Source organism: Chelmon rostratus, chromosome 6 (assembly GCF_017976325.1).
Source record: "Chelmon rostratus isolate fCheRos1 chromosome 6, fCheRos1.pri, whole genome shotgun sequence".
Classification (NCBI taxonomy): domain Eukaryota; kingdom Metazoa; phylum Chordata; class Actinopteri; order Chaetodontiformes; family Chaetodontidae; genus Chelmon; species Chelmon rostratus.
The window spans coordinates 29,464,255-29,583,647 of record NC_055663.1 but is presented as its reverse complement, the minus strand read 5'-3'; the positions used below and the strand labels follow the sequence as shown (position 1 = coordinate 29,583,647).

General features: G+C 45.0%; 3 protein-coding genes across 3 annotated transcripts in view; 1 reads left to right on the top strand and 2 right to left on the bottom strand.

The window, feature by feature from the left end:
- Positions 1-7,607: 7,607 nt before the first annotated feature.
- Positions 7,608-83,676, top strand: ptprz1a (protein tyrosine phosphatase receptor type Z1a). Its single transcript, XM_041939892.1, has 31 exons — positions 7,608-7,829; positions 34,315-34,377; positions 40,374-40,553; positions 42,694-42,845; positions 43,612-43,707; positions 46,581-46,647; positions 46,743-46,900; positions 50,086-50,236; positions 53,363-53,547; positions 53,849-53,975; positions 56,332-56,372; positions 56,475-57,306; positions 58,294-58,845; positions 64,209-64,347; positions 69,014-69,102; positions 69,758-69,843; positions 72,318-72,338; positions 73,403-73,499; positions 73,986-74,068; positions 76,137-76,271; positions 76,594-76,728; positions 77,561-77,724; positions 77,810-77,945; positions 78,391-78,537; positions 78,715-78,808; positions 78,956-79,029; positions 79,710-79,841; positions 80,307-80,459; positions 80,695-80,837; positions 80,914-81,049; positions 82,767-83,676. The coding sequence occupies exons 1-31, from the start codon at positions 7,772-7,774 to the stop codon at positions 82,908-82,910; spliced, it is 4,770 nt and encodes a 1,589-aa protein (XP_041795826.1). The 5' UTR covers positions 7,608-7,771; the 3' UTR covers positions 82,911-83,676.
- A 2,402-nt stretch (positions 83,677-86,078) lies between these two features.
- On the bottom strand, positions 86,079-113,686 carry aass (aminoadipate-semialdehyde synthase). The gene is made up of 24 exons (XM_041939896.1): positions 113,581-113,686; positions 112,394-112,624; positions 112,102-112,278; positions 111,484-111,568; positions 110,482-110,549; positions 110,241-110,387; positions 110,071-110,149; positions 108,858-108,985; positions 106,835-106,983; positions 103,881-104,003; positions 102,833-102,944; positions 102,616-102,675; positions 101,888-101,955; positions 97,046-97,167; positions 95,531-95,660; positions 95,102-95,212; positions 94,430-94,538; positions 94,120-94,260; positions 93,778-93,945; positions 92,537-92,632; positions 91,596-91,711; positions 89,095-89,183; positions 88,823-88,999; positions 86,079-87,807 (listed from the first exon to the last, which is right to left on the bottom strand). The coding sequence occupies exons 2-24, from the start codon at positions 112,610-112,612 to the stop codon at positions 87,689-87,691; spliced, it is 2,793 nt and encodes a 930-aa protein (XP_041795830.1). The 5' UTR covers positions 112,613-112,624; positions 113,581-113,686; the 3' UTR covers positions 86,079-87,688.
- A 4,611-nt stretch (positions 113,687-118,297) lies between these two features.
- fezf1 (FEZ family zinc finger 1) overlaps positions 118,298-119,393 on the bottom strand; it is a 4,995-nt gene continuing 3,899 nt past the window's right edge. The window contains exon 4 of the mRNA XM_041939901.1: positions 118,298-118,791. Within this exon, the coding sequence (XP_041795835.1) occupies positions 118,556-118,791 (236 nt within the window). The 3' untranslated portion in view covers positions 118,298-118,555. The remainder of the gene's footprint in view (positions 118,792-119,393) is intronic.

The window sequence follows — 119,393 nt, the reverse complement described above, 5'->3', positions numbered from 1 at the left end:
CCTGATGGCGTGTTCCTGACGGCGTGTTCCTGATGGCGTGTTCCTGACGGTGCATTCCTGACGGTGCGTTCCTGACTGGGTGTTCCTGATGGTGTGCTGTGGAGTGCAGCGGGGGTCAGAGGTCACGTGCGGTGGCAGCATGTAGCTCATCATGTGATTCGAATGCGAGCAGCTCGGCATGAACGAGCGGCTGAATGCGAAGCTCATTAGTGCTGCAGGAGGCGGCGTGAGGAGAGTCAGAGATCGTCCGGTTGAAGTGAAGGCAGAAGTGCCTCAACACATTCCTGCCTCTTTATTGAGGTGATCTGTGACCCCGTCCGTCCCAGAATAGAACGTGTTTCCGTGTGTGTGTGTGTGTGTGTGTGTGTGTGCAGGTTAATACACTGCATATCGGACCTCTTCTCTCCTAAAAAGGACCTTGTTGTCAGTGGAGAGACCACTTAGTGCTCTTGTGCAGATAAAAGCGAATCAGACCTGCTGTTTTCTGAAGCCTCCTCCAGTGGAGAGGCTGGAGAGGAGCGTTTTGTTTCACCGCTGGTATGCGAAGAGCAGCGCGGACGCACAAAGACGCCGGTAATAACAGTTAATCTTCCCAAAGGTTCAATGGCTGCCAACCGACCGGCCGACCGACCAACCAGCCGGCTGCGATTCGGAGCTGGCACCACAATAGCGAGGAAACATCAAAGGCGGAGGGGGGCGCGGAGCGGCCGGTTCCCATCACCTAAATCAACAAGGCCCGAGCAGAAAGTAAACATGCCGAGTTTCCACAAGGAGTCACATCAGACGGTTCAGTCGAACGTCCGGCGTGTGAGTCGAGCTGAAAGGGACTTTAGGAAACAGTTTAATGTCACTGATTCACTTTAAAGCAGGTTTCAGTGACACACAAACAGTAACCTTAAAGCAGTGTCTGATGTTTTCTATATTTTTATTATTGTCAACAAACCACGAAAAGACCGCAGCCAGCGCTGCGAGCCCATTGGTTCCTCCTGCAAACACTAAGGTTGTTATTTCAGCTGTAAGAAGGACAGTTAACATGAAATGAGCGTAAACGTGATCGACTGGACGTGAGCAGGCTGAACTGTGCAGAGCAGGTGAACCTCTGGACGACGTGATTGGCCGCTCGACGGCGGGATCGATGGATCACAGCGACACTTTGTGACATGACAGAAACACGATGTGGATCCCCAGAGGGCCGTGAACCTCCTGACTGCTACCCGACCTCTGACCTCTCTGTGGGGGGGGGGGTTATACAGTGAGTGTGGTAGGTGGGGGTGTCTGGGGGGGCTGGTTTAATGACACTCAGTCTGTTCTGTGTGACATGACCTCATTACCTCAATCCCTGTATTGATAGAGTGGGAGATTATCACATTCAGCTGCTGTTAAAGGGTCGTTCCACCAAATTATTGCAAATCATTTACAGATATTTCCTCAGCGGAGAGAAGCTCCAACTAAAGCTGCTGAAACACCTTCTCTTCTTTCCTGCTTTTGGTGATTTTTATTTCCCTTTTCCTGCTTTTTCCTTTTTTATTTTCTTCTTTTTCTTCTTCTTTCTCCTGTTTGTATTCTCTGCTTTTCTTGTTTTTGTTTAATTTCTCTTGTTTCTTTTTTCTGTTTTTCTTTCCTTTTGTTTTTCTCATTTTCTATAGTTTTTCTTGTCCTTTGTCCTGTTTTCTGTACATTTCTTAGTTTTTCATTGTCTTGTGAATATTTGGTCGGGTGTTGTTCGTAACGACAGAATGGAATCAAAGTGAATTTGGCCAAAATATAGTATAAAAACATCTGTAGTTAAATCTAAAAAAATATATCGTTATATCAAATTTATTTCAATCAAAATTCATGTAAAGAAGAAACGGAAATGAAACCACAGAACACAGATCAAGTGATTCGGGAGCAGGAAGCTCTGATCCTTCTCCTCTGCTCTGTCCTGACCTTCGGCCTCAGTGCTGCTGCTGAACGTGCTGACCTGCATTAACTTGACGCAGTAAAAACTGGATGTTCTTATCTGATGCCCTGAAAAGCGTCTTCCTTCTGGGGGTTTGTTGTTGTCGTTTGTTGTTGTCCGTCTCAATGGCCGCTGCTTTTTCCCACGAAACATCATCCCAGGGCGGAGCGTAAAAGGACACTGATCATCGCCTCCACATTATTCCTTCCATCAGTGTTGAAACAAAGATGGAGGCTCCGAGTTCGTTCTCATACCTAAACGACAAAACAGGTCGTATGTAAATGAGGTCCGAACTGAACTGAAACGGTTTTTATTTCCAACGTAGGTTTTATTATAGTCAGGCTGGAAGCAAAGAATTTATCTGGATTATCTCTTTTATTTGGAGGTGAGACACACCTGACATGCTGCTAACAATCCCTCACTGAGCAGGTGAACGACTGCAGGTCAAAGCTGAGGCAGGAAGTCGGTCAGTAACCTGTGAGGATAATACTTTACGGCTCATTTCACTTTGTTTTCTCTGTCGAATGTCACCTGACAAACATGGAGGTGAAGCAGGAGAGAAGGAACGATGAAGTCAGGAGCTGGAGGACGGTCATGATGTTTCTCTCTGAACAAAATTAACTCAAAGGCAGTTTTTGCTTTTTGTCAACAATTTAATTTCTTCTAGTTTAATGAGGGCACAAGAACACAAACGAGACTGAATGTGTTCACACAAGGAACAGAGAGTCCATGATCAAATACCTGCATGACCGTCTCATTAAATCTGCACCCAAGGTCTATCTATGTTCAAAACAACAAGAAACTACAGAACAGCAGCTGAACGCTCAGACTGCTGCTTCACACCTGCACACTGAGCACGACCGTACCGAGCTACGCTGTGCCTACAGCAGCTGCCTCATCCAATCACTGGGAAATAAATCACCTGAAACTTCTGAAGGTTCCTGCTCCTGCATTCGCTCTCTGTGCCGATCGATCAATTGATTGATAGTATATAACTTTATTTCGATCACGTAAACAACAATAAAAATAAAAGCATACATGTATACATGCATACATACATAGCAATATATACATAGTACCTATATAAATAATAATAATCATAAGGAATCATAAGGAAATAAGTGCAAAAAAAAAAAATCCAGAAAACAGTCACATCTCATAATCAACATAGTTTACATGAGCGAAAGGGAGTAGGAAGAAGTATAAACTTATCTAATCCTACCCCTATAACCTAACTATTAATATGTTCTAATTAATTTCAACTGATCGATCGGTTTCTGCTGTTTGATCATGGGGGCCGGTCGCCCTGAATGAGTCACGCAGGAAACAGACAGAAGAGAAAATTAAATGTGCGTCATATCTGAGCTGCTCGGTTTCCTCTGGAGGTCACTTCAGGTCAGGGACTGGAGGGAACATCGCCGTCAGCCGGAGCGCAGTCTGGAGGAAAGTCATGAAAACTGTCCGAAAGCTCCCCAAAAATCCCTGAATGGACGCTCTGTGGGAGTACAACTAATTTTATTAGCCCCCTTGGAAACATTCAACCTAACAAGTGGAAAGCAGTTTCTGCATAAATTAAAGATAATCCAGAGTAAATTATGCAAATGTATTCGCTCAGATAAAGGAGGGGGTGGTGTGGTCGTTTGTTGTGAGGTTAAAAATCTGAGTTCAAACTGAACTGAAGGGACATTTAAAACTGTGAGGAAATAACGCCGCGATGTTGCATCACGTCTGAGTGAGCCAGAGGACGGAGTGAAGCTGCGACGAGCCGGAAATCAAACCGCGAACAGCCGGCAGAGTTTTCCTGCTGTGAAGAGACGGCTTCATGTTCAGTTCATCTCCATGAAAACCAGCTCGCAGAGATGATCCATCGCAGTCACCACGAACAGCTCGTCACCGTGTTGGTTTGGTGGGCGTGGCCAGATTGACCTGTAAGACAATAACCTTCATCTTAAATGAATCCGTTAGCTTCCACAAAGTGGTGGCTAGTCTTCCTGAGGTCCTCATTAACACAAGAAATACAAATTCAAAGCATCTGTTATCAATCCTGGTTTTTCCTGCAAAATCTCACTAAGATCTGCTCTCACATCCCAGAAGCACCTGCAGTACCTGCAGAGTCACTGTGACAGCGACTGTCTGAACACACTGAACTCAAAGGGTTTTTTCCACCTGAATACTTTTTGCAGATGCTTGCAGGTGAGCACAGCTGGGACTTATTAGCTGGAAAACACAGCATGAAGCCTTCCAGTAGTCCAAGTTCAAATAAACTAATAACAACAGCACAGAAACGGAGTATCTTCATGTTTTCTTGTGGTATTTCATGGTTTATTTAGGCAATTTTCAAACATTTTGACGATATATTTATCTGCATATATTTATATTAATGAAATCTACATTTCGACCATCTGTAGTCATATTTAAGGCATCTATTTGCTGTCAATATTTATATTGAGTCCATTATAATATTCATCACTTCAAACTGTGTGCAATACATTTCTATTTTCACTGAATTCTTTGATTTGAGGAGATCGATCCATAAATAATCCACTGAAATGTCTTATCAGCCGGTTCAGAACGTCATTGGCTGTTCAAAGTGTCGGTCTTCTGCGAACTTGGCTGTGATTGGCTCGATCTTCACAAGGAAGCAGAGAAGGAGGCCCTCCTGATGAACTCAGGCTGTTATTGGCTCCTGGGCTGCATGTGACAGATCGTGATTGGTTGAGTGAGGTTTCATTTGAAATGTGAGAAAGATGGCTGCCGTCTGAAGTTGTGACCCAGAAAACATGTTCCTGTGGATTATTGTCATGTTCTGGACTGAATATCTTGACCCTGGTGGATCTTCTGGACCCTGGTGGACCTTCTGGACCCTGGTGGACCTTTCCAACAGAACAAGGCTGTTCTTGTTGGAGATTTATTGATCTGTGGATCACAGAGACGTCATCGGTGAGTTGCCTCACTGCTGTTGCTGTTCATTGAGCCTCCTGTTGTCTTCGTATCTTGAGGTGATTGTTTCAGTGGTTTCAGGAGAATCTTAGTGTTCTAACGGTGTTTAGTCTGAGTATAAACGTGAACGTAGTGTTAGTGTGAACAGACCGAAGAACTGTCTAGAACATATCAGCACTGTGCAGCTGTCGCAGACGTGGTCCGACCTGGAAATGCTCTTTAACAGATCTAACTGGATCCTCTTTGCAGCTGCAGCACTTCCTTCCAACACTTCTCATCTGAAATGTCAGTTCACTGTTCAGCTGTGTGGAGGAGTCAGTGCTCAGATACTTAAACAAACGTACCAAGAACTCAGCGTAAACATGCTGAAGTCCTGAATTCAAAATCATTCTCAAGTAAAAGTACAACAGTATTATCAGCTGAATGTACTAACAGGGTGAAAAGTAAAAGTACTTGATACAACACGCTGTCATCCTCGTTCATGAAGGTACAAGACTGAATCTTTATGTTACTCACTCGTTTTAATTATATTAAATTAATTAATTATATTCATCGTGATTGTGGGCGTGGCTGTTTTGACTGACTGCTAGCTGCTGGGTTTCAGCATCCGCCCTCAGCTCCACCCACGCTCAGCTCCACCCGCCCTCAGCTCCACCCGCCCTCAGCTCCACCCGCCCTCCACCTCCTGGATTATCTGAGTCTGGTGGAGATGGAGAGTCACTGAACGAAGACACAGAACAGGAGGATTTCTCAAAATGTTAAACTTCTGCTGCTTTGTTTTAAGAAGCCTTGAATTAAAGTTTTAAAATGTCAGACACACTCACACACACACACACACACTCACACACACACACTCACACACACACACAGACACACACACACACACACACTCACACACACACACACACACTCACACACACACACACACACAGACACACACTCACACACACACACACACACACACAGACACACACACACTCACACACACACACAGACACACACTCACACACACACACACAGACACACACAGACACACACTCACACACACACACACAGACACACACACACAGACACACACTCACACACACACACAGACACACACTCACACACACACACACACAGACACACACTCACACACACACACTCTCACACACACACACACACACACACACACACACACACACAGACTCACACACTTGTTCCACATTCCCAGAGTGAATTGTGATTTCTGGGTCACCGCTGATGTTTTGGTCTCCATTTCAGTGCGAGGTGAAGGTCAGGAGGTCGCGGTCCACCACAAACACTTAAAAACAAAAAGAGCCCCCCCTCCACCGATTCACTCAGTCTCTCCCTGTGATGTGTTCACGACTCCCTGCTGGCCTGGAGGAGTCACAGCAGCTGGAGTATTATTTACAGGCTCCAGATGATAATATGAGGACCATGATGAGGAGGGTGGCTGACGCAGCATTTCGGTTGTTGCTTCATGTATTTTTTGTTCATTTGTTTTGTTGCCTGCTTGTTTCTCATCATGGGAGCAGCTTCGTCTTATTTTCTTACCGCTTTTAGGGAAATAAATTACGTGAGAACACCTTTCACACCTTAAAAACAAGATCCCTTCAGCAGATGGATGGACGACGACCTGAAAGAGCTGCCTCAGATAGCAGTAAAAAAGGTAGCTTAGCATTGGCTAAAATGTTGTTTGAATGAGTTAGAAATGAGTTTGTGTTGTGTCGTTCGCAGCTGCGCCAACAATCGAGCTGAACTGAATGTAAAGGTTCGGTTTCCATTATCGTCCAGAAGATGTGAAACCAGCGCTGGAGCTGAACCTCCTCCGGACTTCATCACGACGCACCGACAAACCTCAGAGGCGTCAGCAGCCGCGGTGGCTAAACACGCTACATTATCAGAGGCCACTTCTTCAGGTCGTCCTCCCACCCCTCGGCAGACGGATGCAGACAGACGATCACGTGATTCAAGGCGTGACAGGTCGTGGTCCAGGTGAGGTGTTTGGTCCTGACGGATGAACGGCGAGCTAAAACTCGGACGCCTTTCACTCCATCACATTTTCATTTGAGTCGTTATTATTAGAAAAATGTCGATCACGGTCAGTGTATGAGCACACAGCTGATGACCAGCCGTGGGGGCTCAGTGGGGGCTCATGTTTTGCCCCTGGGCAGTTTACGTTGATCCGGTCCTGAAAGGAACCAGAACCTTATGAAGCTTTGTTGAGCAGGTGGTGTTCAGCTGGGGGTGTTCAGCTGGTGTTCAGCTGGGGGTGTTTGGAGCTTCTTCTTTCTGTCTTTGTTGACTTTCTTCTCTTCATTCATCTCTTTTCATTTTTTTCTTTTTCCTCCATCATATTTTGCTTTTTATGATTCTTCCTCCTTCTGTTGTTTCCCTCTTTTCTTCTTCTCTGCTTTCATCCCTCTTTCCCTCTTAACTTTTCAGAATTGTGACTCTGTTCCTGTCGCGCGCACAGAAACCTCCTGCTGCCTTCATTCAAACAGTGAAAATAAAGGAATAAATGAATAAATGAATGAATGAGTGAATGAATGAATACGCAGATACAAACTGAACAGACTGAGTGCCGCTCAGCTGGTGGATGTGTGGAGGAAGTGAGGCCGGTGTGGCTGCGGGCTGTGGGCGGCGCACAGCTCCAGTCTGGCGGCTCCTCTTCAGTCTGTCAGTCGGTGTGGAGGAGAGCGGACGGAGCGGAGCGGAGCGGCGCACCGGGACCCGTACACATACAGCACCGAGACCACAAGAGACCGGCAGGCAGGCAGGAGCGGAGCGGCATGGAGCTGTGAGGGCTGCGGGCCGACAGGGACCTGCTCCCCAAAAACCGCTGACTGATTTGTTTATTTACGGCAACTGCGAGCTTTTCCCAACATGGAGCCTTCAGGCTGCTGGCTGCTGGCCGCACTCCTCATCCTCCTCTGCCAGCAAGGTAAGACAGCCACAGTTCATGTTTTCTACTCACGTGACGCAGCAGCGCTTCAGTACCTGTTTTCTGAAGACCGTTTGGTTTTCAACTTGCGCCAACTTGAAGGTGGTTGCGCAGCAGCTTCAGGTGTGCTGGGGGGTGAGCCGTGTCCGAAACAAGCCGAAGCAGCCTCCGCGTCGTCTCTGTTTGTGTCTTTTTGTTCGAATTAGAAATCTTTTTGCTCGGTTTTACTTCCAGAATCGAACCTGCAGTGCGTAACGCGTCGTGCGTCTTTGGAAACACGAGGCCGAAACGCGTTTTTAAAAACCAAACAGATTTCCTGTGGGACTGGGATGTGACCCGTGTTCGGGACTGGGATGTGACCCGTGTTCGGGACTGGGATGTGACCCGTGTTCAGGGCTGATGGTCTGCGGGTCTGCGGGCTCGCAGATTAAAACGTTTGAGGGGCGCAGGTCGTCACTGATCAGCTCCAAACGCGAGCTGTCATGCATGAAGAGAGAAGTTTGGACACGGTGGTGTGGGGGGGTTATGAAGGGTGTCAGAGGCTTCATATGTGGCGACAACAGCAGCAGTAATCCTGTAATTCTTCTCACACGCAGATACTATCACTGCAAAAACTATAATTAATGCGTCTGTTTTATCTCCGTCCCTGATGTCTCTGAGCAGGAGGACACGTGTGATGTTTGAAGCGTTCAGATTGTTGTTTCAGTGTTTTTGGAGGCTTTCCTGCTGCAAAAGTCTTTTTGCAGGTTTTAGCAGTTCCTCTTCGGACTGTGGCGACTGTTCCAACCTGCCTGCTGGCCAAAATGAAGGGACGCAGCTTTAAAAAAGACATCATCCTGAGAAACATCCAGCAGGGATGGAGCTTTACGGCCAGTCTGCGGGGCTTTCAGGAGCCGCTGGGTTTGGCTTTGAAACTGGCAAAAATCATTATTTCAATCACTGAGTGTCTGATCCAAGAATACTCAGAGAAAAGTCTGAACGTTAGCGAGCATTTGGTGCCAGCTTTCACTCTCTGATAGCTGCAGACACGTTTCAGTGCATGCTGAAAATATCTGGCTTCAGCTTCAATAACCAGCTCCGTGGCTGAACTTGTGCTAACATGGCAGGAAAAAACGCTCGCTAATATCTTGATAAGCATCTAATCACAAATTCAACGTACCTTCAGAACAGAGGACAGACCCTTTCTAAAAGATGTTCCTGAGAAGTTTTCCCTAAACCGTCCTGTTGGTTTTCCATCGGTGGTGCAGCTCCTGCGATGACACGCAAACACTCGGAGCTGCTTTGCCCTCGGTCTGGTCTGACCTATTTCTCCACTGCTGGACCAGAGAGAAGAGCAGATGTGAGGGTTTGTTAACCCTGATGAAGGACGACGTGTCTCAAAGCTGCTATAATCAAAGTTCTTAAATCTTAAATCTACACCTGAGTCTGCAGCTTTTCACGAGTTTCAGCTCACTGTTCATCCGTCCAATCACAGCGTCACTGTTCTGGTTCTCTCGTCTCTTTCATGGCTTCATTTTGGTTTCTGAGTAAGAATTTAACAACAAATCAGGAAGTTTGAGCACATTTTAGTGAGGAGACTTGCGGTTAATAATCTTGCTGCTTTTTGAGCGTCTTTGCCTGAAAGAGTCAGTCGGTGCCTGTTCTGGAGCTTTCGATCACGTCACATGGTACTCACCTGCTGGTTTTATTGATGCTCATATTTCCGTTTCTGTTCGAGCTCGTTCTGAGTTGTTTGCTGTTGGGTTGTTGTCGTAGCTGCTCCGTCAGCGACGTGTCTGCAGATGGATTTCATTGGTTTTCGTTTGGACTTTCTTTAGTTGAGTAGCTTTAAAACATTTTCTTTTCTCTACACTGTGTGACAACATCTCAGCTTCAGCATCCTGAATCAGCCTGTTCCATCGCCGCAGTGACGCCTGATGATGCTGCGCTGAGGAGAAATACTCAAACCCAGGATGCTGGTTATTATATCAAAAATGGAAATATTCTGCATGTCTAGTGGATTATATTTAGACACGTGATCCTGAACTCAGCCCGACATTATTGCAGTTTCCACTAAAATGCTAATAAATTTCAGTGGGTTTGGTAAATTCCTCACAGTCACACAGGAAGTATCATAATAACGGTCCCACCAGCGCGTCCTGCAGGGTTTAAGAAGTCAGTGGAGATGAATCAGGATTTGTCACCATAAGCCTGAACACTGGAAGGTTTTCCAGCTCCTTTTCCCCCGGTCTGCCCTCCCGGCCGCCCGGGACAGCCGCAGCGTGCCAGAGAGGACACTGATCTGCTTGGTTGAATCTTTTCGGGGGTTGAGACGTGAAACAAAGATGAGGGGGAGAAGCTGGTCGGAGCCAGTTTCAGCTGAAGGGATGTGAAACCTTTTGTGGCCGGGCCAGTGAGCCTGGATCCACGCTGGACAGTTCGGTACCTGCAGAAAGCCCCCGGGCTCCCTCGCGCCTCCTCCCTCTTCATCTGGGCTGTTTTAAATGAAGCTTTGATGAAACGTCGGGGCACAAAGGAGGTGCCAGCTCGCTGAAGAGGCAGCGCAGGAATGGTTGATGGTGGAAGAAAAGACACATGAGGAGAGAACTCAGCACCATCTGGCCTTCCCAAAAGATATTTGTGAATGGGCAGTGCCAGGCGTCCGCCGGGGCTCGCGGGGTCTGTGGGCCCCTTGTTGTCTAACAGGGAGTCTGCTGACAGATGGCCGTCACAGTCAGACAGTCTGTCCGTCACACACATGCAGGGGGCGGCTGTGGGTGTGATGCCCACCACCACAGATGACGGCTGACAGACAGCGAAACATGATGCACAGTTTGTTTTATGTGGCGTCCAACCGGTGATGATGCTCAATATCATCAATTGAATCAATAAATTCCTCAGTGTTTGTTATATTGATCAAGAAAGCTGAGGTCTCCTGCTCACAGAGCCGTGCCAGCAGCGCCTGCGTGTACCAGGATGCATTGCGGGCCACGCCCACTGAGCGCGCTAGCTGATAGGTGCTAACCAAAGTTACACAACAATGCCAAGCAAATGAAGCTGTGTCGGTACCTTCAGGGCCCACACACACACACACACACACACACACACACACACACACACACACACCGGCTAACGCTATTGCTAGTTGAGTTAGTATGTTTATTTGTTTATTTTAAAGGACCCCCCCCCCATTAGTTGACGCCAAGACGACAGCTAGTCTTCTGGGGTCCAGACAACACATACAAAACACAATAAATACAATATCAATAGCTCACAATCAAACAAAAAGAGAAAAAACAACAACACTGACTCTTAAAATTACAACATTAATATTACCCAGTGTGAGGGGGTATGCTAGCAACATTAGCCGCGCTAATGCTAGCACCAAGTTCAACAGGCTAATCTACAAAATAAGCAGTAAAACAACAGAAAAAACAAATCAATCATCAAATCTATATAGAAACATAGCTAATCAGTAGAGCTCGCACATTTCCAGCTTCAGTCGACCACGTTACCGTCAGCGTTGATTTGACGTCCACATGAAATGAAGTTTTGTTCTGTGAGAAAAGACTCGAAGCTTCTGTGAGGCTTCAGCAGCCTGAAGCATCCAAGCGAGCGTCCTCCCTCTGCAGGATTTGATTCAGGACTCGTTCTGAGGCCGATACTGGAAATAACCGGTGAAACGCTTCTTTTCGTTCATATAAACCAGTACCCCTCTGCCCTGAGACCCTTGATTCAGATCAGGAAGAACTCAGAAAAACCTTTAACGTGAGAAGTTGGAAGCAGCTTCAGAGAAACAGAGGAGGGACCCTCGTACAGGACGGACAGGAAACAGATGTTAACGGCAGAATGGATCATAATGGCGTTGACTTGTTTGGACCTTCAGTGCGACACAATTCAGGATAGGTTGTGATCCAGCAGGTTCAGGTGTCGGCACACACACCTGAGTCCTGTCCTCCGACACGAGGGGCGACGCTCAAACGCAGCGTCGACCTGACCGCAGTGAATCCACCTCAGGTGACCCCTCCCTGGTCGTCCCCCCTTTACATTCTTTGTTTCTCCTGTTTCTCACCATCTTCTCTCCATTTCTGCCCTTTTTTTATTTATCTCACCCCTCCTTCTCTGTCCAGAGCAGCTCCGGCTGGGCAGACGCCCCTCGATGCCCCGCGCTGTTAAAAAAAGCAGATTTCCAGCCGGGGCGGCGGGGGCGGCCGGGGCGGCGGGGGTATTTGATGACCAGATTAGTGGGTATTAGGCTCAACGGCATTCACTCAGGCATACACAGGGGCCACCGGTTTGAGTCCTCCCGAGTCGCCCCTCTTTCTCTTCGCGCTGGCCCTCGGCTGAATGGGGGCCGGGGTTACGTGGGGAAACAAGCAGCCGGGTCCTCGGCGGAGGTCGGCTGAGGAGGCCCGTTCGTCCTGCGCCGCCCCCCTCTGGCCCGGCCCGGTGAATTATGCTGTCAGAGGGGAGATTTGTTTTGTAACAGTAGGAAAGGGGGTAACTACAGAAAGAAGGGAGGTGTAAGGGGGCAGATTGAGGAGGAGGGGGTGGGGGGGGTGCAGAGAAAAGAGGGTGGGGGTGATTTCAGGGGGGGAGCATTTAAGCGTGACGCATGATGGCATTGCGATTTGTCCCAGTGGCGGCGGCGGTGAGGAGGAGAGGACGCTGTCACACTGTGAAGCTGGAGCAAGAGTGTGGGAGCGCAGTGTGTTAGGATGGGGGGGGTACACACTCTGCCACACACACACGCACTCTGTCACACACAGACACACACATTCTTCCTCCAACACCTCGAGGTTGGAGGCCTCACAGAGTGATGGAGTGCAGGTTAAGCAGCACTCCTGCCTTCATTAGTCTTCGTTAACACCCCCAGCCTCGTTACCCCCCCCCACACACACACACGCCTCCCCATCTTACTGTGTGTCACTGTTCTCAGGCCTCCATTCCCATCACACACTGTAAAAAAACACCCGTCCTAACAAGTCGTCTGGTCTCAGATTCAGTTTGTTCCATCAATCGATTGTTGAAAGTGTGTGTGTGTGTGTGTGTGTGTGTGTGTTTGTGTGTGTGTGTGTGTGAGAGAGAGAGAGAGAGAGAGAGAGAGAGACATTACAAAAAAAAGTTCTTGTTTGGACGAGGCCTGAATCTTCTGCAGCAGCTAATTTTATTTTTTCTCTAATTGTATTTCTGTGCTTTCTGTCTTTGAGGGTTTTCAGATGTTTGAGCTTCACATCGAGCTTTAAAGTTTTGTTTCACTTTCCTTTTTTTGGAAAATGTTCGACAGACAGCAGAATCTGGCTGCACTGAACACAGAAAGTGACACTTTTTGCAGCGTGTTAATGTCAGAAACAGGTGAAGTAAAACACCTGATTGCCAAATATTTATATAATATATATATCTATATATAATAATAATATTTATTTAGTTTTTGTTTTTCTCTTTTGGATTTATTTAGATTCAGAAAAAGCAAATGCCCCCCCACCAGCTGGAAACCTCAGGCTCGCCGTGTTTCATGGCTGATTCTGGAGGTTTTGTGGATTTGGTGTCGTTTAAAACCAGATCTTAGTTCTGGTTCCCTGAGTGTTTGGGTCGACGGCAGGAGAAGGTGAGGACGGAGGATTTTAGACGCTGATGTTTTTTGCAGTGTGTTTCCTCGGGGCGAAGTCGCTTTTCTTTTTTCTTCCTCACTCTTCAGTCTTCCTGAACATTTTTTCTGTCCGGCTCCTTTCTCTCTCCTCGCCTCTTAATCTCTCGTTTTCTCTCCTCCTTTCACCGCCGCTCTGCGCTGCAGCACATCCTCCGTCACCCTGTTGTCCCACATTTTCCCCCTTTCGGAGCCTCATGCCTTCATCCCTCTACTGTCTGCTCCCCCTCAACGTTTTTTAATCCTCCTCGTTTGTCTCTCCTCGTTCACGGGCGGGTGAGGGACGAGGGGTGTCGAGGGCGGGTTTTTTCTTTCGGTTAGCCAACCATCTTGTCTCTGCTGGTGTCCGCCTGGTGTTCTGCCACCACTGTCACCCTCCCCCCTTCGTCCTCCTCCTCCTCCTCCTCCTCGGTGCCCACCGCTGCTCTGGACGCTGTGATAGATGACGGGGCAGATCCGGGTGGCCCACGGTGCCTCTGAAAGGGGGGCCACTAACGCCGGGGCCCATTGCGGCGGAGAACAAGCGGAGCCCCCTGTAGAGTAGCTGGTGGAGAGCCATTTGATGTGTCCTCCACTCCCCTCCCTGGTTTCCCCCCTCCTCAGCCGGCTGCGAGTGTGTGGTCTCGCTTCGAACCTGGAGGGTCGATGGCCCTCGTCTCTCGAGCCGCTGAATATGAAATCCGAAGAAGCGACATGAAAAAGGCCAGCGATGAAAGGCCTGCGTGGACGACGCGGGTCGGCCAAAGTCCTCTTCGGTAAAAGGGCCGATTCGCTCCTCTTCTTCCCCATTCAGCGGCTGGTGGGGGGGTCTAAGCAGGTGGATGTGGGGACGCTTTAGGCAGATGTTGGCCTGCACAAAAGGATTCGATGGGCCTCAACAAGGTCTTTCAAGTATTTACAGAACATTTACATTTACATTTCAGACATTAGTCTGATCCTCTTATCCAGATCAGCCTCCGCTGAGTGCAGCAGGAGAAAGAGCTTAAATTCCTCGATCACCAACATTACAAGCTAACAGTAGCAGGGGGTCAAGCCGTACAGCGCCGTGTCGGGGCTCCGGAGTCTGCACAGAAGGAAAGGAAGAAGAAAAAAGAGCAGATATGTCGGTTTTCTGCAGCAATGTGAAAGACTGGAATGACAAGTGGATTTCATGGAGAACTGATGGATTCGGAGCATAAAAACAAGCCAAAACACAGACTTTAACACGATGTGGCTGGTGTGTTCGCAAACAGTCGGATATTTCTGCTTTCTGCAGGCACAAAGCAACGTGACGATCCCACCGCAGGCAGGTGGTGTTTAGTCGGTATGAAACATTCAGACTAAACACTGGACTGCAACCACAATCACTCGCTGGTATAATTAAATATAATTCAGTGTCCTGGATGGCCCACGTTGTGAACAGGGGCACTTCAGAGGTAAACTGTCCGTCCTCTGGCTCTGCTGTGATTCATACTGACAGTAAATGTTCCCGTCTGAACGTCTCATAACACGATGCAAAAGAAGTTTAAATGAATGAATTTTATATCATATTTATTCAGAATATCTAAAAAAACATCAATATCAAGCCCACAATGCGTGCTGGACGGTACGTTCACAACAAAATCTGCACGGGGGTTTAGTGTTAATCATCTGAAGGAAATGAAACAGGAACCGTCCAGAAAACTTTATTCAGTTCTGCCTCATCGGATCCACTGGAAAGCTTTTGTACTGCTGAGTTCTGCCACGTATCAGAAAATACTGTCATGTCGAGCGGTGCAGTCAAAAGCCCCCATAAAAACAGATTTATGGTCATTTATGTTCCCTTTGTAGGGACACATGACTAATTGATGGACTGTAAAGACGCTGGAAATGAACTCTGTTGACGGCAACAAGCCAAAAGCCTTTGGTGGATCTGTGAAAAATCTCAGATCCAGCAGGTATCAGGTGTGTCAGTTCTGAAGGGACACACCTGCAGAGGTCAGCTGGCAGTTTGAGCTGCAGTTTCAGACCTGAACAGCAGATGTTTCCCCCCGAGGCCGTCCCTCCCCTCAGGTCTGAGGCAGATCCGTCCTCCTGCTGGTCGGGCTGGTTCTGCTCCTCAGAGCGGGGCCTCAGGTCGCGCTGACACACCTGAGCTGTTGAGGCTGGTCTGCAGGGAGGGGCGTGTGAAAGGTTTGAAAGGTTCATCCTGTTGGTCGGTGAAGTGCAGGACAATTACAGCAGTTTCATCTGACTGGAAGCAGATATGAAGTTCTCGTGTTGTCCCTGAATGCAGCTGAAACTGATTTTGGATGAAACCAAAGCTGATAACTGCCAGGTGTGCTGTTCAACCCGCCGTGTTATCGTTACTCTACTCCTGTTCAGATGATTCACTGATTTTTAGATAAAATCCAGTCCAGAGCCACAGTCGTTGTCCCCAGAGGACAAACTGTTCAACAACACGAAGGTTCTGTTGTTTCTGTTCTGATGTTCTTCCACTTTGCTGCAAAGGGACTAACATATTTGTGGGTGGTTAAAGAGAAAAGTGAGATCATTCAAATTTAAAGGGTTCATCCTCTGGGGAGCAGGAAGGTCAAATTTCATAAATATCTGCATGCTAGACAATATTGTCTGTGCTCAAATAGAAACGATGGTGGCATTTTCTGTCTTGGGGAGTTCTACTGTATGTGTGATAAAAGTTTTTTAAGGCCGACAAACGTCCTCATGTGATGTCACTCGAGTCAGCGTCGGCTGAAGACTACGAGTGTGAAAATGAGCAGCCCTCTGCAGCTGCTTCTCGTCTCTGCTGCAGGCTGCAGGCTGCACTAGCTGCTACTAGCATAGCACACCTGAAACTCCAAACCAAACTGCAGTCAGGATGCATTGTGGGTAATGTAGTTGACAGGTTTTGATTAAGAAGTAGAAAGTGTGGAAGGAAACAGACAACATCTCTGGTTCTGCTGCACTGATCTGCAATGAGCAGCCTCTGTTAGTCTGCAGCAGCAGGAAGTTTCCACCTCTCTTCACCTCCCCGGCTGGTTGACTGGTGCTGTAGCCCTGGGTGGGTGCTGGGGATGTGGGTGGTGGGATTGGAGGCAGCTGGTGATGGAGGTCAGCACTAACCAGCTCCCACCAAACCGCTGCATCTGGACCGCCAGGTGCTGATTTAGAGAAGATATTTTTAGGGACGGTGTAATTTATGACACAGTGTATGTTAGATTTGTGTCATTCAACAAAAGCAAAGTCACAAATCAGGAATGAATGAAAACAAAGATTGAGCTGAGATATTCTAACCACCACATAGGTTTTACTTCAGTGACATTTGTGATTTAGTGAATGTGAGTTCGATGCCTCCAACAAACTATTAAACACAACAAAGAGAGAAAACTTAAATTATTGTAATAATATTGTGTTTGATGGTCGGATGATGATGATGAGGAGGAAACATCTGCAGTCTGTATTTTACATCACTCAAATCCAGCAGAAGTGTGTCAAGGTTAAAGAAGTGTAAAATCCACAATTTCCTGTGTGTCCCCCCACCCCCCCACCACTAATTCCAATTAGGTCATTCCTCAGAATAGTCGTGCGTCCCCACGGCGCCGTCACAAACTGTCTGCCCGTTAATGAGCTGCTGATGTTCGGCTGCACGGTTAAAAAGAAATGAGTGTTTGACCTGCTGCTCCGGCTGCGACCTGCAGGTGATGTCACGCTGACATCACCTGGAGCGATGCGGTGGAGGCGGGACTTCCTGCTGAGAGGGAGGACAGGTGGGGGGGGGGTGTCTGGACAGACCTTTTCTGAGTCATGCATCAGGCTTTAGGTTGATTTCCTTCCGTTCAGCTAGCCGTTGGTTTCAGTTCATTTCTGGTAGCAAAATGAAATCTCCTTCCTGTCTGCAGCCGCTCGGATTTTATCTAAAACAAAGGAACGTCGCTTTATTTCCCAGATCCTTGTGTTCCTGCTTCCGATCGATTTCCTGGTTGAAGCTCTTTGCCTAGCTAACAAGCTAACAAAGAGCTAACTAGCCTGCTAAGGTCCGCTCACAGTAAATGTGGGTAAAAGGTGACTGTGAAACCGACTGTGGAAATGATCAGTTTGAGTCATGTTGTCGTATTTTTAATCACGTTGCGTTGCTGTAGTTGTTGGATGGTTTGTTTTGCCACATTTTTCTCCATTTTTATGAACCTACAACATGAATCCCACCTTTGTTGTTCCCCTGAGGTCTGATTCAACTAACAAATGTGCAATCAAGTGATTCTTTTCTTATTTTAGTCTATTTGACTTCAACTGATTAACTTTTTTGTCTTCTTCTCTTCTTCTATGTTCTAATTTATTTAGTTATTGGCCTTGCATTTTATAAAGAAGTTTTGAAAAGTGCTAAGCAAATAAAAATACATGTTAATCATTTTGCAGAACCCTCACAGTGTTCGTGGAGACTGAATTTAATTTAAACACAAGATCCTTGTGCTCAAAAAGAGGATTCATTCTCAGTGAAGGACCTTGGAGCCCTAATCTGCCTCTATACCTGCCAAAGAGCAGTGATTCCTAACACGTCTCTGGGGGTCATCAGGTGGAAACCTCCCTTCAACAGTGTTTCGCCTACTTAGTCCCACTACACCTCCAGGAGGCTAGGCGGTGAACTCCGGCGTCCCAGAGTCACCCCCCTAGTGCCAGTTCACACTGCTCCTACACAATCCAAACAGCACCGCCACGTTCAACTGACCCAGAGATGCTCCAGGTAGTGGCCAGCACCGATGCTACCATTTAGCTAATGCTAACCGCTAAGAAGAAAAGAAGAAGACAATACAGTTTCGATGCTACCATTTAGCTAATGCTAATGCTAAATGCTAAACGCTAACTGCTAAGAGGAACAGGAGAAGACAATACAGCTAGATTCACCTATACTGTTAATGTTAACTGCTAGCTGCCAATGCTAACTGCTAAGATACTATCATACTACCACGGCTTTAGCTATTGTTAGCTGCTACAATGCTAGATGCCACATGTAACTGCCAATTGCCACACTACCATCATCTACCCCTGCCTCTCACCAACTACACCAATAAAAGTGGGGTGGGAATACAAACCCTGGTTCGGGTAGGGGGGAGAAAGTAAAGAGGTAGAAATCTGAGATCGATGAATCGGCTGCTGAAGATTGAATACGAAAAATGACCAAATTCATGTGATGGTCATTACACATGGCTGCGCCGTGTTTGTTCCCTTAATGTCGTGTTTTTTACCACACTGCAGACTCAGCGGGCTGATCTGAGCGACAGTAAACACGAGTCTGGTGGAACATGTTGGTGCCTCCCTGCTTCACTGCTGATGTGTGAAACTCTACGCAGTCACAGTGAAGGCCACACGCAGACAGCGAGGCATGCTGGGAAGGACAGAGCAGCGGCGCTCAGCTGAGGCTGACCGCGTCCTGCTGGAGCGTGAACAGACCCCGAGGATCTGCAGTGGGGTCGTTCTTCTCTGCGGACACAGTCAAAGACGTCTGATTTCACTCGAGTTACGTTTAAAGTCTTCAAATGTTTTTCTCGTGACAGTTTCAGACCAACCTCGCTGAACTTGGCCCCTTCAAGTCTTTTTGTAAAGTCTGGCGTCAGTTGTGGGAGAGACTCAGTCGGCTGAAAACAGAGAATCTTTTTTAGCTTATTTTGTTTTATGCACATTTTCAATTTGGACATAAGTGAGTGGACGTGCAGACAAGTGAAATCTTACAAAAGTCAGATAAATAAAAACAAAATGTGAGAAAATGCCTTGAAACAGACTTTTCAGATAAATCATGACGTATATGAAACGTGACTTAAACGTCTCTGCTGAAGAGCTGAAAACATCTGCTCTGTGTGGAGCGATGAGGAGACTCTGCCCTTCCTCATATTAACGCCTGAAACTAACAGACTTTATTCAAAACTTTGCTTTTAAATCCTGTTAAACTTTAATCACTTCAGATCTTAGAAGTTATTCATACCGCTGTTAAAGCAGGCTCCTCTGGACTGCCGGTATCTGTGGATTTGTCCAGTGTTTGTGGACTGTTTTCCCCAGTTGGCAGCTTAGAAGTCCTACATGACTTGAATGCAACATCAGCTCTGAGGTTCACTCAAAATCATCTTTTAACTGGACGCATGTTTGTACAAACACGATTCAGAACATCTGCCTCATCTTCAGCCGGAGCTGCAGAGTAAATCATTATGTCAAGAGTTTGTGATTTAAGTACGAGGCCTGCACACACACACACACACACACACACACACACACACACACACACACACACTTCCTCTCTCATTGTCTCTCCTGTGGGATACAGCGTTGGCACTCTCCTTCGTGCATTCAGCTCCAGTGTTTAATTAAGTCGTTTTTCTGTTAGAGGAGCTTTTCTCTGGGCCTCTGACAAACTGTTTCGTCACCGTGTGTACGATTCGATTAGAAACACGTCTGCTGGAACCAAAGCGGCTCTGCTTGGAACAGACGCTTTATACATGAGGAGATCTGGGTGAAGAGGGAAACTCGCTGCTCCTCCGCTGCTGATTGGGCATTCAGGATGCTGACCATTTACACGATGTTCACCCCAGAAGACGTTTTTGGAGACTTTTCTATTCTTAGATCATCTCCACTGGGGGGTAAAAAATGTAAAGTCGGCTTTGGAAACATCACATCGTCATCAAAATCAGTACGGTGGCCCTTTCAGGACATCTCAGACCGGTCAGCTTGCATCAGACTCAGCTGGACTCAGAGCTGATTAATAAACTGGCATTCACTCACTCATCTGCCCACAGATAAGACGTTCAGATTTGATTTATACAGCATCGTTTCATACGAAAGCAGTTCAAGGAGCTTCACATGATGATAAAACACAAAGCAAATATCATCATATACACACACAGTATATTCTGTACACACACGTCCACAGAGGCTTTGAGATGGACGTAATCAGCCCCAGCTATACTCGTGCTTTGAGTTGAACAGTCACATTAGCATGTTAGCTTTAAAAGTTAGCATCAGTCTCAAATCACTGCTGAAACTGACGTGAATTCAGTCATTAGTTTAAGTTGATGAGGGTTCATCTCCTGCAGAGCATGAATGTCTGTAGTGAATCCGTCCATCAGCGGCCGCACCAGCAGACTGACGGACAGTATATGAAAGTTTCACTTTGAAAGATTTATGGCTGGTTGGAAAATAGTCCAGTGCCAATACTCAATCTTTTTTAAACAGAACTATATATTTGTGCCCCATGTTCAGTAGGAACCAATGGATTTGGAGCTGAGGGCCACAGGAGGGGGACAGACCAACACATTGCTGGTTTTAATGGGATTCATCATTTCAGAGGCTCCTGTGCAGGCTGTTGGGTTTATGCAGGACCCTTTTGGTAGCTGACCATCGACGTTGAGGGTAAGATGATCTCTGTATCGTCACTGAAGAGAAGGTAAACCTTCCCGTCCACGTTAACCTGCTGTCAGTCACAACATGTTGACAAGCTGCGGTTTATATTCCAGGTTCAGGCTGTGCACACTGACTCAGACCCGGATGTTGCGAGGGCTATCATGTTCGACGCTCTGCTGCCGTCCAGACTGTGAATGAATGAGCTTGTGTCCACAGTCAGAGCGATTGTGTAACCGCTCTGTTTCCTTCAATGGGGAGATGACGACAAAGACTGGGCAGCCTGTTTTAGGGAGTTTGTGATGGAGAGTGAGATGAGGTCATCGATGCCACTTCATGTTGTATCATTAAACAAATGAGGTGCTGGCAGGTAGATCTAGTTACCTGTGGACAGAGCCAGCTGTTCCCCTGCTTCCCTGTCTCTCTGCTAAGCTAGTTAATTTAAACACAAGATACTTGTGCTCAAAAAGAGGATTCATTCTCAGTGAAGAACCTTGGAGCTCTAATCTGCCTCTATACCTGCCAAAGAGCAGTGATTCCTAACACGTCTCTGGGGGTCATCAGGTGGAAACCTCCCTTCAACGGTGTTTCGCCTACTTAGTCCCACTACACCTCCAGGAGGCTAGGTGGTGAACTCCGGCATCCCAGACTCACCCCCCCTAGTGCCAGTTCACACTGCTCCTACACAATCCAAACAGCACCGCCACGTTCATCTGACCCAGAGATGCTCCAGGTAGTGGCCAGCACCGATGCTACCATTTAGCTAATGCTAATGCTAACCGCTAAGAAGAACAGAAGAAGACAATACAGTTCCGATGCTACCATTTAGCTAATGCTAATGCTAACGCTAAGAAGAACAGAAGAAGACAATACAGTTTTGATGCTACCATTTAGCTAATGCTAATACTAATGCTAACCACTAAGAAGAACAGAAGAAGACAATACAGTTACGATGCTAGCATTTAGCTAATGCTAATGCTAAATGCTAACCGCTACCTGCTAAGAGGAACAGAAGAAGAAAATACAGCTAGATTCACCTACACTGCTAATGTTAACTGCTAGATGCCAATACTAAGCTAACTGTAGCTTGATTTGGGGGGTACCTGCAACCTCACCCCTAGATGGCAGTAACTCCTGCACACTGGACCTTTGATTGACAGGCGTGTGGGTGATGTACACCTTCGTGTAATATGAATTTTTAATCCAGAAAGTTTTCCATTTGTCGACGTTGTGGGCACACTCTGGGTTTTAACGTGTGCTGACATTTCCTCAGATTGTTCATGGTCTCACTGGGAGCTGCTGTGCAGATCAAACTGGTTCCAGTTTGACTGAAGGTAAAACCTGGTGAACACGAGGCCGCCTTGATGCAGTTTAGTTTACATGTTCCGTCGGTGCCACGGGGGAACGTATGGGATTTATAAGCGATCGAGGCCACATGTCTCCCCAGCATACACACCTCTGCTTTGTTCTCTGATTGATGCCATCATGGCCCACACACTGCACACATTCAGTGCTTCTAAATGTGTTTTTCTTTATATAATAAATCATTATTTATGTTCTGCTCTGTAGCAACTCAGACGTAAAGCTGAGGCTGGCATAGCCAACATTAAAGGTTCAGAATAAATAAAACATCCCTCAGATTGTTGTGTTGGAGCCGTATCTTCCTCAGTTTCCCTTTAAATCTTCCTCTTCCTGTAAACAAGTCGCCCTGAGTGGGCGCTCTTTGTTTGAAGGCCCCGTCGCTCTCTGGGTGTTGGGAGCCGCTGGCTGTGGAGGTGAAGGCCGGGCGGATGAACAGAGACGGGCAGCTCGAAGGTTTCGGCTGCGGGGTTCGTTTGAGATCGATGCAGCTGCAGCGGAGGCTGGCACACGGGGAACAGCGGGCAGGTACCCAGCAGATGTTCAGAAGCTGAAGAGGTGTTTGTGGGACGGCCTGCGTCAGTGCTGAGAACTGGTGTAAATTCAACAAAGGGAGTGAAAGCTGAGACGACGTCTGCGAGTCATTTCTCTGAGAGCAGAACCTGTTTGTCTGATAAGTTTCCAAAAGCTGAGTTTCTACTCGTCTTTACAGCGCTGTTACTGACCAATAAAGATTCTTCTAATGAAACAGTGTGCAGGATGTTACTCCCTTTGACATGAAGCTGTTTCTGAGCTCTGCTGGCTGCATGGCTCTAAGGATGGTGGTGTTGGTTGGTCTCCAGATGATGAACCCTCTGACCTTTTCTCCACCATGTGCTCGACTGGTTTGGAGTGAAATATCACGGAAACCTTTGCCTGGATCACCTGATTTTTGACCCTCTTTCATTGTAATGAGGTATGAAGGTGCGTGCATGTGTGCACGTGTGTGTTTCTGTTAGATGAGTGTTTAGAAATGGAGCTGGAACTTTAGAGCAAACGTTAAGCTAGCTGCTCCCAGCAGCTGCTAGCACAGCTTCTGTGCTAACTGAAAATGATGTCAGCAGGACAGATATGATACTTGCTTCTGATTGGTCGCAGTGAGGGTTGCAGCAGTATGAGATTAGTAGTATTGTTATTATCAGTTACAATGATCCTAAAAGAATGAAACAGTTTTTTTTTTGGTTGAACAAACACTTTCTTATAATTTGACAAAATATTTTACCCTGACAGACATGAAACTTTACACAAACTTGAAATATGTAGTGTTTAATGAGTGAATTCAGTACCTTAGATAAGCAGATATACACAGTGTGATAACCATCGGGTTTCATGCCACAGGGCTTCAGCGTTCGTCGGATCAGGAGGCCGGACTTGTTTACTGTCGAGCCGACAGCACAGCTGACGTGGTCACTGCTGAGTGTTTGGCTGCAGCCCAGAGAGGCTGCTGATGGAAACTGTAGATGGTCAGATCCATTATTCATCTGCTCCCCCCCGGGACAGATCATTTGTTTCTGACTACAGATACAGGTCACACATGAGTGCATGACGACAACGCACGCGCGCACACACACACACACACACAAAGCTGTCAGAGAGCTGTTCAGTCTGATCACGGTTCAGTGCAGTGACGCTGGTGTTGGAAGATGTAGAGCAGAGACGGGACTCTGCAGTTAGCAGTTAAAACCATGACCACACACACACACACACACACACACACACACACACACACACACACACAGAGGAGAGTGTGTTGACTGACAGGAGTCCAAGTCCAACACCCTCCCAGGACAGACACAAATAAACGAATCAGATCTCACTGAATGAACAGAAACAGACATTTTTTATGTAAACCTTTTCATGGAGTGTAGTGACTGGTGGGGGTGGAGGTCCAGGAAGTGGATGGATGTACAGAGTTGTTTTGACACCTGAAATGTTGAACTGCTTGGGGGTGGGGGGGTTGGGGGTTGTCTTGACGTGCGTGTGTTTGGCCTGATGTCTAATGTCCAATTCCTCTACAAAATTATTGACAAGTTTGTCCATAAGAAGTTATAGTTATTGATGACTGCTAGTCAAAGTGATAATTTAGATGTTCCTATTTACTGTTAATTGATTCTGACACAACACTGATCACAACTGATCACTACGTCCTGATTGACATGCTCGACTAGTGGGTTCGACTCTCTGCATCAGTACTTGCCGGATTCGTATCCTACATAATCATGTTCTCTGGGGAGTTTTCTGTGTAGGATAGTTGAAGAGGTGAACTTCTGCACATTGACTAAAACCAGGTTTAAGTTTACCTGAAGTAAACCAGGTATACAACACCTGACAAAGCTCTGAGCACCGAAGCTGTATCTGCTGTATAAAGACAGTGTGAGGAAGGAGTCCGTCAGATGTCTCCTGGACAGTTGATATATGTGGAATCCCTCAGGGGTCGATACTGGGTCCGTTGCTGTTTAGTTTAAACGTTACACACATCATGGAAACACAACACACCTTATCGTAATTATGCTGATGACACACACTTATACCCGCCTTTGTCAAACTGGTAGTTAGCAGATAACAGAACCCTGATCCCGGTCAGCGCTGATGAACTGACAGCTAGCTGTGATGTAGCCTTCGTCTGTGAGCGCCGTCCAGCAGTCGGTGGTCAGAGCTAGCTTGTCTGCTCTGGCTAGCTTGACTTCCAGCTCATCCTCCCTCTCCTCAAAGTGTTTTTCAGTAGCTCTCGATGGCATGACGTACTGTGGAAGCGCAGCTCAGGCTGATGCAGAAGAACCTGTGCCGCATTTATCTCATTTATATCTGAGAGATGTTTTAACCAAACGGCAGCTGTGATGGACTGCAGATGTCTAAATGTAGGTCATGCTCTGAACAAGCTTTGTGTTTAGTTGACATTTGAAGTCAGTAAAGTTCAGACATTTTAATAAAGTGAAGCTACTTATAACAGAACTGATGCACTCACAGGCAGATTTTTCTGCTTTTCCAACAGGAAAAACATGAACACTGCATTAGGGGACTGACTGACGGTGATGCTCCTGCAGCACTCTGATATTTCCCCCCGGTCAAGGTGGTCTGTCGGCCTGCCTTCATTCCTGGTGTGCACATGTGAAATCGCCCTCTCTGCAGCTCGGCTCCTTTCATGTTTTGTCCTCCTTTTAGGGCTGATGGACTCTGCCTGTAGATAATCCACAGCTTTTGTCCTTTGCCATTTATAGTTAAAAGGGAAAGATGAGAGCGGCTGATCGATGAGGAGAATTTCAACCCCGAGGCCTCTGCTCCGCTGATGAGTTTAGTTTTCCACAGCCAGTTCTCCCCTGTGTTAACGCTCCCGGCGGCAGTTTGGGGGGAGTTTTATGCAGAACTGACATTCCATTTGTGTAAAGCCTGCAGCGCTGTGACGAGGCGCTTTGATTTCCTGTTGGTGGTCTTTGGGTGGATTTCTGAGTTTTTATGGAGGGTCTGCTGTGTGTAAATCTAGCAGGAGCACTTTGATGAATCATTCTGCTGTCTGAGCCCTTCAAAGGTCAAACTCTGCTTCAATACACACTCAAAGCCAGTTGGGAAATGTTGTTTTTTGCTGCAATTGAATCAAAACTGTTTTTTACCAACGAAAATAAAACTTATTCTTACGATATCTTTGCCTTAGTGTACGTATACTAGAGCAGCAACTACAGGAACCCAGTGTGAAGATGAGGCTACTTAGTTAAGGTGTGAAAGCAAACCGGCCGCGACTGTAAACAGGAAGTTGTGGTAGAGCGAGCAGTCTGTGGTGTCTGTCCACATCGACCTCCTCAAGCTGAGATTTTTGCTCTCAGGCAGATTCTTCTCTGCTCCTGAAGGAGTGCTTCCCCTCGGTCTCTGACAGGAAGTGTCAAACAGTCCAAAGGCAATTTATGCTTTAGGAAATAAGCTTTAACCCACGGCCGAGCTCTGGTGGAGGCGTGCTCCGTCAGGTCTTCACCTGAGAACTGATTGGATCCACAGACACGACGAGCTGCTTCAGCTCTCTGATTACTGGTCAGAGGAGATTAACACTCACTTCATTTTACTGATCTCCTTCATGAGAGGCCAGAAGTGGATGATGGGAAGTTTGTGAGGAGAAATCAACATCGTGCAGCAGGACTTGTTCAGTAGCTTTGGTGGACATGTTATGACAGCAGAGGTTTTCTACTCAGTGGTTTTTCTCTGTCAGTCTGCTGACAGATCGGGCCTGCAGTCAGACCTCTGAAGTGTAAAACACTCCAGCTGTTCAGGTTCAGCGGCCCATTCACTGGGCGGGCGTTTTTCTGCCCTGAGCTCAGCCTGCCAGGCAGAGCCTGCTCGCTCCCTGAATCCAGGTCCCTGCACTTGGTCTGACAGACCTAAACTCCAGCAATGGTCATAACCCTAAATATTAACAGTCTGCAGTCACCTCAAGCTTTTTGCTGTTGGTTTTATAGTTTTGACCTGAAAATCATGCCTGTAAGGATCAACTCAGGTAAAATTCACACCCGGTTCTGAAAACATAATACTCGATTTATCACAAATGGTGACGTGAAAATCTCTCGTTGATTCAAGTAAGAACAGAAACAGATGAACCAAAATCTAAAGAGTAGAAATTAAGAAGGAAGCTGCCAAAGAAAACTGATGATGATGATCATAAAGAAATAAATACATAAAATACACGACAAAACACCCCACCTCTCCCCCAGCCTGAACTAAATTCAGTCTGATTATCAGTAAACCTTCAGTCTGCTGCACATTTCCCAGATCAGACCGACACGTTTTAGACTGACGTGTTATTGATCTGTCGGCAGAGTTTCAAGTCTCGACCTGCTGGTTTCCATAGAAATGTGAAGTTAAAGCAGTGGCTGTCTGGAAGGAAGCAGATCGACCAATAAGCTCACTGGATCTGGATGATTCACGTTAAAGAGCTGAAACGTGGCAAACACCACCAGCAGAGAGCTCAAAGCCAGACCGTCCTCAGATTAACCTGCCGTACCCCTCCAGTCTGAGCGCTCCGTATTACTCAGACCACCCCCGCCCTCCTCAGACCCTCGGCCCCCTGGCACCAGGAGAGGGGCAGGGATTTGGGTGGGCGTGTTGGGGGGGGGGGGTTGTCACACATTCTGGCACGGGCACCGGTTCTCACCCCCGCAGCCTGTGGACGCCCCGGCTCTCCCAGGGCTCGGCTAATCCTCTTATTCAGCGTCCGGCTGGAGGCTGCGGCGCTCCCACAGACCGGAGCGCCGAGCCGGCCACTCTCCGCTGAATAAACACACTGACACAGTTGTGGTCTTTTTCTCTCCGCACAGACGCTGAGCAAGAGTTCTCCATAGAATCTATTCTCCTCATTCACTCCTTTCCAGTAGAACATAAGCACGTACCCCCTGCTTTCTGTCCTCAACCTGAATTACATCCCCCCTCTCCTGCTCAGTCGCCCTCCCGGCTTCACTTCCTTCTCTCCGTTCGTCTCAAATCAGCTTTTCTCTCTTCGGCACTTTTTGCTCCTGATTTTCCTCCTTCGACAGAACTTTTTCTCTCCTGAGGCTCGTTTTAGTTCTCCAGTGACTCTAGATCACCAAAAAACAGTGAAATCTTTCCTCTGAAGGCGACAAACATCGGCCACGTTGTGCAGCGTGAACCTTGTTTGATGCCCGACAAAGGTTTATAATCTCTGGACTGCAGAGTGACACCGGGCACATTCACTATCATATACTGGAAATCCCCCCCTTTCATGCCCCCATCATCAATATACTGAGATATAAAGACTTTAAGATCATGCACAGGTGTTTATGGAAACGTGTTCAAAAATAGAAAAGAAACATATGAATAAATACAGAAAACAGACCTGAACTTGTTGAACTCATTTAAATAAAAGAAAATAAATAAATAAAGCCTGTCCTCTGTTAGCATGCTAGCGGTTGCTAGTGCTAAGTGCAGCTGAGGCTGATGGGAATCTCATCAGTTTTGCAGGTTGACCCCCTGTCATGGCTGTGATGTTGAGATCTAACACATTAAAGCTGACTCTGTCTGTTTTCTCCGTCCTGTAGTTTTGTGTTGTGGCTGTAATGAACACTGCCGCCTCTAGGGGACCCTCTCTTTTTTTGTGACACTTCCTGTCTGACACAGGTACGTTGTGACAGACTCAGCAGGTGTTTTCTTTGTAGAGGGTGACACAAAAGGTTTCCAGCCCAGCTCATGTGTCGGGTGTTGTCAGGACGCCGGCGCGGTCTGTAACTGAAACCTGCAGTGTTTGATGCGAACACGCCGGATGAGTCGTGTTTGTCCTGCAGCACAGAGGATCAGACGCGCAGTGATCTGAGGTTACATGTCATCTTGTTAATGCATGTGCTACATTTAACGCAGTGAATGAACACAATGTGCTCAAAAACATCATAATGAAAAGATGCATGAAGCTTTGAGCATATCTGCAGTAAATGTCTGAAATATTTGGCTCAGAACAAGATAAAGGACATAAAGGACATTTGACAGAAACATAACAAAAAGGTCAAAGTCCAAAAAGTTGTGCATTTTAACTAAAAATATCAACTGATTAACAATCTAAATCCACAATCCAGACTCACTTAGTGCCTGAAATGTCCTTTTATTTGCATATTTGAGATTTAAAATGTATTTTGCAGACAGTTTTTGATTTGATATCATAACGATAATTGACTGATTGACTCCATTTGATGACATCGACACAGTGGCTTGTAGACTTTTACACATGAATGTGGTTTCTAAACGTGTGTGAACAGCACCCACAGGAGAACACGTGCGGGTGCAGTTCAGACGTTTGCGTGGCTCTTTCACAGCATTAACACGTCGAGTTCACTTCCAGCGTTTAGTCTGAATCCTGCTGCTCATCAGGGAGCAGGATCAGCCAATCAGATCGTTAGACGTGCAGCGCCACATGATGTGTGGGAACCAGCCATTAACTCCCAAAAGGCTGCAGCTCTCTCAAACTGGTTTGGAAAACAATTCTAAATTCTGCATAAAGGGAAACACACACACACACACACACACACACACACACAGATTATATACAGGTGTAACTGTGAAGCCCAAATTAAAACTGAAAATAAGTGAAAACTGAACAAAACATCACTTTGGGAGAGTTTCCATGGAAACTTGCCACACACACATTCATGCAAACAGTGCAAACACACACACACACACACACACACACAGTGACTGTAATGGAGCCCTGATGATATACTGTTCATGCAGCAGACAGGTGTTTCATGTCAGAGCTGCTGTTTACACTGTCTGGTTTCCATTTCCACCTCAACAGAGACGGAGCTCACAGCTTCCTGCCTGTCCTGAACCACCTGACTGCTCTGAGGTCACTGACGGAGGAAGAGGAGGAGGAGGTGTAGACTAATTGCAGAAAAACTTAAAATTAGAGTTTTAACAGCTTTAATAAAAGCGTGGCTGCTCCAACACGAGCAGTTGAGGAGGAGTGTCGATGAAATAGATGTGGGGGGTGGAAAGATGTTTTTTAGTACTAATTAGCGAACGTTAGTTTCCTCCATCCTGAGGTGATGATGATGATGTAGAAGCATCTTCAGCTCGCAGCGGCGGAAATTAAAGCTGCTTCTTGTTACTTGAACTTGTCACCTCTGACCTTTAAACTAGAGGTCGTGACCTTCGGTTTGCGTGTTGGCGGCCATTGATTAAGTGAAAGCAGTAAAGTGAAGAACGCCACCATAGCGAGGCGACGGCAGAGAACACGAAGACAAGAAGGGCGATGTCACCGCTCCCTGCCGCCATGATTGTTTCTTTATGGCTGCTTTCTGAAGGAGACGAGCCGCGGCCGGCCGGCGGGGGCTCTAACACAGCAGGAATATGCTGCAGTATCTCATTCTTTATGTATGCTCATGCAGTGATTCATGGGAAGGTGGCAGGGAGCAAGGTTTTGCTCGTCAGGAGGTTTAGTTCCACTTTGTCGCTCTGTCAGTCTTTCATACCTCAGAGACAGAAGTTTAGAGTCTCCTCTGCAGGATTTCAATCATGATTCTCAAGATTTAAGGATTAAACTTTCTACACTCAGCTAACATGAAATGGATGATTAGATCGTCCTGAGATCTTCCACCAGACCAGAAGAACCAGAAGAGCTTTAGCTGAAGCATGTTTTCCCTGAACCGAGTCTCACAGGCGGATGTTGTACACAACAGCAGGATGAAGATCACCTCAACCTTCAGATGATCTGTTGAACCCCGACACAGTGCAACAGTCGGCCTCGTCGTGTGTTTCATCTGTCGGTGGAATCATTTTGTGATTTTGTGAAGCTGCAAATTAATAAAGTACGTTTTTCTTTAAAAGCTCCAAAAAGAAGTAAACATGACGGTTAAAGTCTCGGTTAGTCGCCGTTCTGGAGCTTTGGATCACATGGCATGCTCCTCAGTCTAAATAATCCATCCAATCCAAATTATCCTGCTATTTAAACCATGTAGAAAGTCATTCTATGTCAAGTTCTTCTATACATTAATGCCCCCCCTGCAGGAAGTTTTAATGCCCAATCTGATCCAAACTTTCAAAGTGATTGTGTTCTCCTCTGTACTCATAGACACTTAATCTAATGCAGCTCCTCTGGTCTTAAAGCAGTCGGCTCACCGGCTTCTGTTGACATGAGAGCTGCAGGTCCCGTGTGAAGGTCTTCAAACCGAGCAGCCGGACCGAAGGTGCTGCCCTGCGGGTGACGTCTTCAATCTGCAGGCCGTCAAACATGTAATCCTGGATTAGACCTCTATCATCCAGAGCTCAGAGGGAATAAACACAGCCCAGCAGGAGACCTCATCTCCTAATTTACTGCAGACTAATACCGGACCCACCACAAACAGGTCGGGACATGAAATTTAATTTGGAGAGGAGCCTTGAAACGCTCAGAAGGATTTCTGGTTTGATTTTCTTGGTTTGATGTTTGTAGCAGTGACTTGATTTTGCCTCATGTGGAGGATTTGTGATATTTGAGTTTTGATGTAGGAAGAATCTTCATGTAAACACACATGAAGCTTGTGTGTTTATTTGCTACCTCTCCATACGTGAGCGGGCGTCTGTCCACCACATGTTGGACCTGCTGCAGAGATCTGATCCCATTTAGCAACGAGAGCATTACTGAGGTTCAGCACTCGATGCTGGGTGGAGTCTGGCTCGTGATGGTCCCGGTGCTGTCGGATGGGGTTGAGGTTTCTGTGCAGGCCAGTCAGACTGGGAAAACCTTTTCTTCATGGAGCTGGCTCTGTGCACGGGGACACAGACTGTTGATGAACATTGTTGTTTAAAATATCATTTTCTGCAGCATTAAAGGGGGTTTCACAAGTCAAAGTCTGGTTACAGGTGTCAGGAGGGCTTCTCTATATGAAAACAGTTGTATGAACCCTATAGTGCCTCCAGAGGGAGCCGAGTGAAGTCGGACGAATGTCCTCAAGTGATGTCACTTGAGTCTGCGTCACTTCAGAGTATTAAGTCAAAGTCAGTTTGAAATTGAAACAGATCTGTCGGTGTAGACGCAGACAGAAGTGAGCTGGTCTCTGGAGCTGCTGCTCATTGGCTGCTGCTAAGCAGCGTAAAACACAACACACCGGAAACTCTGACGGAACCGTCAGCGCTCAGGTTGCATTGTGGGAAATGTAGATGCCAGGTTTTGCTGAGCAACACCTTTTATGAACCTTGGCAGCTTTCCATAAAATGTTTTTCCTTTCATGTATGGACAGCACACATTAATCAGCACTTCTGTAAACGTGTCCGTGGTGACCAGCTGAGCTGGCGGGATGGTTTGGAACCAGTGAGGAGATTGGTTAAAATTTCCAGAGGGAAGAAAACAAGACGCATAAAGAGAGCGGCGGCAACAACATAAGCAAATTTAATAAAGAAATGTGCTGGTAGGTTTGAAAAAAAAGAAAAAAGCAGACCTTTAGGCAGTTCACTGCCAAACGTACTGTGTGAATGTTTCCCCCCTTGCAGGAAATTCAGTGGATTCCCAACATTCTTCTCCGCATCATTACTGCTACTACTAACAAACACCTCATCACGTCACTTTGTTTCCTCTTTGTGTCATGTGACCTCTGCTCTCTGTTTCTCAGTCGGGCCCTCGCTGCTCTGTTATGGTAATGAGGTGCCGGTCTGGAACGGCCCCTCTGGGCGTCGACTTTACTTCATTAATGTGACAGATGCCTGGACAGCTGCTTGGGTTAATGGTGTGGCCTCCTGACATTATATACATGACTGAGAGTCTGAGTGAACGGAGTTAATCAGAAAGGTCGAGACAGAGGCAGAAAGGTTTGGAGGAACTGTGCTGAATGCGAATAAGGCCTCGCTCTCGTAGACTATGCAGAAAAATGTTTTGGTTTTTTGGTAGTTTTGAGCCAAAATATCCAAATATGGCCAAAAGGTGGAGCCTCCGTGTTGTGACAGGTTGGTACAACGGTCAGTTAAGTAAATATGACACCCGTCTGTGGGGAACCCAGGTGGGTTAAGGTGCCCACCATGAACTACAACATCTCCAGTTCAGATCTTTGCTGAATGTCGTTCCATATCTCTCCGATCGTTTCCTGTCATCTCGCTGCTCTTTAATAAACTCAGACTGACATAAGACGTCAAATTATCTCCTCAGATCTGAATCTGTTGTGAAAATATGACTTTGACTGTTGTTGGTTTCCCATTGCATTCCACTCAGTCAGTTTTCTTGGAGCATCTAGTGGCCATTAGAGGAACTGCAGCTTAAGACACATCTGGCTTGTGTTGAGCAGTCTGTCGTGGTGTTACAAGGTGTGGCTCTGTCAGTTGTGAAATTGTTCCCATCGAGGCTAAATATGTGCTCAAAATGGGCCCAAACTGTTAACATTATGTGGGACCTACATGGCAAACCAGTGCAGGTCGATTCAGTGGTCCCATAATGGCCTCCACCTCTGCTTTAAATCTGGCTCAGAGAGCTTTATCACAACAGACATTTTGGTCTTTAAAAGCAGGAAACGTTAAGTGGAATGAAGCCATCGCTCAGGTAATGAGTTACTCTGCTGTGAGAACGTTCTGTAATGTAGAAAATATCTTCTGTCAAGAGCTTTTCAAGGCGATCAACGAGGTCAGCTTCAATTAGTTGAAGAGAGATGGTCCGCACACTGTTAGCGTGCTAACATTCGCTAATTAACACGAAACAAAAAGTAGAGCTGAGGCTGATGGGAATGACGCTCGATTCGATCATAAACCGTAAAGTGGTGACAACAGCGACCGCTCCACCTACACCGAGGAGACAACATGAACGAGAACCTTCACCCAACCGCGGCTTGATGTGCACACCATCCAGCTTCTGACTCAGTCAAATACAGCGGCCTGCAACAGCGCCCCCTGTCTGAGGAGTACAGCCTGTTTCTGTTAATGCTTCTGTTTTACCGGATTCCATTTTATTAAAGGTGTTTTTAATATTGTTCCACTATTTTAAACTCCAGGACAACAACACAGGAGCCAAACGTATGGTATAAAGTTTAGGGACCAATGTGAGGAGGTAGGAAGTGTCTGTTTTTACTGAATCTGTTTTAAGCAGCTGAGGTTTGAAACATGAAGGAGGTTCATAGAAAGCAAATAAAAACTCAACTAGACAAACAAGGTCAGGTAAAGTCGTCTGACGGCTCCTCTGCAGCTCTGTGCTGTGTTTCCGTGGAGCCTGTAGCGGTTTTCAGCTGCTGGATGGGTCAGAGTGAGTCTGGGCTTTTTTTGGCAGCTGTTCAACGCAACCTGCGAGAAATCAGACGGAGTCAAAGCAGCTCCAACACGCAGACAGTCAAACCATAAAACCCATTAAAGTCCAACCCACTAATGAATCTGTCAGCTCAGGTATTTAAAAAGACATTTGTCTCACTGTAAAACACTTTATGACCTCACGGCACGAGTTCATGTGAAGTCGTCGGCCTGTAATTAAATAACACTGTGAGAAAAGGAAACATCGTCTGTAGAGGCAAACCTTTTAATAAGTTCTTCTCCAGGCAGACAATCACTGACAGACCAAACTGTGAAGACAATATGCTGCTCCAGCAGCAGTGAGCAGGATTTACACACAGACAGCATCCAGTATAACAGATACATTCATTATATGCCATGTAAATGTTGTAAAGTGATCACCTCTCTTTCTCTCTCTTGCAGCTGAAGGATATGCATACAGGAATCAACGCAAGTTCTCAGAAGACATCGACTGGTCGTACGCAGGTGAGTCACACGGGAGCCGTTAGTGTAGCGTGGTCAGACTGCTGAACGCTCTGCAGCAGCATCACGGCCGGCGACACGTGACTTTCTCTGCATGTCGCTCTGCATGTTTGCAGACCGGAGTATCATCCTGTCAGTCAACAGGGCCGTCGAGGTGCTGAGTGATTCCAGGAGCTTTAAGCCTCGACGCTCTGAGTGACACTGTGCTTATTCTGCTGACAAACAAATGCATGTCTGGTGTTGAGTGGAAGGAAATGTTGCTGTGGAGCAAAGCTAGAATGTAGTTCAATGGTATGCACAGTAGGTACATCCTGCTAAAAACTTAGTGTCTGCTGCACAATATTATTTATTAAATCTTTTCAAAAATACCAAATGGTTGCTTCAGTGGCTGTGGGTCAAGTGTTGGAGATAAATTGGAGCTTTTTGTTTTGTACCTGGTAAAACATGAGCCAATCCAGACAAACGCAAATGAAAAAATGCTCGATTTTAATCTAATCTGGATTTATTTTTTGAAAACTGCATTTGAACAAAGTTCCTAACGTGGTTCTTAAATGTTATCTTAGCACAGGCCTGATATAATAAATGTCTGTACAAGGGGTATTTATTAAGTCTAGAAAAAACTGCAAAGTTTTGTATTACCACAAATTGAATTTCTACTTTATTGGATACAATACTGAGAAGACGGGAAATGAAGGAGAGATCTCCATCTCATATCACAGCAGATATGATCAGTTCCTTCTGTTGACTCTTCATGTCCTGAAACCTCTCAGCAAACACCTGAAGCAGTTTTCACTCAGCAGCTTTGAACAGCAGCGACGAGGCTCCTTCACAAGCTCTTCTGAAGGAGGTTTCAGCCTCTCAGCTGTGAGGCCGCTCAGCACAGACCTGCCAGCAAAACAGCGTCTGTCAGGATGTGGTCTGTGGAAGCTGCTTGTTGAGCATCAAACTCCACTGAAGAGTTTTACTTCATCAAAAAAAAGAAAATCATTCGTATATTTCTCTTGAAAAGCGCAACGCTCCATATCTGCTTATGTTGTGGTGCATTCAGGGACCACTCTGAAGAAGGTGTGAGTCTACTATATTATTTTCTTTGTCACTGAATAAAAATAATCGCTTTTTGTAATAATGAATTGGGCCAGATCAGATGGTCCTGCAGGCCAGATACAGCCCACAGGCCGGAGGTTTCCCACCACTGCCTTAAGCCATGAGGGCAGCCTGACAGTTTGACTGTGTCGTGCCTAAAGAAGTAAATATCCCCCTTAGTATTTTTGTTCTGCTAGTTCCTCCAGCACTTCACGGTGAGATATTTCAACAGCTGCTGTCAATATATTTTTCCAACTTCTTTCCAATTTATTTATTTAGTTTTATCTTTAACCTCCTAAAATGAATCAAACTGACCAGCTTGATCAGGACCAGTGAAGCACCACTCGAGATTTAGGCTCATATTTGGAGGGTTGCCATCAGTAAACTCTTTAAAACCCTGCCGAGGTGCCTTTGAGCAACGGTGTGAACAGATCTGTGTTACTCCAGCTTCTGCAGTTCACATTCTGATGTCTGATTCAAAATCAAACTTCAGGAAAACGATTCTGCAGAATCACACGAATCCAATTTCACCTACTTTAGTCTCGTGTTAGGATTTCCATGTGAATACACACACACACACACACACACACACACACTTTGTGTTTGATCTTTCTGGATCAGAAGAAGCTTTTGGCTGTCTGACGAGAGCTCGCCATGTTAAACACAGGAGATTTAATAAAGAAAGATGTCGTGTCGTCTGTTGATCTTTCTCGCAGGAGTTTTTAGAGCTGTTGGTGGTTTCTGACCTTTGACCTTTCATTACAAGTAGCTCCGCACACAAACTGTCAGATTAAAGAAAAATGTTTTACATAAACCTGTTCAAATCTGTTAGTTAGTTCGTGGTCCACAGTCTCTTGTGAGGATTATTATTAGCAAAGAAATGTGAAATTTAACAGTTTATCTTCATCATTTAAGAAGCTTTGGAGCGAGACTTTAATGAACTAAATGACACTTATTTAACTTCTGGGCTCAACTTTCAAACAGAGAAAAGTTTGTTTTTTTAAATGTAAATCAGTGTCAAACGTGACGAGTTCAGTTTGTTTCTGAGCATGCTGGGGGGGGGGGGGGATTGAGCTTTAGGTCCTGAATGCAGCAGAGTGGGTGTGAATGTGTACGAGATAAAGTGATGATGGAGTGGGTTGTGTTTGCAGTCCTCTCCTGCGTGTGGAGGAGCTTTAGCTTTAGCTTTAGCTGTAGCTTTAGCTTTAGCTTGTCGCTCTTTGTTCTTTTCCATGTCATTGAGACATTTGGCCCCACCTACAGCCTCCATACCTGCCCTCCCCTTCAGTCTGAGTCTGGCTCGTCATAGCAGCATGAATAGACATCCTGGAGGAGATGGATGTGGTTGGTCGAGGCCGGTTCACGATGTGTTCTTCTCCAGAAACTCTGTGAGGCCACAAGTATATGGACAACCGTTAGTGTCTTAAAGGTTCTTTTGCTCTGTTTTTCCTGGTTTAACTCCCTTTGTGACAACAGTTGTTGGGGTCACACTTCCTGCTGTGTGTAAAGTGTGTGTGTGTGTGTGTGTGTGTGTGTGTGTTTCAGTTGGAGTTTGGATGTAGAGTCTCAACAGGACAACGCTGCCTTTGATGCTTAAATGCAAAATGACTTGAAACGCGCTTCACTGGCTCTTCAGTCAAACTTACAGAACTTTATTTCAGCATCTCGTTAAGATCCCAAAGATTCAAAGACATCAAACGTGACTGAATTTTGGGCCAATGTGTTTAAAATGATGACATCTGGAATGTTTCCATTTATTTGGGACTGTGCAGCCATAAAAAACCAACGAGTGTTTGGTTTTAATGCTTCACTCAGTTTAAACATCGTATGGCTTCACAGAGCAGCTGGAACATCACCACACAGAATAATATACAGTGTTTGTGTTGGATCGACATGATGTGGACACTCATTCTGTTCTTATAGCTACTTTAGAGGACAGTGAAGGTAAAAACTTAGTGTTCAAAGGGTGAGTTTACATTTATGATCCTTTTAAAAATACTATAAAAGTCAGTTTGGCTTCATATTAAATCAAGTTTTAAGACAAATCATCCTTTAAATCTCTTAGAACTCACTTTTATTACCTTTACCTTACTCATACTTTGACCACAGTGAAAAGTTTGGTGGTTTTCATCTGCAATATTTTAATTCCCCCCAAATAAAACCAGAGGTGAAGTGTCAGTATAAATTATTATTAATAATAATATCAGTCCTCAGAACCAGCAGTCTAATCACAACCATTGATCTGCTCAGTGGTTAAAAGGCTCTCAGGAAGTAGACGGGTGTCATTTTTATTCATCTTATTTCATCTGCCTGGTGGTTTGGTCGCCTTTAGGCTTTTAAAACCTTCAGTCAATGGAATATGTGCAAAAATGAACCTTCTGTTGTTTCTCTGCTTTCTTTTCTTCAAACTTTCCTGCTACATGATTTAGTCATTGTGTGTGTGTGTGTGTGTGTGTGTGTGTGTGTGTGTACACTCCATTGACATGCTAATATCCATCCTGACCCAGAAGCCCGTCTGACCTGGTTGGGCTCTTTGTCCTCCGCAGGAAGGAGCTCAAACAGCCAATCAGAGTGAGGGCAGGGAGTCATGTGACCGCCGGAGTACCTGCTGATAAACACAACACCAGCTGGCTGAAACAACACTACAGCACATAATTAGCAGGAAAGAGCGTTATCTGCGAACCTCTGCAGGAGGACTGAGAGCTCATCACGCTGAACATCTGGGATGTTTCGTGTTGACGAGGCCGTTTGAGAATTATCTGAGTCTAAAACGCTCCCAATAAAAATGACAAAGAGCTGTTTAATGTGGCTGGAGCGATTAATAACTGGTCAGTTTTGTTCAGGTTGTTGGAGTTTCACATGACATAAAGTGAACAGACATTAACATGATGACATATAACAGCAGCTACAGACATTACAGCAGTTACAGGCAGGTCGATGGTGGTTAAAGCTGCTGTTTCTATCATCTGCTCCACGATTCAGTGCCTCCATCATAACCTGTAATTTAGACATCATGACCTTTATGGCATGTGGCTACGAACAGGTTTTAATAAGCTAATGATAGTAATCATGATGACGGGGCTGAGGCTCCTGAAGGAGACAACTGAAGCAGGATTCATGTTTTTATGGTTCAGACGAATCACAGCAATGAAAACATCCGAGAAGCCGTTGATGCTGAAGTCCAGTTATCTCTCAGAGGGTGACTCTGTCAGTGATAACAGCAGCACAGGTGACTCTGAGATCACCTGTCGCTCTCCCTGCGTCATCAGAACGGCGCCACCTTTTCCATTACATCCCATCACACAGGAGGCTCGCCATGCGAGCTGATCCCTGATCAGTTCAACCACTGAGTGATGTGTGTGGGTGAGAGACCAGTGGGGGACACCCATGTGTTTTTACTAACTGCTTCCCTCCCTCCATCACCTGATCGGGTGCACGAGTTAGTTTCATCAGAGGAAAACAAAGATGGATTTCAGTCAGATTGATGATGCGAACAGAAACTCAAAATTGTGTAACGAAGCAGGAGGACGGCAGCTTTTCAGTCCGTCTCTCGTCTCCTAAACGTGGCTCAGAGGCGTCTTCATCCGCCGGGTGAAGACGCCTCTGAGCAGATGTGAACAAATCTCTACAACTGCTCGGACGCACCGCGGTCACAGGGTCTGGATCTGCGCTCCTGGTCAAACCTCACATGCCGCTCAGATTATCTCTGCAGCGAACAGAAAGCCTGAGGCTGTAGATCAGTTTGACACGAGCTGGAGCTGCTGGATTAAATCTGTTTGGCTCTGTTTTGGTGCAGCTGACACACGTGAATGAACTGCTGGCTGCAACACTTTCCACGCTGCATTCAAGCCATCCGTCACGTCAGCCCGCTCGCCGTGTTTGACAGTCGAGAGGAAAACTGACGCTGAACTCTTTCCTTCAGCAGCAGTTGTTAGCGGAGCACTGCAGGCCGGGTTTGAGGAAAGCCTGCTTGAACATTGAACAGTATTGAACTTTGACCTTCTGAAAGCTGTAAAGTGAAAAATGGGAGCTGATATTAGCGGCGAAGCCAGAGTGCAGCTGGAGGTCGTTAGCTCGTTAGCTCGTAGCAAGCTCTCCCAGAGCAGCGCACCTGTAAGCGGTCATTGCGTGATTAGTTACAGAGAGAAGTCTGCTCTTCATCAGTTTGTCCAGCTAATGAGGGGGCACTATCATCAACACCTGCACTGAGAAATCGTGCACATGTGTGTGTAGTTTGTCCCATCATCCTCTGACAGCTTCAGATTGATGTAATCATTAAAAGTTATTTTAACACAGCAAAACCAGGAACAAGCTTTGCGAGCAGCAGCAAATAAAAGTACAATTAAAACAAAATTAACAATGAAAAGATGCTGGAGGCACCATACATGAGTGGAAAATGAAGTGACAAGAAGCAAATAATTAAAAACAAGAGTTTCTCTTGTAGGAATGGAGTGGTGGGTCAGACGTCTTGTGTAAACAGGATGTAATGCAGTTGTTGCATTAGTAGCAGCATTAGAAACACCTCTGAATATAAAGCAGTCCAGTACAATATCAGTACAACTGCCTCACTGGTGAATCAGGCTCCTACTTGAATCTAAATGCACAAACAGCTGATGCAAAGTCTGTATGTGAGCTGGTTGTGTAGTTTGGACTCGTTAACCAGGTGGATGCTCAGTAAAACTTGCAGATTGGACGCAGTGAGGAAGACAAACTTCAAACTAAAACCTCAGAGTCAACACACTCTCATAGGGGCGACCAAACATAATGAGATCCATCATATATTCATCAAAGTCTGTGAACATCATTCATTTTCCCTCATATGAGCCCCTCAGGTGTTCAGTTTGGGTCTGTCGAAGGTCACAGCATGTGATCGATTTCTCTGAAGCTAACTCTTTTTGTTTCCGTCTGTCCTCCAGGAACATTAAACCAGAACAACTGGGCCAAGAAGTTTCCATCCTGCAGCAATGCCAAGCAGTCGCCCATCAACATCGAGGAGAGCCTGGCTCAGGTGAAGCTGCAGTACCAGAAGCTGAGGTTTGAGGGCTGGGAGAGCCTGACCACCGACAGGACGACCATGAAGAACGATGGCAAGACCGGTAAGAAACATCACTGTTGGTGTGAACTGTGGGTTCAGCAGCTAAAGAGCCTGTGGGCTATTCTTAATGCAGCTCTGATCAATATCTGAATACAGAATAATCAATGCAAGGACAGTGTGAGAGGTGTCTCTCGTAGTGACGAACCTGCAGACCTGAACCTGAATCTGCAGTTATGGAGCTTAACACTGAGATTCAGCTCGTTGTTTGTGTCCGACCACAACTTTGCTGCTTTGGTTCTACCTCACCGCTCTCATTGTGTTGCTTTTGGTTGCAGAAGGCAGCCGTTTTGATAGAAGAAGCTCTAAAAACCTGCTGTTTACTACCTGCTTCACAGGCACAGTTGGTGGAGAACAAACCAGAGCTTAAAGGAGGTTTAATATTTTACATTAATTTACATTTGCCAGTTGGACACAAGCACAGCGATCGTAACGTGATGGACATGAAGGTAGCTGGGTGCTAACATGTTAGCCACTGCCACTTCACAGTATAATGTGATGATGTTGTCGGCTCTCCCAACACGCCAAAAATAAATCTCATAGCAGCCCTCAGCGTTTCAACACGGCTCCTTTGCTTTAGTTTTATATACTCATTTAATATGCATTTATTAGTTTGTGTATTGGCATTGCAGAGTCCCGCATCAACGTGGTTTTTTGTTGGTTTTGTGCATTTTAAAGTCAGCCTTTTAGGGATTAAACATGGGATAATGGGATGGGATAAATCCTGCACACTGACATAATAACATAGTAATATTTGCATTATTTATTCCTAATTGATAAATAAAGTGACAGTAAGAAAATAAATAAATTCTTTCTCTTGCCATGAGGCTGAGAATGATGATATTCAGGGTATCTGCAGCCATTTCTGTCTTTTGTGTGAGCTGAAAATGTTCAGTGAGGAAGGCCTCCGTCAGTCTAACACCACCTCTTTCCTTATTCTTTTCGACCCTGTTTGGCCCTCCCTCCTCTCTGTCCTGAGGTTTTTCTAATGACAGTTTCTCCCACAGAGATACTGACTGATAGGCCTGTTCTCCTGCAGTGGTGTCCTATTGTACAGGATACTGTTACCAGTTTCTTATTTGACGGGATCGAGAGCCTTTTATATATTTCCTGTCTCTAAGTGGTGTGAAACACAATAACCTACAGTGCGCATTCAAGGTGATTGTTAAGTGAAATTGTAGACAAGAGGGATCCCGCCTCGCCTTTCGAAAAGCCCCAAACAGACGAGTCCAGTGCTTCTTAGCAACGGGACCCTCAGCGAAATAACAAGCACTCTGTCGGAGTTGTTGTTCATCCGCCAGCTGCTCCAAAGGCTTTTATAAATGGAGATGTTTGGTGGACAATCTGAGCACGATTCAGGCTGACCGTACTTAAACCTGTTTTTATCAGCCCACAAATGGGCCCAGTGTAGGTTCAAGGCGCAGACCGCCGTCCCTACAATCTCCTTGAAAAGCTCCGGGGCCGTCGGGAGTATACTCAGCCACGAATGGAAGACTTCAGTTTTAGAGAAAGAGGCGATGGACGGAGCGTATGGATCGGTCCCCGCCTTAATACAACGCAAACAAACTTTTCAACGGGAATGAATCAGCGACAAGTTCAGTCAATATTTGTCCTGCCTCAAGGGGAAATGAGATTTTAGACAGGGTTAGAGGAAAACACAATAGGACAGAAAGCACACACACCGCAGACAAGAGAGGGCATGAATGAGGCCAAACAAAAAGCAAACTGAGTCCTTAACGTGTCGAGAGCTCCGTGTTCAGAGGATCGATGTTTCTGAGAAGACTGAATTTGGTCCGCACGTTCACAGGAAACAGTATTATCTGTACTAAAATAATCACATTCTGGTCTCAAGGTGGTGGGCTGAGGCCAACAGTACAGCGCAGAGGATGAAAGGACTGTTTAATGCTCCACCTTCATCGGATCATCAAAGAACGTTTCGATCCTCGAGGGGACCTTTTGTCAGGTCAAACAAAGACCGACCTGAAGAAGATCCCCTTGTTTGCTGAATCATTGTCCAATAAAAGTGTTAGTGTAGTATTATGAGGTGTTCAGGCTCCCGTCCTTTGATCTTCTGTACATTCATAGTCCTTTATTTCCGTGAGAGCTCGCTGGGGCTCGCTTACGTCTGTCTTTTCTGATGTCAGTGGCAGTCAACGTGGATGGAGAGTTTTACGTCAGCGGAGGCGGCCTCAGGTCAAAGTTCAAGGTCGGACGCATCACCTTCCACTGGGGGCGCTGCAACGCCTCTTCAGAGGGCTCCGAACACAGTCTGGATGGAGTCAAATACCCTCTAGAGGTGAGACATCCTATAATATGAGACAAGTGTTGAGCTCAGGAAAGTCAAAGTCCATTCAGTCTGTTGTTTAACTTATTGGGAGTACTGGCTTCCTAAAACACAAGCTGATTAAAAACAAGTATGTAGAGGCCCTTAATATTATTATTCTAATTCATCTGTAGGTGTAATATTATCTTATTAATTCATCTGTAGGTGTAATATTATCTTATTAATTCATCTGTAGGTGTATGTTCTTCTCAACTGAAACACAAACTACATGAACATTAATGTCATAGATTAGATTCCTGTGAAAAGCACAGTACTTACATTCGTTATCCTGCCACAGCGTCACTTCTTGGTCCTGTTTAAAACAATCATTGTTGAAACCGAGTGATTTTATTTATTGATTATTGTTTACCCACGCTTCCATTTTTGATGACTTGAGCTTCTGTGGCTCTGTGGTTTGAGCTGACTCAGCCAAAAACACTTTACGCAATCCACACATCAACATGTTCACATGCTTGGAAGTAATATCTCATACACATCAGTTTTTGAAGTCAAACATTTATATAAGTATATATATATAAGTTATATCAAGTGGAGCATAAAGTACCAGATTCTTATCTGGAGCTAATTGCCCGTTAGCTTGCACATGCAGAGAATCGGCACCAGAACACAGAAAATGCAGCTTTCATTTTTCCTTTTGTTCTGAGTTAGTGAAAGAACTGATTCCAGGTTGCAGACTTGGACTGGACTAAAACACGCCTCTGTTCTGTTTCTCCCACAGATGCAGATCTACTGCTACGAGGCTCATCGCTTCGATTCTTTAGACAAAACCATCAAGGCCGGAGGCAGAATCACAGCGCTCGCCGTGCTGTTTGAGGTGTGCATGCTTTACAATGATCGCATATCCTGATAACGCTGAGATCAGTTCACAGGCTTGTCTGTCATAAAATGCAAATAATATCCATGAAAGGAACGAAGCAACTAGAGAAGGAACTATGAAGTCTGTGGTGATAAGTAGCTAACACTGTGAGGTTTAACCGTACCAGACTGTTGATTTGATTCATTAGCTAAATTAGCATTAACCCAAACTGTTTAAACCACTTAGCGCTCAGCTAACTTTAACCAGACTGCTGTAGCTGATATTTGACTGTTAGCTAAACTAACTTAAAACTGTTTTAGTTGGTTAGCCACTGTCGATCAAATTGTTTTAGCTGCTAATTTGATTCATTAGCTAAATTAGCATTAATCCAAACTGTTTCAACAATTTAACTCTCAGCTAACCTGAACCAGACTGCGCTAGCTGATGTTTGACTGTTAGCTAAAGTAACCTTTACTGTTTTAGTTGGTTAGCCACTGTTGATCAGATTGTTTTAGCTGCTAATTTGATTCATTAGCTAAATTAGCATTAATCCAAACTGTTTAAACCACTTTACTGTCAGCTACTTTAACCAGACTGAGCTGATATTTGACTATTAGCTAAACTAACCTAAATTGTTTTAGTTGGTTAGCCACTGTCGATCAAGTTGTTTTAGCTGCTTATTTGATTCATTAGCTAAATTAGCATTAATCCAAACTGTTTCAACCACTTAGCGCTCAGCTAAACTGAACCAGATTGCGCTAGCTGATGTTTGACTGTTAGCTAACCTTTACTGTTTTAGTTGGTTAGCCAGTGTTGATCAAGTTGTTTTAGCTGCTAATTTGATTCATTAGCTAAATTAAACAACACTCTTTTAGCTGTTAATTGAAGCTTGCTAGCAAACCTCAGCCATCCTATTTTTGGAATCCGAATGAACAATTAGCTTCTCTTTAAGTCAATCCTTATAACACATTAAACCCAGGAGTAATTTGACTGGACAGTAAAATGCTCCTCAGCTCGGTATGTCCTGAAAAGTCAGGGTTAACCTGCTGTTAGGGTTTACAGCTGTTAGCTTTGGGCTAAAGATTTGGATATTCTGCTTTCTGCATTGTGTGTTGGAGGCTAACGGGGGTCTTGACTATAAATGTTGTATAATGAAAAGCTTTATTCTTGTGCATAACACGGACTGTAATGTTTGAGTTGGTCTCACAAACTGTCTGATTTGAGAAGCTGAGAAAATCTGAAAGTTTTAAAACACAGAATGACTTTATGGGTGACTTTCTGTTCAGATGGAAAAGTTCGTACTGAGGGACTGAAGCCTCGCAGTGTATCTGTACTGTAGTAATACTTCAGTGAGTGCACTGTGTTTGAATTGATTCATAGTTTGGCTCAGGATCACTGCTGAGCTCTTGTCTGTGTTTTCATGTTCAGTGCAGGGTTTACTGTCTCTCCCCTGCTTTGCTTCGCGCAGCCGTTTTGCCTGCGGCCAGTTTGGCATGTTCGAGCCGACAGAGGCCGCGTTGGAACGGAAATCAGAAATCGTCTGATGTGAAGCTGCAGGCTCTGAGTGTGTTTAGGGCTGCAGGTTGGGTGGAGAGCAGGGTGGGAAAACTACCAACCAACACTAAAAACATAGTAATTTTTGTTTTTGTGTTCAGCCAACTGGGTCATTCCTATGTTCCAGCAGTCCTGTGTTCCCCAGCTGTACATATGTGCCCTCCCAGGGTCTTTCGTTCCCGAGGTCTTCTGTTCCCAGGGTTAGGACCTGGACCCGAACACAACAGGAGGGTTAATGTATATTAGCAGAATATTGAGCAGGGGAACACAGGACCTTGGGAACTCTAAACCAACTTCCTGTTGAGGGTAGTCTGGTGGCTTTGTTGGTGTTAGCCGATGTTATACAAGCTAAAAGTTGTCGGTTTGAATCCGTCCAGGAGGTTTAATTGTATGTCAGTCGCCTTTTTTGCCTGCTGTACTTTCTCTCTACTGTGTGAAATAATAATGATAATTCAAACTGTGTAAAGTTGTGCAATTTTTCCATTTCTGTCTACCTGAACACTCACTGAAATCTTGGCCCTCCTAACCTCTCCAGTGATGTGTGTGTGTGTGTGGCCTGCAGGTGGCACAGTGAGCGCTGATGGATTTCTGTGCTGATCTCCGGTCAGACTGGTTTACGCGCTGAACGCCCACTTTGGTGTTTTGGATGTGACATCAAAGTCTGTTAGTGTTCCCATGAAGCTCAACCTCCAGCCCGTCATTGTGCCGTTAGAGACAACATCCAGGAACCCACGTGACCCTGCAGCACTTTCAATACAACCCAAATAAAAGCTTTGAACCGCAGATTCCCAGAACCAGGGGTGGTTTGCAGTTGCTGGGGGAGACGTGAAAAGATCGTCAGATAGCTCAAAAAATAGAATAAAAGTAGAAATTATGTTTGGGTCAGAAAGACACTTGATAGTGAAGGCCTATAAAACTAGTTACACAGTAATAACTAAACTGTTTAAATAGCCAAAAGTCACAGATAAGCGCTGGAATGGTTAGCTGAAAGTTACGGATGAACGGAGATAATAAGCTGAAGTCATGATAAATGGCTGAAAGTGATGGGTAACAGTCCAACCGTTTAACTTAAAGTAAAAGATACTTAAATAAGTTAAGATAAGATAACTAAATAAACACATGAACAGTTGAGGTAAGAAACTGAAGAAATGAAAACATAACTGTACGTAGTGAAGGTGAGGCCTGGAGTTCATGCAGATACGGCAGAAAAGATTTCAGCTAAAGCAAACGTTCCACCGTCGTCTTCATCCTCAGTTGTTTATGTGTCTCTGTCACGTGTTTGAAGACGGTGGTTTACGACCTTATTGAGAGCAATGTCGTTGGTTTTGTCTTCACAGACCAGCGTTGAAGAGAATGTGAACTACGCCGCCATCGTAGACGCCATCAGCAGCGTGAGCAGATTTGGTATGTCGCCTTCTTCCTCCGTCTCACCTCTCGCCTCCTCCTCTTCTTCTTCTTCTTCTTCCGTGCTTGTTTAAACTGTCTTGTCTGCCGTTCAGGAAAGAGCGCCGAGGTTTCGCCCTTCGCCCCGCGAGGCCTCCTGCCGAACTCCACGGACAAATACTTCATCTACAACGGCTCGCTGACCACGCCGCCCTGCAGCGAGACCGTCGAGTGGATCGTCTTCAAGAACACGGTGTCCGTCTCCGACGAGCAGGTGAGGAGCGCGGCGTCGCTGTGTGTCGACCTTCTGCGGGGGTTCTGTTTGAACCGAGCAGAATCATCTGGACCACATGATTTGTTCCAGCTGCACATGCTTCCTGTGTTTATTTCGTTTGTGGTGTTGTCGTGTCGGATTAGTTTCTGCTGAAAAGCGTTTGATTGGTTCTAGTTTTTCATGAGCTCCTGTTTCCCGTTCTTCCTCCTCCATTCATTATTATGGAAGCTGAGCTTGAAATAATTACTGAAGTGAGAATATTTGGGTTGAAACTGTCAGGAGATAATCCTCAGAGGTGTAAACCAGATGTACACGATGTGAAGTGTAAACAGGTGAACTGGACGCAGCATGAACAGGTGAACAGTGATGATCAGATACTGACAGAGAGGAGGGATGAGATGGACAGATACTGACTAACACTGACGTTCTGACCTGTGTGAGTTTACTCTGATATTAGACTTCACTGGTTTTAAAGAGGTCTTCCTGATAAGCTGTCTGACGAGCAGCGTGGCCCTTTAAGAAGCCGACGCCAGCTTCGGGTTTTTGTTCGAGATGAAAAGACGAGAAACACAATTACAGAAACGTCCGTAAACAACTTTTTAGAAACGTTTTCAAGGAGCTGAAAGGAGGAATTATCATACCAGAGCTGAGGAAGCACAGCAGTGAGGGGCGAGGCAGAGACAGCAGGCTGTGTGTGTGTGTGTGTGTGTGTGTGTGTGTGTGTGTGTGTGTGTGTGTGTGTGTGTGTGTGTGAGACAGAGAGTGATGGCCCTTGGGCTGCTGGTGATTGACAGCCATACAAATGCAGTCATTACATCCAACACATTTTGGCTCACAAAAGATCTTTACGGTACTTAAGGTGAAACATTCAGACACACACACACACACACACATACTTGCACAAACATGTGAAAACACTCACAAAAGGTTTTCAGCAGAAATGTTGAGGGTGACGCCTGTTGAGGCTCAGACGTCATTTTCCACCAGACTCATCACAGCTGCTACAAGGCAGGAGGACACACACACACACACACACACACACACACACACACACACACGTTTTTATTTCTATTAACTCACATTACACATTATACAACCCTGATACCAAAAACTCTGAAACTCTGATCAGTCATTAATAATCAGTTTCCTGAAGTGTTCCTGAGTCCAGGTATTAATCTCTTCATCCAATCACGTCGCTCCATCCTCGCTGTGAACCACTGAGCCTTTCAATCATGATACTCTCACCTGTTACCAACCTACCTGTTTGGAGCGTTCCACATCTTTCCCAGTCTTTAGTTTGAAACGTGTTGCTGCATCAGATCCAGAATCAGCAGATATTTACAGAAATCAATGAAGCTGATGAGCTCAGACAGTAAATATATTGACTTTGTGCTGATTTCAGGTCAGTTTCTGTCAGAGAGGATCAGCAGGTGATCACATCCTGATCAATCCTTTTTTGTAATCAGAGTTATAATCCCTCTTCTGATGGACCAGCCGTGACAGAGATGGTCACACTTTCAGAAACACTTGCATTATAACGGGTCTCTGCAGCAGATCAAACTGGTCCTTCTGTCCTGTGGCCTCTGTGGGGGTAGCTGAGGTCCTCGCTCATCAGCTCCACCATGGTTCCACATTTCCTCACACGGTTTTATTTAAAGATATTTCATATTATAATATTTAACATAAAAGAAACAAAGATTAGACCCCTCAGATTTATCTGGCGACCCTTTAAAGGGGCCCGACCCGTATGTTAGGAACCACTGGACAGAGGTAAAACTGGCTCCACCTTGAGCAGCTACAGTGATGCATCAGTATTAACAGACTAATCATGATAGATCAGTAGGTTTCAGGACTTTTACTTGTAAGGGAGTATTTTTACATTGTGGTATTTGTACTTTTACTGAAGTAAAGATTTCAGTACTTTTTCATCTGAAGCTCAAACTAGTCCTCACACAGACACACACGTCAGCTTTTTAGACATTTTCAACCTGATGACAAGCAAACAGACTTGTTTACTTATTTTCCTGTTGCTCCTCGTACAGCAGCTGTTCCAGGCCTTCCAGGCCTTCCCGGGTTTCCAGGTCTCTCCAAACCTCTGTGACATGTCTCAGCTGGTCTGCATTCCAGCTCAGGCCGAGCCGCCGGAGTTTAAAACCTTAAAGTGACGACTTTAACAACTGCAAATGGCCTTAACGGGCTCCCAGCCTGTCTGACAGGGGGTGTTGTGTAACCAGCCGGAAGTGACTCACCTGGACAGGTGGAGGCAGCCTGCAGGTTAAAGGACCATTCCAGCATGATTCATGGCTCCTTCACACCCGTTCACTTCCAGTCTGCTCAGAGAACTGCAGCTGTGTGTTTCAGTGCTGAAGAGTTTCTGTATTCTTATCAGACTTACAGGTTCTTGGTGTGTTTAAATAATACTCACAGTTTTCTGCCTCATGATCATTCTTCAGTTAAAATAATGTGACCACATGGCTGAAAACTAGAGTTAAATTACCCTTCAGTTTGTTCTAGCGGGAGATCAGAGAACAAATTAATTTAGTGCTGAAATCGATCAATCAGCATGTCGATTGGCAGAAGTGGTCTGTTTGCAGCTCCTCTAATCTCAGGGTTTGCTGCTGTTCTCTGGTTCAGACCTTTGAAGACGTCACTTTGGACTCTTTGACATTTTTCACTATTTTCTCACAAGTAATTAAACAGTTAATTCAATTGATCAATGAAAATAAATGCTGCTCACAACCAGAATGAATCGTACATTAAATAGTTGATTTTTCATGAAGTAACATCAGTACTCTCTGGTTCCTAAAGGTTCCTCGAGTTCACTGCTTTTCTCTCCTTTCTGTAGCTCCTCTGAAATGAAGAAGACCCAGCTTGTAAAAAAGGAATTATTTAACCACTGTATCTATAACTGAGCAGCAGATAGCTTCATTAGCTTCATTAGCTTCATTAGCTTTTCCAACACTGCTCATGATTTCTTTCAAATGTTTTCCAAACATTTCTGAAAGAAACCACTGACACCCCCTCATCACTGCTGGACAGGTCAGATAATCAGGCTGCAGGTAACGTCTTCTCGCAGCTCTCCTGTTGGCCCTCGGTCCGACTCGCCGCTGTTCTTCAGACGCTGCAGGTCGTGCTGCTGTTGTTTGGCTCTGACGTGGTTTTGTTGTGTGGCTCCTCTGCTGCAGCTGGAGATGTTCTGCGAGGTGATGACGATGCAGCAGGCCGGATACGTGATGCTGATGGACTACCTGCAGAACAACTACAGGGAGCAGCAGCAGCAGTTCATGGGCCAGGTGTTCTCCTCCTACACCGGCACCGAGGAGGTCCTCACACCAGGTATGCATCCAAAATCCTGGTTTATGTCAGAGCCTGAAGCCACACGAGCAGCCCAGAGGCTGTTCAATGCTACTGCAAGCTCACGCTAACAGCTCATATATTTTACAGGTGTAGGTCAGGTGTCACGGTGATATTGTAACTTTATGATATGCTGTGTGTAAAGTTAGTGCAGGCATGTTGATTGAGTTGTTGCCAAGGTAACAACGAACTGAGATCCAGATAAACTATTCACGTGTAAACATGGCAGCCGCTAACATTTAGCATGTGGATTAGAGCCTGTCATAGCACAATTACTCGTGTTTATTTCTCCCAGATTTCCATTTCATCGTGCTGTCAATGATGAAGGTGACCCTGACCTGACCTGCGTTCAGGGTCACTACGACATTCTAACTGCAGAGCTGCCTGATAACCAGCAACCTTTTCAGTGCAAGTAACAGTCAGATGGTGGTGTTATAAAATCCAACTTTCTTTGAGCTCGCAAACACCCAAGTGTCCCTGAATGCACCATCAATGAGCTCACCTCTCTGCACTATAAACCCACATTATATTAAAGTAGAAGTTCACCTGTTTTCACACATCAGAGAGTGTTTGCAGGTGTTGAGTGCTGCTCTACATGTGTGAATAGTTTTTAAAGCCTTTTGTGCCTCCAGAGGGAGACGCAAGTCTGATAAATGTCCTCGAGTGATGTCACTCGAGTCAGCGTTGGTTGAAGACTTTGAGTCTGAAACTGAAACAAATGTGATGAAGTTAGAAAGACGTCAGCTGACCAGACTTCAGCTCTGCTGCAGGCTAAAGGCTACATTAGCAGCTACTAGCATCACACACCTGAATCTCCATCTGAACTGTCCGTGGATGTGTTGCATTGTGGGTGATTTAGGCACCAGGTTTTAACAAGGAAGAAGAGGAAGAAGGAACCTTTCATCTTGAGAGCGACAGTGCAATGCTAAGTTGTTAGAGTATTCTTTTTATTCAACAGCTAAAGCTGATTACTGGTATTGTTTTGCTGTTCAGCTGTTAAAGCAGCTTATAAATCCTGCTTTTCAAAACTTCTCACAGTCTCACATTCGGTACATCAGTGTCTGCTGGACTCATAATGTTCTTAATTAATACACCTGGCCGGTTCGAGACCTCAGCGTGACCCCGCGTATGAGGAATCCCAGGTTAATGCTAATTAAATGAGGTGTTAATGGATCAGAGACAAGTGGATCACAAGCGACGGGGAAAAATGACAGAGAGATGAAAATAGAACAGCAGTGACCTAAATAAAATCTCGGTGGCAGCGGCAGGAGGTCAGCTTGGTTAACCATCGATTTTTCGCGGCACGCACTGATTGTATCCGATAATTAGTAACAAATTAATATTGATCTGTCGGTTTTTGGGAGGGTGTTCTGACAGTAGAGACCACGGGATCGTTAAGCTATTTTTTATTTATATTTTCTGTACTTTTATATTTATAACTTCATTTTCTAACAATGTTTGGCCCAAAATCTCTGTGTTTCTACCTTTTAACAGCAATATTCCTGTTTTCGTACAGCTGGTGGTGTTTAAATTAGATCCAGTATAACTTAGTTGTCAGGTTTCATGTGAAAATCAGTTTGTGTAGAAAACTCTGTTACTCCATATGAAGGAGCACCAACATGGTGATATTTTAAAATCAGTATATTTTATTTTATTTTATTTTAAAACTGTGCTGTTGTTGGGTCTGGAACTCGTGCATGGTCACGTATAAAACTGTGGTTCTGGAGCTGCTGCATCCAGAACTGCAGGGGGCGCTCTGGTCTGCAGCTCGATGATCTTGAGAAAGCTGCAAGCAGCCATAGCAGAGGCCAACCAATGAATTCTAACATTAAAGAATGTCATTGTGAATAAACTTTTTATGGTTGAAAAAGAGGGACTGGCTCTGCAGCTGGGTGGAAGAGGCAGGCTGGGTGGGGCTCTATGAGTCTGTGAAGACCACCTGAAGCTTCTCAGTCCAGCTGACGATGATTCTGTCAGATTGTGACTTGACTTGATCCTCTGGGGATATTTGAATGATCTGTCAGGATCACAGAGGATCGTATGTGTCCACAGTGTAACAGGTGAATAATGCGCTCACTCTGCCCTCTAGTGGTTGAAGCTGGACCGCCTCAGACGTCAGCTTCCTCCTGTCACTCTGATCGCAGTCTTTGTCACCGGGAACATACGTCTCTGAACAGTTTGCGTGTGTGTTCAGGGCAGATTTTATTTCCAGTGCAGCAGCTCTGACACATAATGTGACATTTTCACTTTGATCCCTCAGAGAGGATGAAGGTCAGAGGTCAAAACCAGTGAGAGCAGCAGAGGTTTAGCTCTGGTTGAGCTCTGATCCAGCAGAGGATGAAATCAGCGTCGGTGTTTGTAAAGACGGAGCCTCCTCCTGTCTATTGTCATCGATCCTCAACCTCCTTTAATCTGTGTTAATCCACACAGTGTCTGTCATCTGCATTATCTCTGTTCCTCTAATCTGACCCAGAATCAGAGATGACTCTTAACAACAGGAACAACTTCGAGAGCCCTCGTCAACCTAATTTCATTTCTAACAGTTATTTATGGTTTATTTATGTATTTTTAAAATCATTTTCCTTGTTAATCCCTAATCTGTAGTTCTGTAGTTGTTAAGGACCACAAAGTGGCCTCCAGTCCTTCTTTTCATGTGAAATAAAAATAATGATGCTAAAAATAAACAGCAGTTTAAAAATCTTACAGTTTAAATCACACACAGGGAACGCAGAACAGGAAAATTAGTAGCTGTTTTTCTTATTTCTAAATGTTTTACAGTCCACTGACAGACAGATTATAAAAACACGAGGTGTTAGGACTCGAGGCAGAATCCGGTTGGTTCTGCTGGGGGGGACCACAGGTACAGTCTCTGATCAGGATCAGGATCACAGCTCATTTCACCATGAGGTCATGGGATGTGAGTGTTTGCTGATTATCACACGTTGAAGCAGATGGGGGCCGTCCAGCTGAGGGAGCTTCCTGTCTGTGGATTTCTGGTCAACCTTCTGTCGTCGTCAGCAGCTTCTCGTGGGACTGGGAGTGAAGGTGGTGGGTTAGGGTTGATCTCGGTGATTTCTGAACCTGTTCTCTGTCTGTCTCCTGTGTCAGTGTGTAGTTCAGAGCCGGAGAACATCCAGGCGGCGGCCCACAACCTCAGCAGCCTGCTGGTGACGTGGGAGCGGCCGCGGGCGGTGTACGACGCCAGCATCGAGAAATACTCCGTCAGCTACCGACTGGCTGATGTGGAGAACGCCGCCCCCTCTGTGTACCTGACCGACGGAGACCAGGATGTGGTGAGAGAGAGTTCATAATATCAGTCACCCTTAAAGTGGTCTGTAACGGGTTTTCCATCCAGAACCCCCACCCTGCAACGTCTGAACCTTTAAACCAGATATTTCTTCCTCTCTGGTTTCTGTGTTAAACCATCCGCCAACACTCCAACCAAATCACTGCATGCAGACATGTAGTTATAACCCCTGTTGGAAGGGGTGTTTCCCTCCCCAGCTTTACGACATGAAGATAAAATAACTTGAGCTCCAAGTTCAGACGAGCTGAAGTTCATAGAAATGATGTCCCGCTGTCTCCATCCACCAGGGGGCGATACTGGACGACCTGCAAGCCAACACCAGCTACGTGGTCCAGGTGGTGGCGGTCTGCACCAACGGTCTGTACGGACGCGTGAGCGACCTGCTGACGGTCGTCATGCCCACCGACGACCCCGGTAAGAGCGACCGTGCCCGACGCCGAGCGTAGAGTTCGGCAGATGAACAGATTTTTCTCACTCAGCTGCAAATTTCCTTTTCTTTTCTTTTCTTTTGAAGTCAGATTAAAACTCTTGAAGCCAGTTCTCTGGAACAGGAAGACTTTTAAAAATGATTAAAAAAAACTAAAAGCTATGGAAGCCCATTCCTGCCAGGAAAAATGATTAAATGTTAGCAGCGACAAAAACAACAATGATGACTTTCTAAAATAACGATTATGAGATTCTCAGTCGAATTTATGAGACAACAAATTTCAGATTTTTTTAAGTCAAAATTTTAATTTCGTATCTCAAACTTTTTTATCTATTTTCAGAACTTCACCCTTAATTGGTAATTTGTAATTTCAGAGCAGATTGTGATTTTTTATTTAATAATTGTGATTTAAAATGGGAAATGGAAGTTACAGAATTTAGACTTGAGTTATTTCTCTTTTTTTAAATATATTTCACTCCTTTTTTTTTTCCGGTCAGTGTTGAGCTTCCATATGAAACCAGACCATAACTGAACCTGAACACCTGAACTGACCACCTTCATGTCATCAGTGGAGAAATTAGAATTTAAAGAAGTCTGGATGTCACTTTCATCTTTGTTTGTCCTTTACATGCTGTAAGTCGAGGGCAGTTTTAGCCTAGCTTAGCACAAAGACTGTTAGCATGGGTAAACTGCTAGCCTAGCTAAAATCAAAAGTGAAAAATGGACCGTTCATAAATTACATGAAGCAAATTTACTGGCTAACGAATCCTGCGGGAGAGATTTCTTGTCTGAGTCGGTGAGTTCTTCATCCTCCCTCTGAACCCTGAATGAGAGGACAGACATTTCTTTGCTTTTCTTCCTCTTCATCTCGCTCCTCATCGTGCAGTTCTGCTGTTTGACTCGTCTCTTTCTGTTTCTGTTTCATGCGTTTCTCTGTGCACTCTTCAGATCTGTTCTCTCTATATGTTTCTATATTTCAAAGATGAAAGAACGTGCTCGCTGTGGGGTCAAAGGGTCATTTCTCGTGTCTCCTCATAGTCGCCATGTTTGTTTGGTTTTCATTACGTGGCGTCCGTTCCTTCTGCCTGTCACAGTAAGAGAAATGTTTGCATGTGTGCAGCAGCTTTTTGTGTAACCTGGGTTGGAATGACAGTCGCAGCTTCTTTGTATTTCAACTGAACTTTATATTAAATAAACGAATGTGTGATGTTACAAAGAAAAGAAATCCCCTGCATCCTAATTCAGTGTCAGAGTGGGTGATTTACCGCAGCATCTTTACTCCACCGAATCTTCACCGTAAACTGTGACCAAACTGTATATTCCACAAAAATATGTGATATATTACAGAATACAGTTTATTCTAAAAGGTAATAATCAATCACTTCCTGTTGATTGACGACTAATAATTGAAGCATCAAATCAAGAGTTTTTCTGTCTTTCTGAGTTTATTCATCAAGCATCACTTCCAGGGAAAAATTAACGTCTCTCACGCCCTTCTGTGACAAACCCTGAATCATCTCCCTTAAAACCATTTCATTAAACTTGTAAAACCTCACCTCATGCTTCACAAACCAGTTTGATCTGGTCTCCATGATGTATGACTTAGCCTCAGACAGGTAAGAGCCGCACCCCCACCTGCCCCCGACATGCCCGCTGTGTGCTGTGCATCCGAGCTCGGTCCACATTTCTGGCATTTGCAAATAATTTTTTGTGAGCTTGTTTTATCCCTCTTCAGTGACAGACGGGCGGAGTCTGAAAACCGAAAGGTTCAGACAATCAGAGGAAAGTAGCCGAGAGTCATCAGATCAAATTTTCTTCGCTCGTCTGGATTCAAAGACGGATGAAACTGAAAAATGATTAATTGCAAATGCTTTTTGTTCCAAGTTCCCATGCATGAAAGTCCAGATGTGTCTGATGTGTTGCATGAAAGCATTCGTCTCCATGTGGATTTGTGTTTATCACAAAGCCAACGTGCTGCTCGAGGTGTTCAACCTTTTCCTCTTTTCCATTTTCTCTCACGTTCACACTTCAGAACATCGACGTGTCATTATCGAGTGTTTTAGGTTGAAGGTAGCAGAACCGAACAGAAGAGAGTTTGTCTTTTTCTTCTCCTGATGCATCAGAAACACGGTGCTTCAGGTTCACCTTCTCCTCTGTGACGCCTCATCACACTGTTGTCGAGTTGTTTTATCCTTTGTCACGTCTGCTTTTTGTTTATCTCCAACATAAATACAAGAAAACATCTAAAATAAACTTCAAGATTAAAGTTATCAAGAGCTGAGTTACTTTAATTGTTACAGCGATTTTTGGAACTAACGATGCAACTTGTGCCTTTTTTTGCAGAAAAAGCAGCAGATCCAGATCCAGATGAATTCAACACTGACGTAAGGAAACCTTTTATTTTTCTTCGAACTCTTCATGCCGTTGTTTAGTTACAACCATCACTGTTACTTATCGCTGCCTTTAAACCGTTCTCTCACCAACAGGACAACTATGAACCTGATCTTTCTTGGAATGAACCAGTCCAAACTGAGGATTATGATCTGCCCTGGATTCCAACAAACTCACCAAGGACCACGACTTCTGGATCGCCTCTGTTACCTCTACCTGGCATCAGAAGCACAACAACAGAGTCTGGTTGGAGGGAAAGCACCACCAGTTCGGTTTCCTTGGTCAGATCCACCCAGGATGGTCAAGTCCGGAGCCATTCTGAAAAGACAGCACACCACAGTACCTCCCAGCGGCCACCAGAGGGCACCGTGCCACCAGAAACCAGAGGAAGTGCTGACTTCAGTGGCAACGCTCCCTTTTCCTCCACATCAGCAACCAAGGAAGTCTTCAGTTCCACTTCCACCGCTCCTTCATACTCCGATGCAAGGACAGATGGTGTTCTCGGAGTCATCAGTCCGAAAGATTCCACTGAAAAAACAAAAGGTGGCGTTAGTACCACTGCTCCTACATTCACCAGTGCAAAGACAAAAGGTGGGAAAAGTATTTCTTCATTCAGCACCACCACACCCACATGGAGGTCTCGTACCGCCGACATGAGCAGCACGTCATCGTCCTTCGTCCGGGCAGAGACAGGCCGAGGCCTGGCGCGTCCCTTAAATGAAGACACCACCACTGATGGAGGAGTGTCCGCCGGGCCCAGGGGTCTTCCAGAGGTCCAGGCTGAAAGCTCAACCCTCCAGCCTTCCTCCTGGACTGAAGCTGTTCCACGTACGCCCAAAGGTCCCAGCATGCCCCATTTTCCATCAACCACGTCCTCTGTCCGGTTGAGTGGCGTTCTCTTGCAGACCACACAGCCGCTGTCCAATGGTGAGCGCCCCTCTGTTCTCCCCTCCTCCTCTTCCTCCTCCTCCTTCGCCTCCTCCCCTCTGTGTGACGGCTCTGCAGACCCCGGCGTCGCCCCCTCCACCTGCCTGCATGACCCTCCCTCCTCGTCTTGGCCTGTGCTGTCTGCCTCTTCATCGGACTCTCAGCATGCTGCTACCGCACCGCTGTCTAGCAAAGACCCAGCTTCCCCTTCAACCCCCACACTCCCTGCCTCCACCCTGCCTCACCTCCCTCACCCCTCGCACCCCCTGTCTGGTTGGGAAACTAACCCTGTCTCCCCCGGTGTCGGGTTTGATGATAATGATAGCAACGGGGAATTGTTGTCTGGGTCCTCGTCTTCGTCGGTCTCTTCAGGTGATTCCTCAGGTTTTAGCGACACCCCTCCTCTTCAAATGGTGCCGGATCCGTCTGGCACCAGTGTTCCCGCTGAGCCGTCTGAATCGTCCTGGGATCCATCGCTCTCAACAGTCTCTCTGTCTCTCAGCCCCACCCTGCAGCCTTCAGTTCTGCTCTCTAGTGACTTCGCCGTCTCTGGTGCGACTCCGGGCTTATCCCGTTCCTTCTCAGTCGGGTTTGAGGACTCAAGGTATGCGACCGGGAACACGATAGAGTCTTTCCTCCCCGAGGTCAGCGGTGAAGGGTTTCCGTTAGCTAGTGACGTGGACCCCGTGTGCGGCTGCTCTCTGGAGCCCTCGTGGTCCTCGTCCTGGTTGCATGCATCTCCTCACGTGCCCCTGCCGTCCTCAGCCTGGGACTCTGCTAGCTTAGAGCTTTACTCTAGCGTTGGCTTCCAGTCGGCTTCTGGTGTCGTTATAGATGATCCTCTGCGCTCTCTGTCTGTGGCGGGTTCTGACGGTCTGTCCTTAGACCATCATCTGCTGTCCCGTAGCGCTGTTTCTCCCTCGTCATCATCTTCACACTCCCACCTTTTCCAAGTCACCTATAGTGACCTGCCCGTTTCTGTTGCAGCCACAGCGTCTGGTGCCAGGGATCCCTGGTTCTCGGCATCAGACGGGACCTCCGCCCTACAAACCTCTGCCCTGCCTTCCTCACCCTCAGCCTCCCCCTTCACCCCCACCCCAGATGGGCAGGTGTTAGACACCAGCAGCAGTGCCTCTGGCTCAGCCCTGTTCCCTGACTCCCAGGAGGGCGTAGATCAGGAGTGGGACAGGGTTCAAACCTCGGGCTCTGGAGAGAGCGCGTTCCCTCATTCACCCAAAGTCCCTAACACGATCCCCCCGTCTACGACCTCCGAGTCCGGCCAAACCCCCGATGATTTGGACGAACGCTCCTCAGCCTTCTATTTCGAGAGCGAGAGCGGCAGCGCCATCGCCTCAGAGGTAGGAGACACAGCAACGCCGACCGTTCCTGCGGTAACCTCGGCTTCACCCTGGTCGCTGGGCGGGGAGGAGGAGAGCGGCTCAGGGCAGGGTGAAAGCCCGTACGACAACGAGACGTCCTCCGACTTCAGCATCTCCGAGCGCGCTGAAAGAGAGTCGGAGGAAGAGGAGCCAGTCGCAGGTAAAAAAGCCGTCCGTGTGGGCAAAAAGCTGCATTACACCTTCAGAATGCCCAGGGATCAGGAAGAGTTCTGGACATCAGAGAGATGACTAATCCACCATCTGTCAGCAACAAAACCTCATTTTTTCATTTTTATCTGGAAATCAAAAGTGAGAAATTCATGCATGCGAGGTAAAACATCGCCACACAGGATCCAGTAACCTTCATCATCATTTCACACTTTATTTTAACAGCAGTCATCCGTCCTTTGTCTAAACCCCGTACTCTGTTCAGGGTTGTAAGGGGCTGGGATCAAACCCAGCAAGTCTGGGAGGGACCCCGGTCAGGTTTCCAGTCTATCACAGAGCTCAGTGCAATAACATCACGCTGAATTAATCCATCGGTAAAAAGGCGACTCTCCAGTGGTGATAAAAAGAGTCGTGCTGTCTCGATCGTTTTCAGTTATTTACGACTCACTGACAGCGACAGACCTCTGATCCCCTGACCTCTGATCAGGTTTAATTGTTTACGTGCTTGTTGTTTGTGCGATGTGACATCATACTTTGTGCTCTGATGAAGAGGTGGTGACAGTTTTTATTTCCACTGGAGCGCCGCCAACCCAGAAGCTCACCTGTTTCCTCTTATTAACCTTAATCCATCAATCTAAATATTAACTGAACAGGTGAATTTGTACTTATGTACTGAATTTCTTTAAAAACCCTTTAGCCACTTCAGTACTTACCTGCATTCGCAGTACAACAGTACAAACTTGTTTTGGGCAGTTAAGAGCACATGAATATGTTGCACTATAGATAATCTGTCCGGATGACAGACAGTTAATGTGTTCCTACATTAATGTATATTTACATTTTTACAAGTCTGATATTGGTTGAGGAAGCATTATTTATTTGAGGTTGTCAGTGTGCACACTGGCAGAAATTTTATAGGTATTTCATTAGCATAGCGAGTAAGTCATCCTGTCCTTGTAACAAAAAATACATGAAATCCTTTTATGTTGGCCAGCGGGGCCACTCGCCGTTATCGTTAACGCTCTCTGTTCGATTAAAGTTATCAGTTTTCAACCGTGCGTCAAACATGGAGATCTTCTCTTCCTAAATGTTACCTGTCATCGCCACTAGAGGGCAGCAGAGCTCTTCACAGCTTCAGGTGATTCACACAGCGCGTCCACCTGTGCTGTCCCTGCTTCAAAAAGGTCTTCAGTCCTCAGGAAACAGAGCAGCGATATCTCCCCCAGTGTCTGATGACCTGAATACAACTCATTCTGCTGGCTTTGGTGGAAGCACTTGGTTTTAAAGAACCGTACAGGTGGTTTTGCATATTGTCCCTCATTAACAACAAATCACGTACACACTGCTGCCGGATTGATTTTCAGAGTCTTAATTTTCTTCTATAATGAACCACAAATCCTCCCTTCAGTGTTTGCACTGATTGCTGCCTTCCTGTTAGCTCCTATTCTTGGTTTATTTCTATAAAAATCTCCTTTCAGAGACTCCAAACCTGCTGCAGACAGATAACCAGTTAACAAAAAGCTGCTTTTATCTTTCTGTGGAGGTGAATGGTAAAACTTGTTTAAAGCCTCTGAGTTTGTGTATTCAAGGACACCCTGGAGTTTGAGTTTCTTACACATGCGAGAAACTCTAAAGACAAACTGTTATTTTCTTAACGTGTTCATCGATTTATGTTGCTTTTGTTTGTCTTTGCTTGTTGTTTGATCTTAAACTTTTAGATTTTCAGCGTTCGGTGAGGTTTTGTTCGTCAGAGCACAGCGAGCGAGCGTTTTTTTAAACGTCTCCATGTGCCGCTGCATTACAACATGACTCATTCAGTCAGTCGCCGTGGTCACGATCATCTATTTACAGCAAGTTTCAAGTCTCTGATGGTTGTGAATTAATCTGAATCAACAGTCAGGATGGGGGGCGTCGGGTGCTGCACACATTCAGATTTGGGGTTTTATTAAACATGAAACTGAGTCGACCTCCCAGAAATGAACGGAAACCAAAGGAAATCGTCTAAAGTCTGATGGCGTTATTTTGGGCTAAAACAAGCAGAAGCGCTGATGTGATCCGGTAAAACACCGCCCCACCTCCCTCAGTGAACCTCCACATCTGCGCCCCCTGACATTCACACGTACAGTAACTCCATCTTCATCATTTAGTTGTGCTGCATCATTTAAATCACTGAAGTCCTTTCAGTGGGAGCTGTAGGTTGATGTTTTCTGTCCTCGGTTCTCATCAGATCTTCTTTGAGTCATCTTTTCTTACTTCAGTCTTTGCACCGAAACAAATCACCTTTCCCGTCTTCTGTCCGGGCCTTTTTCTTTCTTCGCCCATTATCATCGCCAGCGTGGCCCGGGCTTTTGAGAGGCAGACAAAGACGTGTTGGATGGATGATTGAATGAATGGGTTTCCCTCTGAAGGTGCACGGAGTAGAAAGCACACAACAGGCTCTCTATGAACTAGTCAACAGGCCTGACCCCCCCCCCCATTCACGGCTGAGCGGAGTCAGATTGTGTAAAAGTGGTAAATTCTGACAAACAGTCTGGCAGTCAAGGCCGGTGATGGAGGAAGAATTCAGATCCTTCACTTCAGTAAAAGTACGAACAGTACACCCTGGAAATACTCACAAGTAACAAGTCCTGCACGGAACATGTTAAAATAAGTATTAACAGTACTGAGTGCAGTAAAATGTCCCTGTGACTGTTCTGTTCTACTGTTCTACTGTTCTCCTGTTCTATCTGTTCTCCTGTTCCCCTGTTCAAGCTGATCTCCTGTTCTATCTGTTCTACTGTTCTCCTGTTCTATCTGTTCTACTGTTCTCCTGTTCAATCTGATCTCCTGTTCTACTGTTCTGCTGTCCTCCTGTTCTATCTGTTCTACTGTTCTCCTGCTCTATCTGTTCTATCTGTTCTGCTGTTCTCCTGTTCTATCTGTTCTATCTGTTCTCCTGTTCTCCTGTTCCCCTGTTCCCCTGTTCTACTGTTCTATCTGTTCTCCTGTTCTATCTGTTCTCCTGTTCCCCTGTTCTCATGTTCCCCTGTTCTATCTGTTCTATCTGTTCTCCTGTTCTCCTGTTCTATCTGTTCTCATGTTCTACTGTTCCCCCGTTCTCCTGTTCTCCTGTTCTATCTGTTCTCCTGTTCTCCTGTTCTGCTGTTCTCCTGTTCTCCTGGTTTCCTGTTCTATCTGTTCTCCTGTTCTGCTGTTCTCCTGTTCTATCTGTTCTCCTGTTCTCTCTGATCTCATCAGATTACTGTGACTCAGTCGTTCATGTCAAAGCAGGATTTTACTGTTGGAGCTGGTTGAGCTTCATTTGAACTAATGATTCTTTTCATTCTGGATCAATCAGCTGATTATTTCCTCCATTAATCGATCGATCGATCGGTTTGGAAACATTGTGAAAATAGTGAGAAATGTGGCGACGATGAGGCCAAAGTGACGCCTTCACAGTGTTTGTTTAGTCCAAAGCTCCACATTATTACAAACACATTCAGATCATTCAGAGGAAAAGCAGCAAATCAAACATCTGAAGATCAAACATCAAATAGTTGTTGTGAATAAATTCTCTGTCGATCAATGAAGTCATTCATTGATCATCTAAGCAGAACTATAAACTGTAAAAGCTCTTCAGAGGTTTTCTATGAAAAAATCTTAACTAATTAAAACTGTCAGATAAATGTCGTTCAGTAAAAAGTTGGATGTAGTCGTGTAGAAGTATGCAGTGTACCTCAAATCTGTTACTGGAGTGAGTGTACTTAGTTACATCCCTCCGCTGGTCAAGGTTAATCCAGACTAGTGTTTTGGGTGCCGGCTGTCAGACGATAAAGGCGGAATCATCAGCAGCTCGGCGAGGTCAGGATCAGCCGTCAGGTTTTCTCTTCCCGTTATTCAAAGTCACGATTATGCTGCTTGATTGGCTCCAGTTTGATGAATGTGTTCCCGTTTGATCTGTGACGGACTTTTGATTGTGAGTCTTTGTGCTCCTTTCGAGTGGCTCGGCGGGCGGCGTGAATGTGACGAGTTTAGTGTTTGTGCCGCAGGTGGGTGAGTGTGAATGGCGGCGCGGTTCTTAATACGGTTCATGTTTCTTTCTGAAGTAGTTATTAAAAACCTGAGGCTGTCGGAGTTTTACTTCTGCATCGGTTCAAGGAGGCCAAGCTGCTCTGGAGGCAGAGACGAGCTGATCGGCTGAATCAAGGCTGAGTCGTCTCGCAGGTCGTCCTGTTTCCTCTCGTACGTTTTGGTGTTTGGCTCCACGTTGTTGGGACCTCCATGAGAGTCACAAGTCAAGAGGGAAGAGGACACGTATGGAAATTTTTAAGAAAAACCCCGTGAGCGGGGTCAAGTATTAGCAATGTGGCCTCACGCTGTAAACGTTTGCCCTTTGGACGTAGATCATCCGAGCTCGGTGCGTTTATTCATCAGAAGCCCCGATGAGCTGCAGCAAGACAAACTCACCGGGTCTCTGATCTGGTTCGAATGTCACGGCCATAAAAAACTAAATGTGCAGAAATTTAGTCAAATTCTTCTGTCGACTTCCCTCTTTCTGTCCAGCGACGTTACATTTCTCCCCCCAGCCGTTCGGGGTCGTTCCAGGTCATCGCAGTCTGATTTCGGTGGTTCATCATGAACGCGGCGACGTCAACCAGCCGAGACGTTTGGGTAAAGAGAGCCTGATGAACAGTGAAAAAGACAACTGCCATAAGAGAGGGAAGCTGGTTGCCTGGTTACTTCCTCCCTTTAAGTGCTCGGTCAGTTCACCACCGTGACGCCCAACCAGGACTTTGTCAGGTGCTCAAGGATACTTGATTGTGGAGTAGAGGTTAGATTCCCAAACTGAGCCAGCTGTAACACACTGACACCGAGGGTGCGTAGAAATGAGTTAGCATGAGTTAGCATGAGTTAGCATGCGGACAAAAATGTCTAAACAGGTGAAAGGAGTGACGTTAGCTAAAAGTGACGCACCGTTGGTGGACATTGGTAGCTATGACAGAAGAAATGTTGAATAGTCGGTTAGGGCTGATGGAGAAGCAGAGACGGCTCAAATTAATGGATAAAAGTTTGAAATATTCAACTCGTGGATGAAACATTTAAAGTAGGCCGAACTTCAACCGCACCTCGTGGTTAAAGTATGAATTCTGTGAAGAAATGCTGTAACGACATGCCCGTTTCTGTGTTTGACAGTGTTAAATATCATCGTTTAGCTCATCTGACATGTCTGAAGGGGGACAGCAGAGAACGTCTGGAGCCGCCGCTTTAATGAACGGCGTTCCTGTGACCAGAGCAGCTTCATCCTCGGAGAAACCTCCATCCTCCTCCTCCTCCTCGCGGCCCTGACTTCTCTCCTCTTCTGCTCTTTCTCGTCAGACGCCAGTAACAGCAGCCACGAGTCGAGAGTCGGTTCGATCAGGGAACGCGAGAGGAAGGCGGTGGTTCCTCTGGCCGTCATCTCCACCCTCACCGTCCTCGGCCTGATCGTCCTCATCGGCATCCTCGTCTACTGGAGGTCAGTGCTGCTGCTGCTGCGTCTGCGGTGTCGGCGGCGTTTATTTGATCCTTTTGAGTGTTAGAGGGCGACAACGGGCCGACAGGAACGCACCTTGAAAATGTGCCAGTGCTTTCTGCTCATTTAGATGCGCAGATGATTGTGGGCCCTCGTGGCGTAACCAGGAACACTAGAGGCCCAAAAAACTGTCTCTGTGCTGAAATGAACTGAACTTTTCCATCATACATCAAATCGACAGCCAACTGTTACCCACAACCCCTTTCTCTGCTCTGGCCCTCATCTATCTTTGTATCTCTGGAGAACCCAGATTCAGAAACAAATATTTTTCTGTTCTCACAGTATTTATCTACATCCCACAACGTTCACCACCACAGGTGTCAGACCTGCTGCAGGTTCAGATCTTCCATTTGATTTTAAACGTCACCAAAAATCACGATGCATTCAAACACTTCTTCCCAATGAAGCGTCAATTAGATTCCTGAAGCTGAAGTTTGAACAAGACCTGCAGGAACGTCCTCTTCTGTCCGTTCACCCCGAGTCCACAAAGCTGTGACGCTTTAATGAAACAAATCATAAAACACAAAGTGAAAACCTGCTGAAAACAGTCGATATATTTACTGTCTGAGCTCATCAGCTTCACTGATTTCTGTAAATATCTGCTGATTCTGGATCTGATGCAGCAACACGTTTCAAACATGTTGAGACAGGAGCAACTAAAGACTGGGAAAGATGTGGAACGCTCCAAAAACACCTGTTTGGATCATTCCACAGGTAAACAGGCTGATTGGTAACAGGTGAGAGCATCATGATTGAAAGGCTCAGTGGTTCACAGCGAGGATGGAGCGACGTGATTGGATAAAGAGATTAACACCTGGACTCAGGAACACTTCAGGAAACTGTTCCTGACTGATTCTGGTTTTACTGATGCTTCCAGACTTTGTTGGAATCTGGGTTGTAGGTGTCAGAAGTCTATACAGTATCAAAACACACAAACATGTTGCCCCTCCAGATGGGAGCTCAACCTCCAACACCTGCCCTTCAACCCCGTCATATGTCAAATAATACAGGGGGGGGGGCCTGAAGTGGAGACTTCTAATATTTGACTGGGAAGCTGAGTCTGAGGCTTGGTCGTCCATTGTGCTGAGTGTTTTATTTGTGTGTGTGTGTGTGTGTGTGTGTGATCACCAGCAGCCTCTTAACAAACAATGCGTCCTGTGTCGTGCCGTTGATGCGGCTGCCGGCGGCCTGAATGAAGCCTTTCAGCCGTCGCCGCCGTTGGCTTTTGACGGCAGCGTTTTCGATTCCTCTCGGTTGACCTTGAGAGATGCTGTTTTTTTTTCAATGCATCGAGCTTTACCGTATAAAAATACTGGATTTGGAAAAAACAAAATTGTCTTTGAGAAAAGTTTGAAAGTATTTCTTACGTCTAAGTGCGGCGTAAACACAAACGATTCTTTTCTTCTTGAGCTGAAGGCGTAAAAAAAGTGAGAAAAACCTCTGCTGCCTGTCAGACCGTGAAATAACCAACTTCAGAAATCCAATCAAGGACACGCTGTCGAACGCCGGTAAACAAGCCTGCGCCTTCGGTCTGGGAGGCTCAACATATTGTTCTTGTTTTGCACCCTGCTTGTTGTTGTATCTCCAAGATTGAGCAGTGCTAAGCTGGTAATAATCTGAGGAGCGGGAGGATTAATCCTCGGTGAAGGATGTACCTCGGCCGCGGCGCCGCGAGCGTCCGCTCAGCCCAGAGCGTCCAGAGAGGGTCGGGGGATGGAAAAGGACATCCGCCTGATTATGTCGGACAGAAAGAATCGTGTCAGCGTCTTGTAGAGCGAGCGGCGGGAGGCCAAACGGCGCTAATCCTGCCGGCGTTGAGTCCTTTTCGCTCCGTGCTGACAGCACGGTGCTCATTTGGACTCTGCTGCTGTGCTTTTGAGGTCACGCAGTTTGACGGGACGTCGGTCGCGTCTGCAAGTTTACAACATTAGCATGTAGCTAAATGGTTTTTACAGGCGTCTGAGCGGAGTCCAGGACCAAACGCAGACAGCAGCAGCATCCATTTGTCTTCAAACTGAAATGTTATTTCTGGAAGCTAAAGATTAGTTTGACTTGTTCGCGCCTGCAGAGTTCGTCACAGACCGTGATGAAGAACCGGCTGGAAAGATTCGACTGTGTGATCGTTAATGAGCAGCAGCTGTTTTCTTCTTACATCCTGCGTGAAAATAATCAGATTAAGTAGTTTCAGTCTCAGCAGATAAACAAGTAAAACACACTAAACTGGCCAATGAGCATCTGCAGGGTTTCACCTTTTCACCAATAATATCAGATACCGTCTGTCAGAACATGAAGACATTTAAGCATAACTGACATTACAGATAGCTCGTGGCTAAGCTAGTGCTAACAGCTAGAAACACTGATCAGTCTGGAGACACGAGCTTTTATTGTCTCTGAAGTCCACAAATACAAAGTTTATATAAAGATCCAGAGATTATTTAACCTGATCAATAGGTTGTAATAAAATGTGATTAATACGTTAATGTACCGTAATTTCCGGACTATACAGCGCACCTGATTATAAGCCTCACCCAGTACATTTTTAAAGGAAAAAACATTTTGTACATACATAAGCCGCAGCTGTCTATAAGCCGCATGTGCCCACATTGAAACATGAGATATTTACACAGAAAGAGTTTTAAGTTTTAATAATATACCTTAACTTTCCTTTCCAAACAGTGCCTGTGACGCGGCGATAACACAGCAGCAACGCGTTAGCACTCACTAACAGGGCTGGTTACAAAAACATACCAAGTGACTGAGAGCCGTCCTCGTCTTCCTCCTGTGCACTGAAACCATGGAAGTTCGGGTCACCTGCTTTTATTACCTCTGAAAGCTTTTTTTGTCTATTCACATTGCTCCAGTTCTTCCTGCTGCCGTTTCCAGCGTCTCACCATCGATTCATTTATGCCAAGTTTACGTGCAGCAGCTCTGTTTCCTTCTTTATCAGCCAGCTCCATTGCTTTTAACTTGAAAGCTGCGTCACATGCATTTCTTCTTGCATTTTCCATGATGAGGGTCTGTTCATGCTACTTTTATTCATGCACAAAGCGCGAAGTTACATTAAACTCGACACATATATTCCACCTGTCTCACTCTTACCTTCACTGCTTGTGACAAAAGTCGCGGCTTATAGTCCGGAAATTACGGTAATTTATTATTCTATGTGAATCACTTTGTGTTTAATATAAACTACAAATGATGTGATTTTCTGCTCCGTTTTCAAACCTCAAGCTTTTTTTTTTTTTTTTGGGTCAGTTAGTCATTTAACAACAAGCAAATGTTCACTCTCATTTTATCAAGGTCGACCGTGTCAGGCTGCAGAGAAACAGGTTCAGCCGATCATTAAAGGGTCGGCACGCGGCTGCACCGCAAAGAAACAACAACAGATCGACTCATTGTCTCGGCCTCGCGGCGGCCGATAACGCCTCCTCTCCAAAACATGTTTACGACCACACAAGGACGTTTTTCATGACGAGAAACTTCACCGGAATAACTGTCTTAACTCTGCGTCAGCGTGGATCTGAACACCTTTGATGTGACAGTGTCGCCTCTCACTATCAGGGACAGAGCAGATCAATAAATGCTCCAAATGCATCAGCGTTAACTAAACGGCTGTTTGTCTGCACACATGTTGATCAGCTTAAAGGAGAATAAGGGATGAAAACAAAAGCAGTTATTTTAATGTTGTCAGTAAAGACATTCATCATTCACTCGTGTTAAAAGGCTTTATTCATATCAATCATTTACACATTTATTTCTGATTGATTTTCACTTTTTACATGAAGGGAAACAGAGTTTGCATCTCTGTTTATTTTCTTTTGATAGAAAAATAAAAATGAAGTGAAAATCTGTGGAAGTTAACGTGTTCAAGATGAAATAAACACTTGTCAGACCTGCTGAGAGAATAACAGTTTGCGTTTCCTCCAGAGTGTCTCTAATCTCAACCCTTCGCTGTTTCTGCTTCTTTATTTATTAGTCGGTGATAATCCCTGATGTCCATTTCTGGCTGAGACAACGCAGGTTCAGATCAGAGGCGACCTCATCCCTTTAAAAACTTGTCGAGGATTAACAGAACAGCTTTTTTTCTTGTGTTTGTGGGAAGATTATTCGTGTATTCTCCAAAATCTGGGACAACGTAGAGTCGTACGAAAACAAAAGCAGCTTCTGCCTTTCAGCGGATTCTGCAGTGTCAGATCCAGTACAGGCTCAGAAATACGACATTCAGATACTGTATATTTTAACAAAAAAACATCTTTTTATTCATATTTGTGTTTTCTACACAAAGTATTGTCCTTTATTTTAATTTCTTTCTGTGGAGTCGAACATTTCTGCTGGTTTTCAGGATGTGCTGAACATATTGTCTCTGTATGTTTGCAAAACACAGTTTAATTAAAATTATAAATCATTTGAAATTATACATTTACTGCTCTATACTTCTTTGTTTTCACAAGCAGAACTTTTCGAGTTATTTTATTATAATAAGTATATTCTATTATTCACTGGTGTGTGTGTGTGTGTGTATGTGTGTGTGTGTGTGTGTGTGTGCGTGCGTGCGTGCGTGCGTGCGTGTGTGTGTGTGCGTGCGTGCGTGCATGTTTTATATCTGCAGGACATGTTTTCAGACAGCTCACTTCTATATCGACGACAGCTCATCACCCAGAGTCATCACTGCACCGTCCACTGCTGCGTTAACATCTGGTAACACGCATGCACGCACGCACGCACACACACACACACGCACACACACACACGCACACACACACACGCACGCACACACGCACGCACGCACGCACACACACGCACGCACACACACACACACACGCACGCACATACGCACACACGTTTTAGCGTGAAAAATAGCATTTGTCCTCACTTTATTGGAAAATACATTTTTCAAACGTCACTTTAAGAAAAATATTCTTAATTTCTAAATAGTCTTTAATTTCTGAAAATGACTTTCTAAACACATCCTCATCTTCCTAACATGTCCCCACTCTTCTGAAATGTCTTTCCTTTCCAAATTGTTATCAGTTTTGTAAAAAAAAGACTTTTCTTTTAAAAATGTCTTCTTTCCTTGAGAATGTCATCACTTTAAAAAATAACCTCCATTTCTAAAAAATCTAATATCTGAAAATGGCCTGTCGAAATACGTCCTCATGTTTCAAATATGTCGTCGCTTTAAAAAATCCTCAATTTCAAAAATGTGCTCACGACAAGAGAGAGGTTTACCTCCATCTATATTCATACTCCTGAACATGTACTACAACTCAAGCACAGACACAATACAAACACACACATTCTGACCGGAGCACCACTTCTGCTCCTTCGGGGTTGTTTCCTGTTTGTCTTCCAGACAAAGAAGCAGCTCTTCCAGTCAAGGAGTTTGTCAAACATGTGGCTGAGCTTCACGACTCCCACGGCTTTCAACGAGAGTTCGAGGTACAAGGATCGGATTGTTTTTCCGTTTTTAAACTGATGACTGAAATTGAAACGTAATGTTTTTGCAGATATTCTCTCTACTGTTTGAAACTTGGATGTTTGTGTGTGTTTGACAGTCATCATGTTGTTGTCTGCATGCTGCATGATGAGTTGGGATGATGTGACACCGTTACTGGATACACTTTGACTGCAACATTACGTGATTACCACATTTCCTCAAATAGAGACCTTTATTTACCTCAACTGCAGAAGGAACCAGGCCTTTATTTGAAACAGGCTTGTATTACAGGCAGGCCTTTATTTCTAATAACATGTCTTAGTATAATTAGTCATATTTGCCCGTTAAAGTTTACTTCATTACGCTGTTAATACAGGTTTTAATCGTAAAACATTTTCAGGAACATGTTGTGGAAATCTAATTGACTAATAAGGTTCCCATGCGATATTTGAAATGTAGCTGCTGCCATCTTATGGCGTTTGTACATTACTACAAAATACAAGTTGGCTGAGACCTTAATACACACACACCTGCTGTGACTGAAATAGCATAACAATACTTTAGGTGAGTATTTCAGAAAAAGGTAGAATGTGTAAAATTAAAGTGATGGAAATACTGCATCAATTATGTTTAGTCGGCATTCAGACCTGGCTTGTATTAGACTACTAATTTGAGGAAATGTGGTATTTTGGAGTTTGCTATCAGAATTATCAGGAAATCATCGTGAAAAACAGGAACAGTGATAAAAATGAGAACTTACAGTGTATACTCAGTTGTCTGATGGTGTGAGATGTGAATGTTGCAGTCGGTTGGTTGGTTTGGTCATCTGTGGGAGCAGCTTGTCAGGTGTCTGTTACCTGTCGACTGTCAGCAGAACAAACAGTCAACAGGTAACATGACAGTCACTTCCTGAATCAAAGCTCCACTTTGTTTCTGAATGTGCCACAAAGGAAAAATCAACTCAAAGACAACGAGACGTGGAGGGGAAGCTAATTGTTTAATCAAATATTTGTGTCAGCTACAAATCGGCAGAAGAAAAATAGAAAAAGGAGACAGAGAGGACAGCATGGAGGATGGGAAGGATGCAAAAAGACAGAGTAAAAGAACAGTGAAGTAAAGAGGCAAAGAAAGGAAAATTCTTTAAGTATCTTGGTCAATCCCACTTGTCTGAGAAGCATGAGTCAGAACATGAGTCAGTACATGAGTCAGAACATGAGTCAGTACATGAGTCAGTACATGAGTCCGTACATGAGTCAGAACATGAGTCAGTACATGAGTCAGTACATGAGTCAGAACATGAGTCAGTACATGAGTCAGTACATGAGTCCGTACATGAGTCAGAACATGAGTCAGTACATGAGTCCGTACATGAGTCAGAACATGAGTCAGTACATGAGTCAGTACATGAGTCAGAACATGAGTCAGTACATGAGTCCGTACATGAGTCAGTACATGAGTCAGAACATGAGTCAGTACATGAGTCAGTACATGAGTCCGTACATGAGTCAGTACATGAGTCAGAACATGAGTCAGTACATGAGTCAGAACATGAGTCAGAACATGAGTCAGTACATGAGTCAGAACATGAGTCAGAACATGAGTCAGTACATGAGTCCGTACATGAGTCAGAACATGAGTCAGTACATGAGTCAGAACATGAGTCCGTACATGAGTCAGTACATGAGTCAGAACATGAGTCAGTACATGAGTCAGAACATGAGTCAGTACATGAGTCAGAACATGAGTCAGAACATGAGTCAGTACATGAGTCCGTACATGAGTCAGTACATGAGTCCGTACATGAGTCAGTACATGAGTCAGTACATGAGTCAGTACATGAGTCCGTACATGAGTCAGAACATGAGTCAGAACATGAGTCCGTACATGAGTCAGAACATGAGTCAGTACATGAGTCAGTACATGAGTCAGTACATGAGTCAGAACATGAGTCAGTACATGAGTCAGTACATGAGTCAGAACATGAGTCAGTACATGAGTCAGAACATGAGTCAGAACATGAGTCCGTACATGAGTCAGAACATGAGTCAGTACATGAGTCAGTACATGAGTCCGTACTGTTCTGTTCATGAGACATCCAAAAGAAAGACAGTAAATCTTGTCCAGGTTGATTCTGTAAAGATAATGTCGAGACGTTGAAACATTAGAAGGTCTAAAAAATGTAGCAGGATACCAAAATTATACTGAAAGACAGAGATGGTGTGTTTGACTCTAGAATTCCCAGAATGCATCGTGGCACGCCCCGAACTTTAATTTAAGTTTGAATTAACTAAACCTTGCTCGTCTTTGCGTTGAGCCTCCCTTTGTGTTGGCCGTAGCATGAGCTGCATTGTGAAATGAATTAGTCTGGAGTTGTTTTCTGTGTTGTCTTGTAATCTGTATTTTTGCACCTCTTTGGTTGACTGTGTTGTCACGGAAACATCCTTGCTGCCTGCTGCTTCCTCACCCTCATCATTAGATACTGAAGGAGAGTTACGAGGTAAGACGCTCTCCTCCTGACGTCTTTATTCACTGCTGCACTCCTAGCTGTTTTTGTCTCGTCTTGTAATGCGTTCTTGTTCATGTGTTCTTGTTAATGTGGATCTGTTGATGTTACGAAGCACGGCTGCCGTTTGACACCAGTGGAGGAAGTCATGGATGTATTTGAAGAAATAAACACAGAGCTCAGAAAGGGTTCCCATTCTTTGCAAAGTAGCTCACCAGAAAAAGTTTTTTCCCTGCCTGACTTCGCTTCTTTGTCCCCTAAATTTTACAGTCAGATTACATCATTTACATAAAAATAGCTTTTTAAGACCTGGAAAATAGCAAACATTAACTTTTATCCTTCAAAAAAATAAAAATAATTACTTTAATTAACATTAAAATTATTTGTAGACTGCAGTAGTTTTGTTGTTGCAGTACCACACTTGGCCACTAAGATAAATTGGCAGCATGGCTGCTTTATTGTGTTTTATCCAACTCTAACGAATCCATGAAAGAAGTAACAAAATCATTTACTTGTGTAGAAATATCACATTTATCTCGAGTAACCAGTCGACAGATGCTCTAAAATAATCTCTAAAGGTTATTGTGACTTCAGCAGAGTCGATGTTTTGTATCTGTTCAGGTGTTGAAATGGAAAATGTGCTTGTACCAAAACTGTCCTGAAAGTTCTTATCTCATGATCTTGTTGATTTATTCTTCCATCACATACCTTGTAGTTAATTTAAATCGTAATTTTGCCATTTTTAGACTTTATTTCATCAGTTTAGTGTATTTGTTTACTCCTCGTATGGCTTCTTTGTTCATTTAATTTCCTTCAGTTCGTTTAAACATTGATCTTCAGCTTCTGTCGTTCTAAGGTGCTGGAAAAAGTGACGAAGTATCAGAAACAAACTGAAAAGTTTCATGTGAAGCCAGTAATATTTTACGATGTGTGAAATGTAAACTAATTTAGAAAAATAAATGTAGTGTAGGAGACTCTAATGTAACGTACCTCCCACCTCTGGTCCTGGAGGGATTGAAGCTTTACTTTGGTGTGTGTGTGTGTGTGTGTGTGTTAAGGAGGTTCAGGCGTGCACGGTGGACATGGGGATGACGACCGACAGCTCCAACCATCCTGACAACAAGACTAAAAACAGATACAGCAACATCCTGGCCTGTGAGTGCACACCGACGGTCTCTCCGCTTTGCTTTTTTGCTTTTTACAACTTAGAAAGAGAAAAATATTTAGATCTCATGAGCACAAACTACAGCTTCCAGTCATGATTAGATCACTTTGACTAAATTTCAGGTTTTGTACGTACCAGAGCAAAGGCGAGTGTTGAGTAGGAAATATCAGCCGTCACAACCATCAGCGTGTGTGTGACTTTCTTCCTCTGATATTTATTTTTCAGCTCCTAAATCTTCTTCCTGTGGTTCAATCAAAATGTTTTGTTTTATTTCTGTGCGTCCAGCAGGACGTGTTTAGCCGAGCTGAGCACATACGATTATATAACACTCACTACAGCACCGAATGTGGATTCATCCGCCGCTGCAAATAGTCCAGATGAATGCCAAGTCCATGAAACTATAAACCTGCAAACTGTCAGTTTTTATTGAGATCGTTGCTTTTTGTCTTATTGTGTATTTTGTCTTTACACCTCAGACGACCACAGCCGGGTGCGACTCTCACCGCAGGCCGACACCGACGGGAAGACGAGGGATTACATCAACGCAAACTACGTGGACGTAAGGAACCCGCTTCATTTCCGAGCTCTTTACGAACTGAAGCCTTCGTCTTCACCACCAGACTCGTTTCTGCGCATTGAATCAGGCAAACGCAGCAAAAAGTTATTTTAATTTTATTATCCGAGCCACTTCTCTTTACCTTCTGTCTTCCTAAACCGAAGTCAGTACCCCCCCCCCCCTGCACGATTCTGAGCCTATTCATTAGACAGGCTGTTGTTAGCAGGGACCTGCGTGGCTCTCCTTTATTCTGATCACCGTACCATTAAAATCTCATTTCCAGTATCTTGTTGTTTTGTGAAAGGCAGAGTCGACACAAAACCCCCCCCTGACTGTCATGGCCTCTCTGGAGAGCCGGCATACAGGTTACAAAGTTGGTAAAAGCATGTTGAGGATCTCTCGAGCTCACACTTTTGTCTGCGTCTCACAGTACGAAGGCAACTTCACGCTGTCAGTCATGTGAAGGTTATGGAACTATTAAAGCGAGTGATTGAACGCTGCCCTCTGCTGAGAACATGTGACACCTTCTCTCCCGTGCCGGCCTCCGAGGTGCCTGCCGAGTTTTCTTTTAGACAAACGGCAGTTATATTTACATTCAGAGCTTTTCACCAACATGAATCGTGTGGATCCTTGAGCTCGAACACGTTTGATGAATGTGCGTATTTCCCTCCTCATAAAACGTTTGCAAACTATTTTAAGTCAGCATTGTTTGTATCCGTGTTTATTACTAAGCGGTCTTCTTCTTCTTCTGTCTTTGTTGGCGCCCTGCTGCACATCCTGCTGTAGATCAGTGGAAGAACGTGACACAGTCAGTGGGACTGTGGCTTAACTTTCATTTTTTACAACCTGGACCTTATTTCTAGCATTAAATACGACCATTTACTCCCCCAGACAACTTTGGTGGCATTTGGAGTCGTTTTGAAGAAATTAGCCCCAGAGGAGCGGCGCATATATCCGTATAATGCGAGTACTCGGGGCATCCATGCGCAGCCTCTATATAACGCATAATCTGCAGAAGCTCGTTCATATTCCAATATTTAGTTCTGATATGCTGGTGCTATTCCCCTCTGAGCCGGCGGTCGGCTAGTTTAGCTGTAGTTTGGCACAGCTATGGTTCGTTATTGCGTATTCGTAGCCGACCGCCGCAGAGTCAGCCGTGTTGTGGCTGGCTGCTCGCAGCGCCCGGCGTTCGGTAATGACATCATCCACGTCAGAGGTAGTTGTCTAGAGACGCCGGATGTTGATAACATGCCACCACGGGCTCAGAGGGGAATAGCACCAGCATATCATAACTAAATATTGGAATATGAACGAGTTTCAGCAGATTATGCGTTATATAGAGGCTGCGCATGGATGCCCCGAGTACTCGCATTATACGGATATACGCGCCGCTCCTCTGGGGCTAATTTCTTCAAAACGACTCCAAATGCCACCAAAGTTGTCTGGGGGAGTAAATGGTCGTATTTAATGCTAGAAATAAGGTCCAGGTTGTAAAAAACCAAAGTTATCCTTTAATGCAGGCACCAAAATGAGTCAAATGCGTGACTACCGATCTGAAACGCGGGAGTGTGTCGAGTCTAATGAGATGAATTAACTGATTGTAGGTTTGAAGGACCCTGTCGTAAATCAGTCTTACAGCTGATTTTAAAGCAGCAGGAAGTGATTTTGAGCTCTGGTTTGGTCTCCTCCAGCAGTGTAAGTGTTGGTCCACCACTTTGGTCCAAGCTGATGGGCCATCATGATATTTTATAGACATTCATGGGTTTGACTTTTTTAGCTTTCCTTAGTGAAATGTGTTGGAACCTCTCAGAACGTTTCCATCCATCAGGCCAAAGGTTTGATTTATACAGTCAAATATCTCATCTGCTACACAGGTTTGTGCTAAATTTGCCCATTCATGGTTCCCACAGGATGAATCCCATCTGAAAGCACCTTTAATCATATTTGTCCTGCAGCATTAATGTCTGGCTGTTACTATGGAAACCAGTGTTTTCAGTTTTGTGTTTTTCTTGAGACTGCAGGTCTTTCAGCAGTTTTTAAAAGCCAACGCGGCCGCTGTGTGTTTCCTCAGGGCTTCAGGAAGCCGCGGTCGTACATCGCCGCTCAGGGTCCTCTGAGGTCGAGCACCGAGGACTTCTGGAAGATGGTCTGGGAGCAGAACGTCTGCATCATCGTCATGATCACCAACCTGGTGGAGAAAGGAAGAGTGAGTGACCAGATCTGAAAAATTCCTCCACGTTTATTGTACTTCAGAAGTGACCCTGAGACTTACTCTGGACTGAGCTGATCATCGCTCACATGCATATTCTAATGTTAAATAAAGGAAGAGAGGTGTTTTTAGTCCTGAATCCATCCATCTGATCCAAACGTCGTTTTTCATTTTTTGATTAATAAACTGGGTGAGAACTTTTTTTTTTTGCATTTAAATGCTGGCAGACAGTTTTCACGTTTGAATGATGTCTTCAGTTTTATTCTGAACAAACTTAATTCTGGTCCGAACTGAACCGATGTGATGCTCGTCTCCTCAGAGGAAGTGCGACCAGTACTGGCCGGTGGAGGTGCAGGAGGAGTACGGCAGCTTCCTGGTGACGGTGAAGAGCAGCAGAACGCTCGCCTACTACACCCAGAGGACCTTCACTGTCAGGAACACCCACGCCAAGAAGGTCAGACAGACAGCCAATCAGAGCACAGAGCGACTGTGGCAGCTGCATTCAAGTGCTGTCAGAAATGTTGGTTCTTGAGATGCTAGAAATTCTCCGGGTGTCTTTGAAAGTGAAGTAGATCAAAAATTAATTAAAATACTCAAACATCATCTCCAGGCCTCACATCTCTTCAATTTGAACTTGATTTGGTCGTCTGTCGTCAAACTTTTCTTTACTCGGGGCAAAGCGGCCCCAGCCACAGTGATCAGAAACGTTTCTGGAGCCTGAATGAGCAGCGTTTCATCGCAATCGACTAACTTAAGGAGCAATTTTCTGCCAGTTAACTAAAACTGCGGTTTGATGATGCAGTAATAAACTCAAAGTACTTAAAATATCATTAAAGTCGCTTTTTAATAATTCTGCTCTTCTGAATTCATTCAGTTTTTAAAATATATTCCCAAAATGAATGAAACAGTGCTTTTAATTTGACACTCACAGTTCAGGCGAGTAGAAGAGTCATAAACTCGTCTCACAGTCATGTCGACCTTGAGTTCAGACCCAGACCCAACGAGGCTGTGGAAGAAAAGCTTGAGAGCCTGTTGAACTCCGGTTTTATGGCTCAGAAATTAAACTTTTCATTAGTCAGAGGAGGAATGTGTTATTATTTAGCTCCAGCTTTAAAGTAGGCACAATGAAAATAAAGGGATTAAAAATAAAAAGTCAGATTCATTCTAAAGATTCCAGATTGTGAATGTTTTTATGGCCCCGGGGGGGGGGGGGACGTGTCTGGACCAGCACCAGTCCCTGCCGGAGGTTTTCTTTGAATCACTTCCTGTTTGGTCTCCACCTGCAGGGCTCCCAGAAGGGGCGGAGCAACGAGCGGACAGTGATGCAGTACCATTACACCCAGTGGCCCGACATGGGCGTCCCGGAGTTCGCCCTGCCGCTGCTCAGCTTCGTCCGCAAGTCTTCCAGAGCCCGGGCGGACGGCGCGGGGCCGGTGGTGGTTCACTGCAGGTAAGAGCTCCGTTTGTTCCATCTTTTTTACCTGACATCGGGAAACCCTGGCTTCATCACGTCTTCGCCTCTCGTTGCTGCGCAGTGCCGGCGTCGGCCGGACGGGAACGTACATCGTCCTGGACAGCATGCTGAAGCAGATGAGAGACGAGAACAGCGTCAACATCACGAGCTTCCTGAAACACATCCGCACGCAGAGGAACTACCTGGTTCAGACAGAGGTCAGAGGTCGACTTCCTGTCTGTGCATAAAGCTCACATTTAAACAGACTTTAGTTTGACCCAGTTTGCAGGTCAAGGCGACCACGAGGTTTTGTAAAGACATTGAAGCCTCAGAGAGCTGCTGGCACGGCTGCAGACACTTTGTCTCGTTTTCAGGGTTTTTATTGAAGAAGATTTAACATGAAAAGAAGCCGCAGAACAAAAGAGAATTATTTAAATTGTTTATTCAGCAGCACAAAAAAACGCAGCTCAAAGTGTTTGACAGCAAAGACAGAAATGAAGAAGAAAATTAAAACTTGATAACAGTAAAAATAAGGTAGATTAAGTTTGACAGGCGACGTCTGAGTCAGCGCAGGTGTACTGAAGGTAGAACATGTTCCGGCTTCACTCACTGCAGCGCTGTCTGTCTGTCTGTCTCTCTGTCTGTCTGTCTCTCTCTCTGCAGGAACAGTATGTTTTCATCCATGATGCCTTGGTGGAAGCCATCCTGTGCGGAGAGACAGAGGTGGCGGCGTCTCACCTGCACAGGTACGTGGACGAGCTACTGATCCCGGGGCCGGCTGGAAGGACACACCTGGACAAACAGTTCACGGTGAGCGGCTCATCACACAGTTCTGCTCTTTGTTCAGTGAACTTCTGCTGAAGTCTAATGAGTCGTTGAATTTAGTGGAGGATAACGGCAGGTGTGTCGCTGTGCGCTGATGCTGTATCAGCTCATGATTCAGTGCTGGTCCTTCGGCGGCTGACAGATGTTTGGTGTTCTCCGCAGCTGGTTTGTCACTCCGGGGTGAAGCAGTGTGACTTCTCTGGAGCTCTGCAGGACTGCAACCGCAGCAAGAACCGAAGCCGCTCTGTGATTCCCGGTGAGTCCGACATGTCCGTCAGCTACGAGGAAGAAGAGCGTTAGCTTGATGCTCGTGTTTCATTTGCCTCTTCGGCTGCAGTTTGCTGAAGTCAGACGAGACGAAACAACGCTGCATGACTCTGAAATCTCTCTTCTGTCGTTGCAGTCGAGAGGTCGCGAGTACGCCTGTCTACGACGGCGGGGGAGACGTCGGACTACATTAACGCATCGTACATCACTGTAAGAACAAACTCATCCTGTCCAGGTCTGAGTTTTGTCCGTTTAATTACAGAGGTCCAGAACAAGAGGACAGAGCTTCCAGGTCTGAAAAGTGAAGCCAATTCACTAGATCCTTAAAGCCGCATTATTTCTCATGGCCAGCAGGGGGCGAAAAGAAGCCTGATTGTATACAAGCTTATGAGAAAGTGACCCTGCCTCTCAAACAGTTCCTTAATGAGTTGATGTCACCAGTCGCCAGTTTCAGGTCTTTAAGACAGCACGAAGGTCATTTTTTTACATTATAAACCAATTTGGCGTAAAACAGACGATAGTGCGGAGTATTCTTTACTGCGTGGCTACCTTGTGAGTCGTGTCCTGCATGTCCTCCACAGCTCCACCCTCTCATCCAAATATGGTCACATTTGGCTCCAAAAAACCAAGATGGCGACGGCCGTAATGTCAAACCTGGTTCAGCCTAGTTTTGAAACAGTCTTCTCATTGTCGTACCGTTCCTTTAATACACCTGGAATGAATCACTGTTTCCACACCTGCGTAGCTGTAATATTTGTTCTTTATTGATTGGACGCACTTGAGCGTGCGTGCTCAGTTTGAGACATTTGAGAAACGAACTATCCTGCTGATCACAGTTTGAAAATAAGCCCGATCATCGTAGACACGACGTCGTGCTTCTGTTCCTGCAGGGCTACAGGCAGAGCAACGAGTTCATCATTACCCAGAATCCTTTGCCGGACACCATAAAGGACTTCTGGAGGATGGTATGGGACCACAACGCCCAGGTCATTGTGTCACTGTTGGGGACGCCGTCAGGAGAGGTGAGGAAGTGTTTGTTAAATTCAGATAACGATCTCGTGTCTGTGTGTTAATGCTGCATTCATGTCAGCAGGTTGGTCGTACTCCTTTAAATCAGACGCAGGCAACGTTTCGACGCTTCTAAATGAGCTGAATCATTTTTGTAAGTGTTGGCGGTTTGCAACAACTGCCTCCAAATAAAATCCACTTTTCAACATTCAGTTCAGCCCATGTAAAAGGGTCGACACGTCGTTTGTATTATGTACCTGCTGACATGAATGCAGCATCAACACAGAGACGTGACTCGCTATCCATCTTTTCATCTCTCTCTTAGAAAGAAAATAAAAATATTTCCCAATTTGTTCCTTTAAACTTCACAAAAACACCTCCAGTCTGGTTTCTGACTGCAGGATTAGATGCAGTGGTGCTGCTGGGAGAAGCAGAACTTAAATCTTGTGTCTTCTGATGATGACTTCCTGTGTTGTTAGACGGAGGAGGTGGAGCCGTGCGTCATTTGGCCTCGCAAGGGGCAGCCAATCAGCTACGACATGTTCACTGTCAGTCAGAGGAGTGAGAACCACGTCTGTCTGACCAACGAGGACATGCTGGTGGTCCAGGACTATGTTCTGGAGGCTACGCAGGTGAGTTCAACCTGGACATGACAGCATCATTAAACGGGTCAGTTCACCCAGAGCTGGATCAGACTGGGAAAGATGTGGAACAGTCCAGAAACACCTGTTTGGAACATTCCACAGGTAAACAGGTTGATTGGTAACAGGTGGAAGTATCATGACACAGTTTGATTGTTAATCACCACTTGGATTCAGGGGCTTTCACGACTCATGACAGACATCTGATCTCTCTCCTCCCCGTCAGGATGACTACGTCCTGGAGGTGAAACACTACTGCGCCCCCCGCTGGCCGAACCCGGACAGTCCCATCAGCAACACCTTTGAGCTCCTGAACCTGGTGAAAGAGGAGACCGGCAGCAAGGACGGCCCGACTGTGGTCCACGATGAGTAAGACCCTCCCTGCCTGCTCGGCATTTCCTGTAATAATAACAGTCAAAAGGTGAAAATGTTTTTCTTTCTCCAGTGTGGGAGGAGTCACCGCGGGAACGTTCTGCGCTCTGTCATCTCTGACTCGCCAGCTGGAGGCCGAAGGTTCGGTCGACGTCTTCCAAGTGGCCAAACTGACAAACCTCATGAGACCGGGAATCTTCAGCGACATCGTAAGACTGCTCGTCTCAATACGCTGATGATACTGCCTTTGACACAGCTAATCTTTAACTGCAGCTTACCAGGACCTGGCTGATATTTTCATAGTTCTGTCCATCAATAAGGTGACATCATAAAAAAAATGTCTGATGGTGGCCCACATGACTCAGGCTATAATCTGAAGCTCCAGTGTGACACTTTATAACTCGAGGTGTGACGTTTTCACAGGATTCATCGCTGCTGAAATACTAAATATCAGTGGCCAGTATCGTAAAATGACGTCACGCTGTGTTTCCTTGTTTCCATGGAAAATAAACTGTACAGTGCAGTTTAATACAACCACATACACATGAATTACACGTAAAAACAAAGCAGCTGAGTGAGGATGAAACTCGCTGTAGCATCATTTGTTGGAGACTAAATTGTAAAAGTCATTAATAATAGTAATGATAATGATGGTAACATGAGTTTTGGTGGTATTTCCTCTAATCTATAGCATTAAAATAATACTTCATTTAACTGGTCTGTCAATTCCTAAAAAAATTTAATAAAAACAAACCCTGTTATAGGTGGTAATAAACCATAATCACACAGTGGCCATTTTCCTCAGGGTGGGATGCTCAAATGCTGCTATCAGCAGGCTAACGTCGCACTGCTGTGCTCCTGGTTACAAGTCGTTATCGTTTCACTGTTTCCTGATTAATCAGCAACTGAAAAGAGGATGGATCATGAAAATCTGGAGGGACATCGGGCCATAGTTCAAGAGAAAGCAACATATTTAATAACCAGTTAGCTACTGTTAGACAACAGCTAACATTAGCATTCAGCCACTTCCTAGCTAACATTATTGTTTGATAGTGTTACAGTGTAAAGGTGTAAATGAGTCCTGAGACATACCTCACATGTTGGACACGTGTATTTAAGGCTGGAGGTAAAACGCTGGATGTGGTCGAGCTAACGATGTAGCATACTGTAATGTAGCGGGCAGGTCTCTGCAGCCTCTTCATGCTACGCAAACATGCTAAAGTGCTTGAAACACTTTTGTGTCGGATGTAATCTGAACGCAAGACAGAAAAATGTGTTCCAGTGAGCAGAACGCCACGTAACGTTACCGACTTCACCAGAACATGCGTGTGTAAGCAAGACGGTAAAGTGGGTCATTTCAGTAAATGTGTCCAACATGTGTGTTGATGTTTCAGGACTTGTTTACACCTTTTCCTCTCATCTCATGTAACACCATTATACGCTAATCTTAGCTGGGAAGGGGCTGCATGCTAACGTTATCTGTCTAACAGTAGCTAGCTGGTTATCTTGTTGTTTTCTCTTGAAATATGGCCCGATGTCCCTCCAGATTTCAATCAGGAAGCAGTGAAATGATAAGGACTTGTCAGATTCTTGTGTTTAAACCACCTGGAATCAGCAAACAGTACTACTTCATGTTTTTGAGAGCAGCAGCTTCCCGCCCTGAGCATGACATCAGAGGAAAATGGCCGCCGTGTGGAAACAGTGTTCAGTTGGAACATTTTAACAATCAATTTGAATGTATTAATAAAGGAATTATGTGCTTGTTTCGTTCAAGATGTAGCAGCAAACTGCTTTGTTCTTTCCAGCCGACTTCTACGAAATTATTCCAAAATTACGAACCCGTGAATTAGCGCCCTTCCAGAGTGATGGTGGGAAACTAAACCATCCTTCATGTATCCCAGCTGCTTACCTGTTGTTGATTTACAGGAGCAGTATCAGTTCCTGTACAAAGCCATGCTGAGTCTCATCGGGACGCAAGAAGACGAGAAAACCCTCCAGTCCTCCGACAACAACGGCACCATCGTGGTGGGCGCCGCCAGCGCCGCCGAGAGCCTCGAATCTCTGGTGTAACTGCCACAGAAACACAAAGAACTCCTGTTTAACTTTTACAAATGAGCAGCAGCGTTTTGTCCTTCCTCCTCGACCGCCAACAGAACTCCTCCTGCCGCCAGACTCACGCTACGGCGACGAAGTAAAACCTGCATCGTTCAGGACGAGGTAGTTTGAGGTCGGCACGTTTCGAACGGATTTCTTCTTCGCTGGATCCGGACTCCCTGCGGTTTTGTAATGTGTGCCTTTTTGTATTTTTCATCCTGTTCTTCTAACTTTGATACGATCCGTAGACTAACTGTTGTAACGCTGTGCCGTCCTGAGACGTTTCACTCGACTAACAAACTGTTCCTAGACCTTTGTATTTATTGGCACTGAGCCAAACGGGAAAAAGGGAAAAACTGCATCTTTTTACATCAAATGAGATATTTTGTTAGCTTGTCTTTTATAGAGCTCCTGCACTCAACTCCTCTCTGTAAATACCATTGCAGCGGTAGCAGCAGCGTGCTGCTGAAGTCAATATAAAATAAGGGCCTGGAATAATAAGAATAATAATCTAATGTAAATAATATTATAGTAATCAACTCGATGGACCAAATTTCTATTTATACGTTTAGATTTTTATATTTTACCATTTTTAGTGCATTCAAATGTTTTGGTTTGATTCTAATTGCTTAGTGGCAGAACATTAATGCTTTTATATTCTGGATTTTGTAACAGACTAAATGTGATGCATGGGGTACTGACATGTTTGTTTTTTAGCTGGAAACACTGCTGGATTATTAGCTAGGGGATTAAATACGTGAAAGAACACCAAAGAAAGAGCCTGTTTTGTTGCCGTGTGCAGAATTACAACAACACATGTTCACCAACCAAAAGATTCAGTTACTGAAGGTCAGAAATCTGGTTAAAAAAAAACACAAAACAGGTAAATTTAGTTTGATGAACGTGGCCTAAAGTTGGCCTGATTTAAGGCCGCTGACCCTCAGACAGACAACAAATATCTGCCTGAAGTTTGCTTCACTTTGGCCGAATACAAGAACGCTGTGTGAAACATCAATAAAAACAGAATCAATCATTTCCAGTTTCCTGAAGTGTTCCTGAGTCCAGGTATTAATCTCTTTATCCAATCACCTCGCTCCATCCTCTCTGTGAACCACTGAGCCTTTCAATCATGATGCTCTCACCTGTTACCAATCAACCTGTTTACCTGTGGAATGATCCAAACAGGTGTTTTTGGAGCGTTCCACATCTTTCCCAGTCTTTAGTTGCTCCTGTCACAACATGTTTGAAACGTGTTGCTGCATCAGATCCAGAATCAGCAGATATTTACAGAAATCACTGAAGCTGATGAGCTCAGACAGTAAATATATTGACTTTGTGCTGTTTTCAGGTCAGTTTCTGTTAAAAAGAATTAACAGGTGATCACATTCTGTCGTACTGATGTTTCACACAGCGTCTCAGATCTGTTGGATGTGGAACTCACCGAACATATGAGAGTTCATCCTTCAGAGAGCAGAGCTAAGAATAATTAAACCAGCAGTTGAGATGTTCACACGGAGCCGTTTTCACAGATCAACAGTCGACGTCTGCTGGAGACATTTTGATATGTGGGACAAACACCGACTCCCACCCGGAGGATGAGGAGGCAGCAAACACCGGCTGAGACGGCAGGTTGTGTTTGTGTTGATCCAGAATCACTCACAGCAGCAGAATGAGCCTCAGCGCCACCAACGCCGGCCTCACAGACGACCGTCAGGAAGGGGGCCGAAGGTCAGAGGTCACAACTGCAAGCCAGAGATGGAGCAAACGGGCCTGACAGGAGAGAGGTGTTAACGAGACGAACAGAAACAGAGACGATAAACGCGGTCTGATGAAGTCCTGTCCGACCTGTGGATTATTTATTTTCCTTTTATGGAGTCATGCTTTAATCCCTGCACTGAACTGGTTATTCCAATTGATTTCCCACGTGTTAATCCGGGTTAAGACTCTGGAAGAAACGCGCCTTTTCAGGACGGAAAATAGGTCAAGTGTCCAGACGTCATCTTGACCGGCCGCAGTATCCTCACCTTCATTTGCATTTTTGACTTTTCATAATTACATACCCAATTATCCCCTGCTCGCTGACCTAGTTTGCATGGCTGCCTCCAAATCAGTGGAAGCAAACAGGCTGATTGTCTTTTCTCCTTCTGAGCTGGAGGCCGAGAAACCAGAGCGTCAGAGCGGGGGTGCTCCAGTAGTCCAGGATCCGGTCCACTAAACCTGTGACTAGACCCAAAACTCAAAATCAGACTTCAGCAACACAGCGGTGGAAGTAGTCCCACGGGTTAGTTTTGTAAAAGAATACTACAGTGCAAGTAGAAGTACACAAGTAAAATACGCACAAACCACAGAAGTAACAGCGTACATGGACACGACTGAGTATCTTAATCTACGTGGAGTTCACCTCGAAATGTATAGAAATAACAGTGGAAGTATAAATCAATAAAAAATAAATACTGGAGTTCTGTACTTACAAATCTGCAGCGAGTCACCAGCAGCTGAGGAGAAGTGTCCCGGTGTTGAAGTAAAATGCATCATCTGGTTCCAGGTTTTAAATGGTGGTACATTAAACCTGCAGCTCAGTGCGTCCAAAGACTTTTAACCTCGTTCACTTCAGCATCAAACAAAGAACAGCTGAGAAGATCATCTGGAACAGGACGATTCAGCGAGGACGGAAAGTTTCAGAGGAAAACGTGCAGAAAGTTTCGGTTTAGGATCTCTGATCTCTGATCGAGCCCGATGCTGCGGCGCCGAGAGGAATTTCTAATTTTATTTATTTTATTTCTCTGGAATGAGGAGTTATGGAGGCTGTAAAGTGCCAACAGAGTCATTAAAAGACTTTTAATTATAGTGACTTAATAATACAAAAACTACCAATAAATTAATAAACCAAAGTGTGAATAAAATTTGTGCAAAGCTGATTAAATTAGCAAATTATTATAATACACACATTCACATAAACAGTGAAAGAAGAAAACGTCACAATGATTTTTACTGTTTTTTATCAAAACAAACTTTAATAAATGAACGTGTGTGTTTTTGGGATCATGAATGACAAAACTGTCGAAACATTAAAGACAAAAGTAAAAACTGTTTGAATGTGTGAATCAAACCAGGATTCAGACTGATCAGAGACGAACGTGGTGATGAAAGCTGTAAAACCTTTAATCTGAATCCTTTCTTTATGAAACAGGAACAGGAAGTCTCCGTCATTCAGATCCAAACCTACGAATCTACGAAAACATCAAAGAACACACGGCTGTTCAAAGCCCTCATATAAACTACATATGATGATAAATCACTTTAAAAAATACATCTCAGGTAAATGTGAAATAACACTGGGAATTATTTTTACCCATTTAAAGCACATCAAACAGTTAACAAGGTGCCCGAAACATCAAATAAATACTCATCCGTCTGGAAACTTTACAAATACAGTATTCTGTCTTTAAAAGGGTTCAAACCAGGATTTCAACCTCTGAGCTCGAGTCTGAGTCCATGAATCAACATCAGGACTTCATGAACGTGGTTCCACGTCTGCAGGGCTCATGTTCCTTTGTAGTGTAATGATGATGTAATGATGAGGATTTAGATTGTTCTTAATATCAGGATTAAAATTGAAATGCTAACCTCCAGGTCAGACGTCTACAGAGTTTAAACAAGATGCGACTGAATTAAGCAAAATTACAAATTCACAGTTTGTTTTTTATATGAAATAATCAGATAAAATGATGTCAGTGTTGTTGGAATGATAACAGCTAACAAACTGCAGGGCGGACACTCGAGAGCAACTAAAACGGGTGATATCGCTTCACGGGAGTGATGCTAACATTAGCTTCAGAGTGTTTCAGGTAACAAGCTTAAAAAGCAAAAAGTTGAACTGATGGATTTTGATTATTCTACCAGCCGTCAGCGAGATGAACGAGCTGCCGGCTAACGCTAACATTAGCCGTCAGCTGGATCATTTACCTCGTCAAAGACCGATGTCCACGATTCAAACATCACAAACAATGTTTGACCACGAGGGGTTAAAAACGTCGGACTCGCCTGCAGCATCGCTGAACGCTTCACTTTCTTTTGGTTTTAACTGGTTTCAACATTTGTTCTGAGTGTTGATGGGTTTGATGTCGGATGTCAGAATTTACCATTAAGTCTCAAATCACAGCGAAACACCTGACTAATGAGTCTGTTTGTGCTTTTAATGCTTTAAATGTCTAATGACTAAAATAGTGTTTGATCAGTCGACCTTTTGCATCTTCACAGAAGAACTTTTCTCTGAAACCGTCGACGCCGAGGAAACAGCTTAGTTTGGCACAGAGGAGTGAATTTAGCCAAACTCAGGATGAAAATATCCACCTGCAGGTAAACTAATGTCATCACCAGCTGCCTTTTCTGCTTTGTGAACCTTGAACTTCAAAGCACAGTTTTAAAGCATCTTCGAATAGTCAGAAAGTTTAATTTCAATAAAATAAAAATAACTTTTGGGGATTAAAAGATTTTACCTTTTTGGCTTTTTCCTGCTTTTAAACCATTTTTTAAACCCCTTTAATCATTCACACCTTCCACATATTTGAAAGAAAAATAACCAAACTAATGTTAATTTTTCCGCCTCTGACCGGTGAGCTGGTGAAATAATTTTAAACGCAGAGCGTCGGCAGAAAGCCGAGTCTGAATCTGTCAAAGTGGATGAAGCTGATGAAAAAGCATCTGATATCATGTGGATTTATACTGTTTCTCGTGGTCAGTGCGGTCCTGGTCTACTCCTGCAGGGTGCTCTTTGATATGAACTGAAGGCCCTCCTCCTTCAGCCGGGCCAGCGCCGGCCCATAGACCTCTTTCGTCAGCGGAGCCACCAGACCCTTCGTAGTGATTTCACCTGCAGAGACAAAACACAGTTCAGGTTCTAACTGAGTCATTTCTTCAGCGTTTTAGGTTCTGTTCAAAGGAATGAAATGTTCCACGATTGGTTGATGAGTGACTGACAGTTCATTTTAGAACAGACAGAATTACACAGTGAACACAGTTTATGCTGGTAGTTTCAAACTAATGTCTCAGACTATCGAAACAAACTACAGTTAGCTTCACAGGCTGACAAAAAAAAAGTCAGCTTCTCAGACTAACAGGACAAACTAACTTTAGCTTCTCAGACTAACTGGACAAACTAACGTCTTCTCAGATTAGCAGGACAAACTAATGCTAGCTTCATGGGCCGACAAAGTAAAGTTAGCCTCTCAGACTAACAAGACAAACTAACGCTAGCTTCACAAGCTGACAAACCAAGTCTTTCTTGTAATTAACAGGATAAACTAAATTTAGCTTCAGAGCCTGAAAGGACAAATTAATGTTAGCTTCACAGACTAACAGGACAAAGTGTTGTTAGCTTCATAGACTGACAAACTAACATTAGCTTCTCAGACTGACAGACTAACGTTAGCTTCACAGGCTGACAAAATGTTTCTTTGATTAAAAGGATAAACAAAATTTAGCTTTCATTGTATTTGAAAATTTACACTGATTTGAAAATTGTTCTTATTTTACATGCCCGTATGTTTCCTGGAACTGTAAATTTCTTTTTGGAGATTAATAAAGTATCAATCTATCTATCTAGCTTCACAGCCTGAAAGGACAAACTACCTTTAGCTTCGCAAACTAACAGGAAAAAATATTGTTAGCTTCATAGACCAACAAACTAACATTAGCTTCATATACTAACAACCTAACATTAGCTTCTCAGACTGACAAACTAACATTAGCTTCTTAAACTGACAGACTAATGTTATCTTAAAAACTGTTTCTCGGATTAACAGGACAAATTAAATTTAGCCTCACAGCCTGAAAGGACAAATTAATGTTAGCATTAGCTTGTCAGGCCAACAGGACATATCACTGACCATCAAGGATCATGCGAGCAGCAATGGCTGCTGGGTATCCTACGGTCTTGGCCATGGCAGAGAAGCCGTTGGAGTCGCCGTACACCACCAGGCTAATGTGCTTGGTCTCCAGCTCGCCGGTTGGGTGGCGAAGCCCGACATCGTTCCTCAAGATGATCATATCCCGCTCGCCCTTTTCTGACCACAGGAGAGAAGTCATGAGTAGTTTTTGTAATAGCATGACATTTAGCACCTGCGCTGATTAGCGGTAATTAAAGGGGTTTGTGTCTCACCGAAGGAGAGTTTGATCTCCAGTTGTTTTGTCAGAGCAGCCAGAACGCTGTCGGCGTGAGGCACCGGCTCGTCGCTCAGTATTTCAAACCTGAATACACACAGAGACCAAAAACAAGATTTTTTCCTCACAATAGAATAACCTTCACAAAGCGGTTTTAAAAAGCTTTAAAAGAAAATTACTGTGCTTTAACACCCAGGCAGCGCTGCGGCGGCCCACACATCCTTGGCTACGTCTAAAGAGATGAGCAGTTGCTTTTTGTCACTGTTTTGCTGGTGAATTGAATAAATGAACAACAAGTCATTCAGTTTGAGCTGCGAGCACGTTGGCTTTTTACTCTTTTTTAACAGCACAGATGGAATGTTTCCAACAGTTCACTTTTACTGTTGAAGGGATTTACGTTTCAATGCCAGCACGGCCCTCTTCCCCTCGCCGCCAGCAGCGGCAGAACAATGGCAGCATGGAGCCTTGGTTTGAAGAGACCCTTGGAAAAGTTGATTTAAATTGAAGGGTGTGCAGGCTACACCACTTCAGGCGTCCTCATTAGGGAGGGAAGTAGAAAGTGTGCAGAAGAGGAGCAGCCTCGGCCTTGTTCTCAGCCAAACATCCTCTGCACCAACACAAACACAGTCAGCATCGTGTGTGCAGGGTGGACATCCAAAGGCTTACGCTCACCCTGCCAGGCAGCTGGATTCCCAAGATCACGAGATCACATGAGATCATGCAAAGCGAGAATCCGTCTGTCCAGGCTTTACGTACTACAGCGCCCTCTGAGAAAGGACTGTCAGCTACAGCTGGACGTGGTGCAGGTGTGACGACGGAGCAACAAAAACAACATTGGCAGCCCCTCATGAGGTTAGCTTAGATGCTACTATAGCATCAGGTATTCAATAATACATTTTACTCTCACACACCTTTTCAAAACAAAGCAACAACTTGCTTTAGATGTTAAAAACTAAACTAAATCATTTCAACACTGAGGCCAGTAAAATTAGACACTAGTAACCAAAAAAAAGACGAAAATACCCAAAACAACAATACAAATATCCGTCAAAGAACTGCAGAGAATTTCTCGGCAGAGACCAGCACTGAAGTTTTTCTCCATGAAACAAATGTTTCAGTCCTCTACAACATCGGGTTCACTGATCTGATTGGTTGAAGATAGACTGTGACCAGCCAATGATTCATCCAATCACCTGCCAAGTATTTTTTACCTGCCTCGTCAGGTTAGCATGACGCAGGGCTTGGACCCATTTCTTGGTGTAAAATGACCAGTTACTCACTATAAAGTTTTAGAGGAGCAGCTGAGATTTAAAACTTTTAAAACCACACTTCCAGTCCTGAATATATCGTGCAATACTATATTCTCTCCTTCAGAACCAAAAATCAGTAACTACATACTTTGTCAAAATTGAGTGAAGACCATAATCCAACTTTTTTGCATCTAAAAGTCGGATTCGGTATTTTTCCTGAATCTGTTTTACTGTACAAAAACCAAGAATTATTTCTGTGAAAAGAGAATTGATCTTGGACAACCACCATCACACTAACTGCACCCTCTGCCACCGAGACATGTTGATCGTCTACCACTTATTCAGGGCGAGGTCAGCAGGTGAAGCAAGGTAGTCCAGACGTCCCTCTCACAAGCAACACCTTCCAGCTCCTCCTTGGGGAACCTGAGGCATTCCCGAAATGACATATATCATCTCTCAAGAGGCCCCGGGGAAGACCCAGGACACGCTGGAGCTCGGCTGGCCTGGGAACGCCTTGGGGTCCCCCCGGAAGAGCTGGAGGAAGTGTCTGGGGAGAGGGAAGTCTGAGCATCCCTGCTTAGACTGCTGCCCCTGCGACCCGGTCCCGGAAAAGCGGAAGAAAGTGGATGGATGGATGGATCTCTCAAGCGTAACCTGGGTCTACACTGGGATCTCCTACCAGTTAGACGTGCCTAACAAACCTCCAAAAGAGGCCACCAAGAAGGCGTACTTGAGCTCCATATACCATCTCTAAGCCACCCTGAGGAGGAAACTCATTTCAGCTGCTTGTTCGACTAGTCAATAGTTTGACTAGAAAATCAAAAGCTTCACCTTCCAGCTCAAATCTCTCATCACCACAATGTCCAGTTTAACACCGGCTGATCCAACTATCGAGCCCTCACTCACTAACAACACACCTGAACTCCTTCACTTGAGGCAGCCGCTCACTCCCAACGTGGAAGAAGCAGTCCACCAGGTAGGGAGCCTCGGCTTCATCTGTAAACCCCTTCAGTGGCTGCTGCAGGTCACAGTCTGAGGAAGCCAACAGAACCACATCATCTGCAAAGAGCAGAGAAGTGACTCTGAGGTCCCCAAACCGGACCAGGCCGGTCTCCTCCGCCTGCACCTTCACATCCACGAAGACCACTAACACATTCGGCTATCTTTAGCTAAAGCAAACACTGACGGCAGTTGCTATCGTTCACGGTTCCCCAAATATCTCTGGATGTTCAGAGATTTACTGTCTCACCATCTCAGGCAGTCCATCCTGACGTCGTCCTTTCCGATGCGTTCATAAACGGCTTCTTCAAAGGCATCGTTGGAGATGGAAGAGGACAATCCCATCTGCTTACAGATGAGTTCTTTCTGTGGAGAGATCACATCACAGTTTCTCCTTTTAGGACTCATTCAAACACTTTCAGTCTCACATGTTGTCCTATAACGTACAAAGGTCGTCTTCAGCTCTTGGATCTGTCTCCTAGCTGCTCTTTAGCTCCTTGTCCAATATTGAAATCAATGATTGTCTATAACTGAGTGATGGAAAAGGGGCGGGATTACATAATCTTATGCTTCTTCCTGCTCCTTTTCAGACATGCTAAGCTAATGTTCTGTTGGTTACGTGTTCGAAATAAAGCCTTTATTCCTTCGTTCATTCTCAGTCTGTGTCCTGAACCTCCTCCTCAGCTCCTCTCTGAGCTCTTGGTCCTGTTTAGCTCCTTGCTTTTCCCTTAGCTCCTCTGTAGCTGATACACTGCATCCTAAAGCTCCTCTTCATCTCCTTAACCGTCTCCTCTTTTCAAACAGGAGATTAATACTTTTAGAAACGGCTACGTTAACCTTTGAGGAGGCTCCAGGCATTTATCCATTTGTCTTTTTTATCTCATTTCCAGATGAAGTTGTTTGAGTGGAAGGATTGAAGATCTCTAATCATGCTTTGATTTCTGATAAACTTTGTGTTTCTGCTTCGTTTCAAAAAGATAAAAGACGAGAAAAATTCCCATCAGTGTCGGGGGGCCTTGGCTAGCTGCAGCCTTGAAGCTGACAAGCAGCAATTGACAGTAATAGACTCTTCAGCGAACCCACTTCCACAGTCAGATGCTTCAAGTGGAGGAGCTGCGCAACAGCTCGTTTTATACGAGCGAACGACAGAGCGGAGAAGGAAGGAAGCGGCTCAGAGGCTGCTTTCCTCACCCAGGACACAGGAGACGCAGTGTGGTGCAGGATGGGACAGGACTCGCTGTTGATCAGACCCAGCTTGACGAACCCGCTCATGGCCTTCGAGAAGCCCTGTGGGACAGAACGAGAGCTGGACTGAGTCACAGTTCACAGGAAACAACGAGGAGAAATCAGTTCGCAGGAGCACTTAAGTTTGGATTTACTGCTGCTGTTAGAGCGATTCTGAAATCTCTGTCCTGCATGCGAGGCCCCCGTTAGACAGAGGTTACAGCTGAACCACAACAGATCCATTCTAAATATCTTTAGTACTAATGTTCTTGCTGCTCAGCCGTGATTCGCTGCTTTCTTTTTCTTCCTCAGCCGATTGTCCTCTGGCTGTCAGCGAAACACCGTCTTCATAGCACGACACACGCTGACACACGTCTCGTCAAGTGAATCCTCAGCTCACACACTCGAACAGAAAGTCGGGTCAGAGCAAACTGTTTTTTTTTTTAATATGACACAATCGTGAGCACGATCTCGACTCTGCGAACTCATACTCTTAGAACTCATACATAGAGCAGCTCACAACCTCATTCCTGCCCGGATACAATGCCTGATGGTGACTTCGCTCCAGCTCGCATGGAGAAAACCAACTTTCCAGCTGGAGGAAATGACTCAATTAACTGATCGAGCCGATCAAAATAAAAATAATCTCTGCTGCTGTGTTTAAATTTGAGGATTTGCTGCTTCATGTCATTGTAAAGTGAATATCCAGGGGTTTGGGACTTTGAATCAGACATAATTAACTGTTCTCTGACGTTTTATAGACAAAACGATTAACTGCTGAATAGAGAAAATTAGATTAATCAATAATGTTTGCTGCAGAAAAGCAGGTGAGTGAAGTAAAGCTGAAACTTCCCTTAATAATAAAATCTGTACTGATCAGCCAGTGACCGTCTCTGATGCTGGGAGGTTACAGATACATTACCAGCTGTTTGATTGACAGTTGCTTCATCCGCCTCCCCGATGACATCTGAACTTGTGCGTGATCGTGAAACAAGAAGTGCCGTGATTGGTCGGGGCCACACGTGCAGTCTTGCCAGTGACCCGAACAAGACGTGGCAAGAGTTTTATGGCGCTGTGATCGTCAGATCTGACACAATGAGCATCATCAAAGATCCTGTAGTCTGATCCCGGCGTTAGTGATTCAGCATGGCCTGTTGACAGCCAATAGGAAGGGTCTGTGTGTGTGCGTGTGCATGTGCGTGCTGTACCTTGAAGCGCAGCGTTCCTCTGATCAGTGTGTGCGCCGTCTGGATGCCGTAAGGCTCAGCGTACTGGATGCTGTCGCGGTTTGGAAATCCTTCCAGGTTGAAACCAGGAAGGAAATCCATTGGCATGGTGGAGTCCATCAGAGTCCCACCTGCTGGGATGTTCACCACCTGAGTGACACACACACACACACACACACACACACACACACACACACACACACACACACACACACACACACACACACACACACACACACACACACAGCGCTGTAATTATTAAACAAGTTAACAGGACAAACGTGTTGCAGATTAATAATTCGTGGTCCTTTGAGGCCTCCGTACCTGGTGTTCTTTCAGGAACATGGCGGGGCTGATGGTGTTGAGCAGGACGCCGTACGGACTCCAGCTGAACTTGTAGCGAAGAGGATTGTCTGAACACTCGGGGGCAGGGAGACCTCCACAGAACGAGCTGTAGGACTCCACCTGAGTGACACCATCATTCACACTGTCAGCTCATTTCCTGTCAGTCGACGTACTCGTCAACCAGGACAGGTTTCAGGACCGCGATGGATCCTCTTTAACCTTCATATACGTGATGAACCGATTCCTAATATTCTCAGAACAGCAGTGAGAGCGTGTGCTGTGGACTCACAGTGCAGCCGTCTGCTTTGGCCTGGTCGATACACTCCATGGCCAGCATGTGGTCGACACCCGGGTCCAGTCCCATCTCATTCACTATGGTGATGCCCGCCTCCTCCACACTGAGAAACGCAACACACACACACTCACACACACACACACACACACACACACACACACACACACACACACACACACACACACACACACACCATCTCTTGCTTTAAGATGCTGTAAATTCCATTTTCAGTAAACACAACACAAAACAATAACAGATTAAACTACTTTTGCAGATATTCTATGTTTGTGTATTATTTTCCATTACCTGCCCGTGCTGTCCTGCTGATGACTCCCTACAGATAAAATATGTAGAACTTACTGTTCCTCTTAAAAATCCCATCAATATGCTTTAAAACAACGTTAAATCTATTCCTTCTCCCTCATTGAAAAGTCCAGACTCTATCAATAGAGTCAGACTCTGTTCACAGCTGCTGACAGCTGGACACCTGTAGTCGACTCTCAGTGTTTGTCACCTGGAGGGTTCCACACCTGTGTGAGTTGGACACTGGACCGTGACAGGATTCCAGTACCTTCACTAAATGACCACGTTACTCTGAGACTTCAGGTGAGCGCAGCCCTCTAGGGTCAACCTGTAAATACATCCTGTTTAATCTTTGCTTCTCACCTGCTCTGCAGCTCCTTCATGGCAGGACTCAGGTAGCTGGCTGTGACCATGTTGACCTTCCTCTTGATGCAGTTTTTGGCGATGAGCGGGTGAAACGAATACGGCAGCATGCTGAGGGTCAGAGGGAGGAGGTGAGGTGAGGTCAGGGCAGATGGCTGACTCATTTATTCATCATAATACAGTCTGACAGGCTGAATCTGAGACGTCCACACAGCTTCACGACGACAAAACGACGTCAGAGAAGCTCACAATCACATGAAATGTCTTGATTATATTCACCGAGTGGTTCAGTGTTACTACAACATGTATTAGCATTAACCACCCCGCCCTCGAGTATTTGACGTTTGGAGAGAAGACTGTTTCCACCCATGCATCCACATGTTTGACGGCTTGTAAGCCTCCCTGCGACACGTTTTGTTCACGCCGTACCTGATGACCAAGTCGTGATCTTTGACCAGAGAGTCGAGGTGAGCTTCCTGGCTGCTGGCGTCCAGCGTGATGGGTATGGTGTTGGGATATTTGGCTGCCAGCTCCTCCGCCTGCTTCAGCAGCACCGACGCTGAACACAAGCAGAGAAATCAGTTGACCAGTCAGTCTAACTCAGGCACGGGCAAACTACGGCCCGAGGGCCATATGCGGCCCGCCGAACTTGAACAAATTATAACAATAAACCTTGTTAATGTTTTATTTTCCCTGCAATTCCGGCTTTTTCCCAATAGATGGCGCACTCTAGATACACTGAGCTGTGTTGAGGTGCGGTGTATTACTCGTTTGCTCTTTACTGTTCGACCCTCAGCCCTTCTGTAAAGATGAGCGGAGCTAAGAAAAGAAAAGTGGACAGAGGATGTCCAGTTTTTAATCAGGAGAGGACAACTAAATATTTTTACTGAACTCAGATCAGCTGCTGTCTGCCTGATATGCCAAGAGACTGTGGCGGAGTTTAAAGACGATGATACAGCAAGAAAACTGACTCCAGACTTTGATGCGCTGGATAAAAAGGGACACAACAACACTGTTCCCCTGAAATTAAAAGGACGTTTCTCCGTTGTGTTCTGTAAAAAATGCATCTGAAAATAATTTCTTCAATCAGCCTGACATGTTACATGTCCTGTCTGTTCAGGGATGCACACATGTGGTGCTCAGGTGCACGTTCTCAAAACCAAGTGCGCAAATATAACGTGATCAAATATAACTCGATCAAATATAACTCGATCAAATATAACGTGATCAAATATAACACGATCAAATATAACTCGATCAAATATAACACGATCAAATAAAACGCGATCAAATATAACGCGCTCCACATGCTGGCTCGTTGTCACTGTTCGTCCTCGCGCTGCTCGTTGTTGAGTTTTGGCTTTAGGGATGATTGAATAGAAGGAGAGGACAGTAGACCTGCATCTCCTACCGTTTGTTAAATAAAGACAGTCAGGAGGAGACTGATGATGATGATGTCCTGAAGGATAACACAACTTTCAGTGCTTGAAAATAATAAAAAACTATTTTATTAATTTAATTTTCAGTGTTTTAAGAGTCATTTCAATAAATCGCTCAGTTCTGTGGGACTTCAAAGATATTTAGTTGTAATTGAAATTAAAGCACATGTTTTCTACACATCTCATGATATTTTATTTTCTCTTATGAGGTGGATTACCAAAACACTCCATCCATCTGCTCCTGGTCCGGCCCCCCAGTCAAATTTTAGAACCCTTTGTGGCCCACAAGTGAAAAAGTTTGCCCCCCCCTGGTCTAACTGTTGGTTAGCAAGCAGCTAACTGACTGCAAACTGGGACATATCTGTTTTAGGAGTAGCTCTAGTCTGGTGGAGTAAGGCTCTATCAATCCTGAACAGACCACACATGAACTTTGAGATGTGAAATGAAACTCTGAACTGTGATTATGTTGTTGCACACATGACTTTTAAAAGTTGGTCAGACTCACCCACAGTGACCTGAGTCCTCTCGTCACGAGTCAGATACTCGACCACGGGTCCGGAGACGTATCCTGAACCCAGCAGCAGAACGCGCTTCATCCCGGTCTTCTTCATGATCTCAGCCTTCTCCCTGAAGGACATCAGACACAGTGACTGACAGCCAACACATAAGACCTCAGTGGGTCGAGTTACTTCGTCTCCATCAGGCTGAGACGTTGAACTTTCAGCTACACAGACTTTTAAAAATTAAAAAAAGTCCTGATGTTAATTAAACTGTTTTACTCCACTGAGGAGACTTCATCAATTTGTGTCTCCTTAAAAAAGGACATCTGGATGCAAGCCAGTCACCCGCAGGTGTTACAGTTTTTCTGGATGAGCAGAGATAAAGTCAGCCACTCCACTTTGACTCTTCACACAGTTTGTTACCAAAATACCAAACTGCTTTAGTCTATTTTCAGTTTTAAGCTTCTGTTGCCATTTTTCTGGATGCACAACTTCACATGATGAAAACACAACATGGGAAAGTATTTATGCTCCTCGTTGAATTTCAGTGAAGTTATTACTGGGACAAAGTGGTTTCCTGCAACAGAAAAGGAAATCTAACAGACAAAACTGGCGAAGAATCCCCGACATGCACGTATGCATGAAAAACATCTCCTTCAACTTGTTTTTGCACAAACATCATTAAAACATAATTTTAAATCAGAATTTCCTCCCGCATCATGTTTGAAGATAATATGAATATGCTCAGTCTGGGAACCAGTTCTGTGTTTGTCACGCCGGTGTGTCGGCCACAACACCAAGGCCAAATTCAAAAATCAACACTACCACAACAGAGTAATCAGTAATGAAATGCCTACAATTACATTTCATCTACAGCAACACATCATTCCCAGAGTCATTACATGGGATTCATAGACATATTAACTATGTGTTAAGTTACTGCTACTGCCGACTTAACACTTCCTGTTATTCATGGACCGTGTTAAAATCTCCCACTGACGAACCGACAGGATGCTCTTATTGTGAAAACCCTACATGCTATATCCGGTCACGGAGTTAGCAAAGTCTCAACAGCGGTACAGGCAACAATACTCTGCGTATTTTAACTCGGCCATAGATCCCTCAACAGTATGAACAACAGGTAATAAATGTATGAACATGCTTTGAACTCGCCATGACACATCGCGATCTGACATAAGCTAACGTTAATGAAACCGGATGTAATTAGCACTGTTATCACAGCGAGCACGTGAACGCAAACACACACTGGCGAACAGAAATTAACTACAGCTGCGTCCGCACGAGGGAGGACAGTAACAAATACTGCATAAATACATAAATAAATACTCACTCGTTTCGTTCGCGGACAGATTAATTGTAATGAAACTAAACGATCACGGAAGTCCGTCTGGTGACTGAGTCACCGAAGCGCACAGCGTGACGTCAGTCCTCCAGCAGGCTCACGAGCGCTGCAATAACATGAAGCTGACAGAACATCAAACAAACCAGAAGGGTGACATTACTGAAAGACACTAACTCACAACTCTGGGGCCTTTTCTACACATTAAGTTATTCTAACACTGCGGCAGCACCGGCGCTTCAGTTCAGTGTCACTTTAAAGGTTTGTGATTTATGAAGGAGTCCCCAACAACCCAACGTGTGCAAAGTCAAAGTGGCAGCAAGACTTCTCTGATCAAACTAAACTGATCAGTATCAGTGTGACTGATGAGGAGCTGGCCTGGACCTGGACCAGGAGCAGGACCATGACCAGGAGCAGGAGGAAGGCAGGTTGGGGCGGGAGGTGGAGGAGGATTACGAGGAAAAATTAATTACATGATAAATCAAATAAAAGTTTTGTTTTTTTTTTTTATCTGAATTTGTCAGTCAACCAAACTACTACGTGTCACTGTGATTAAAAAAAAATGAACACATGAAATTAATGTTTTCATACATGAAATGTGTCCATATGTGAATTTATCTCTTAAGCTGTTGCTTCACATATAATAACATAACATGTTAAATATAAAATCACTAGTTTTACATTTCACATGTCTGAAAATCACATCAGGAAGTCTGTGAATTTATGTCTAATATTGAATATTATGATTACCATTTTGTTAATCATTGAACTGTTAGGAATCAGTAATCAATATTAAATTACAAGAATAAATCTAAAGTTACAAGTAATGTTTAATTGAGATACTTATGAATACATTAATTGGTATTCATTGATTTTGATATTTATGAATTCAAAACACCAGCAATGTTCTTAAATAATAATCATTCATTTAAATATTAAGTATTCAATAAATTCCTGTTTTTTCTACATTGTTTCTTATTAAGGCAAACTTTATGTGCAATGTTTTCTGAACATCACACACGATCCGAACCGACATAAAATATTCTGGACAAAGTGCAGATTAAATGAAGCTGCTAATCTGACTGAGCCCCCGCTGTCGGTTTTCAGTTCACCAGGACTCAGAAAGTTCTGTGGTTTGATCTCCAGCGACGATCACACGTGAAACCCAGAGTGAGAACGAGTCCGCCACACCAGGAAGCTTTTTTAATTAAAGTGCGAGGCCTCCTCCGAGCTGCATTCAGCTAAGAAGTCTGTGATTCTGCATGTGGATCATCACAACAACACCATAATAGAGGTGTCACCCCGAGTGACCTGTGACATTAATATCCCACCACCACCCGCCTCAATCCCCCCGGAGTTAGACCCCTGGACTCGTTAGCTTTGGCCTAATTGGACGCGACACCGCGCACACGCACGGGTCGCGGCGGGGCCGACTGGAGGTCTGACCGGCGGTCGACCCGCCGCCGAGCATCATCTTCTTAATTAAAAAAAAAGAAAAGAGAGACGTTCCCTCAGGAGGATTTCTCGCTCAGTTTACATATCTTAAGGAGCCAAACTCAAACAAAAGGATTAAGAATTGGTGGCATGGCTTGTCTGGAAAAATGGTACAATTAGCGAGAAAACTCATCAAGTCTTAGAGATGGCCTAAATATGAGCGAGCACGACCGTTTGGCGTTAAAAACACGGAGGCTGTTTACAGAGCCATCGAGGAGCAGATCTGCAGAGCCTGAATATTAATAAGCTACAGAAACCCACATTATTACTGTACAGTAAGAATGATGGAGTCGCAATAGATTTGAGAAGCTCATTAAAATGCAAGTGACTGAAGCGGCAGATAAACGGCGACGGCAGCAGAGGAAGAAAATCACGTAATCAATTCACAGAATTTAGCCCGAGAAATGAATCAAAGCAGATTAAAAAGATCAAGTTTAACCGGGAACTGATGAGGATTCCACAGATTACAAGTAAATGATAAACATGCAGATGAACAATTTATTTCCCGTCTTACACAAAGTCAGAGGAGAAGATCAGTTTCATCTATGTGCATCCGGAGCGAGGACCCGGACGTGTTCATTTTGGCTTAGCTTATCTTATCTTAGCTTAGAAACTGCTAGCTCCAGCACAATTAAGAGGCAAAAACATGATGGCTCAAACGAGATTGATATCTGTGAGGAAGGATCCTCGACTGTGTCCATTAGGTGACAAATCGTGTTTAAAGCCTTTAAGGCTAAGCTAACAAGACGACACAGTTGTAATCTAAACAGCTAACATGTGGCTGACATGCTAGCCAGAAAACAACAAGAACAGTGTACAGCCATGCTAGCAGCTCTGTGATGACACATTAGGTAGATGCTAACACAGGGAGGGTTTCCCATGTTCGCTATCTTAGTTTTGCATGTTAGCATGCTAACATTTCCTAATTAGCACGAAGCTCAAAGCAGAGCTGAAAGTGGACTAAAAGTTATTTCGATTCATCCTGAGGCCACGAATGTCTGAGCCAAAGATAGATGTTGAGATATTTAGTCTGAACCAGCGTGACCACCTGACCAACCAACCAACACCTCCTGTTTCAATCAGCCCAATCGATGCTATTAGTGACTATATTTTATTTTATTTCGCCAGTGACGGCGAGTGTGCAGCCATTTTGCCAGGCTAGCAGTTTCCCTCCACTTCCAGTTTTTGTGCTAAGCTAGGCTAAACCCATCTTAGCCCCATCTCCTCATGTGCAAACATTGAACTGGTATTCATCTTCTCATCTGACTCTGGTGAAGCGGTCCAAACTGAAAAACCACAATCCAAAACAAGATGAAACATGACAGACCGAAGTGACAGAAGGGGTGACGGCGGGTTTTTGTGTAAAGTGAGAAGAAAATATGTTTCTACCCCTTGATACAAAAGGGTCCAGAGTCTGACGATGGCTAGCAGTTGTGGCTTATTAGCACGCTAGCCATGCAAGTTGTTAATGCAGAGGCAGGTTGGCACAGCAGACACCAGAGGGCAGCACTGTGCAGGAACAACCACAGGGTGACCGTTAGTCGCTACCAGTCCAGTTTTCAGCTCTGCTGGCTCGAGGGCACAAAAACACAAACTGCAAAGCTACAAAAGGATGAGTTAAGGAGGGAAAACAGCAACAACAGGAGACTACAAAGCACAAATATTACTTAGCCACTACTGACTGCAATGATAAAATCCTACAGTTTAGTTAGCACAGGTGAGCTACATTAGAACAGGAGAAACAGAATGTAAACGTTACCTGTCTCGTAATCTTTGGACATTTCATCCATAGACTGGCTGCATTAGCTCATAGGTGGAACAGGTGTGTGCCAAAGCAATGTTTTTTCAACATTTTCATGAATAACTCCAACGAGAAATACAATGAAATACAGAATGATCTGCAAAACATGTGCCACACACTCGACAAAAACTTCACTTTAAACCACCAAACACAGACGACACACTCGCAGCTCCAGTCTGAGCTAAGTCTTACCTCCTTTCTCGAAGCTTTTCAATGTATTCAAACTTTGGGGTGAGCACTCCGTTTGAGGTGATGACAGCCTTTAGGAACAAGGAAGTTAAAAAGCTGACATTTAATCTTACAAAATCAGACATTATTTTCAATCATTCGCACTTAAAGATGGTAGTTATTGAAGGCTGAGGAGAGCACGTGTCTATAAATAAGGTGATGTCGCGCTCCACCCAAAATCCATCTTTGTGGACTCGAACCTTGAATCATTTTTATCCCTCCTGCAGCACAGAGGCTGCAGTCAGCTGGAACAAATGTCCGCTACCACAGACGTTACAGGAAGTCAGTGGGTTCATTCCAGTCAATCCCACGACAACAGTGTTCTGAATTTGCTGGTTGGTGCCTCTGGTTTGCTCTCCATGGCAACGGTACTGTGGTATTTAGAGCTGTCCACTAAACTGGCAGATAAAACACGAAGTTTAAAACAATTAAAAGAGGCAATGGTAACATCAGTTTATGGGATTATTAGAGAGTATCTGAGTCCTGTGTTTCCATATGAACACTGAGGATACTGATTAAAAATAACACGACATGTGCTGAACATACGACCACAATCTCAATTCTAATGCAGCTGCTATAAAAGTTAAAGTCATTAAAGTTAGAAATATCCATCAAAAGATCCATCAACAACAACATGTTTCTGTAGCAAACACAGTGAAATATTTTCCTTCTTCTAACTTTACTTTACTCACGTCTCTGACTTGCGGGCTGAAGTCCTCCTCGTCCAGCGGCCTGGTGGCGTCTGAAGGCAGCTGATGACGACAGAACACCAAGTTTAAGTGGCACAAACACAAGTCCTGTCCGTCAGGGGTTTTATTTACCCCGTTCAGTTCACGAGAAACCTTCTGCAGCGCTCTCCCCCAGCAAAGCAGCGCCTTCAGCCTCACCCGAAGCCTCACCCCGTCTTACCATCTCCCAGATGTAGGGGAAGAGCCGGTCTCCAAAGTACTCCGTGGCCTCGATGGGGAGCTGAGCGGGAAGGTTGTCGATGGAGCACATGAGGATGCCGTTTCCCTCCACGCTGCCGGGACCCGAAACAAAACACTGTTTACTGATGGGAGCACAGACAGCTGTTGCCATGGCAACAACGGCTCATCCTGGGCTCCACGTTAATTATGTGCAGTGTAGTTAACCAATGTTTAGATTACATCGCGACCCAACATGACATGCATGGCATTAAGTAGGCATGGTTGAAATATCTATTTCCGACATTTTCGTTCCAGCACCATAGAAGAAGAATCCTGTGTCCACACGGAGAATTTTTTTACATGAAAAATGGTGATTTGAAGTTACGATAAAAGCGTGAGATTTTAGAGCGTTAACATGATTCTACCAGCTGTTTGTGTGTATGTGTACATTTGGGCTTTAGAGCACAAGCTGTTTAATTAAAATTTGACATTATATACATTTTATGTCAAATGTCATGTCAAATATGATGTGTGAATATGACAAATAAGCTTTTAATTCTGTAAAATTCCTAATGATACATTTGTGTTAATGAATCAATCGATGCGGGTCAAATTAAGCCACGTGATGTGGCCGTTATGTGCAATGTTTTTCATCATATGTAGTAATTACGGTGCTGACACACACAAAAATGCATCATATTACAGTGACATTATCTGTCGGGAAGGTTCAATTTTAACCTTTGTCTAACCAGGAAACCTTCATTTAAACAGTCAAACTCAGAGTGTTACAGACAAACATCAAACAAATGGTTCAAATTATGTCAAAGGGCCACAAATGTAAAAGACTAAACTGTAAAACTGTAAATAAAACTGCCAATAAGAATTGTATAAAAGACCAACACATCCAGGTTCTACTCCACCAGCAGAGGAAGCTTCTGCAGCAGAATAATAAAAACCTGAAACTGCAGGTCAGAGTGAAAATCTGAGGGAACACTGAGAACAGAAACGTGCAGGTGAAAAGACAAAGGTCAGGAACGTCAGTGCTGTACCTGTCGTGATCTATGTGCTGGTCAGCGTCGTACATACAGAACGGCTTATCAATGGTGGTGCACTCATTCATGAACTCTATAGAGCCTCCGGTGTCGGCCGATATGTCACAGATGGCCAGGAGCCTGCGGAGACAGAGAAGAGACGGTGTTCGAAGAGTTCAGAGGGCGGAGGGCTGAACCGTCGCTCCGTGAACACGACTGAAGATAAAGATGTGGCTTTCGACCTCTGTGGAGATACAGCAGGTAACACACGGCGCTTCCATCCATTCAGGAGAGGAGACATTCAGCCGGCGGAGCCTCGGGTCGTTCTGTCACAGTCACTGTTTGACTGGCAGGTCAGAGTCAGAGCACCTGCTGCTCTGTGAGGCTGTAACACTGATTACACACTGGAAAAATACTGAATGGATGAACAAACTCAAAGGAAAATTACTATTCTTACACTATATGGCCAAAAGTATATGGACGACCCCGTTTCCCTTCCTGTGTGCCCCTTAGCTCTGAGAGGAAATCTTAACACGGCAGCATACAATTACCTTTTCTATCTTTCAACAGTTTGTGTTGGGCCATTTCCTGTTCCAACGTGCCTCCGTGCACAAACCAGGTGCAAGTGGATGCTGCTAATGCATATGGTTCAGCTAAAAGAGTGTTAGAAGAAGGATTTATGATAAAATAAGATAATCGTTTATTAATCTCACAGTGAGGAAATTTGCAGTGTTGAAGGAGCCAAGGGGAGAGTTTGATAGTAAGAAGCATCAGTGAGAGAAAGCCTGATATAAGTAACTGACATAACTAAAACAAGGCGACGGTTGAGTTCACATTACTGCAAATGAGGCAGTTTGGGTGTGTGTGGTCTAATGGTTAAGTTTGACAGCAGGAAAGAAGGTGCAGCATCTCTCCTTCACACACCGCGGGTGAAGCAGCCTGTAGCTGAAGGAGCTGCAGCATCTCCCCTTCACACACTGCGGGTGAAGCAGCCTGTAGCTGAAGGAGCTGCAGTATCTCTCGTTCACACACTACAGTGAAGCAGCCTGTAGCTGAAGGAGCTGCAGCATCTCCCCTTCACACACTGCGGGTGAAGCAGCCTGTAGCTGAAGGAGCTGCAGCATCTCTCCTTCACACACCACAGTGAAGCAGCCTGTAGCTGAAGGAGCTGCAGCATCTCTCCTTCACACACCACAGTGAAGCAGCCTGTAGCTGAAGGAGCTGCAGTATCTCTCCTTCACACACGGCGGGTGAAGCAGCCTGTAGCTGAAGGAGCTGCAGTATCTCTCCTTCACACACGGCGGGTGAAGCAGCCTGTAGCTGAAGGAGCTGCAGTATCTCTCATTAACACACTACAGTGAAGCAGCCTGTAGCTGAAGGAGCTGCAGCATCTCTCCTTCACACACGGCGGGTGAGGCAGCCTGTAGCTGAAGGAGCTGCAGCATCTCTCCTTCACACACCGCGGGTGAAGCAGCCTGTAGCTGAAGGAGCTGCAGCATCTCCCCTTCACACACCGCGGGTGAAGCAGCTTGTAGCTGAAGGAGCTGCAGTATCTCTCGTTCACACACTACAGTGAAGCAGCCTGTAGCTGAAGGAGCTGCAGCATCTCTCCTTCACACACCACAGTGAAGCAGCCTGTAGCTGAAGGAGCTGCAGTATCTCTCCTTCACACACCACAGTGAAGCAGCCTGTAGCTGAAGGAGCTGCAGTATCTCTCCTTCACACACGGCGGGTGAAGCAGCCTGTAGCTGAAGGAGCTGCAGTATGTCCTTCACACAACGCGGGTGAAGCAGCCTGTAGCTGAAGGAGCTGCAGCATCTCTCCTTCACACCGCAGTTGAAGCAGCCTGTAGCTGAAGGAGCTGCAGTATCTCTCCTTCACACACTGCGGGTGAAGCAGCCTGTAGCTGAAGGAGCTGCAGCATCTCCCCTTCACACACTGCGGGTGAAGCAGCCTGTAGCTGAAGGAGCTGCAGTATCTCTCGTTCATACACTACAGTGAAGCAGCCTGTAGCTGAAGGAGCTGCAGCATCTCTCCTTCACACACCACAGTGAAGCAGCCTGTAGCTGAAGGAGCTGCAGTATCTCTCCTTCACACACCACAGTGAAGCAGCCTGTAGCTGAAGGAGCTGCAGCATCTCTCCTTCACACACCACAGTGAAGCAGCCTGTAGCTGAAGGAGCTGCAGTATGTCCTTCACACACTGCGGGTGAAGCAGCCTGTAGCTGAAGGAGCTGCAGCATCTCTCCTTCACACCGCAGGTGAAGCAGCCTGTAGCTGAAGGAGCTGCAGTATCTCTCCTTCACACACGGCGGGTGAAGCAGCCTGTAGCTGAAGGAGCTGCAGTATGTCCTTCACACACCGCGGGTGAAGCAGCCTGTAGCTGAAGGAGCTGCAGCATCTCTCCTTCACACCGCAGGTAAAGCAGCCTGGAGCTGAAGGAGCTGCAGTATCTCTCCTTCACACACCGTGGGTGAAGCAGCCTGGAGCTGAAGGAGCTGCCCAGTGCCGTCAGAGTGTCCTGCACAGGGACCTGCTCCATTCTCACACCTCCACCACTGAGCTGGACTGCTTAACCAGTTCGAGAGCAGAGAGCTAACTGGTGAGCGAGAGCTGCTGTAAAAGCTGCCATCTTGGAAACCTTGACTTTGTTGACATTTGCAGAGCAGTTGTTCATTCGCAGCAGCTACTGACACTCTCTGCTCACTCTGACAGAACTCCAGCTCAACTCACGGCAGATTTTGCGGTTGCTGCCATTCAGCACACAAATGTAACGACTAGACTATCAGAGGTGAGTTCATTCTGAATGACACAAGGTGAGGCAAAAGCTGCATCTGCTTGAGGTGAAGATGCATTAGTGACACATTCAAGGACCCAGCTGACTGTTCATGAAAAGAGACTGGAGAGAGAACAGGGGGTGGAGAATAAAAGAAAATAACTCTGCTGGATGACTTTCCAAGACAACGCTCTTACTTGTGAGGCAGCACTGGTGATCCCTCGGTGGATGCATGGGAGACTTTGGGCGGTCTCATCAGCTTCTGGGCATCCAGTCGTCTGAGGAGTCGGGGGGTGTGGGGGTCCCAATAAATACCATTGATCAGACAGGTTGTGTAGGGCGCCACCTGTGGGTTAGATGATGACGTTTTAATGTGACGAGGCACTCGCAGTGCTCTTTACAGTGAGATTAGGTGGAGACGAGAGGCTGGACGGGTCATGGAAGTCAAGTTCTTCAACTCATTGTCACAGACTGATGTTTGTTTTCAGGATATCTTCAAACCCTGACAGATATAAGTGAAACCTGGTGCAAAGGCCGAGGAATAGGTTTAACACACTCGGCTCCCTGTAACCTGACCCATAACTTCTCTCTGGTCTTTTTATCCTGGGGTTTACTTTGGACCAGGAACCTTTTGGATCAGGTCTCTCTGTTTTGTTTATTAGTTCAAGCGCGACTGATTCAGGTGGGTTTAAATGGACCCACATCGGATCAGGTCCAAAATGTTGAGCCTGTGAGGATCTCTAGTTAGTTTACAGAAATAACAACAAAAGCAGATTTCAGTGAGATTAGTAAAAATTCAGCCACGAACACAGAAACTGCTGTGGTGCACTTTATATTGTTGTTAATGATTCCTGAGCTGTGGAGCACAGAAAACTGATAACAGCTAAAATATATATATACATATCCAATACTTCTTATCACTACTGTCTGCTACTTTTGATATTTTATTATTATGTATATATTTTTGTTATATATGTTATGATATATAGTTTGTTCTTTATAGTCCTATTTCACAAAGTTTCACTTTTTTCACTGTGTTATGCTTACAGTCACGGTACACTTTATTTTCTACACACTGCCATTTGCTGTAGATATTCTGTGCAATTTGTGCAATACTTTTTCATTACTACTGTTTGCTATTTTGGTATTTTATCATTATGTATATAATCTTTTTACTGCTTACTATTTTGATATTTTATTATGTATAGTTTGTTCTTTATAGTCTTGTTTCAGAATTTTTCACTTATTTCACTGTGTGTAATGCTGCTGCTGCTGCTGCTGCTGCTGCTGCTGCTGCTATCTATTAACCTTATTAAGTTTATTTATTTATCTGCTAAAACAGCATTTTTTACCACCTCTCACACAGATTTCATTCAGTTTTTACTAAATTTGGTACAAAAACGTAACTCATCACATTTTGGACGTCTCCATAAATAACGGGAAACATTTCGCCTGCAGGTGGCGCTACAGCAACATGATGAATCTAAATAGATGCAAGTCAATATAATATTTTTAAAACATACACAGCTGATGTGTGAACAGAGCTTGAAAACTCTCAACTAAAGAGAAATAATGTCTGTCATCGGCCAATCATGAGTCTCAGTTCACATTCAGGTGAATTTCTTCAATCAAAACCAGAATCTTGAGGCTTTGCAGCCTTGATGGAGCGAGTGTGAGTGACTTCTGCTTGTTTTGTTCAGTATTCTGTGCTCTCCTTTAGTGGATGTTTCTGTTGGAGTAAATAGATGTTCTCATCACAGCTTTACTCTTTTATTCTGTCCTGCTCTGATAAGAAACAGCTGAAAGCATCAGTTCAATCAGTCAATCAACAGAAAATTCATCAGCTAAAATTAGCAAACACTTCCTGATTGGAGCTTCTTCAAATGGAAATGTGCTGACTTTCTGTTTTAAACCGTCAGGTGCAATATTTTATATATTTGGGTTGTTGGTTGGACAAAGCAACACATCTGAAGGTGTTACTGTGGACTCAATCAGATAATTAATCAGTAACATATATGACTGCTGGTCACACAAAGTTAAAGGGGGTGGGCTCTGTGTGAAACCTGCCACCCGTCACACCGACCAGCAGCTGTTTATCTCTGGTGACTGAAATAGAGGACGAGGCCTCTGAGCGACTGACGGGAGCAGGTGGGAGTTTGCACGAGGAGTGCTGTGAGCGGTGGCGGTGAGGGGACGGGGGTGCGATGGAAGCAGACTCACGCTGGTCCTGAAGTGGGAGGTGTACAGTTCCGGGTGGTTCTCGTACTCCATGGGGTCATAAATGCCGTCGCTCTTCCTCATCAGGTGGTGATGTCGGCTCAGAACGGTGGCGTACACTTTGGTCATATCTGACAAGACAAATCATTAGCACGGCTGTTTTGAGTGACAGCTAGCTGCTAACTTCCAGTAACCAGGCTTCAACCGGCCTCAGCTCCCCCCCCCCACGCTCCGCCTCTTTGCACATTTCTGGATTAGAAAGTTAAACGCTGTTCATTTGCACATCCTACCCAACGACACAAATCTGTTTGAAAATAAGAAAGGTTTCCCTTCAACAGTCCAACAATATCTGGATTACTGCTGTTTGATGGAGGCTCCACGGAGTGCAGAGGGTGGAGTAATAATCTGATTGTGTAGAACAGGAAGCTAACCTACGATCCCTCTCAGGACAAACTGGATCTCTTCACTGTTGACTACCTTTAAAGGATAACTTTGGTTTTTTACAACCTGGACCTTATTTGTAGCATTAAATACGACCATTTACTCACCCAGACAACTTTGGTGGCATTCGGAGTCGTTTTGAAGAAATTAGCCCCAGAGGAGCGGCACGTATATCCGTATAATGCGAGTACTCGGGGCATCCATGCGCAGCCTCTATATAACACATAATCTGCAGAAACTCGTTCATATTCCAGTATTTAGTTCTGATATGCTGGTGCTATTCCCCTCTGAGCCGGTGGTCGGCTAGTTTAGCTGTAGTTTGGCACAGCTATGGTTCGTTATTGCGTATTCGTAGCCGACCGCCGCAGAGTCAGCCGTGTTGTGGCTGGCTGCTCGCAGCGCCCGGCGTTCGGTAATGACATCATCCACATCAGAGGTAGTTGTCTAGAGACGCCGGATGTTGATAACATGCCACCACGGGCTCAGAGGGGAATAGCACCAGCATATCAGAACTAAATATTGGAATATGAACGAGTTTCTGCAGATTATGCGTTATATAGAGGCTGCGCATGGATGCCCCGAGTACTCGCATTATACGGATATACGCGCCGCTCCTCTGGGGCTAATTTCTTCAAAACGACTCCAAATGCCACCAAAGTTGTCTGAGTGAGTAAATGGTCGTATTTAATGCTACAAATAAGGTCCAGGTTGTAAGAAACAAAAGTTGATTAATTAATGCAACATTGAAGCACCGTGATAAGCAGGATTTTCATACCTCCTGTTTCAGAGACGTCCTTCAGCTCGTGCGGTTCCACATATTCAACAGGAAGCTCGTTCAGGATGTCCTGGGCTCCCTGCAGGAGGAAGACAGGAGCGTCATGAACTTCATCGCTGGTTTTCTGAGCCCACTCAGTGTTGATGGGATGTGTGTGTGTCTTGCTGTACCTTGGAGACGTTGCCGGTACCGGTGAAACAGAATGTCACAGGGCCGATTGACTTAGGCATGAGCCCCATGGAGATCTCATACCCACAATCCCTCACTGCCTGGATGGCCTGGCTGACGTTCCTGTAGTTATGAGCCATGCCAATGTGCTGTGAGGAGCAGAGAGACAGGAAGTGATGAAGAAGAATGACACGAAGGCACGGGAAGATTCAGAGGATAAAGTTGTTCTCGTATATCTCGTACCATGAAGGGAGTGTGATGCCCCAGAGCCAGGAAGCGCAGCCCGAGTCCATGCAGGATGTTAATCATTCCTACAGCAGCAACAGAAAGATTCACTCTGAGTAAACACTGATGGACATGAACTACTAACCAAAGAACGTAGTAAACGTTTTACTCTCATCATGCCTTATTTATCATTTACACATGAGCTGCTGCTGAAAGCTACACCTGTACCTTTGTTCTCTGCACGTCTGCAGACAGATAAGGCTACACTAATATTCTTAGTCTTATATGAATATTTATAGTTTGATATCCACTTTCCATTAACTCCAGCAGGCTGTTTCAGTCCATGTATGTTAGCATTTCAAAAACAAAGTTTTCACTGTGGTAAAAACACACAAAGGAAGCAAACACCTGTTTCAACAGCAGCAAGCTAACAGCGCCGTGAATCACATTTATAAAACCACAAGATCAATGAGATCTATTTTGGGTCTGGCACTTTTATAGGAAATGAAAGGATCACATTATTTATCCAGATTTGCTCTGCGCTCAACAAGAAGACCTCCACCTGACATTAACTGTGATGTGTCTCCATCTGGACATGATTTATATTCTCCTGGCCTTCGTAAGGTCTCGTTATCTCCATTGATCCATGATCACATTATAATATGCAAACTATTCAGATTAAAATCACAATTAAGATCTGATTAACATGCTTTTTTTTAAGTTTAACTGTACAGATGTCACTCACACCTGGCCAAGATCCCAACGTGAGCCGGACCACCTCGCAATGTGCTCTGAAATGTCTCTGAGCTGATGCTGATTCAGCAGTTAGTCGTCATGTCGACAGAAGTCTGACTCAACAGCTTCAGCTCTGACTGATCAAACGATGAAGGTCCAGCTGATGCACACAGACGTTTTACACTCAGGTACTGTACTGTTACACCACTTTCACAGACAGTCCCCAGAGATGTCAGACCTGCTGAGACACATTACAGTCGTTTGTTTCTGAGGGAGTTTTCGTACCTGCGACGCCGGCCCACTGACCAAACGCTACGATCCGGTAGCCGTTAGCGTCGACCATCTTCTCGTAGTCAATCAGACGAACCTCCTGAGAAGACAGAATTAACTTGGTGACAGTCTGAGAGGAGATTTGTTGAAGGAAAGACAAAAGCAGACGTACGAGAAGGACGACAGAGGCTCCAGCAAACAGGAAGAAAACCTCGTGCACAACATTTGAAGAACTTACAAGAAGGCCAAAACAATTATACCACAATTCACTACTTCCAACGCGACAACTTAAAAAACTGCATGATTTTTTAAGGGAGTCTGGGAAACATCTGCTGCTCACCTCGGCAGGTAAGAGGCCTTAAACAGCAAACCAAGTGGGACTCAGACGGTGTGCTTTAATGTGTGGCCCCCTCACACAGAGGACATCAGTTCATAAGGAAGCCCTTCAATGTGGACCAGCTCCCAAAGCGGTCTGAGTGATCGGATCTCAATGACTCCTGGTTCCGTTCACACCAGGACGCATGCTAACACCACTACCACATCAGTGACCCGTGACCTAGTGAGTGTGCTGGTGAACTGTGTCGCGGTCAGACGCGCTGAACGAACTTTCAGGGATCTCTCGAGCGCCCTCACCTTCGTCAGCAGGTCGTCTAGAAGCCCCATGTTGGCCTCCTGAGCCTTGATGGTGTGGGAGAAAAACGCGTACGTCTTCCTGGGAACCACCTTCTCCTCCGGCAGCCTCTTCACTCCGATTATCAGAGACGCCTCCGAAATGTCCTCCTGGATGACGGCCCCCGCCCTCATGTAGTACTGAAAACAAGACGGGTTGGATTAGACGGATGACAGAAGCATTAAAATGAACACCTCCAGCAGTAATTAACACATCAAATCAACAAAAAGGGGCAGACGCCGCTCACTGCCTCACCTTCTCGTGGATGGCTCTGCGGTTGGATGGCTGGACCAGGACTTTGACGCCGGCGTTGGTGAGCTCTTTGACGTGGCGAGGGGCCAGCGGCGCCCTCCTCTCCCAGGGGTTGATGTCCTCACGGCGGATGGCCATGACAGTCCCGTGGTGGTCATAGCGCCGTTGGCCTGCAAGGCAGCTCTGCGTCCTCTTACCGTGATGGCTGAGGAGTCTGAACATGACTTTACCCCCCTGGTCAGGACAAAGACAAGGAAACATGTCGGTCAGAGAGTGATGCTGCTGTGCACGTCCACGCAATGAGGCAAAGCTAATAACTAACTGAAACTGCAGAAAAACACTGTGCACCCTGACAGAACAGCATGGACCTACAACTTGACAGCCAATGGAGAGTAAGACTGAGAGGTCAGAGGTCAGGTAAAGTTTGCTGCTGGGAAACAGGTGGTTTAGTCAGACCAGAAAAACTCACTGAGACAGAACTGCAGCAAAGTTACGACACTAACTGTTAGCCTGCTTCCAGGCTACATGAAACTAAGCTAAGAGCTAAAGCTACAGCCAGCAGCTGCTAGCTTAAGATGTAGCTACTAGCTACATATAAAGTGTACAGACATGGCAGTTTAAACCAATCTCATTATCTAACTCTGGGCGAATAACAGCATTTTCAAATAGTCGAGCTGTTTATTTATTTCTCAGATTTATCTGCCAAGTTCCTGAGGGGGTCTGGATCCTCAGGTGGCTACAGCAAACCTGAAGCTATTAGATCTGAACCGTGCAAACAAAACTCTGAATCACTACATCAGAGACTTGGAAACGATCTGTGAAGTGAATCCGCAGAAGCAGACGTGCTGTCAGCTCATGAAAGTGCTGCACGGTTAATAGGTGACTATGAAACCTGTTAAACCTGACAATCATTTACAGGCAAATGGAGCTGCAATCATTACCAAGTCACTCCTGAATCCCGCAGACACGGAATTAAAATCAGTAGAAATGTTAATGGAGTTCGGTGCTGATTTTAGCTCGTAGCTTCTGTGTGGTTCTAACCTTCACTGCAACCACATGGGTCAGTTCCGGGGTCTGCTCAGCAACAAGTCCCTGGTTTAACTTACACACAGTCACTAACTGATCGGTAGCATAATTAGCTGCTCCACGTGCAGCTAAGTATGCTATGCTATCGGCCGGGTAGAACTCACCTTTTTGACCGGCTCCTGGCGAGCAAATGTGGCGACGGTTCACCGAGAGCACCGGAGAGTCACACAGAGGTGAGACGAGCCGCAACTTCACACACAAGCCCGACACACACACAGCGGAAACGAGCTCGTTTCCGGTCAGCGTTTCAAAATAAAACGGAGCTGTCTTATGTAGAGCAGTTGCTGATATAGTTTGGCTTTTTGTAAAGGCACAATAAAGGTTGCCGATTATTCTTATTTCATTTTATTATTTTATTCGATTAGATATTTTTGATGATAAACGTTATTTATTGTTCTACTTTTTCATTAATTTTTTCTATGTCATTGTAGTAGCATATATGGATATATAGTACATTAAACTTACTGAAAGAAAGCAACAATTTATTACAATGTAAGAATACAAAGAAACATTTAACAAAGAACATGCAGATTAAATATCTGTAGTATCTCACCCGTGTGTGTGTATAAACTGTTTACCAGTTTACATTATGAAGTTAAAAGTTTTCCGCTTTTATTCTTGGAAGCGGTTCCTGTATTGCCTATGGGTCACAGACACACACACAGTAACACCTGCTCATGGGTGTAGATACCTTTATCTTTACCTTATCTTAACATATGGACAAGTTGTTTTTGTGAGTGGAGCGGATGCAGTTTCTCTGTGGAGATAAACAGGAAAATGTTGACTTAGTTTGGGGTTCCAGCGCACCTTGTGTGGGCGGTTTTAGTGCCTGAAGAACCTGCACATTAAGAGCGACCATTCAAAAGTACACATGCGTATCCGGATCTGTTTTTACTCGAGAGAAAGGGACGGAAAGTGGACGATGTGTGGCTCAATTCAGAGGGCGGGTGGAGCTGCGTGGATGTGATCGCCCCTACGAGCTGCCCACAGGTCAAAACGAGCATCCACCGGCGGCCACCCTTCAAAGAGGACCTGTCAGCGAGCCGCTCTGTGGATCCACAGCAGAGCGCGCGCTGCCTCACAGCGCTTAGACACATGCACAGTGCTGAAGGCTCTCCACCAATCAGGTTCCAGAGCTGAGGAGCTGCCTCCTGCTCGGCCCGTCGCACGATGATGACCGAAACAAACCGAAAAATGTCACTAAAGTTTTAATTCAACATCTGTGCAGCACGGAAGCTGATTATATCAGGAAAGAAATAAGTTAATAAAAAGAGGAAAAGCTGTGAATAAAAACAAATGAAACGTGTCAACATGTGATCTCAAAGGTTTGCAGAATCTTGACATGTGATAAATCTGATTTACTATCACATGGTTCTCATTTACAGGTTCATACTTTGGCTTTGATGACATGTTGACACGTTATACTGCAATTTAAACTGAAAACTAATACATTTGATGTAGTTTCACATAATTTTGACGTGCAGTAATTAAAAGAATTCCATTGTCATTGCTGCGATGTTGACTTCAGCAGCCATGATGGCATCTCATTGTTTTCACTCAGTTAGTCATGTTTTTGACTTTGTATGTTGAGTTTTTCTATTTTTAGTATTCCTGCATTTCTTTTTTTTCCTGACAGAAATGTAAATGTGCTTGTATCCTTTAATCTCTCTGTTTGTGTGTGTATTGCTGGTACTTTATGTACTTTTAAGTGTTTTGCTACTTGTTCTGTATTCATAAATATAGTGTGTGGATGTTTATACAGTATAAGTTTGAAATGTACTTGTATGTATCTGTATATGTGCTACTCAGCAGAGACTTACTCCTTTCAAATACTTATTTGCCATTTTATTCCCTAAAATAACTGTTGTTTCCTCCTACATGATAAACCTTTCATGTTGAAACTAAAGTCAAAGCAGATCCCGAGCGTATCAATAAAAAGTGTCTTCATCTATGTGTGTTCGTACTTTTTAAAGCTAATATGCGGGTCAACATATCTCATTTAATATTCATAGCTGAACACTCTGAAAATGTTTTGAAGAAGTGATCACACACAGCTGATTTTATTCTTTTGTTCCTTGTGAAGCGTCTGCAGCAGGAGGCCTGAATGAAACTAATCTTCACCGTGACAAGAGCCTTTTTTTTTTATAACAGTGGCACAATTTAAAATAAATATCATAAAACACTTCTTTTTACAATAATCCTGAGACTGAAATCAAAAATAACAACAGCCTGACGGGGAAAAGCCTCCGCTCGTCTTCCTCCGTCGGTCAGACCAGAGATGGAGAGGTGAGCGCTTTCACACCTTTTACGTGAAACACGAGAAGTTTGACTTTAATTTGAAGGCGTTCACACCCAACTAATCAGCAGTGAAGGAGTTCTACTCATTTTTATCTCTTGTGCTAAATGTTAAAGGATATTTCTGCTTTATTCCAACTCGGGTCTTATTTTCATAGCTGTGACCATAATTTCTATCAGTGATAACAACAAAGATGGAAGCCTGCTGGGAAACACTGTGCGCACACACCTACGGTAAGCAGAGTGGGTCAAAGCTGGTGTTCTTCATGGATAGTCGGGGGAATCATTTCCAGAACCTGTCTGAGAGTCTCACTGCTTGTGTTTCTTGGCTCGTCAGACTTCTTTTTAGTTTGAACATACTGTTCCCAGATCTCAGCTATTAACTCTGTGAGTAAATTAATATTATTGTTGATAGAAATGATGGAAAATAAAGCCCGAGTTGTAAGAAAGGCTACAGATCCTTACACTGTTGCCCCATCAGGGATGGAAGCACAGTCTACAGTCAGCATGTTGGAAATATATAAACACGAAAACCTGTTATCATGTGACCCAAGTTCAATATTTGGGTCATGTGACGACAACTGATCAAACTCGAATTTGTTGATGAAAACTGCAGATTTGTCAAACTACTGTTGCTTCATTTTCAAACTTCTGGACAAATCGGAGCAAAAGATTCAATCAAGTTCAAGAGTTTGATTGTTCGTGAGTGCTGTGAGTTTATGTCACAAACACGTTAAAGTACAAGTCTGGTGTCGTTCTGTATTTTCTTATTGTCAACAATAACACGTGTCTGACTTCCTGTTTGTGGCTTTCAGCTCTAAGCCCATTGGTTCATTCTGAAGAAAACAAATCTTAGAAAACACCTCACAAATATACAGTTTCACTCAAAAAGAAAAGGCTCCATAACTTATCAAACAGCTGATCACTGTAGTTTTTATCAAACGTGACTCGAGCAGGAGGAAATGGTGCATTTGTGGGGGACTATTTTCAGCGGCGGATGAATCCACATTTGTTGCTCTGCTCAGTATTTGTGGCAGCAGGACGGTGGTTGGAGGATTTGGTGACATTATTAGAACATAATACAGAAACTCCAGACTTGTGCTTTAACATGTTGAAATAAAATCCAGTTTTTGAGGATAAATTCTGGTCAAACATGAGTCGTGTGCTGTTTCGCCTCTGCAGCATCTCTGGTCTCAGAGTTCATCAATCTCACATCCTGAGATGCAACTGAAAAATAATGAAAACTAATAATCACTGATGACTAATGGTGTAATAATTCGCCACCATCATAATGTGACTGACTGACAGTCAGAGGGCAGGAAACTGTTCAGTCTGTCCTCTGTGTAGTGTCCTCAGTCCAACAACAGACGCGTCGCAGCCAGCCGGGAGGTTTTCTCCTGTCAGTCTCAGGCCGGCGATGTGGCCAGAGGGGTCAGAGGTCAGGGGTCACTGTCAGGTCAAGTCTGAGGGTCCACTGCAGGGCCTGGAGGGGTTAGGAAGTGTCCTGATGGCTTTTGCGGGGTCAAGTTCAAGAGGAAGGGTTAAGTTTTGGGTCAACAGGCCTGAGAAGCGACTGCAGGAGTCGAGGACGAGGTCTCCTTGAGGGTTTCTTCTGGGTCACATTTAGGGCGGTGAGGAGAAATTTGTACAAATGAAATGTCTGTAATTCGCAGGAATTTGTATTTAAAAAATGACAGACTTTGTGGACTATTGACCAAAACATATTCAAACCTCATCAAAAATATTTTACTTGAGCTCAACTGACCCCAAACTTAACACACATGGACTGAAAATCATTTTAATTTAATTTCACTGGTTTGATGTTAAATTTTTTTTATCAAGACCAACAAATATCGAGGTTCAATGTGTTTCTTCTATCAGGACTTTGAATTTCGTCACAGCTGGACTAAAGCTGCGCTCTGTTAAAGGGTCATCATCTGTTTCAGAGGGGACCACCCCCAAATGACGTGACTGGATATCATCTGTGTCAGTCCAAATTTAAAGAGGTGCTTCACCGATTCTATGCAATAAAATCTGTTTGTTACTCAAAGTCCTCAGCCTGTGAAAACACTCGTATAATGTCGTCAGTGACTGGGCGGAGACCCTGATGATGTCACAGTGACGCCATCAGGGTTACCTCACCTTAGCTTTGGAGACGACAAATTTAAAAACCAAGGTTAAAAAATGGACACTTTCAAGTGTTGTGGCTGTTTCCTGGACAGGGGGGGTCTAATCAAAAGACACAATCCTGCTGCATCATGGGAAGTGTAGGATTCAGTGTTTTTGGAGCTCAAACCTGGGTCCGGATCAGATTTTTTTCCTGTTGCTGTTATTTCACACCTCCTTTGGCAGCAGAAACATCAGACTCACCCACACAAAGCCCGTTTGAACGTGAAACCTGAATTTGACTGATTTTGATTTTTTTTATGACCTTAAAAGAGTTCAAATTACAGATATTTTGTCTGAAAATGATCAGACGGATAAAGCTGAAAGAAAGCAGCAAGCAGCCGAATAAAGCCAGCAGGTTTAGTGGTTTTCAGGCACCAATTACCAATTAAAAGAAATTAATTACAACATTGGAGCTTCTAAGTTACTCATTTGGGCTAACAAATCACACAGATGGGGAATTTGACGGAGATCCTAATTTCTGAAAGCAAAATCTTCTCCCTAACACTCACAGGGCTCTAAATCTGGCACATAAGGACTGAAGTTTCAGGCCTGATGGGGGTCCCGGGCGACCTGGTGTATTTTTTGGCGCGTTGGGATGAAGGGTACAGTCAGTGTTCAGGCCTGCAGGGGCGACTGTGGGCCGGCCGGGTCGTGCAGCTTCCTGATGTGTTTCTTCAGGTCAAAGTTCCTGCAGAAGCCCTTTCCGCAGGTGGGGCAGGTGAAGGGCTTCTTGTCATTGTGCGTGTGCATGTGGAAGGTGAGGTTGTACACCTGGTGGAACGCCTTGCTGCAGATCGAACACTTGAACTGCTTCTCGCCGCTGTGCGTCAGCTTGTGGTTCTTGTAGTTTCCTGCACAAAGTCAGGAGACGAGAAGTCAGATGGGGACAGGAAAAAACAAGAAAACCCAACACACTCTGACGGAAGGTTCACTTTCATAGAAACATCAGGAATGGTACGTGTCCATAAGGCTCTGAGCCTGATTGGCTGCTGATCCTTTGAAGCAAAGTCGGGTCACAGGTTGCAGATCTCTGTGAGCTGCCAGCATTCAAACAAGAAGCCACGTTTTCTTCACAGATTGTTCCACTGAAATAGTTTTTAGAGGCAAACGATCCATCATTCCACAATAAAACTTTTTTAAAAATTCTTATTTCCTGTTAATCACCTCGTGACCCCCTCAGATTTATCCTCTGACCCCCAGGATGGGAACCACACATCGGGGCCGCAGGAGAAAAATGACCAAATAATAAGGCTGATTTTACTTCAGCTTCATCAAATTCTATGATGATGAATTAATGAGTTATAATTGTGAAGTTAAGCTGCTTCCTGTTCAGTTTGCAGAACGCTCAGTGTGTCCTGCTGCAGTCTGATATTAACATCAAAGATGTCAGACCTCAGCGCCTTTAATAATTTACAGAATTCAGTTGATAAAAATGCTGTTTTAACTTCGCTGC

What these genes read in the sequence shown, in the direction of transcription:
- ptprz1a (XM_041939892.1), top strand. Translation starts at nt 7,772, where the DNA reads ATGGAGCCTTCAGGCTGCTGGCTGCTGGCCGCACTCCTCATCCTCCTC. An exon ending in GAGTCAAATACCCTCTAGAG is followed by an intron (nt 42,846 to 43,611) that starts GTGAGACATCCT and finishes TTTCTCCCACAG; the next exon opens with ATGCAGATCTACTGCTACGA. An exon ending in CCGACGGAGACCAGGATGTG is followed by an intron (nt 53,548 to 53,848) that starts GTGAGAGAGAGT and finishes TCCATCCACCAG; the next exon opens with GGGGCGATACTGGACGACCT.
- aass (XM_041939896.1), bottom strand. Translation starts at nt 112,612, where the DNA reads ATGTTCAGACTCCTCAGCCATCACGGTAAGAGGACGCAGAGCTGCCTT. An exon ending in TCACCAGTGCTGCCTCACAA is followed by an intron (nt 104,004 to 106,834) that starts GTAAGAGCGTTG and finishes CTGTCTCCGCAG; the next exon opens with GCTCCTGGCCATCTGTGACA. An exon ending in CTGCGTCTCCTGTGTCCTGG is followed by an intron (nt 91,712 to 92,536) that starts GTGAGGAAAGCA and finishes ATCTCTCCACAG; the next exon opens with AAAGAACTCATCTGTAAGCA.